Source organism: Sciurus carolinensis, chromosome 9, assembly GCF_902686445.1.
Source record: "Sciurus carolinensis chromosome 9, mSciCar1.2, whole genome shotgun sequence".
Taxonomy (NCBI): Eukaryota; Metazoa; Chordata; class Mammalia; order Rodentia; family Sciuridae; genus Sciurus; species Sciurus carolinensis.
This window is the reverse complement of record NC_062221.1, coordinates 68,634,570-68,757,856: the sequence shown is the minus strand read 5'-3', so window position 1 is coordinate 68,757,856 and position 123,287 is coordinate 68,634,570. Positions and strand designations below refer to the sequence as shown.

Below are 123,287 nucleotides of genomic sequence, written 5' to 3'. Positions count from 1 at the left end.
GCACATGGCTGTCCCTGTTTACCTGTAACCTACTAAGATGTTTTCTGCTATCAGTTGAATAGATAATTGAAGTATAGATAATGTTGAGTTAAAAAAAAACCACATAGAATTATATTTTTATAATCTGAATAGGTGGCCTACAAATTCATACTTATCTCATAAAATTTGCTCAGAAAAAACAGCCTTAATAGTTCCCCCTTGTCCATGGTTTTGCAGTCAGCTGTGGTCTAAAACTATTAAATGGAAAATTCCAGAAATAAACTCACAAGTTTTAATTGCATGCTATTATGAGAGATATGATGAAATCTCACACTGTCTGTCTGTCTTGCCTGAGACATGAATAATTCCTTTGTCCAGCATATCTGCCTTATGTAGGCTACCCTTCAGTTAGTCACTAACTAGTTGTCTTGGTTATCAGATTGACTATTGTGGTATCCCGATGCTCGTGTTCAGGTAACACTTGTGTAATAAGCTAACCCTACATCACAATACCTGCATCGTTCACCTCACTTCATCACACAGGTTGCGTATCATGTCAATCACAAGAAAGGTGAGAACAGCACAAGAAGATATTTTGAGACAGTACATTCACATAGTTTTATTATTTATGTTATTTTATTATTTACATATTGTTAAATTTGTTCTATTTAATAATTCATAGCTAATCTACTCTGTAACTAATCTATATTAATTATAAATTGTGCCTTATTCATAAATTAAATTCTAAGATAGTTTATATGAGTAGAGTAACCTCGGTATACATAGAATTTGGTCTCTGCACTTTCAGGCACCCGCTGGAAGTTGGGGGAGGGTCTGTTGTAGCAAGTCTTTGATTTCTTTCCCTCCCTTACCCTATCTTCTTTCTTCCCTCGCCCCACCATCTTGCTGTACCCTCTGGCTTCTACTTTGGGGCTAGAGTGTCATGGCTTCTTCCCTTCTGTTGCCTTTTTCTCCTTTCAAACTTCAGACCCATTCAGTCAGAGAGGTCTCCTAACTTAATCAAGCCTGCAGTCCTTGTGGTTTGAGCTGAAAAGGTGCTTGTGAGGGGCGCCTGAGTCTCCCTGGCCTCCCTGGTCCTGGGTCAGTTCGCTGGCCCACGTAGAGCTGCTCACACGAGTGCCACCCATACAACCCTTAGTTAACTGTATGTTTTGTTCAGTGTGTGCTTTTATAAAAAATTGCTTTCCTATCCTGCATCAGGACATGAGTGGCAGCCAGCACATGTGTCAGCCCCCACAGGGCTAGCTAAATTGGCAGGGGCACAAGCCACCATCCAAGGCCCAGACCAACCTGTCTCCTCCATGGAGAAGAGTCTGAAGTATTCATATTTGATTCCAGTAATCATGAAATTTGTGTCAGTTGTCTTCTTCAGGACTCGTGATCCTCCTGCCTCAGCCTCCCAAGCCGCTGGGATTACAGGCTTGCGCCACCACGCCCCACCTTCTTCAGTTTTTAAAGTAGAAAGGTTCCAGTGGCACTTAACCAGAGACATATCCCCAGCCCTTTTATTTATTTATATATTTTGAGACAGGGTCTCACTAAGTTGCTGAGGCTGGCTTTGAACCTGTGATCCTCCTACCTTAGCCTCCTGAGCCACTGGGATTATGGGCATGCCTGGCTGTTTCTTGTTTCTTGCAGCAAGAATTGGAGGCACCTTAAAGTTGTGCAGCAGGACATTTGTCAGAAGGATCAGAAAATTATACAGAGAGAGGCTGGGAGAGCAGGAAGTTCAGGGTTTGGTGGAGAGGACAAAGAACACAACATTCTTTCTCTGTAGTCCCCATCTTATGAACAGTCTCTGGAACATCGGATGCTCGGAGTTCCCAGCTCCCTAACAATTCAGACAGCCAAGGTCAGGGCATGTGGGTCCCACTGTGTGATGACATGCAGCACCAGTCACAGGGCAGAGGGACTTCCTGGCATTAAACTCCGGAAGACATAAATCTGAAGTGAAGGCCTTCTCATGTGACATGTCAACGAACCTATCTGGGAAGTGGCTGTCAGCCAGGGTGGCCACTTGCCGCCCCCACAGCAGCAAATGCAGTGGGAAGTGCCCAGGGCCAGGCAGGACGGCTCCTCAGGCTAACTCAGCCTTTCCTCCTGTCCTCCTGCTCCAGCTCCACATGCCCAGGGGGTCTGGAGGTGTGGCTGGAGCCAGGCCCTGGCTAAGGAGCCCGAGGCCCCTGAGAAAGGGGACAGGAAGCCAGGTGGGAGAGACCTAGCTCAGCACTGCCAGCCTGCTGAGCCTTTCTGGAGGGACCTGAACAGCTCACTGCAGTGTGACATGCCACTTTGAGTGCTTTCAACTGGCCGCAGGTGTCCAGATGGTGAATGGCTCAGGGCACATCCATGTCATCTGCCTCTGTAGGGCACTGACCCCCCCTCAAATAGGAGCCCAACTTCCTCAGACCATGGGTAGCACTTTCCTCCTCCCAAGTCTCTCCCAGCTGCAGGTGCCACTGCCCGGGGCCTCTTCTTTCCTGCTCCCTCAGCCATCACAAAGTGCCACTGCAGCTGTCTTAGTTTCAGTCAGCTCAGGTGGCCCTAACCACTTACCATGGACTGGTGACTTAGACAACAGGAATTCATTCCTTATAGTTCAGGAGCCCGGAAGTCCAAGATCAGGTGTCAGCATGCACAGTTTCTCCTGAGACCCCTCTGCTGCAGACAGTGGCCTCCTCACTGTGTCCTCCTGGTCTTTCCTCTGCATCCCTGGTGCCTCCTCCTCCTACAAGCACACCAGTCGTGTTGGATTGGAGCGCCATCTTAAGGCCTCATTTAACCTCGACTCCTACTTTAAAGGTCCTACCTCAAAATATTGTCACGATCGGGGTTAAAGCTTCATGTACGAATTTTGGGGGACAATTTAGTCCACAACAGCAGTAGAGTGTACGAGGTTGTCCTCAGGAGTAAGTAGGAGCCACGTGTGCTGGAAGTCTTCCAAGAAAGGGAGCAGCTACTCAGTTAAAAGTGCGCTCCCACAGAGAGAGACCTGGCTCCCCTCTCAACTGCATCTGAAATTTGCATAAGTTTCAAGGTTATTACCTTGAACTTTGATCCAAATTAAGCCAATTTCAAAAGTCTATTTCTTGTCCAGAAGCAGTTCTATTGGGTACTTTGGTTTGATGAAATACTGGTCAATCACACAGAATGAGAATTCCTGTCCTTTTCAAAAGAGTGACAGTATAATCCCACTTGGGTTAAAAGGACAAGTTTGCATATAGAAAATAGACTGAGAAGTCATATACAAAAAGGTTGCATTAGTCAGTTTTCCATTACTCTAACAAATACTCAGTAAGAGAGAGGGTTTGTTTTGGCTTCCGGTCTTGGAGGTTTCAGTGCAGGACTAATTGGTTCGCTGCTTTTGGGCCTGTGGTGAGGCAGCACATCATGGCAGGAGTGTATGGTGGAGCAGAGCTACTCACCTCATGGCTAGAAGGAAAGAGAAAGCAGAAGGGCTGGGGTCCCTTCAAGGGCACACCCCACAATGACCAGAAGTTCTCGCGGTAGGCTCCAACTTTTAAAGTTTCTGCCACCTCCCAATATCATCAAACTGGGGACCAAGACTTTAACACATGAGGCTGGGGAATATTTAAGATTAGAATTATAGCAAAGGTCAAAAGTGGTTACCTCTGAGGGGTGTGATTCTGAAAGATTTTTATTTTATGATTTTCTCTGCTTTCTATTCTTTCCACTTAGAACTTTATTATTAGACAAATTCGGTAAATTGCTGGGTGGTGCTGCACACCGGTGATGCCAGTGGCTTAGGAGGCTGAGGCAGGAGGATCAGGTTCAAAGCCAGCCTAGGTAACTAAGCAATGCTGTAAGCAACCTAGTGAGACTCTGTCTCAGAATAAAAAATAAAGGGCTGGGGTCGTGGCTCAGTGGTAGAGCAGTTGCCTAGCATGTGTGACACCTTGGGTTTGATCCTCAGCATCGCATATAAATAAACAAACAAATAACTAACTAACTAACTAAATAAATAAATAAATAAAATAAAGATTCATCAACAACTAAGAAATATTTAAAAAAAAATAAAAAGGGCTGGGGATGTGGCTTAGTGGTTAAGTGGTCTTGGGTTCAATACCTGGTACCAAAAAAAAAAAAAAAAAAGCAAGTTGTTAAAATTAGTCAACAAAAATCTCAAGTACCATTTGGAAATATGTAGTAAATGCAGCACTTTTTAAATCCGTTCAGACATTAGAAAATGTTTTTTTTTTTTTTTTTTTTTCTGAGACTGCCAGGTGGTGTTTCAGGGTCCTGTGACACAATGGCAGGTCCCTCTGCATTACATGTCTCCCTCCCATCTGTGTGTCTCCCCAGTCCAGAAACAAATAGGAAGGGCAGTGTCACCCCCTGCTGGGGAGAGCTCTGCAGCCCACTGTTAGCTCCATGGCAGGGAGACCGACCAAATAATTGCTAAAGAAAGAAATTTACAAAGGCATTATTTTTGTTTGTTTGTTTTTATATTGGGATTGAACACAGGGTGCTTTACCACTGAGGTATATCTCCAGCCCTTTTTATTTTGAGACAGTGTCTAAGTTGTTTGGGGCCTGCTAAGTTGCTGAAGCTGAACTTGAACTTGTGATCCTTTTGCCTCAGCCTCCTGAGTTGCTGGGATTACAGGCATGTGCCACTGCACCAGGTCTAAAGTTACATTTTGATAAAAATATTTTAAAGTTATAAAACTACAGATCTAGGGTTGGGTTGTAAAATGAGTCATTTGGAATAGATGGTCTTTGCAATTAGCTCTCCTTATAACCTTAAGAAATGAGGGCTGGGGATGTAGCTCAGTGGTAGAGCAATTGCCTGGCATGTGTGAAGTCATAATTTCAGTCCACAGTACCACACACAGCACTCCACACCCACAAAATAAGTGAATCATTATAGTACTGAGAATTTCAGTACTCAGAAGTCAGGACTCCAAACAGCTGTGTCAAGAGCTTCCAGCAGGGGGCAGCAGAGCATTGTGGGTAGCTGGTCCCATCCATGCATCCTTCCTAGTGTCTGGATGAAACACCCAAAATTCCATATCAGGTGGAAACCAGGGTCCAGTTATCTCTTAGACTCTGTGGATCAACAATATTGTGCATACACAGCACTGCCTATAGAGAAAGTTAATGTTTTGTCTCCAGAAAATCCACAGAGTGGGAACTGCCCTAAATTGCTTAAAAGTTCATCTTGATGTAGAATGTCTCAAAGACACCATTTTATCTATCTGTTGTATATTCTTACTACACTTAGCTTTATTCCAAACAGGACTTAAGGTAGTCTCCCCAAGTTACTCAAGAGCAAGGAAACTCAGAATCTGTTCTTTTTGGAATCACTAAGTGGGGTGCCATCAAATTAAAAAGCTTCTGCAAGACCAAGGAAATAATTCAAAGTGAAGACAGAACCGAAAAATCTTTGCCAGCTACTCTTCCAATGGATTAATATCCAGAATACACAAAGAACTCAGAAACTCAGCACCAAAACCCCCGCAAATAACCAATCAATAATTGGGCAAAAGAATAGACATTTCTTAAAAGAAGAAATACAGATGGCCAACAAATATATGAAAAAACATTCAAAATCCTTAGCGATCAGGGAAATGCAAATCAAAACTACATTGATTTCATCTCACTCCAGTTAGAATGGCAATCATCAAGAATGCAAATAACAATAATTGCTAGTGAGGATGTGGGAGAAAAGGTACACTCATAGATCATTGGTGGGACTGCAAATTAGTACAACCACTTTGGAAAACAGTGGGACGTTCCTCAAAAAATGAAGCATGGAACCACCATATTACCCCGCCATCCCACTCCTTGGTATTGATCCCAAAGATCTAAAATCAGTACACTAGAGTGATAGATGCATCCCAATATTTACAGCACAATTCACAGTAGTCAAGTTATGGAACCAGCTTAGGTGTCCCTGAGTAAAGAAAATGTAGTGTATACAATAGAGTTTTACTCAGTCGTAAATAAGAAATGATGTCACTTGCTGATAAATGAAGAGAACATCATGCTGAGTGAAATAAGCCGGACTCAGAACATCAAGTGTCAAATGTTTTCTCTTACAAGTGGGAGAGGAGGAAGAGGAGGGGGAGGAGAAGGGAAAGGGGAGGGGGGAGGGGAGAGGGAGAAGGGGAGGAGGAAGAGAAGAAAAAGGAATTTAAAAACATAGAAAATAGAAAGGAAACTAATAGAGGAAGTGGTTGAAGGAGGGAGGAGAGGAGGGCCAGGGAAGACGGGGAATGAAATCCCCCAAAGTATGCTATATGCATGTATGAACATACCACAGAGAATCTCACTTACACTACTGGAATGCACTAGTTAAAGTAATAATAGAAGGGAGATCAGTAGAGTAGAACAATCAGATGGGGGAGGGGAAAGGGAAGCTACCGGGAAATGAGATTGATCAAATTATGTAATGTGCAAATGCAAATATGGCATAAGGAATTCCACTATTATGCATAATTATAATGTACAATAGAAAAAGGAATTTGTTCTCTTTGTTCCATTTAATCAGACCTATTTACTGACAGGTATTTGTCTTAGTACTGGTAAAATGAAGTAAGGGGAATTTAGTCTCAGACTGAGACTAGATCAATTTGGAATGAAGCCATGACAGACTTGAAGTGACACTAAACAACAAAAATGATCAGTGAAGAGATTTGTAGAGGGAACAGCAGGTGTTAGGGGCGGGTTCTCTGGTTGGTCTTCAGCCTGGAGTCTTGGTACCAGACTGTCACAGTTAGTCTGACACTTGGGCAAGACACTTCCCTTCTCTGTGAATCAGCTTCCTCTTCTGTAAGTAAGGACATAGGGTCAGAAGACCTCTGGGGTCCCATTCATCTCTGACATGGGAATCTGAGGGGCCTTTAGGACTCTGCAGGAAACCAGATTGAAATGAGTCTGCGCTTGGGGACTGGGTGGAACATAGGGGTTTGGTGGGGGAAGTGGCATTGACCATGAGGTGTAAGAAATAGTTTTGGCAAGAAGCCATAACTTGACCCTTTGTCATCCGTACTATTCCCAGTTTCAGTTCCTGAGAACAGAACAGAACAGGTCAGAACAGGGGAGGTGGGTTTCATGCCCAAGGGGTGGTTTTCATGTCTACAACTCCAAGCGAAACCTGGCAGGGGCCAAAGGCCTGCTCAGAACTCCCTTGAGCTACCCGACCATCTGACCTCGGGGAGCCCTTTTTGAGGAGCCTGGTCTGGAGTATTAGGCTGGCTAGGGTCCTTGTCACTGGGGCAGCATTCAAGACCACTTGATAGGGAACATACACGTCAGACGGCATCAGGCCAACACAAGCTCATTTTGTTTGAATCTTTACTTTCATCGTAGACAATCTTTTTCTTTTTCATTACAAAAGTACCAAACAAACATGGACAGACATTCACAAACTATGTACCTTCAACAGGCACCTAACAATCCTTCACCAACACCCATTGCAGGGCACAGACACCAGGTGGACGATTCTCAACCATCAGAACTACATCATAAATGCATGATCTTTTTATTTCATATAAAAATGATCAATAGGAAGAAAGCCAGGCCACAGGTTGGCTTTGCACACTCCGGCCCTTCCCAGTGGCCTTCCACCTGGCCAGGCGTGGGAGGGAGAAGCAGCCCAGCATCTCAGCAGTTCATCGAGACAGGACGCTGACAGGCGGAGAAAGCCGAGTGCCAAGTCCTCGTTTGTCCAGGCTTGGAGGGGAGGTGGCCTTGCATGGCTCTGGCCCAGCAGCCAGGTGGCACAGCCAGGCGCCCTCTGGTGCGGGCACTGGGCTCCTCGCCCAGGCTTACCGGAAGGGCTTCTCTGTGCTTGCCTATCTAGGGAGCCGTGATCAGGTGAGCAGCTGTCCAAGGCGTTTCAGTCTTTTTTGTAAGTCCCTCTCCACCCCTTTGGGAAGAGGAGCTGTCAGTCCACTGTGCCATTGTAGGATTTGTTGAACTTGTTGAAGGTGAAATCCACGGTGTGCGTGGAGATGGGCTTTCTGTAGAGGGGGTTTGAAGCCTGCAGGGTATGAAGGTAAGAGGACGTGTGTTAGTTTCCCCAGGCAAACCAACAGACTCAGGCAAGACGCCCTTCCCCACACGGTCAGCTCCAGGAAGGCAGCAGGCAGAGCATGCAGCTGGGAGGCCACCATCTGTGTTCTTGGACTGGCTCTGCCTCGGACTTGCTCTGTGTCTCTGGGAGGGTCCCTTGCCTTCTCTGAGCTTTTACTCTTTGTCTCTGAAATGAGGCATTGGGTCAGAGGGTCTCTGAAAGCACTTCCCAATTTTAACAGACACTCACTCCAGGGATTCCTGTGTGCTCAGACCTTCACAAACCTGCAGTTCGCCTGGGGAGACAAGGTTCACCCATAACAGACCCCAGGAACTTGCTTGAGCTGCTTTCCCATGTGCCCACTATCTCTAAGCTACGTGGACTCTGCTGAGCTATGCCAGGTGCCTCTGCCCCACAGCTTGCCCAGCCTGGCCTGGGATAGGACTCCGTGCAGGGCCCTCTTGCTAGTCATGCCTGTTGTTGTCTACACTGGCACAGCCCTGTGGGTGTCCATTCTTTCTTTTTAATGCTAAAGATGCCAGGGGACCTTTCTTGCTAACATCCGGCTGAGCTCAGCCATGCCGCCAGGCTGGAAGGCTCTTCTGCGCCTGGGGCCCTCAGCCTTACCATCTCATAGCGCGCCCTGGAGCGTTCACTTTGGAACTTTGCAAACTCTCTGCGGTCATGGATGGTGACAAGCAGCTTCCAGATGGCCAGGAGTGCAATCCCAATCAGGAGGATGCTGCCCACCACGGCCAGCAAAATGGTCATGGCGTTGGGGGCGGTCCCACATTCTGAAACAGAGACCAGGAGCATGGTGAGCTGGCAAAGCCATCCACATCCTGCGCCCCTCCTGCCCCCAGCCTCGGGCCATCTGAGATGAACGGTGTGCTTCTCCCAGAGGTCTTCTCCTCTAATCTCTCCTAGATCCCATGGCACCTGTGTGACTGGTGGTGGGTGGTGAGGGGAGAGGTTTCCCCAGTGTGCAGGGAGTGAAAGATTCAAAGAGGGACAGTGACTGTTACAGGACAGTATGGCCAACGAGCAGCAGAGTCTTGATGAGAGCCCTGGTGCACACCTGCTCTTCCCTACAGGCAGTGCCCTCGCCCCGGCCGGTCCAGTCTCCAGTGCAGGCTGCTAGACCATGGCTCAAGTCCATGTCCGTGGTATCAGGGAGAGTGGACAGAGAGAAAGTCCACTGACAGAAATGGCATGGGCCATTTCCACAAGGGCCAGGCTGGCCAACATTTCTAAACCCTTAGTATGATGCAGCCCCTTGGAACAACTGTGCTTATTTCCAACCAACCACAGAGACGGTGCTTGGAAACACAGCCTCGTTCTTACGGGCATGCGCCCTGGGCTGGGACTGCACTTCCCTGGGTCTCTGGCCATGGAAGGCATGGGATGTGATCTGGTTTGATTTGGAATATGTTCGTGATGCTGTGAACTGAAGACGGTGAACCTTTTTCTATTCCCTTCCCTCCGGAGAAGAAGAGGGGTGATCTAGAAATCCCAGCTACTTCAAGCTGTTGGTCCCTGGGCTCAACATGCAAGGCAGAGCTGTTGGTGTTGAGATGAAAGCTTGGCCCCTGCAGTGGCTCTGGACGCTGGGCGTGGCGGCCAGCAGCAACAGCACACCCAGCGCTCCACCCTGAGGAGCAGCAGCAGGTGGCCAGGGCTGTGTTGACCTGGATGCTCCTCAACTCATGTGAGGCTCCAGCTCCGATGGGCCGGGCCCGGCACCCTCCCTGCAGAGCACAGGGGCTCCCCATTAGTCACGCCCGCTAAGTGTGTTCTGCCTTTGCCAAGATGACATTCCTGAGGGGCACGTCCTGCCCTCCTATGGCTCCTGTTGCCCCCGCCACACCCCCAGAGCTCGGCCTCATCTCAGGCCCCCAGCTGTATGCCCATCTTTCTTCTCAGCCCTCGGAGTGGGGCAAAGGCCTTAGATCCTGATCTTCATGGGGAACTGTATCCCTGCACACGGGAAGGATGGTGAAGGGACGGCGGGGAGGTTATGGGCGACAGCCCCAGAGCAGGGAACAGCATCAGAAACCTGGACCCAGGGGCTGGGCCGTGGGAGGGGTCCCTCGGACTCCCACCTACCTGGCTCCCTCAGGACCGTCAGGTTGGACTTCCCGCTGGGCAGGTCTGCGTAGCTGAACATCATGACACAGTCCTTGGCAGTTTTATAGAAGCAAAGCACAGCCTCCTGGTCATCTTTGACTAGAAGAAAAGCAAACAGACTGTCCCGAGCCTGGCTCTGGGCAGCCCAGGGCTGCTGAAGGTTAGAGCGAGGAGCCTAGCACCTCAGAGAAGGGAGAGGGTGCAGGGAGACACGCGGGGCAGGGCTTTCAGATGAGTTCCGGCTTCTCTCAAGACCGCAGCCCTGGGTTGAGGTTACTACTTTGGTGAAACATGGGTCACATCAGAGTCTTCCACCTTCTGAAGTGTTTGCTGGGATGATGTGAAATAAAGGCCACCTTTAATGGGGGGGGGGCAGGGATGGGTGAATGGAAATGAAAAGAAAAAGCTGCCCTGACTGCTTCCTTCCTGACCCCCAGTCCACCCAGGGTTGAGAGCAGGCTGCAGAAGCCAAGAGGCAGCTCTTCCCTGAGATGTAAAACCGAAACCGACCTCAGGGTGAGGAGGATATCTGAATGCAAGGTTGGTCCCCTGGGTGATGCCTGAATCCAAAGATTCAGTACATCGGCCATTCCCTGGCCCTGGCCTGGACACCAACTGGCCTACTCCTCAGTGTTGAGCCCCTCCTCCCTGCCCATGTGGCCCTCGACCTGAGGGAAGGAGTCACAGTCCCCTGTCTAGGTACAGTGTTCCATGGCTTCCCTGAGGTTACAGTACTGGGATGGAACCCAAAGCACGAACGCTAGGCCACAGCTCTGCCACTGAGTCACATCCCCAGGCCTTTTTATTTTTTTATTTTGAGACAGGGTCTTGCTAAGTTGCCCATGCTGGTCTCGCACTTGTGATCATCCCGCCTCAGCTTCCTGAGTCCCCGGGATTCTAGGCATGTGCCATGGTGCCCAGCTGCAAGACTGATCTTTAGGAGGGAAAGGAGCTGGAGAAAGAGGGTGAGCAGGGAAGCAAAGGAAAAGGGACCTGGGCAGCAGTGACAGGTTGGTCGTGAGCAGCAGCCAAAGGTGTACACTATGACATGAAATGCTTTTGCACTCTTGCCTTTTGAACCTGGATGATCAAAGAAGTTTGAATGTGGAAGCAGATACATTAACCTTTGTGGTTATCAAACACAAAGGTCTGGACTTTTCTCCTGGCCTCTTGTCCAATGCCTGGGCTTGATGAGGGTGAGTGTTTATTTTAAACGTCTAGGAGAAGGAAGGAAAAGTTGAACTTTCTCTGCTGATTCTACTCAGAGAGCTGGATTAGGAAGCAAGTGTGCATGGACCAAGAGAATCATTTCAAGGGACACTAGAAGATAGCTTTCCTCCTTTGACCACTTGTGCTTGGCTCTGGGGCACTGGCCCCAGGTCTGCTAGCAAAACTTGACATATACCAGGTCCCAGGTGGTAAGTCAGAGCAGGGGCAGGCAGATGGCATCTGAGGGCTAGGGTGAGTTCCCTGCTGTTTCCTCAGGCATAGCAGAGCACCTGGCACATAGTAGGTGCTCAATGAATATGTGTGGAATCAACACATGACCTGACATTCTCCAAAGCCATGATTTAACCCAGCAGTCAGTCAAAATCAGGGAGGCGGGAACAAGGAAGTCTAGCGGTGAGCCAGGACCAAGGTAGACAAGAGGTAGGGGTCAGGAGTTCGTAGAATCTGGAGTTGAGGCGAGGCAGCTGACAGCAAGGGCCTTTAGATGCACATTTACTTGCCAGGTTTGTAGTCTTTTTTTCTTCCCTCCATTTTAACCATTTAAAAATGCATAAGTCAGTTTTAGTAAATTCACCGTGTTACATAACCATTCCCACTAATGCCAGTACATTTCCATCTCCCCCAAAAGAAATCCATACATATTAGCAGTCAATGCTACTTTCTTCCTCTCCACAGTCCTTGGCCACCCCTGATCTCCACTCTGACTCCACAGGCTCTGCCCATTTGGGACATTTCAAATAAACAGAATTATAGAATGCTTTCTTCTGTTGGGACTCTTTCACCTGGTCAATGTTTTTAAGGCTCACCCACCTTGTCACATGTGTCACCTCATCACTCCCTTTTACAGCCAATGTGATTCCACAGCATAGACAGGGCACATTTTGCTTGCTGTCCATCAGTTGATGGACATTTGGGTGGTTTCCAAGTTTTGACTATTGTGACTAATGCTACTGTGGACATTTGTGTGCAAGTCTTTGTGTAGACAGACAGACCCAGTTCTCTTTGGCATAGACCTGGGAGTAGAATTCTGTGTGAGACTCAACATTGAACTTTTGGGGAACTACTTCCCAACGCATCTGTACCATTTTACAGGCATGGGGGCTCAGCCCAGTGTCTCTGTGGGGAACCAGAAGTCATGCCAAGGAAGCCTCGGCTGGACTTCCTAACTTGACGTGAAGCCCACCCTCCTCTCCATGGAGGAGGAAATCCCCAGGGGCCTGCCAAGATCCCGTGTCCAGGGCCCCCGCCTTGACACTCACCGATGGTGTCCACCCACGTGATCACCTCATCCTTGCACAGGTGCTGGCAGGTCTGGTTGTCAGGTTTCCCTGAGTGAAGCAGCAAGCACTCAACACACTCTCTTCGGAAAAGAGGAAATAGATGTGGCTGTTAGATACTGTGTAACAGGCCCACGTGCCTAACCCAGCTCCCAACACCAGGCCCAAAGGCATAGCTGGTCCCAATTTCAGAGGTCTGGTTGCAGGGACTCTCTGCTCTGCCTTCTTGCTGCTGTTAGTGGGAAGCCCCAGGGTCTGTGGAGGGACATATGTCAGCTTACAGTCGTGTCTGGTCCGGGGGTCACCTTGCTAATAGACCTTTGGAATTCTGATGACAGGAGCCAAATCTATCTCAGTCTGAGGAGATGGCTTCAAGCAAGAGGTTTCTGGGGGATGAAACTATTCCTGGCTCTCTGGAGTGTCCTCACACTCCCATGGCCAATGCTTGATGCCCCTGGTGTGCCCCAGTCATCTCCTGGGCAGAGCTCCATCCTCTCCCATACACTGGACTCACCCAACCAAACCCATCTCTGAGGTTGGGGCTTCCCTGGCGACTCTGGCAACGTTGGGGGCTGAGAACCACTGTCTCAGGGTCCTCCAGGCTCTGGCTCTTTTGCCCTCCCAGGAGGAGCCCAGCTGCCAGGCTCCCTAAGGCCCTGCTGGCCATGAACCTGAACTGGTCTACATCAGAGCCCATCCAGGCTACCAGACCCACACACAGGGTGACAAGCTTCTCTAGAAAATGGTGAGAAGCCAGAGAGGCCCTGTGAGTTCCTCTCCTCCCCCCAGCTGCCAGCCAACTCTGTGTGAAAACGCTTCATTACGAGGCCCCCGGGCCAGTGGCTGCCATCGCACTCTACACAGCCAAAACCTCATTTCAGACATCCTCCCTCCACTTGAGGTCGCCTCAAGGAGGTGCTGGTGAAGGTGCTGGTGGGCGGCAGGCTTTGGTCAAAGACTACAACGCCTGGTGGAGGGTCCCAGCTCTGAGGGTGGACGGGGGGCCTAGGGAGCACACAAAGGCCAGGGAGAAGAAAACTCCAGGGAGGAGAGGGTCAGGACAAAGGACCTTGTGATGCACCAGGGCTGGGTGGTCCTCAAGTGGGGTGAGAGTGCCCTCGGAAGCCAGATTAGGGCTCAAACCTGTGTCCCTGTGGCTGCTCCCTGGCCCCAGAGTGAGAAGTGACCTCACAGCACTTCATCTACACACGGACAGCGGTCCTACTCACCCCCCAGACCTGTGGGGACCCCAGAGGGATCCCTCTGGCAGACTGTGGAGCGATTGTACAGTGTGGGGCCTTTGTTATCATCTGTTCTTTAATTCTAGAGGATGGAGAAGCTTCCAGTGTGGAAGCTGCAAAGTGGGACATAAGAATGGGAAGGGAGCTCACAGGTCCTTTCAGCAGGTCCCCTTGCTTTACAGAGGAGGTGCCTAAAGCCCAGATGGAGTTGATGGCAGAGCGGGGCCCCACCACCAGGAGTCGGGCCTCAGACATGCCCCTCCCCCACTTCCTGGACATGAATAAGGAACTGGCAAGAAGAGGATCAGGAAGAGAAAGTGGACAAGCCTTTCTATGAGAGTACTGATATGCTTGAGCATTCAATCATTCTGGAAGTGACCCCCAAAATCCCACCTCCGAGGACTGACTGTGCAGCATTCTGGAGTTGGGAACCTGAGCGTAAAGCCTGCATTTGAGCCCTAGAGAGCACCCAGCAGGGGCTTCGCTGGGGGCTAGGCAGGGTGGCTCCAGCTCTGTTCATTTAAGTTGGCCTGGCTGTCCCCTTGGCCAGCCTCTTGGATTAACCCATAGCAAACAGGATGGCTGCTTCCAGTCAGGCTGTGATCTTCAGGGCCTCTCTGCCCTGCTGTCATTAAACCACAGCTCCCTGCGCCCTCCAGGAAGGACCCCATAATTATCCAAGTGGACATATCAGTTTAGCTCGTGGTCCCCACACTGGCTGAAACTTATGTTATATATTAAAGTAAGTCTAGCCTTTTAAAAAAACAAGTGGCCGAGAGAGACTTTGCTCAGAGCCTGTTAATTGAAATCAGCTGGTGCCCAAGGTTCACTCACCCAAAGGGAAGGGTGTGTTTGGTTAGTTTTAGAAGGTGGAGACTGGTTGCCCTGAAACCCCAGGAAAAAGAGGATGTAAGACATTCAAAACCTGGTGGCCCTCAGGAAAGCAGCAAGTAGAAAATTGGCCTGATGTAAGTCACAGTCAGAAGAACTTTGTTTAATTTTTTTTTTTTTTTTTTTTTTAAAGTTGCAAGTAGGTTGTGAAAGAGAACAAGGGTCAGTGTTGTCCAAAGACAGAAGAAGGAACAGTGATGATTCCTTACGGCACCTTTGCTCCTTCGTGCTAATAAATCACCAAGTCTATGTCTTCTGGGTAATAAATGTTTTCAACATTTAAAGTGAGGGCTGTTCTCCCCCAAGGCCTTCTAACAGACCCAAGCCAATCCTGCACTGCCCTGTGGCTCCATAGGAAGGCAGCACCGAACTTTTGTCTCCTTTTTATTAATGTTGTGTGTGATGTCCTAGCTTGGCCCCCACTCGCATGAACCTCACATGCCCCAAGGACTGACAGCAGCGCTCCCAAGGACTCTACTGGAGGGAGCTGGGGGCACATCCCTTGGGCACAACATGCCATAACAGCTGTGACTCCAAGCTCACAGGGGATGGCTGCTTGGGTTTAGGCGCAGGACACCCATCTCCTTCCCAGACTGTTTCTACCTGGATCTCTGTGTCTTCAGTCTCAGCAGGTCTCAAGAGGATCTGCCTTCGCTCTCCCTACTGACCCCAACCCCCCCAATTAACAAAATAAAACCCTGCCGGGTCCACCTTGTCTCTCCATCGGCAGCCAGCTTTCAATTACCTGCACTTGGCTTATTTGTGGCAAATGTCCAGCCCAGGGATTTGCCACCCAGAACATTTCTGAACACAGACTGACCAGCAGCCACGCAGGCCCAGGAGCATGAACTCTTCATTATCAGCCTGGGCCAGACGTGTAGAAGGGAGATCTGCCAGCAGAAAATCGCACAGTTGTGTTCCCCAGCCAAAGAGAAACACTGTGCGTGTTACTGCTTCTGTCATCTGTCTGGGTTCTGCTTCCCTCCCCGTGGCTTCTTAGCTGCTCCACCAGCAAGTTTCCAGAGCAAACGTCACTCTTGCTTTCCAGGGAGCACCACAGCTTCGCTACGGCTTGAGCTCTGTGACTCTCCTCCTTGAACTCCAGAAGGGTGAAGGCCGGGCCGGGTGGTTGCGAGGCCCTGGGGCTGGGTCACTGAAGGCCCAGCCAAGTCTAGACAATCTCTGCATTCAGCGGCAGCACAGAGTCCAGGGCTGGCGCTCCATTATCAGTATAAGTGGAGCAGAAAATCCAAAAGCCACTGTGCTTGTTTCTGGCATGCCTTATCTAGGTCGGGTGCCTTTCTATCCCATTTACCTTCTGATTATGTTTTGTTTAAAGCAGCAGTTCCCATCTGGGTGTTCTATGAAACAGTGTTTTGGGAGATGTTAATGGGGAGGATCGAATTCATTTGAAAAAAGATGCATACCACGTTTCCTTTTGAAAACACACAATAGCGCACTCAAGGCTCTGAGAAGGCACTGTATTTGGTACCAACACCAGTTTAATTTCATTTAACTCGGTAATCTAGTAATTTTCAAACTTGCTTAGGAACAGAATAGCAGTCTTGTTTTTGTGGTTTTTTTTTTTTTTCCCTTCTTACAATATACCCATGGAACCAGCATTTCAAAGCTACTATTTCAGTGACTATTAGAAAGAGTTTTGCAGGCGGTGGGGTGGGCAGCTGGCCGGCCCTGAGGGCTGCCTGGCTGGAAGACAGGCCTGGGCTGAGCGCGGGGGCTGCGGTAATTACCTCTTGGTGCTGCAAGCGTCCGGGCAGGTTGGACACTTCTCACATGTCTCCCCAAAGGCTCCAGGCTCCGTGCACTGGCACTGCCCACAGATGCAGTTCCCACGGTCGCTACAGATCTGCCCGTCCTTGGCCCGGCACGTGCTGATGTCTGTTGAGCAGTTACAATTGTCCCCAATGTAACCTGCATGGCACTTGCATTCTCCACAGTGACACTCGCCATGGCCTGAAAGAGCACACATGGCACATCAGGACTGCCTGTCTTTATGCAGGATCCCAAAACCTCCCAGGACCGGCCATGTGCCAGCCTAGGGACACCACAGAGAACCAGACTGCCCTCGGAGCCTGTCTGGAGAGAGAGCCAGAGAGGGCCTGGGCTGACATGGAGTCATGCTTGGCCTGCGGGGTCCGGGTTGGAGCTCCAAGTTGGTCAGAACTTGGACAAGTCACGCCACAGGACCAGGACCCAGGAAAGCTTTCTGACTCCACTGTTGTATGAGTCGTGGTCCCCAAATATGTCCACATCTTAATCTCCAGAACCTGTGAATGTTCAAGGTAAAGTTTTGTAAATGAGATTAAATCAAGGATTTTGAGGTAGGGAGTCTTCTGCTTTGTCTAGGTGGCCCTAAATGCAGTCACAGTGTTCTTATGAGAGGGAACAAGGGAGGTCTGATTACAGAAGGTGGTGGCTGTGAGACACCAGAGGCAAGATGCTCCGTGGCGGGCTTTGATGACATGGAGCAAAAGGCCTGGAGCCAAGGAACCCAAAGAATGCAGCTCCAGAAGCCAGAACAAGGAGTGCACTTTCCCCTGGGCCTAAGGAGGCGGGCAGCCCTGCAGACACCTTGATGTCAGCCCAGTGAAACCGAGTTCAGACTTCTGACCTCCAGGACGTAAGCAAATAAATCCGTTGCTTAGGTCACTAACTGTGTGTTAATTTGTTACAGCCACAATCCAAATTTCACAGTTGTCCCTCTGCTCAGTCCTAGTGAGATGCTAACTTCTTGCTTTGGCCTTTGTGACATGCAGCCCCAAAAGGAGGGAGGAGTAGAGGCTGAGAGCAGATGGGGTGGTCTCAGTCCTCAGTCGAGGAACCATTTGCCAGGCTTTAAACTGCATTGGTTCTTACAATAACCCTGTGAGGTAGGTTTTATTCTTATCCTCATTTTATGATGAAACGGATGCAGAAAGACAAAGTAGTTTGTTGAAGGTCTTACAGCAGAGGCACTTGACCCAAGGCCTCAACTCTGGGCTCTGCTGCTTCCTAAGAGCAGGCCCTGGCCAAGATGGGAGCCAGCTGAGGCCTGTGGGCCCTCCCTTCCTGGGGTGTGGGGATGGCCCTGTCCTCAACCCATAGGGCAATGGGCATTGCCTTGGGGTTCTGCAGGGGTAGCACAGGGGCATTATGGCCCAGAAGACTGTGTGAGTGTGAGAGTGGGTACCTACTGCAGTGTGTGCACTGGACAGAGAAAAACTTGGACATTACATCCTCCCAGGCACCTCCCCGTGATCACTAGTGAGTGTAAACTGCAATATAGGTCACGACCTGACTCCAGAGCCCTCTTCACTTGCCACTTAACTTTCTGGTCCTGCTTCCCTGGCTCTATGTGTTCTGTCGTGTCTATGACCTGCAGGGGACAGGGAGACCATCTGGAGAGGCCAGGCCTCTCAACCCTCCCATGCAGGATGGCCTCTCCACTCACCCAGGCAATTCTGAGCCCCAGCACATTTCACAGGCAGAGCCGAGGCATATGGCGAGAGCCCTGGGCGGGGAAGACATGCCGGGCCAGGCCAGAAGGAGGCTGAGGAATGCAGCTGGAGCTGCGTAGGAGCTGGCACGGGATGAGGGTGCCACAGGAGGGCACAGCGCCCTGCTGCTCCAGGGTTACAGACAGGGAGGGACGGTGGGTGGCACAAGGTCATGAACTCGGTCACGGGACTGAGGACTGCCCCACCCTCACGACACCAGAGTGTGGCCGGCACTAGTCTGGGGCCTGGGCAGCAGAAAGTCCTACAGGAAGTCTTCACAGATGGAATGGATGCAATCTGCACAACTCCTCCACGCTCTGGCCTCGGGACCACACTGGTCAGGAGCCTGGTTTAAATTAAAATGGTTCACTGTCTGGGGCAACCACCCCCACCCCCAATATTTCACTATGGAAATTTCCAAACCTGCAGCAAAGTTGAAAGGATCGTGCAATGAACTTTCACATACCCAGATGCTCCCACAGGCACACACGTGTTACTTATCACAGATCTATCCATCAATTGATCGGTGTTTGAAAAAAATGCATTTCAAAGTTTCAGTCGGGGTTCACACTGGGGTAAGTTTTTACATGGCTCTGGCACTCTCCAAAGGCTTGGCTAGTGCAAAACCCCAGAAAGCAAAACTGGAAGAAGAGGCACACTCAGGGCCCTATTTGCAAGCAACAAGGGCATGGACATGGTGGGAATCTTTTTTTCTCCAATCTTGTTTTTGGCAGCCATATAAAATTATCCAAATAGAATCTGACAATAGTCTCAAGTGTTGAGATCTGGAGGGGAGGTAGGGATTACTGTAGAAGGGTTTGGGTTTGGGGTGCAGTAGTAATAGAAGACCTGCTTCCCCTGGGACTGGCTGTCTGGATAAGAAGGTCTGCTTGCTGCAGAGGGACATACTCCCAACAGAGTGCCCGTGACTCTGTACCTCCCCCGACCCTGGGATGGTGGAGTAGCAAAGAAGCCCCACTACTAGAGGCAAGTCTGATACTTTGCAGGACTCAGAATCCAATGAAGGTCAATGCCACTAAATGGGTTCCATCTCTAGGGTTCAAGATGAGAGGAGTTAGGGGCCAAGGGCAGAGATAAGGGGGAGCTGGAGATTCATGGGAGGTCACCACCAGAGATGAAAGCTTCCTACAACCTGAGCTCAGCAAGGACAGGGCAGGAGAGCAAGAGTGTGCAGAGAAGCTGTGAACACAACACGAACAGCCCGGCCCCTTTGGTGGGGTCGCAGATGGGAGCAGCTGAGGGTATATAAAAATCCTCATCCATGTGGCTTTCTGGCTTCCCATTCTCGATGATCCTGAAGCAAAGTAACACAGCAGAAGAAGGCCCGAGGTCCACACATTTAGTGGTGGACCCACTAAAGCCACAGAATCCTCGTCCATTATACTGACTCTGAACAACCCTAGTTTTGTAGCTCATTGCCTTTCAAAGACACTTAGGGGCTGGGGATGTGGCTCAGTGGTAGGGGTCTTGCCTAGTATGCTGGAAGCCCTAGGTCTCATTTCTAGCACTGCAAAAACAAAAACAAAAACAAAACAAAAACAAAACAAAACCTTAAAGCAGCCATGGCAAGATGTGGCACATGCCACTGTGTCCTCCTTTACACCTGTGGCTGACATTGTCATCTCATAATGGGATTCTTTTCCAAAGAGCCTGGGCTTAGCCTCAGAGTCCCCCTTAACACAGTAACTCCAAGTAGTTAAGAAGCCAACACACAAGACAACTACTTGCCAATTTGGCTTAAATCCTCTACGTCTCACTTAGAAAGTAACCCACAGAGTGTAAAAAACTGATCCTTTTATTCTAACCCAAATGACTTGGGTCCTGCAGTTGGAACTCCACTGCCTTTCCCTTCCTCTGCATGCTCAGAGATTCACCAGGTCTTCCCGTTAGCCCTGTTAGAAACACATTACTAAAATGTCAAGGTCATTTGGACCTGTTCCAAGGATCGATAACCTATCAATTGCCAGCCATGGGGACTGACTATGCCCAGAGGACCTAAGTAAAGACTCTTCTTCAAAACAAAGTCAATTTCTAATGCTATCTGGGCAATGAGTGGAATTTAGCAATGCTCATTTAATATCGTGCAGACATAAAAATACTTTCAGCACAAAGATGGGAAATTGAAGTACAGGCCAGAGCTCTGTGTATGCTGTGAATTGCTACACGTGCAAGTTATTATTAACACTACCTTTGTTAGAATGATGGATAGCTAAATGGACAGGAAGTTGTAAATGTGCCTATTTATACGGAATTTCAGCTCTGTAGAGTTCAGCAGCTTTCTATCAGCAAAACAGTGCTTGTGTGGGCAGCAGGCCAAGCCTCTTTGCCTCCTTTTATAAAGTAGAATGCTGGCTATTCAGAAGAGGCCTGGGTCAGAGGAGGGGGAACCAGTGGCCTGGAAGCCAAAGGAGCCTGGAGAGGAAGCCCAGCATTAATGCTTGGCGCAGGTCAAGAAGGGCAAATCCTGCAGCAGTTGCAGGTCTTGCCACACACTGGTGAGGGGTGCCAGTGGAGCCTGAGGGCAGCATCCAGCCTGCAGGGAGGTGAGCAGGTGGCCACTCCCATCGGCAGGCTGGCTGTGTGGATGGGGAAGGCATGGGGAGGAGGAGGTGTGGGATTTTGCAGACAGGACACATTGGAGCATTCTTCTGACAGAAGAGAAAGATTCAGAAGGAAGTCCTGGGGGAAACAGAGGGGCTGGAGAGAGCAGCAGGGAGGAACGGGAGAGAGGCCAGGGCCGGTGGTGCAGGAGGCTGTGCCACAGAGAGAGGCTGGGGCCCTGATGGAGGCGCTGAGGCTAACGGGTGGTCAGTTCGAGGCAAGCTGCAGGGTGTGTGCTGGAACCAAGTTAAATCTTCCTCCACCATTTGTTGTCATCCTGGACAAGTCCCTGTACCTCCCTGATGATCCATTTTCTCTCCTTGTCAATGAGGATAATGCTTTCTTTGTGGTGATGTCATTAGAAATATCAGCCTGGTTCCCAGTAAAGCCCCTGGCACAGTCTCTGGCACAGGAGCACCCAGGAAATGTGAGCTGGAATCCCTGTGAACATCCCAGAGCTGGACAGGGGACTCAGAGACCGCTGTCCACAGGGAAAGGCATGGGGACCATAAGACAGTGCTCAGGAAGAGGGGAGGTGCGTGAGGCAGGTATGGAGGTACGACCAGGAGGTCAGTGACAGGAACAGTCGAGGATCCTACAGTGGGATGGCGCTACCTCAAAGAAAGGGGAGGGAGCTAAGGGGGAGGGGAAGCTGCAGAGCCCACCCCCCACACCATGCTCTCAGGGACCACCAGTTTGGCGACAAGCAATGGTCTGAATTATACTGGGGATTGAACCCAGGGGTACTTAACCACTGAGCCACATTCCCAGCTCTTTTAATATTTTATTTAGAGACAGGGTCTCACTGAGTTGCTTAGGGCCTCACTAAGTTGCTGAGGCTGACTTTGAACTCGAGATCCTCCTGCCTTAGCCTCCCGAGATGCTGGGATTACAGGCGTGGGCCACTGTGCCCGGTGCAGGTGTGCATTTCTGTGTAAGCCTCCCTTTCAGAACACTAGGGTCTGACGTAGCTGGTGGGCCAGCCCCCAGAGCCTGGGTGGGGAGGGCAAGGGGCCCCAGGCCCCACTGGAGGAGCTCCCTGCTGTCCTTCCTCCACACGCTGCACGACGTTCCCAGTGGAAAACAACTTTGGATCAGTTGGGAAGGGAAGCAAGCCTGGCCCTCAGCCTGGCCCCTGGGGCAGGGTGCAAGTGTCCCTCACTCCTGAGCCGGGAACAAAACCACTGCTCTGCCTCATCCCCATGTCTACAGAGGCCCAAAGTGATCATGGTGACCTGCGAGGACCAGCTGGAGGAAGCCAGCTTGGATGGGGCAGAACTGAGCTGCTGGTGTGGTCTCCTGTCCTTAGCTCAGGAACAACCAGGTGGACAACAGGCCCTCAGGGGTACAAACCACCTCCACACAGCTGGCTGAAAACAGGGTAGCCATCTCGCTCTGGAACCACTGCAGTTTCCTGGCCTCCCTCAGTGCAGCATCCCTCCCTGGGGAGTCCATTCTGACCGGAAGGCTGAGGAGGGGAGGGCAGCTCAGTTCCCAAGACAGGAAGGGCATATCCCTTCTCTCCATCCTGGTCCTGTCCCCCTCTCTCCCCTACGCCCACCACAGCTGTCTCTTCCACTCCCCCTCCTCCCTCACTTCCCTGCAGTTTCTGCCTCTCCCCAGAGTCCCCATGGGTGTCCCTCCCCACTCCATGTCCCCTCTCCTCACAGCACTCTGCCTGCCCCCAGTCCCATTTTCCCTCTTCTTAGAACAGGCGGTGTGTAAACAGGAAGTGGTTAAACAAATAGAAGCGGGGTGTGCTGGAGGCTGGCCCATCTGGGCTGATTTTCCTGTCAACCCACATCAGGTCTCACGTGTGTTCTAGACATCTCTGGGTGAGACCCTGGGCAGGGCTTCTGGAACTCTCCAACAACTCTCATCAGAGGGGCAGGAAGCCAAATCAGCAGCTCTGTGTGCTTCAATCACAGTGTCTGTCACTCTGGGGCCCTGCAATGCCCTGAGCCAGAGCTCAGAGCCCCGTCACGGTGCCGAGGAAGGGAGAGCATGGCAGACCTCAGTCACTGACATCCTGGCTGCTCATGTGAGGCTGCAGGAGCGCCAGAGCTAGGGCTGGCTGGACTTTCTGTGGCCAGACACATCCCCAGGCTTCCAGGGGAGAAGGCCTCGTCTGTTGCTTTGAACAGGAAGGGGAAATCCCTCCTGAGCTGCACTATTCCTGGTTCTCCGTTGACAAGCAGGCTGGAGTTACATAACAGCCCCTCCCATGTCCTCACGTGTCCCTGCCTGGCCTGTGTCACCAGGCCTGGTCCCTGTGGGAACGTGCCCATCCCGCTGTTCTACCTTTCCCTCCATGCATGGGCCTTGCTTCCAGAAAGAAAAAAAACAGGCATTTCTGAAATGCTCAGGGCACAGGACAAACTCCCAGGTCCCTCCCAGGACTTGGGTCAGCCTCTCCAAGTACCTCAGCAGGAACTAAATCAACCTTGGAGGAAGATTGGTGGCTCTGGTAGTTTTGTTCTTCTCACCATGGATTCCTCAAGCCTGTAAACACAGTATTATCTGGCTCAAAGGGAGTCACCTTTAGAACTTGCCAGATAAGGGCAGCTCCTCCCGCAAGGAGAGCACAGCACTCAGTGACTTAAACCAACCCAAGACTCTCTAGCCAAGAGCCTCCCCAGCTCAACTCAGTCCTCTCCCATCACTGTCCTGAGGTTCTGGGGTTGCAAACCGGAGTATATTTGATGTGGCACTGTGCAATCTCATTTACCTGCTTGCTGCTCTGGGCAGTGGCCCAGTGTCCTCACTGTTCCATAGGGGAAGCACCTATCTTATAGGATTGGAGAAATGCTTTGTAAATGTGCAGTAGAGAAGTGTACATTTAGTTTGCTGAGGAAACTTCTAATTCCATTAAACCATTAAAATCACTTCCTAATAGTAAAACTTCATGGAATATCAACAGCAGTAAAATTTCATGGAATATTAACAATAATTTGGATCTGGAATGTCCCCAAGAGGCCCAGGTGCTGAAGGCTTGGCCCTAGTGGTGCTATTGGGAGGTGGTGGAACCTTTAGGAGGTGGGGCCTAGAGGGAGGAAGTTAGGTCTTGGGGGTGTTCCCTTGAAGCGGGTATTAGGACCCCAGCCCCTCCTCTCCTGCTTTGCTTCCTGGCCCCTATGAGGTAAGTAGTTCTGCTCTACCATGTATTCCCCTATATGACATGCTGCCTCACCACAGGCCCCAAAACAATAGAACCAACTGACTGTACACTGAAATCCCTGAAATATGAAAAAATAAACCTCCTCCTCTTAACTTCTCAGGTATATTGTCATAGTGATAGAAAGCTAAACACAGCCAGGTGTTCCTCTAAACACTTGATAGCAATTATCTCATTGCTTCTAATAACCTATGAAGCAGTTATATTACCTAATTTTTTCATATGTGGAAAATGAGGCCCAGAGGCCCAGTAAGCTATCCAAAGTCACATAGCAGGCAGGGGGTAGGGCTGGGATTTGAGTAATATTTGTTTGACCCACTAGATTATACCTCCTCTCCAGTCCAGCCCAGTCAGGATTAAGCGATAAAAACGTAAAACGATACAGAGGATAAATGCTTAAAGAATAGTAAAAAATATGCAGCAGCCCTGTTCACAAGCCTGGCTCTTTTCATCAGGGGGCCTTACATTGCTCTTGGGGATCTCTCCTCTTCTTTTAGGTGAGGGTGATGGCCCGGATGAGTTCTCTAGCTCCTCCGCTGCCCACATATGGTTGCTACATATGACTGCTGGGAGTGGGGAGCTGGGACAGTCGTGGGTGGAGCTGCAGGTTTTGAAATGGGGGAGGCAGGAGGGCGGCTGGGATAGGAAGCTTAGCAGGAGTCCTGAGGTGAATCTGTGAGGAGGCCTAGGACAGCAGGCAGCCAGAGGGAGGGGATGTGGATGGAAGGAGAAAGAAACCAGAAAGTGCAAGGGATGTCCTCACGGGCTTGCTATGGGGTGATGGGCGTGATGAGCTGTGGGGAAAGGGGTTCCAGTGCCTGGCTGCAGAGCTTGAGTCTATCCCTTCATGCCAATCCATCTGATGGTCCACTCCTGGGCGCTAGGCGCTCTCCTAGCCTGTTTCCCATTCCGGGCTCTCACTCCAGTCCATGTCTCTGGCCTCCTCCATCTGCTTCCTAAAATGTGAGCTGACACTCTCACTTAAAGTCCTCCTTGGTTCCTTATCATTCGAAACACAACATATATACTTGTACTTGTATGCTCAAACACCAAGCATATCCCCAGTCCTTTTTAAAATATTTTACTTAGAGACAGGGTCTCGATGAGTTGCTTAGGGCCTCACTGCAGCTGGCCTCCTGAGCCGCTGGGATTACAGGTGGGCACCAGCACGCCCAGCTACAACTTCTGGATTTACACTCTGGACACCACAAGCAAGGTGGCTGTGGCTGCACCCAGCCTACCTCTGATGCTCTTCACCTGCCCTGTTTCTCTAGGCATCCCAGGTTCTGGACATTTCAAATCCTTTGCAGCTTCTAAAAGGTGCCGAGCAGATTTTTGTTTTAAAGTAATTGCTTTGGCATCAGTGTAGACAGGACTCAGATTAGGATGGTGGGAGCAGAGATGGAGAAAGAAACAGAAAAGATGAGGGGACAAGCCCCGGCCGTGCATGCAAGCAGGAGCAGAGGGGAAGGCAGGGTGGGGATATTCCTGGGTTTCTAGCTTGCGTGACTGGATGAAAAACAGATACAAAAACCCAGAGAACCATGGCTAGGAAGAAGAACGTGAGCTCAGTCCGAGAGGTGCGCTGTAAAGGAGACTATGAAGCAGTAACAAAAAGCAGGAAGAGAACATTTCAAGAAGGAGGGTGTGGTCAGCAGAGTCGACTGTCACTCAAAAGTCAAGGCTGATGAGGGCTGAAAGTTGCCTTTATCAAGACAAGGTCCCTGGAACCTGGGAAGATCCTTTTTGGGGGTCCCAGAGCTGAATTCAAGTGGGACTGAGTTAAGGGCTGAGGGGAAGTGGCAAATGTCCAGGAGCATAGACAACTGGTTTGAAAAACATTTGTGAATAGAAAGGAAAGAGGAGCTGCCCTTGAGCGAGGTGAGCTCAAGGGAAGTGTTTTTCTTTTCTATACTTTTCTTCTTAGTATTAAATAGATAGGAACGTACTCTAAAGCTGGCCAGAAGACTTAGTGAAGAGGGACGGTGTACATAATAACCATTTATCCCACTGATAGGTTGATTTGTTGGCCTCAACTCATGAGCCTACAAGCCCATTCATTATTAAAGAATATTTTATTTGTGTGTGTCCAACCCCAAGCATGGTGTCAGGCACATGGAAGATACTCAGAACATACTGCTGGTGGCTGGCTGCTGTGAACATCATCAGGACAAACCTTAAACCCTGTGGGAAAAGATCCATGCTGGAAATTAGGGAAGGAACAGGAGTCTCATTGATTCCTACAGAACTTAAACGTGATTCTTGAGATATTTCAAATTCTTAACGAACGTCCAAGAAACCCAAAGACTTCACGGCAACCCAAGGAAAAGAGGATTAAGGATTCTCTTCTCTTTGGCAGGACGCGGTCACAGTTGGGCAGAAACCAAAGGCTTTGCACCCTCTGCTGTTCCAGAACACTGTCCCGATTTCCCCAGCACAAGGCTCTTCAGAGATGTAAACAATGAGGCATCCTTAGGTCCAGGGCCAGCTGCTCCTCTTTCGCTGGCTTATTGTCAACCAAGCAGCCCAAACAGAGTCAACTGACAGTGCTGCCCAACAGTGCTGCCCACGCAAGCCCCTCCCCCTGCCTTTCAGCAGCTGGACCACATGTTGCATTCTGTACCTGAGAAGCAAAATGTGACCCCTCCACCACAGTAAGTGACGTTGTTTTAGGCCAAGCCTTTCCAAACCTGGACATTCCTCTAGGGGATGACAGCACTGGCTAGAGAGCTAAGACTCCACTGTCGGAGGTGGAAGAGCTCCTCATGGGCAACTTGCCTCCTAGCCGTGACCCCTAGTTCCTCCATGCTTATGGCCACATCCCTCTGACAGCTGCTGCGTTCTGCCTGAGGGAGGCAGGGAACAGACTGGCCCAGCCCCCTCCATCACAGGCAGATGAAGGTAATGGAGGGAAGGTGGAAAAATCCCATGTCCTTTAATGAACTTACCTTTCCAGTTTCAGAGAAGCCTGAACCCTGCGGAGTGCAATGCACTGCATTCTAAGACCCTGAGAATGCTGACTCAGAAGGAAAAATGAAAGGTTGCTGCCAAGAGACAGGCACCCCAGGTTAACACCTTGGGTTTGGCTTAACCTGCCCAATACGTCTGGCAGGCACCTCTGGGGAAAACCAACCGCATCTGGAGACGCATCGCCACGCTCTGGGTCGCTGCCACAGGATGAGAGGGTTACTATTTTCAAACTGGAAAACTGTCGTGTTGTTGTGGTTGGTGCTCAGCTGCCAGACCCCACCCTGAGCTGGCCACTGAGCCTGGTGCAGCCTTCTTCATGGGCAGAGTGGATTCAGAGTGTCACATGCACAGGCCACATTGAAGACTGGATGCCAGGAGTCTGGCGGAGCTGTGAGATGGCAGCAGCCCGCTGGGTCAGGGAGGGGAGCGTTTCCTTGGGTGTTGGTGGGGAATGTGGCCCACATGCCAGCCTACTCCACCACAGCCGCCCCACAGGGCAGGATCGGTGACAGCACATCAGTCCCCCGTGGGGCAATGACTACTGGATGAGCTCATTTGCCACCAGAGCATTTTACAAATCAGACCAGGCTAACGAAGGTTCACTTAAGGTAAGTGGGCTCCGCACAATTACTGGTAACAGCCAGACGCCCGCTGAGCACCAACGGGTACCCTCTGTGTCTTCATCAGATTATAGTCATAAAAACGACAGGGACCTCAGCCAGTGTCCTGGCCCATGCGGATCCTTCAGCACTGTGTCTGACATATCCTTACACAACTCAAAGAAACTCGCTGAGGAAAAGAGAGTCAATGGTTCCTCAAACATTGACCAAGATAAAAAACTAATGAGGTAAGACTTGGAAAATGTGGGCAAGTGCTTGGAGCAAGGACTAAGCTGGGAATTCAGAGCTTTGGAAGGGTCTAAGATAATCAAAATAAGTAAAACTAGGTGGAAATAGGCTATTTGTTTGCAAAAGGCAACACAAGGTTCTTCTGGTCTGAATCTATAATTAAGAATCACCTGTAGTCCCAGAGACTAAGGAAGCTGAGGCAGGAGGAACCCTTGAGCCTGTGAATTTAAGCCAGCCTGGGCAACTTAGCAAGAGCCCACCAGAAAGGAGAGGAGCGAGACGAGGGGGAGGAAGAGAAGGGGAAAAGAAAATAAAAGTCAAGGGAAAATAAAAGAATCACAAAGGACCTTTAGTACAGGTTCTGGGCCTCAGTTTCCAAATACAAGCAGTCAAGGCAGGCAATACATAATTGACCCACTGTGTGTGATTGGCACTGTTAGGAAAGGCAATCTGTTTAGTGCTTGCTCATGATGAGTACAGTTAGCCCATTTGTTTCCAAGGAAACAATCTCAATACGGTAGCAAGTGCTTTAAAATCAATTATTTTTGCACTATTGTCAAAGGTCAACTTTGTGATGTGAAATAACATACCTTCCTGGAAAGCATTTTTCTTTAGCATAGGGACAGGGGGACTCACTGCTGGACTTGGGGGGTTTAGTGGGATGGGGTCAGAACTAAGGAAGGTGCCCTAGAAAGAGGAAAAGAGGAAGGAAAGCTTCCAGCAGGTCAGGCTCAGAGCAATTCAGACTCAAGGGAGCATTTGGATCTGGACAGAGCTCTAGGATCAATATTCTGAGAGGCAGGGACACATGCCCCAAAGGACAGCAGATTCCTTCCCATTCTGCCCTGCCCTCTCAGAGGTGTCAGAGAATCCAAAATCAAGACAAAACTGAGAGTGCTGGATGAACTCTTGAGATATAGAACAAAAAGAGTCTTAAGAATAACTATTTCAGCCACCAGAGGTCTCTCATAGTTTTAAATGTAGGAGTGGAAAGTTTTCTACAAGTTATCCTATAATCTAAAAAAGCTAAAGCCATCCAAACCTACATGACTAAGAGCTTATCTTTGCATTCTCGTGGTGTTCCTAGGATTTTCCTTTGCTTTGTAAATTTCATTATGTCCTTCAGAAGTCAAACTTCAGGGCCTGAAGCTTAACGGCACACACAGAATCCTCATCAGTCTTCTACTTGCACACTTCTCTCTCTAGGTAGAGAGAAGAGGACAGCGAGGGGAGATCCAATGCTTAGGTCATTCCCTTTTCAGAATCACTGAACTGATGCTTAAGAAGTCTCTGGATGTTGGACACATTGGCAAATGCCTGTAATCCCAGCAACTTGGGAGGCTGAGGCAGTAAGATTGCAAGTTTGTTATTAGACTCAATGACTTAGCAGGGTGATGTCTCAAAATAAAATTAAAAAAAAAAAGACAAAAAAGGACTAGAGATGTAGCTCAGAGGTAGAGAACTGGTCCAGGCCCTGGGTTCAATCCCCAATACTCTCCCCCCATGCATGGTTTCTGGAAATAGAAGCTCAGCAGTGAGAACACTGTTCCCAAAGCTAAGCTCAGAGCTTGGGGTGAAGCTGGTTCTCAAAATTCTCACAACTTGTTTTTGAAAATCTGAAGTGTCTGGATGGTGATGATAGAAACTTAAGATGATTCATCTGCCTACTCCTCAGCCCGAGAAAGTTCTGAGGGGTGGAAAATTCCAGGGGCAAAAGAAATTTAGAAAATTAGAACTGCAAGCATCTGAACCCTGTTCCTGGCACCTGGTATAACACTTGGCATATAAGGAATGCTCAATGATTTCTTGCAGGATGAGATGAATGTAGGACCTGCCTAAGACAAAATGGCCCTGAGAGAGATCACTGCTTCTTCTGCATGGCCAAAGATCAGATGCTATCAAGCCTGGTTTTCCCAAAGCACTTTCTCCAAGCATAAGCTGCCAGAGCTGCCTGGTTCCAGAGAGGGGCACCTGCTCCCCGGTCCCTGTGACTCATTTAAAGGATGCATTGTTTCCTTCTAGAATCAAGCCTTAACATTTTGATATCTTTTTGTCTTTCAAGTGAACTGAGCCAGAGCTAAAAGTAGATGGAAGTCTTAGAGAAATCTTGAACTGAGACGCCCATTGAGAACTTTCCAAAGGCAATCTGCTTTGATGTCGCAGTTTCTGATGTGACTTGGAAGACAATGTCCCTCCAGGGTAGAAAGGCCAGGGAGTAAGATGTAACTGAAGCCCAAGGAGCTTTGCAGACACAGTTCTATGGGAGTCTCATAGCAACCCCCTTGGAGCAGGATTTTCCCTCATTTGACAGAGAAGAAAAATGGATCTCTGAAAAGTTAAGTGAAGACCCCCAGTCACAGAGGTAGAAAGGGGCAGATCCAAAGTAGTCCAGGTTTTTTTTTTTTTTTTTTTTTGTGGTGCTGGGGATCAAACCCAGGGCCTTAGGCTTGCAAGGCAAGCACTCTACCAACTGAGCTATATCCCCAGCCCGGTAGTCCAGGTTTGTCTCCCTCCAAAGTCATTTTCTTTCCATTATATGAGGATGCCACCGAAGGCTCTGGCAGTGTCCCTGTAAAGGGGACAAGGAGAAACACCTCTGTGTTGGTTAACAATGGCTTCTAGGAGCGTTACCTGGGTTAACATGTAATCCTGAGGCACATACACTATCCTCTACCACCCAGTAAATGGTGGCTGAGGAAGATAAGCCCCCAACTATGGGCTTATCATTCCTTTTAATAACAGTGAAGAATCCTGTAACAAATTCCATCCTCTGAGTATTCCAAAATGGAACAGGATTCTCCCAGCCCTCACTGTCGTGCATAATTAGGGTTCGTACACTACCAGGCGAAGGGCATTGCTCTGCAGTTCCTGAAGATCTTCTGGAGGGATTCCTTTGGGGCAGAGGAGTACTCCCTCCTCTGGAAGACATATTTAGAATTCTTTTTTTTTTTTTTTTTTTTTTTTTGAGGTGGGGATTCTTATATCTGCCAATAGTATGTGGTTAACAAACCAAGCAGAGATTAATAAATGTGAAAAAAAAAAGATTTTTTTTTTCTAGGTGCGCCTACCTGAAGCACCCATTGGTGACAATCATAACAAAAGAATCCTTTCTGAAAATTAAGTATGTACAATCTTTGTTCATTCAAAAGGAATTTTGGAGACTATAACAGATGATCTTGTAACAAGCCATTTAAGAAATATGCAAATTATAATGCAATGACAGAAGGCACTGCAGTAACCAGAGCCCCAGGAATGGTCACCAGGTTTATGAGTGTGAAAATAACATTTCTAAAGAAAACTATAAGTATGGTGCAAAGTCCTTTTTTGTTTTTGGTCAACCACTGTTTATTGTCCACGGCATGCTAGCTATGGGTTTTCAGGATGAGTCAAGCATGGCCCCTGTCCTTCTTGAGCTCTTGGTAAAGCCTGAGAGACAGTAGGTTAACAGATAATTAGAAGATTCTGTAATGAGTGATGTGAGAGCTACACACAGGCCCTAGGAGGCAGGGAGGTCTCTCCAGATCAAGGTCACCCAGCACTTCTTGTTCTAGACCTAACAAGTAGTTAGGGGTCAGCCTTCACAAATGGAAGCTGAGAATAAGAGGTCGGAAGCGAGAGCATTGATCACCTCGTGGTCCAGGCTAAGAGTGTGGACTTGTAGGCAGCAGGTCTTGGGAGGGGCTTAAGCTGGTGTGTGTGCATCAGATCTGCCTTGTAGAGAGGTGGCTCTTGGGGTTGGGACTGGGGTGGAGAAGGGAGACCTCTTGGGACACTCTTCTCAGCACTTCTCCTAACAGCACACATCGGGTTGAGACCCATGCCCTGCTTCTGTGCCATGACTGACAAAGACTCGGGAAGATGAGAGAGAGAGGGAGTGGCCCAGAAGACCCCTGGGTTTCTGCCTCAGGTTAAAGGTGTCAGGCTAGAGGTAGAGAAATATAGATGGCGGCAAGGCAGGTTGTTGAAAGAATGCTCCTACGCTGGGCAGGCTGGGTTTGAAGTATTGCTTATTGAAGTAAATATTAACTCTTTCCTTGGCCTTTAAGCCACCACTTACTTCCTACTCTTACTTCCTCACTAGTCCCCTATGCTTACCCCAGAGTCTGCCACACTCGACTATCTGCCACTTCAGACAAAAATAACTGCCATCTCTGCCCCTTGCACATGGTTCCCTTTGCCCAGTTCACCCTCGCCTCTGTCTTGGTAGAAAACTGTCCATTAAAGGCTCTTCCTGGAAGCCCTACTTAATCCTTGTCAACTGAGACATACTTTTAAACATATCTGGATGATGTTGCCATGGAAGGTTTTCATTTGGTGAGAATCAAGAAGCCTTGGACTAGGCCTTACCCTCAGGAGCCCCTTTATCTGCAGAGGGTTGATAGAACACTCTGAGCTTGGCTGGGAGCTGTCAGCCCAGACCCAGAACCCGTGCTTGAATGCCATCTCTGGCCTTCGAAGAAGGAGCATCCTGCTCCATGTTCTCATGTTTAGGAGAGAGCTACAGATGCCCCTTGACCTCTAATTGCCCATCACATAGTAAGTTAAAGCTTTATATGTATATAAACTTACCTAGATGTGCTTTTGGGGTCTCACAGTCAAGCGTTCCACTCAGAATTCTACATCTTCATTTGATTTAAAGTTTATTATTAAATGAGACCTGAGAGGTAGGTTGACCATTAGCAAATTATTCATTGTGGTCGCTTATACAGAGACCACAGAAGTCCCTGGGCTGAGATGGCAAGAGTTTACCACAAGAGAGTGACTCAAATCCCAAGAGATGCACTGTTTGTACACAAACAGCAAAGAACAACAAAGTCTGAGCAAGAATCTTTCATTACATCATAAACAACTGAACAGACTATGTCCTACTTCTCATATTCAAAGGGACTCTAACGTGTCAACACTTTTGCAAGACTCCAAAGAAACAGAAACCCTCACAAGAGCCCCATAAGGGTCCCCTCACACACAGAATTAGACTGTGGACAGAACCATTCTCTATGTTATGCTGCTTCCAGAAACCAGCGGAGCCTCGAGGGCCCCAGTGCACATGTGTTCCCACAGCAAGAGTCGCAAAGCAACAACAGAGCTGTTCAATTGCTTCCAGATCTCCGTCTGATTTGCTTCACGACTCATTTTCATGATGGAAACCCTATTCCAAACCTTGATCACTGCCTTTTGCCTACAGTCCTGGCTCTCAGTAAGGCGTAAGGATTCCAAGGGAAAACCAGAGGAGTGGAGGAGCTTCTCTGAGTGTCTCCACTGGTTCTGCTGCTGCCTCAGCTGCTTCTTCAAGTGCACCCCTCAGTTCCCCTCTGAAGACAGACCACAACCACACGTTCTCCTTCCAGGCCAGGCGCCGGGAGAAGAACTGCAGGAGGATGCTGAGGTCAGCTGCTGTGGGCCTGAGTCAGCATCTGCGGCAGCAGAGTGGCGGTTGGGAAATAGGCTTTGCTCCCTCAACTAATCCAAATGTACCAGCAGCCCAGAGCCCGAAACCAATTCCCACAGTTCTGGATGGAGCAGGAGGCCCAGTTGACCATGGTGCCCAACAACTGGACACCGGAGCTCCTCAGCCCTGACGCACAGAGGCCTCCAGAGACACAAGAAGAGCCCTGCCACAGCGTGTGAGGAGCTGCGGCAGGAACCTGTGTCAGGGAGTCCTGCCTAGAGGACTGGGCTGGGCTCAGCTTTCAGTCCTTCTTAAATCAACAACAATGATCTCACTCCAGAAACCGTTTTCTCCAGGAAGACTTGGATAGCTGCACTTGTCAACTAGCTGTGGCTTTTAAAGTGAAGGGGTAAAAGAGGCTAGTTGGAGGTGCAATGGAAAGAGAGTCAAAATGTTCTAAGGAATGATTTACCGAAGCAATTCCACTTCAAGTGCTTCTCTGGATATAGATTATCCAGAAAAAAAAGCAAGATATGAAATCATAGATACCCACCCCCCGCAACTTAGGAAAAAGTTTGGAAGGAGGCTTCTCGCTCTCAAGATAGCCTGCACTTTCTCTTTCCCTTTGAGCGCATAATCTTTGCTGTCCTAAATAAATCTCTGCTTGTGCCTCAACAAAACAAAACAAAAAAGGAAAAGAAAAAAAAGTTTGGAAGGAAAGAAACTAACCTCTTAAAATATGAGTGATGAAATTATGGATGATTTAAAAATTTATTTCTGTTCTTCAGAAGAATATTCTGGATCTAAGAATAACCCTTTAGTTCTCTGGAAAGGTCATTCTCTTGACTGAGCATGCAACTTGGGAAGGGTGCATGTGAAACAGAGAGGGTGAAAAAATACCCTTGACTGGTTTACCAGACGGTCCACATCAATCCTGCTCACCAAGAAGGAGTCAGAGGCCCAGGCTGATGGCACATCCATTAATTTCCCTGTATTTTTCAAGTTTTCTTTACTGAATAAGCACAGCTTTTCCAATAGGGACGATGATGAGGAGGCTCCTTCTCAGCAATCCCAGGAAGTTAGAGCTGAAGCATCACTCATGTGGGAGGCTCCAAAGCCTGGCAGCCCTCCAATGTCCCCACCTCATGACCTGCAAGAGCCTCCAGAGGCCACAGGATTACACAGGTGAAGGCAAGAGAATGGGCTTTTGGACACAGGGTTTGGCAGAATTCCAAAATGTAGGATTAACTCAGAACTGTAGATTCCAGAGGTTGAACTAAAAAAGTACATGCTTGCTCAAACTCAGAATATTTGTTTCCCAAATGTTAAGTTTTCCCTACTGAGGGTCACTCACACCTCATCCACTTACTGCCTGTGCCTGCCAGGTTCTGAATTCTGTTCAGGCCCTTCATCCATGCCTTCTTCCATTCTCAAAGTACCACAGAACCAAGTGGTGTTGGCCCAGTCCAAGACAACCTAAGTCTCAGGGTGATAAACTGGAGATGGAGTATGTTCAGGCAACACAGACATGAGCAGCCTTCTCAGGGCAAACATTTCAGAGGGTTATTTCTGGTTCCTGTGGCGGAAGGAGGGATAGCACAGGGATGTCTGATAATTTTTCTTTAAAAGATGTTCACTGCTGAAAGTCCACTACTGACATATCTGGACTTCAAGTAGCTCTCATTGTGACTCTAACTGGAATGGAAACCCATCCCACCACACTGGACTTCCTTAGGCAAAGCCTGGGGATTCACAGGCCAGGGCTGGCACCCCTGCACACTGGGCATCAGCTGCAGTTCCCCAGGGGCTGTGGCGCTGACTCACAGAGAAGCCAGTGGTGGGCGAGCCCCTCTTTTGTGCCAGGCAACATGCGAGGTGCTTCCTCTTTTACAACACATTACTCACATTTTCCTCTTTTATGACAACTCTAAGCCCAAGTCCCACCTCTCATGTGGCATTAGGAGATTTAGGCCCAGGCCTGCTGCTCCTGAGCTCATGCTTTTCCTGCTAATGGACAGAACCATCTAGCCCATACCAATCTATCATCAACGGGATGGAGAAAAAGTCAAACTAATCCCTGTGGCATATTTTACAGAATCCTAACTTGTCCACCCACCTTACTCTATGACATTCAAATGTCCTGTACTTTCCAGGGCAGTTCCAGTTTTGGGCATTTTGGCACCACCACACCCATGGGTGTACTTATATTTGTCTCCAGAAAGCCTCCCTTGCTCACCCACGCCTGCAGTCCTCTGCACTTGTTTCTTCCATGGGAGGGTGGATACTCCGCCCAGGGCACATGTCATTTACAGGTTCCTGATTGGCTTCACATGCACCTCACCTCGTGCTTTCTTTTGCAACTGAATCCCAAGTTCCTTTCAAGTCAATCCTTCCCAACTGGAAGATTACTCTCAAGGAGGGAATCCATTAAGCCAAGGAATAAATGATCCTTAGAAGAAACTACAGTCCCATGTACAATTTTTCTGCATATTATCTTTGTAGACAGCATGGTGTTGGGTGGAAATGGCTCTGTTGAGACCCCATTTTAAAGTTTCTCATCAGAATGCAATTCCAGAATAGGAATTGCCAACTTGTAATTGAATGGGAACAACTAGTGAAAATCCCTACATTTAGATTAAAAAAAAAAAAGTGCATACAAGAAAAACTTAGCTTGGTGATCTCATAGGAAGAGAGAGCAGAAAGTGGTGACCAGAGTTTCAGAAGATGTGGGAGAAAGGGAAGTGTTAACAGGTACAGAGGTTTAGCGGGATAGGAGAAATGACTTCTAATGTTCTGTAGCAAAGTGGAAAAACTATGGCTGACAACAATTGATAGACATTTCAATATAAGAAGATTCTGAATGTTCCCAACAAAAAGCAGTGGTAAATATTTAAAAACAAAATATTTGAGGTAGCTGATATACCAGTCGACCTGATCTGATTATGCATTTGTACATGTACTAAAATATCACACTGAAGCCCATAAAATGTGTAATTGCTATTTGTCAAGAAAAATTAGATATACATAAATATTTATATCTATTTTTTTAAAAAAGAAAAACTTAGCTTGGCTATAGCTAGATGCAGTGGTGTACACCTATAATCTCAGCTATTGGGAAGCTGAGGCAGGAAAATTCCAAGTTCAAGGCCAGCCTTGGCAATTTAGTGAGACCCTGTCTCAAAATAAAAAGAACTGGGGATGTAGCTCAGAGGTAGAGCACTCCTGGGTTAAATCCCCAGTACTGCAAAAATAAGTTAAAAAAAAAAACCCTCACACTTTTGGTAGTCAAGTTAAAAATAAGCTCAAAGGTATAATGTGGCTGGTGAATGGGAAAGAAAAGTGAATGCATTATTAGGATGCAGTGAAGGCAGTGGAGTGTCCAGACCCCAGGAAGCAAATGTTCTCAACTGAGCCTTCATTATCCAGAGTGACAAGTTATGTGCTCGATTCTATGCAGCCTGAACAAGTGACAGGGCCCTCAGAGAAAGGAGAAACTTGGAGAGTCCAGCCTGAATAAGAACAAATAGAAAAGCATAAAGAAGCTTTCAGATGTCTGACAGGTTGCCATGTGGAAGAGGGTCTAGAACATGATTCACTAGGTGGAAGTTATTGAGAAACAAGTTTGTTTGATGCAAAAGAGGAATTCTAGAGAGCCGGAGCCGCTGCCGCAGTCAAAGCCGCGGGCACTATGGCATCTGGAGTTACAGTGAATGATGAAGTCATCAAAGTTTTTAATGATATGAAAGTAAGGAAATCTTCTACACAAGAGGAAATCAAAATAAGAAAGAAAGCAGTTCTCTTCTGTTTAAGCGATGACAAAAGACAAATAATTGTAGAGGAAGCAAAGCAGATCTTGGTGGGTGACATTGGTGATGCTGTAGAGGACCCCTACACATCTTTTGTGAAGTTGCTACTTCTGAATGATTGCCGATATGCTTTGTACAATGCCACATACGAAACAAAAGAGTCTAAGAAAGAAGACCTCGTATTTATATTCTGGGCTCCTGAAAGTGCACCCTTAAAAAGCAAGATGATTTATACTAGCATCTAAAGATGCCATTAAAAAGAAATTTACAGGTATTAAACACGAGTGGCAAGTAAATGGCTTGGATGATATTAAGGACCGGTCAACACTTGGAGAGAAATTGGGAGGCAATGTAGTAGTTTCACTTGAAGGAAAACCGTTATAATGTGACCATCAAGTGCCATCTGGATCTTAAGGGGGTTTCATTTCTCCAGTTCAGTCCATTGGAATAGCATTAGGTGTTTTTTTGCTTTTGTTTTTTCCCTTTCCACTGGGCCCTTCCAACACAGTGAATGAAGGAGATATCATTTATTTAAGCAGCCTGTCAGTGATTGCCATTAGACTCTAATATGATTACTTTTATGTAGAACCCAAGGAACGCCTTCCTATCTTATTTTAGCCAAAACAACTGGTTATATGCCTCCCTTGCAGCAAGCCCTACAATGAATGTGATTGTCACTGTGAATAGTCTAGAATACTGCAAAGGGTAAGCAGATTGAATGCCTTGAAAGTATTATCCACTGATCAGATGGTGAACTTTTTTCAGTATTATTTATAGTTGCACTTGATTATAGTTCTGTGAGGCGCTGGAGCATTCATATACCTCACCTGCTTTGGCAAGCCTTCTTTTGTGACATGGCAGCACGAATATAACACTATGCATTAAAAGCACTTTTTAAAAAATGAGTTTAATACCCCCCCCCAAAAAAAAAGAGGAATTCTAACCCAGGACTCTGGCCTGAGTAACAGCTGCCCCCATGATGTCTACATCCTAGTCCCTGGCACTTTACACAACTATTACCTTACATGGTAAAGGGACTTTGCAGCTGTGATTAAGTTAAGGAACTTGACATGGGGAGACTTTGCTGGTTACCCAGAGTCCAAAATACCCACAAGGGTCTATAAAAGAATGCAGGGGGCTGGGGCTGGGGCTCAGTGGTGGAGCGCTTGCCTAGCGCATGTGAGGTTCTGGGTTCCATCCTCAGCACCACGTAAAATAAATAAAATAAAGGTATTGTATCCATCCACAACTAAAAAAAAATGTATTTAAAAAAAGAAGAAGGTGGGGCATCAAAGAAAGAGATGAGACAACAGAAGCAGAGGTTACCCGTCAGAAGATCTGAGATGGCTAGATTTACAAATGGAGACAGCCACAAACAAGTACACAGGCAGCCTCTAGCAGTCAGAAAAGAGGTTAAAAAAAATGGATTCTTCTAGAAGAAGAAGAACCCTGACGACACCCTGATTTTAGCCAAATAAGATCCATTTCAGACTTCTGACCTCCAGAACTAAAATAAAATAAATGTGGATTGTTTTAAGCCACTTGGTTTATGGTGACTTGTTAGAGAAGTAATAAAAAATGAATACTACATCTAACAAGGGAAGCCATTACCAGCCCAGGGAGCTCCCTGTCCCGGGAGGTGACCAAGAGGAGCTGAGCATCTCTACTGTCAGGAATGCTCGCAGGCGTGTCCAGCATGAACTGGGAAGTCAGCTGGATGATCCACAGGCAGACCCCACCATGTGGCAGTGTCATCTGCTTTGTATTCCACGCACAGGTCCCCACCCTTGTGCCTGGGGGTGGGCAAGGCTTGTCCATGGTTACCTCTCAGGGACGGCTGTGGTAGTGACACTTCCCGCTGCCACCCTGAGAAGCAGGCAGGCTTTGGGAAGAGATCCCAGCAGCCTCTGAGCCTGGGTGTGGTTCAGAGCAAAGCTCTGGCCAGAGACACTTACCTGAGCAGAGGACACCCTTGTTCCTGGCACAGGAGAAGTTGTCACACTCGCAGAAAGGCCCGTAGATCTTCCCGAACTCGCTCTCGAAGCAGGAGCACTGGTTGCAGCTGCATTCGCCGCGCCCGCTGCACAGCGGCTTGCCCTCTGCCTCGCGGCACAGGTTCTGGTACACGCTCTGGTTCTCCCCTTCCTGGCACTCGCACCTGGTGCCCAGGTAGCTGGGGTTGCACTCACAGAGGCCGCAAATGTAAGTCCCGTTTCCGCTGCATCTGGTGCTGTCGGGCTCCAGCCCCACACTGCAGCTGCAGGTGCAGTTGTAGGTGACCCCCACCTGCAGGCTGTCCCGGAACCCCACCGGCCGCAGGGTGAACGTGTGCTCCACGGGTCTGCTGGGGCAGCTCCGTGCCTCCACGGACACCTCAAAGGATGCCTGGGCAGAAGAAGAGAGGGGACCTTGTGGCCATGGCAAGCTTGAGTCTCCCAACCAGCCAGGGGTGCAGCCAGGCACAACTCCTGGGAGGCCCAGCCCTCCCGTGCACACAGGGAGAACTCACAGAGCGCCGGGGAGGAGGGGGCCGCAGGATGAGCCAGCCCCTGCACTGCTCGCTCACATTTGACAGGCACTGCGCTTGGTTCTTTTGGTTCTTGAGTATTTATTAATCTCTTCCTGGCCTCACCACCCTGAGAAGAGGGATGTCCCAGGGGTCCTGGAGCTTGTACAGCTCTCGTTCTCCCTTTTGCTTCTATCCTGTCCTCTTCCCACCTCCGCTGCAGTACACCTCTATCCTCCCCATTTCAAAAACACCTCATCCGGCAAATACTTAGTGGGCACTGACACAGGCCAAGGTGCTGGATGCAGGGAGACAGTGGCACCTGCCTGCCCTTCTGAGGAGGGGGCTCACCCCCTTCTGGAGAAGGGATGGGATGATGCCTGAGGTCTCCACGCACACACCTGAACCCCTCTCTCCATCCCATGCTCCAGTTCTTCTCTGGGAGTGGTTTTCAAAACTGCATCTTGCCCAATCAGCCCACCACCCTGAGGCCTTAAAGGAGAGTCACTGTCTGATGAAACTCGTCACACTCGTGGATAGACCTTCTTTTTAAACAAAGCATGTAAGGGCTGGGTGTGATGGTACACACCTATAATCCTAGCTACTTAGAAGCTGGAGGCAGGAGGATCACAAGTTTGAGGCCAACCTGGCAATTTAGCAAGATCCTGTATCAAAATAAAAATAAAAAGGGCTGGGGATGTAGTTCAATGGCAGAGTACCCCTGAGCTCAGTCCTCAGTACTGCAAAAAAAATCACATAAGGAAGTTTTCTAACTTGGGAGTATCTCACAGGTTGCCTTGGAGTCGGGCAACAGGGTGGACCTAGCAGGGTGGCAGACAGTGGGGTGGGAGACATGCCTGTCAGCTGCCCACCAGGCTGGAGGGGAAGGGAAGCAAGGATGAGGCTCGCTCTGATTCTTCTAAGAGCCAGAGCATGACTCCGCACCCTCTGCCTCTCTCTGCACTGAGGGAAGGAGCCATGTGGGGATGGAATCACCCAGAAGGACCTCAGAGCAGGTACTGTAAATGCTATGGAAATCCAGACAGGGAGCTGGCATAATGAAACCCCAGGAGAAGTGCTTTTCCTGTGGGGAGCTTCCCTGCTCCCCAACAGACAGGCCTGGCCCACCCCACCCCACCCCATAAACTGGCCCACTGTGTCTGGGCCTGGATGTCTTTGTTTTCCAAAAGACACCTTAAATCATTCTGAAACTCAGGATGAGTTAGGAACCTCTTTAGCTATTGCTTAATTCTATCATTTGGGTTGGAGTACGGCTGATCTTAAAAAGTTATCAATTACTGGGCACTCCTCAGGAAATAATGTCATTTTTTGAGAACACTGAAAATGCTTATTTTTAAGTGTTTTACAGATCCTTATCACTCTGAGCTCTTTACCTCAAAAAGGTTTCTTCCCGGATTCTATGACATTTGGGGACACCCATAGTGGTGGGACTGAGCAGGACAGATCAGACTCTCTGGGTCCTGGAAAAAGTCCTATCTGGCAGCAAACCATGGACCAAAGCTTTCAGCACCCAGAGTTCAGCACTGGTCAAGACAGAGGTACTTTTGACAGGAGGTACTTTTGGGTAGGTGTGCTGAGTACAATGGCCAGGTGTACAGGGTCAGGAGACAGTGGGAAGACCAAGCCAGTGGTACCCACTCCTGACTACCCCACCTCGCCCTCCACGTCAGTGTAGGGTAGGGAGGTGGGGGACAAAGGGGAAAGATGGACAAAAACAAGTTCAAGGTTAAGTTTCAAGGTCCTGAGGTCCAGAGAGGCACACTTAAGGTAAGGAAGCAAGATGCGAATCTGCTGGTCACCGAAATCTGTTGATGGCACTACCGATCAGCAGTGGCTGAGAGCCTACTATGCACCCAGCACTGTGCTGAGCACTGCCTCAAGCAACTCTTTTAGGAGGCACCCTCATTTCACCGGGGAGAAAACAGGGTTGGAGGGACTGTGAACTTGGCCATGGGCACACAGCAGGTGGAGATGGGGCTTGCCTAGAATTGGGTCTGTGCTCTCCTTAGCACTTCACCTCCCAGAAGGAGGCATGGGATAGAAGCCAGTGTCCAGATCTGGGTACAGATGGAGTGCCAGCCTTCTTACTGCAGGAACTACTTGATGGTGGCCCCAAAGTGGTGACCAGAGTTTTCTCCAAACCTATCTGCCTCATGCTGGGAATGATTTGAGCCTGTACATGGGAAGGGGTGGGGGCTTTGCTCAGCCAGCAACTGTGGGGCCATCAGGAATGCAGAGGGGGTTGGGGGTGTGGCTCAGTGGTAGAGCACTTGCCTAGCATGTGTGAAGCCGTTTTTCAACTCCAGTACCACACACACACACACACAACAACAACAGCAACAAAAAAGTAAAAAATGCAGAGTGAAAAATAGCCTTCCAGAGGCTAATGTATCCCTCCCTCTGAGGCCCAGAGAGAAATCCAGAGAGAAATAGTGACTTGCTTGAAGCTGCCACTTCCTAGGGCTCCGACTTGCTAGCCTTGTTAAATGAAGAGCCTCTGTCCACAAAGGCATCTGTAGGTCAGAAATGGAATAAGAGCCAAAGGCATTTAATTATTGAGAGACTGTGGGGAGTGTCCATCTGTGAGCATAATCTTCCCCCACGCAGCCTGCCCTGTGCCAAGGGATAAAGTAAGGAAAGAGAGAAGCAAATCTCCTAAGTCTTGCCAGTGGCTTGTGTTTGTCCAGGATAAGTAGAGGTGTCAGGGAGCCTCTGAATCTGAGCTGGCACCCAGATTGCCCAGGATGTGGAAACTCACCCCGCCTGCCTGGCTGGGCAGGCAAGGGGACCTGTAGGTCCTGGCGGCCCTCCTCAGCCAAGGCTTTCCTGCAACAGAAGTGCTATCTGTCTGACCCCTCGCTGTGGGGCCTGCAGCCGGCTGCCTAATAACCAGAGGACGCTCTGTCGGGCTCCAGCTCCTGCTGGACACAGGAATGCTATAAAAAATACTTGGGGAACAGCAAGTAAATGTGCTCACTCACCCCTCCTTTCAGAGTCTGGTTTCCCTACTGAATTGGGAAAGACTCCAGAGAGGCTGGAATGCAGCTGGAACACGGCTTCTTTGCTTCTCTCCCCTGGTGACTGAGGACTCCAACTCAGTACTGATACTGAGGGGCCCCATGTTCCTGGAGACTTTCCGGTCTCCCACTCCAAGATTCCAGAGGAAGGTCACAGACACAGAGGCCCTCCTGCCCAGACGGGTGATTTAATCTCATTGGGATGCTCCTGGTTCCCTACAGGGCTGCTGGTTTGGCCAACCCTTTCAAAAGGGCCGCCCAGCCCCCACCCAAACCCACCAACCCCAGGGCTATGCAGATGCCAAGTCCACTCAGATCTCAACAAACAAAGAGCTGGGGTGGACACAGGGTATAGAGCCCAGAGGAGTGGAAAGGGGTGGGGGGATGGGGGCGGGTGTGCTGTGGGAAGCCGGTGACAGGCGCTTACTGGGCCCCCTGTGCTGGGTGTTGGTGCTGGCTGTACAGACAGTCACTTGCATACTGATTTGTCAAGGCCTGCTAATGAGAACACCAACTTCCCATGACTGGGTCCGCTCAGTCAGCCTTAGCTGGCATCAGGACCAGGGCAGGAAAAGTAGGGGACGGCCTTAGGGAATTCAAACAAAACCTCAGAGTTTAATTTAGGGAGGATTCCTCTTTGAGGACATCCTTGTCCCTCACTTCCTGCCACCTCTCCTACTTCTTGTTGGACAAATGTCTTAGACCAGAGAACATAGGGTGGTTACAGAACTACCACCACTGGTTGGATGTGACCACAGTCACTGCCTATTTCTCTGCCACTTCTGCAGGAAGTTGCAAATACGAAGAAGTGCAATGCACATGACCCAGGCGCCCCTGGTGACCCACAGGGGCACACACTCCTCCCCTGAGACACCTGCTGAGAGTGAACACTATCTGCTTTTCCTAACCCCTCTTCTCCTGCTGAGCCCCGCTCCTGTCCACTCTCACTACTCTGGGAGGGGTAGTTGTCCTTAGCCCTCTCAACTCATGGCACCTGAGAATGAGAATGAAACCCACCTGCCAAACAATGGCCAGGTCCCTTAGCTTGGCACTTATGTCCTACCAGTGTGGCCTGGGACAGCCACTCTCCCCTCAGTCCCCAATCCCCTCCGTTTACCTCCGTAGTCATCACCCTCAGCTGCAAAGGGCGATGCTCCTCACACTCAAGCAGACTCCTCTTGCTGCTCTGCATCTGCTACGCCCGCCAGTGGGAGCACCTCGCCCTCCTTTCCTATGCCTCTGCTCAGACAGCACCCTCTGTGATGCTGGGCCCTTCTACCTTGGGGCTCCTGTAGCACCACACCATCTATGTCATAGCACTGGTCGTGATGCGGGGTTGATTCACTGCATGAATGAGTGGACCCTGTCCACAGAGGCAGGGGCTGGCCTTCTGGGCATGTGTCATGAAGTCCTGCTCAGAAGGGTGTGAGCTTAGATTTAAGCTTTGTTGTTGGGGGTCTTGAAATTTCTAATAATTTTTTAACATAAACCCTACGATTTCATTTTGCACTGGATCCCATAAACTATGTAGCCAGTTCTGCCCGCCTCTGCCTCCAAAGCCCTTCAGGGAGCTCAGCCCCCATGGTCTGTGGCCTGGTGTGGCCCTTGTGAGTAGCATCATGTCCAGTTCAGACGAGCAGAGTGGTCACTGCTCTGTGCCAGCCTGTCTTCATCTACAGAAAACAAAACCCTGCAGCCCTTGCAGCGGAGCCAGGGGCCATGTGACCGTGGCCCTTGGACTGCACTACCACACTGGGACAGTGAGAAGACACAAAGACCCAGCAGGGAGGCTTGCCTCAGGGCTGCTGCTGTTTCAACAGGGCTACTGGATCCCAAAGGCAGAGCTGCCAAAGGTGCCAGCGTGGGAAGAAGCACCCTGCTTCTTTATTATTGTTTCAAATGTTCTGAAAATCATCCCAATCAGCAGAGATATTTTTTCACTGTGGTAAAAAACTATTTACAATCTTTTCCTGATTTCTGGACAGTGTCTACTTTCTGAAGTATCCCAGCAAAAACCAAAAACTGTATGCTATAGTGTCCATGCCTAAGTGGCCTCTTTGAAGCTTTTACTTGCAAAGTACACGAGGCCTAGGGGAAGGGCCTGGGTTGTGGCACTGCCCTGTGTCAGTTTCTGATTTGAGTCCAGGTGCATGCAGCTCACTGCAGAGGGACTTCTGGCCAGTTTTTCAGGCCTCTCTTCAAGCCAGTTTCTCACACATTGAAGTGGACAAGTTAAAGCTACCTAGGAAAGTTGCTGTAAGAAGCAGGGAAGGCAGCAAAGCCTCACTGCTACTGGGTGTACTGCAAGTTCCCATCACAGGGGGTTGATACAACTCCCTCTGCAAGAGAGAGGCTGAGGTTAGTGACAGGACGTGGTCTGGAGAGGAAAGATCTGGTTTGGGCCATGGGTCCAGCATTTATTATCTGGGTGAGCTTTGGCAGGCCACTCCTATCCCCAAATCTCAGACTGCCCATCAGCAATGATTATGTGCTCCATTCTCCATCTATGATTGATGGTTATGGGAACTGAATGTGATGAGGGGCACAGAGGCACTCAGGAAATCACTTTCTCCTTGAAGGCTCCCATCCATTATCACATTTCATTCTGATGCACAACATTTGAAACAGTTAAGTAGGATCATGGGCACTGAAAGGCTCAGTAAGGGGCTGGGGCTGTAGCTCAGTGGCAGAGCCCTTGCCTAGAGTGTGTGAGGCAGTGAGTTTGATCCTCAGCACCACATAAAAATAAATAAATAAAATAAAAATAATTATTTTTAAAAAAGAGAGAAAGAAAGGTGGGCTGGTGTAGCTCAGTGGTAGAGTGCTTGCCTACTATGTGAGGCACTGGGTTCGATCCTCGGCACCACATAAAAATAAATTTAAAAAATAAAGGTATTGTGTTCATCTGCAACTAAAAAAAAATTTTTTTTAAAGGAAAGAAAAAAGGGTTCAAAAAAGGTGTTGTAGGGTGCCAGTTATAGAACCAGAAAAATCCTGGTTTTGAACTTTCACTTTGCTATGAAAGGCTGAGGAGCCTTGGCAATTACTTGAACTCTGTATGCCTCAGTTTCCTCATCTATCAACATGGATAACAATGTCTTCCTCAGAGGGAAATAGATGGTAAACACAGAACTATTCATTGTCCAGTTTGTCTCTGGTCCTTCTTGGGACTTAATGTATTTTCCTTTTGGGTTCCATGGGGGACCCCCAATCTCAATGGTTTCCCCATGTTTGTTTAAAGTAGCATAAGTTGACTGCTTTAATGATTTCATAGTCATTATCAACAAACACCAATTCCTTTGACCTCCCTGGTTTCTAGCCAACTCATCATGAGAGTTTTGATTGTTGCTTTCCTTTTTTGAAAAGACTTGTCCATAGACCTCCACATGCAGTCTGATTCAAGCAAAGAAAGATGGCACCATTATCTCTGGGGTTTCAAAAATACTTCTGTTACTGCAATCCCAATTGGCATTCCTTTTTTTTTTTTTTTTTTTTTTTTTTTAAGCAACACTAGTTATGCACATTAAACCTTTGAGCCACTACAACCTGCCAATCCTTTTAAAATCAAAATATCAAACCGTGTTCCCTCAACCCTACTAATATCCTGAACTAAATATGTTGATCCTGAGGATTTCACTCCAGCTCAGTTTTGAAAAAAGAAAGTAAACTCTTAGTTTTTTCCACTTTATGAGATAAGCTGTTTTCTCCACCTCTGTGACCTTCCCACATTTGATAGGCAGGTCTTCCATGAGTTCAACCCAAGTCAATAGAAAGCACATCAGACAAGAGACATCTGGATCCTCAGTCAAATGCTCCTAGAAAACATGTTCACTCAGCAACAAATCTGCCTGACTGGGCTGTCATCACCCAAATTATTTTTCCTACTCATAGGATGTCATTAGAAATTGTCAAGAGCCTTGTTGCATGTGCTTTCTTACAGATCCCAGGCCTTTCTCCTGTTGTAACTACTTCTCCAAGTAAAGGGCTCGTTCCAGTGAGTTCCACGCATCATTCTTCCGCTTTCTTGACACGTTGCGCCAAACATTCCATACCCAGATCTTCATTCATGTGTTGTTTTTTCTGGTTATTTCTGCCTTTTTCCATTTTCAGAACTGGGTTTTTGTGTATGAGTGTGCTGAGGATTGGACTCAGGGTCTTGTGCATGTGAGGCAAGTGCTCTACCACTGAACTACATTCCCAGTCATGTTTTATTTTGAGATAGGGTTTAGTTAAGTTGCTGAGGCTGGCCGCAAGCTTGTGATCCTCCTGTCTCAGCCTCCCAAGTTGTTGGGATTACAGGTATGCATTATTGCACCCCACAAAACCATCTCTTTAAAACCCACAACTTTAAGGCTTTTTTCGTTTTTAAAAATTCATTTGGATTAATCATTATAATTGATCAAAACAACATCAATACATTGTAACTCTTGACAATTATTAAAAACAAAAAAGTAAAATTTTAATAGAAGTGTCTCTTAAATGAGATGAGGTCTTTCCCTCAAAGAGTTGACAGGTATATAAAATAATACTACTTATTGCTAAGGAAGGCAGGAATCACAATCAATTATATTTCTATTTTTATACAGATATAAGCACAAAAAATTATTTGCATAAATAGGAAGATGGAAATGGGAAAAGTTTTTGTAATGGTCAAGTCTTCTTCTTCTATGAATGACTTCTTTTTTTCTTCTGTTTTCCCCTATGAATTCCATCTGAGTTCAAGGCCATAATCATTTGTAATGACTTATCTAAAAACTTGATTAGGCCTTCCTTTAAGTTTGTTAAAAAGCCAGAGGCACTTGTAAACAACCTGTCTTAGGAGAGGATTTGTTTCTAGCACTGAAGTAAAAAAAAACAAAAGAATTTGTTCCCTAGTCATTAAAGACCTTTACTCTCTCAACTTCCATATCATATTCTGAAGTGTCTCTTTGTTGGGGTGCAGCACTGTTATGAGATCTGGAAGGGGTGAGAAGCTGGCGTGCATGTTGTGAGTGGGCAAAGGGCAACGGGAGAGCTGGGTGGGGAAAGGTCTGTGTTGGAAAGTGAGGAGACCCCGGAACACCACTGCCGGGCCTACGCAGCCTTGCAGCCACATCCGCATCTCCTTGAGTCAGGGGAGGGTGACTCACCCAACGCCTTGGCCATAATTAGTACTTACGTGTGCCCAGAGGACAGAGTCATCTATTTTGAAAAAGTCCATATATTTTTCTAACCAGATTCCCTGAAGTATGGAAGAAAGCTTTCCCTCACTCCCTTCTGACTTTCTGAGCACTAGAATGGTCAACAGAGCAAGTCAGGATCAGATCTCCTGGTCTGTCCCCAGCAGCAGGGACCTCCAGAAGCGGGTGGACAGTCTTCAATCACCACTGTGCCACCTCAGCACCAACATCGGCACTGTGTTCTCAGCACCCATAAAAGCTCTTCCCCACTCCCACCCTCAAGTCCTTGGTGTGGCATACAGCTGTACATCATTTACACCTACTATTTGGCAAACCATCTGTTCCCTCCAGTACTATAGAGCCAGCCATTCACCTCATCAAACCAGAATGGATGAGGGGCTTTCTTCATCTTTTATAGAAAAGAAAAGCATGGGTCAGATTATGTACCCCAGAATCAGAGCAAATTGCAGAAGAGCAATGAAGCTGGGACTCTTGCATCCCTGTCATGCTCAGATGATAAAAGTCTAAAACTCTAGGAGCACGGGGTCATCTTGAGGAAGCCTTAGGTGGCAGTTTACAGAGAGCTGTCTACTGAGCAGAGCTCCTTAGCAAGCCTGCCTGGGACTCTGAGCATGAAAAGCAGAGCTTAGGAAATGCCCCAGGACCCTGAGTTGGAAGACAGAACATGAATTCCCAGAGGACAACAGTAAATACGAAAGCTATCAGAATCCAAAGACTAATGGCCAGTGCTAACGAGAGCGCATAAGCTGGAGGTGAACACTTACCGTGTCCCCAATCTTCAGGCCTTCACACTTCCTCTGACCAGGGTAGGATATGCCATCTTGGCAAGTGGCAGTGAAGAAGAGATTGAGATCCTCAGGCTGATCCCAGACCGACAGCTCCACCTTAGACCGGATACTCTGAACAGAAGGAGACAGTGAGGACCAAACCACTTAGTAAAGGCCGCAGTTGAGGTCATGTTGGCGCTGGTTCTTGGATGCCCATGTGGCTTCCTCTAACCCAGGAAGCTTAAGCCAAGGCAAGAGCCAGCAGGCTTGGTTCCCTGCTCTCCCTCCCCCTTTCTCTTCTCTCCACTCCTACACACCATTTTGATGGAGCTAACTTGAGGTCTCCCTCAATGAACTTGGACACATTAATAATGGTCTATCTGCCAAATTATATTATTATCTGCTTCAAGGGGTTACACTTGGTCTCCTGCTTCCCTCTCCAGAGCCACCTCTCAACCGTCACCCCAGCTTCACAGGTACAGTTCCTAAGAATCCCAGCGTGTGCTCTCCAGGATCTGGGCCTTTACCAGGACCAAGATAACATTCCTTTGACCAGTGGCTCTTCTCTCACTCCACCCTGTGCTTTATCCTGCAAAACCAGTTCAATTGGCACTTTCTCCAGGACCCACCCTATCATCCTTCACACTCCAGCCTGCCCCGACATCAGATGAGGTCCACATCATGAGTCTGAAGCTACATTATGAAAGAGCAATGTTCTGTGTAGGTTATGCTCTCAGGATGGTGCAGCGAACAAAAACCAAGTCAGAATGATCCACTGGAGCAGAAAAAATAAAAGACTGAATATTTCAGGTATTGGAAAGCACACAGAGCAACTGGGGCTCGTGCTGATTGCTGGCTGGAGTATAAGCTGGTACAGCCCTTTAGAAACCACGAGGCAGTGTCTTCTAAGGCTCAGGCCAACCTGACACCTAGGATTATCCCCAACAGAAGGGTCTACGTCACCAACAGACATGGGCAGGAATGTGTACAGCAACACAGTCTGTAACAGCTCGAACCTGGAAACTAACCAAAAGTCTATGAATAGTAGAAGGGATTTTAAAATCCTGCAGTGTTTTCACATGGCAGAGAACCTTACAGTAATGATAATGAACCAAATACGACGACAGGGAAGGACGGGGAAGGATCTCACTGATGTAACATTGCCTGAAAGAAGCCAGACACAATGGCTTATGTGTTATGTGATTCTATTTACATTCATAAAGACATTCTGGTTCACACAGTCCACATGTACCGTGTGGTCCCGTAAGATTATAGTGGCTGAAATTTCTTAATGCATGGTATTTTTACTCTACTTTTTCTATGCTTAGATATGTTTACATACACAAGTATTACCATTTTTTTCTTGTTTGTTATTTTTTTGCGGTGCTGGGGATTGAACCCAGGGCCTTATGCTTGTGAGGCAAGCACTCTACCAACTGAGCTATCTCCCCAGCCCATTACCATTGTTTTACAACTGCCTACAGTACTGAGTACAGTAACAAGCTGCACAGGACTGTAGCCTAGAAGAAGAGGCTGTATCACATGGCCTCTGTGTGCAGTGGGCCCCGCCATCTGGTTTATGTAAGTACACTCCATGACGTTTGCACAATGATGAAGTCGCCTAAGGATGTGTTTCTCAGCACGTCCCTGTCGTTAAATGGTGCATGATTAGATGATCAAAAACAGGTAAAACTAATCATTACCCTTGGGGGATTTCGAGGGACTTCCTGGTTTGGGATTGTTCTGTGTTTCTGACCTGGGTGCTGGATACTCAGGTATATTTAGTTTGTGAAAAGTTTATGTGATTTTCTATATGTCTATTATTTTGAAAACTGCCTCTGAAAATCTCCAAGGAAGATGTTACTTTGGAGACCATAGGTAAATAGAATAATTGGCTTATGTACAGGGGCCATATTTTATCAAACATTAAGAAAACAACCATTCTAACACTAAACACTCCGCACAAAGCAAGACATCATGCTCTGAGAGACACATGGAACCAAGACCAGGCTCCCACGGCCCTCTCAGGTGCACCCCCGGGGAGCACAGATGTTGAACAGAACAGCAGGCAGAACTGTCTCTTAGGGGTTTTCTTTTCTTTCTTTTCTTCTTCTTTTTTTTTTTTTTTTTTTGCTGAGCATACAGCGCTAAACTTGAATAAGTGAAATATTCAGTTTTTCAAACAAATTAACAGCTTGTTGAAAATACTCTGCCAAAAAGTCTCTTTCTTTACAACCAGTTGTCTAAGTGCTTACACTATAAAAATACTATCCCTCTTAAACCTACTTCCTCTTGAAAGTGCCAGCCTTAAATGGTCAAGGGTCACAAGGTGCCACTCAACGTGGCACACTCTAACTTGAACAGCTGTTTCCAGATCTGTCTTTCCACTGGGCTGTGAGTTCCAAGGGCCATGCTGCATACCTGAGACTCAGCACATACACTTTTTTGAATGATGGGGTGGATGAAAGAATGAATGTTTTAATAGGGGCTAAATGACTTAGGCCAACTGGATGAAAATTAAACTTATCTATTAAGACAAGTTAAAATTTAAAAGTGTATTTATAATTATAAAGAAATATGAGGATGAGATAAAACAGCATACCATAAAAGAGTTAGGTAGACCAGAGCTATACAAAATACTGAAGACAGTCACTTGAAATATGAGGGCCCTGTGGTCCAGCAGCAGCAAAATGTTGGAGGGAAGCATCAGCATTTCCCCACTGAGATCTGCCAACACTGCCACTAGTAAGTCACTGGAGGACTTGGCAGGAGGAGAAAGAACACGAGGGACAGGGACTCCTAGTCTGCAGATCAGTAACTGCAATGGGATGGAAATCCAAGCCTATCTTCTACTCAGGCCACAAGACACTCAACTTGTGCTCTGACCTGAATTCCTGCTCCCCACAGCGCTGGGGAATCAGAAACTCTTGAAGGTTCGAGGTAGCAGAAACTGTGGCGATGACTGAGTTTGAACCTCTCCTTTAAGGTAGCAAAAACCAAGGCCAAGGCTCAGCTGCTGGAGGCACACAGGACCAGCAGCAGGCTCTCCCCATCCCTCCGGTACTCATCCTAACTCTCTCACCCAGGAACGCTTTTCTCTGTGGAACTGCTCTGACTTTGGAAAGTGTGGATCACCAGGTTGTACCCTGGTTGTGAGGATGGGTTGGTCTCCCCCAAATGAGTGGGCTTCTGGAGGGCAGGGCTGTGTCTGGTTCACTGTTTTATTGCCATGGCCTAGCATGATGCCTGCCACCTATTAGGCCATTGTGGGTGAAGCAGGAGGGACAAGACATAACACAGAATCAAAGTCACAGGAATCAGTTCTTTCACAGGAAGACCTTTATGTGTGGCCCTTGGAATTCAATGAATTCCTACCAGACTTGCCCTGGGAGATGCTTCCTTACTCCCCATCCTAGGAAAAGGAGACAATGACAAGAATGTCAGAAGGTTAAAGCCTATTCTGTTACATACCCGGTCAGGTTAGGTCACATCTGTAATTGCTTTAAGTCAGGCCAGCTGGGCCGTGGGTGGAGCAGACTTTATGGCAACAAGCAAAAGAGAAACATGTGCCCAGCTAGGGGAAAACACGCCACAGCTCTGATGTCACCCTCCACATGCAGCTCAAGTGGTTTCCAGCTCATTCTGTCCTCTCCCACTTTGAAGAGGCCCATGATTTCTGTCTGGGTCCTACCTCCCCCTTGTCAGGGTGGCAGAGTGCTGGCATCTGTGAGTGTGGACCCAGTGCCCAGTGGCTGAGCCCTGAGAGAGAACCTCTCACCAGGACCTAGTCTGGGCACAGCTCCATACTGCCAAACTCCCGTGGGAGGATGTGGTAATTTTTCACACTGCAGAATTTGGCCCAGCAAGGAAAAAATGTATAAACCCAAGAGTTGACAAATTCACCTTCCAAAAGATGTGAACAACATTCTGCTTCCACAAGACATCGCGTGACACCTTCCCTTTGCATTCTGCTCCCCTCAGCAGGCCAAAAACCACAGCCATTTCATTCACTACATACACTCCAACCAAAATCTCAGAATGGCCCCCCAGCACTTGCCAGCCCTCCAGGGGAGGAAAAGTCAACACCCACGCTTAGTCATGTGTTGCGTGACTCATTCCAAACCCACCACAAACTACTCCGTCGGGAAGGTAACACCAGAAATGCAACCAGAACACAGAGCTGTGACGAGACCCTGGCCAGAGAGCAGCAAGCGAAGGGCTGCTGAAAGCCTCTCCTGCTGGCCAAAGTGCACCCCACACACGATAGGGCAGGTGCCAGGAGCCTACAACCCAGCCTGGGTCTCCCACTGCCACATGACAGCAGCAAGATGGTACCTGAAGGAAAACCAAACCTCCATTCCCGCTCTCTAGTCTGCCACACTTCTCAACAGGACACAGCTGACACCAGAGGGGTGGGGAGTCCCCGCTCCACCACCACCAGCGACACACACACTAGGCAATTCTCCATCCAGCTGGCGGTCCTGTAATTTAGATCAATTCAGTTCTGACTTGTCTACCTGGAGACAAGCGTCAGATCCCACAGGCTGGGGGCTCAGTTCCGTAAGACCCTCCCCTACGCACTTCAGATGTCAGTCGTAAATGGTAGCATGACTATGAAATCACTGCCCACTGGTGAGCAACTAAAACTTCAACCCCTGACCTCCTTAGGAGGAGCTGAAGGTTCCAACCCTCTTATGATGCTTTGGTTTTTTTCAATGACCAGTCCCTTTCTGAAGCTATCGGGAAACCCAAGAGTCATCTCATTAAAACAAAAGATGTTCACGCCTATAATTCCAGCTACTGGGGAGGCTGAGGCAAGAGGAAAGCAAGTTCAAGGCCAGCCTGGTCAATGTAGTCTGTCTCAAAAAAGTAAAAAGGACTGGAGATGGGAGCTGTAGTTCTGTGGTAGAGCACCCAAGGTTCAAGTCCTTGTACTGGGGAAAAAAAAAAATGTTCCTATTACTCAGGAAATCCAGAGGTATTAGGAACTCTATGTTAGGAACCAGACTCAAAGACAAAATATTAGGTCAAAAGCTTCTCCTAATGAACATGTTCATTACTACATGGGTTTTAGGAGCTTTGTGTCAGGAACAAGGGCAGAGATCAACATACGTTTACTTTTTATCATACCACAATATCACAGGTACTAATCAAACCCCAAACATTGCTTCAACCAACTAGACCTTGTTCCAAATACCTTCCAGTTCCACATTTCTATATTTATTTTTTAATTTTGACATAAGAGAATGGCAGAAGTAGGGAACGCCCAAGGTCACAACTTTTGGGAGCAATGTGTATAGTCAATATGTTGATAAGTAATGGTTCTACAGGTGCATACATGTGCCAAAATTTATCCAATTGTACAATATAAATCTGGACACTTTGGGGCTGAAGGCACAGCTCAGTGGTAGGGCATTTATTTGTCTAGAGTGTGCAAAGCCCTGGGTTTGATCCCAAGATCAAAAAATTATAAATTAAAAAATCTGTACACTTTGTGGTATGTTCATTATTCCTCGATAAAGCTTTCTAGAAAACTTTCCAATGAATTTGAAGAGTTACTGTTGATAGTATTCTAGTAATCACTCATTTTTTAAAAGTTGAGCTTCCAATGTTCATTCTTAACGCATATGCTTCATTTTATAATGTGTACAGAAGCCAGTTTAACTCATGGAGCTAAGCAATAAATACTAAGCCACCCAGCGTCTCAAGGGATTCATCCCTGCTTCCAAATGCAGCTCCGGCCTGGAAAGAGCATGTCTACTCATCCCCAGTCCTGACTCCTCAGAGGCAGAGAGGGCTCCCCACTCCTCTCCTGCTTCCCCTTCTTGCTCCCTCACCCCAGGTCCCTGGATTTCCACCTAGAAAACAAATCCATATACAACAAATCCTGATCAGGGCAATACCACGAACCTCAGAGGAAGAACACCAAAAGTATTCATGAGATCCCACCCAGGAGGCGGATCCCAGTGCCAGCAATCTGGACACAAGTGCGGACATACAGATTCACTCAGCCACAGGAAAATGCCAATGCGCAGAGCTCCCCCTGCTTCTGGCAAACACCACCCAGCCAGTTCTATGGAACTGTGTGTCATCATGCTCTCCTCACGAAAGCCACAGGAGCAGAGGGCCTGGGCCCTCGCCAGGAAGTGCTCTGGGGGAGCCCAGGAGGTCTGTTGGCCTCCTGGGGTCTGAGTTTGAGCTAAGTAAGGATGCAAATGCTGGGAAGCAGCTTCTCTCCAGAAGCCCCTGGAGGAGTCCTCAGCATCCCACAGAGCCCAGATGGCTGCTCCTTGGGTCATGTCTTCCCCAAAGGCTCTGTTAGACAGAAGGCAAGCTGGTCACCTGCCCAAGAGAGCGGGTCCAGCAGCAGCTGCCCATCTCTCCCTCCCCCAACATGTGGGGTCTCCAGGCTCTGGCATCCTCAGAAATAAGGGGTGAACAGCACGGCACAGGAGTCTGGCTCTTGCTTTGATTCCTTTAGTTCAGTGTCCAGCGCTTGAGACCCAAGAGGCTTGCAGTGAGGGGAGACCCCAGAAGGGGGTGAACTTGCCAGGCCTGGGTCTTCCTCACACTCCCTCCTCAAAGCCCTCTAGGTATGTGGCATTTCAGCAGATCTGTTGTGTCCACAAAATCAAGTAAACTTGTTCTCCTTCCTCCTGAAATGTAAACCAAATTACTCACTGCATAATCTGAAAACCACTAAAGTAAAAGTTAATTTGGAAATGCTGTCTCACTGGGCTCTGGGCCCTGAGGTGGCCACTGGATCTAGTGAGGATTTAAATGTCAGAGATAGAAAAGAGGACGTTAGGGTGTGGGGAACAGAGGAAGAGAAGAAGAGGAGCCCAAACTATAGCAGGAAGGGAGGGTAAACCAGACAGAAGTCCTCACGCTGCCCAATCTACTCCCTCTAGGACACTGAGTCTCAGAGGCACGAAGTGCAGGGCTGGTCACACCCTGACTCTAAGGTCCCCCAGTGGCTCCTGGTTTAACTGAGCAGTACTTTGTAACTCAAAATAGGGCCACATCTGCAGGTGGACAAAGTCAACACTGGGAAAGGCAGGGTTCCAAACACTCATTCACAAATCAGTCACTGTTGGGAAAGCAAGATGATTTTTATTACAGATATGAGGTGCCATACTGATCGTTCCCAGGTTAGCCCACAAGTCTATTTTATGTAAGTTTAGGACGAACAGTTTCTTCAAGATACTTTGTTTCAACAGGCAGATGATTCTGAAGTCTAATTTGGAAATCGCCCCACCCCTGAGGGCATGGGTGGGCATGGATGCTGCACCATATTGGGCCTAGCAGGGAGGGGATGGCCAAGGGAACATACGTCCCAGCATAAAAAGTTGTGCTCTCCCAGCATAAAAAGTTGTGCTCACCATTTCGTCAGGAAAGGTGGGTCTGAGACAAGTATTTCTTGGATGTCAGGAACTGAGGGAAAGCAGGGTGGGAAGAAGAAAGGTTTGGGAAGTGATTCCTTGAATGACTGGCTTAGGATGTGGAAGTGACTCCTGAATCACGTCCATGAGCTCCTGCACTTACACTAGAGCCACATGCACAAGACGAGTTACAACAGCACAGAATCTCACGCGCCACTCAGAGTCCCTCTGAAAGGACTCAATTGCAAATAGGTCCTAAGTGTGTGGGCAAAACATGTTGATTCTTCTTGGGTCCCCGTGACCCCTATTAGTCTGCAGTTCTCCACTGAATCCCACGAGGATAAGAAATTCCAACTGACCTGCCTGCTGTGAGGCAAGGTCGGAGCTTATGCCTCTCGCTTCTCACAGCCTGCCGCTGTGGCTAGCAGATGCCCTGCCAGCCTCGCTCAGGGATAAATGCTGGGCAACTGGGTGGGTGGAGAGCACCAGCACCCACTCATGAGAGGTGTCAGAACTGGAGGTCACCCAGGGCTGCGGGCCTGAGTCTGCCCAGGTCACTCGCCAGCTCACTGGAACTAGTTGAGGATGAGAGAGTGGAGACTGCAGAGGAGAGTAGGGTGGGAAGCAGAGCCGAGCTCACGAGCCCAACACACTGCCCACCTGAACCCATGTCAGCTCCCGGGGCCTCAGTGGGAGCCGCGGATGGAGGAGGCGGTGGGGGCCAGGTCAGAGACTTACATTGTATGCATTGATAATCAGCTGGATAATGTTCTTGGAATCTCCATGTAAAATCTCCACTGTGGTTCCAGGTATCAGAGCTGTAAAATTCTTGAAAAAAAGAAAGAAGTAAATCCATTTGCCTTCAGTTCCATCAGAGTGAACACTCCTACTGACTAGAACAGTAAGGGCCTGGCACTCTTGGGCCACTCTCCTGCACCTCACATCGGAGAAGCTGCCACAAGTTTCCAAGTGGAAGAACTGGAGCAAGACAGACTTCCTGCAGAGGGCTGAGGAATACCTGCCCCGTGGACCTGAGGGAGGGGCTGACAAACCTGCCCGAAAACACCAAGTCTTGGAGACCTCGCTCCTCTGCCACATGAGGGACACCCTCCATCCAGCCTCCCAGGAGGCCCTGCCTGTCATGTTTTTCTTGTCATCACTCCCCTGGTTCTACACGGGTGATCCCAGGTTCATCTTCCAGGATGCACTCAGTCTGTCCCCAGGAGTGCAAAGGGCGACTCTCCCAAGGGTCTCAAGTACACTTTATTTTCTCATTAGGGAGCTGAGAACCAGCAGGGTGCCCTCCCAAGGACCTCTGGATACCTCCGAATGTGGTCCTGGACAAAGTGGGCAGCTCTGAAGGACTGGCACCCTCTTCCCTCAGCACCAGCTCCTGAACATGGCTCTCATTACAGGGAAGGAGCGGCCACTGCCCTCGGCCTGCACAGCCCTGCATGAGCCCCTTCCCTGAGCCAGGGGATTTGGTTCTGGGAAAGGATGGTTAAAGCCAAGTAAGATTTCTTTTCTCATGAAACATCTGGAAGCCCAAGACAGTGCTTGCAGTTAATCCCTCTAAGAATGTGGTTTGTAAAACAGATCAGCCAGCGATTTTCCAAACAAACAACAACAAATTGTCCTTCCCTATTTGCATTGTCTAGTACAGACTCAAACTAAAAGTAGGTCAAGAATTCTAGAAGACACCTGTGGCTTTTCACCAGGGATAGTCTCCCACAAGGGTCTCAGAAAGACTCACTCAGACAGGGCTCTTTGTGGATATTTAGGGGATTCCTGGTGAAGTCCTGTACCCTCTCAGCGTAAAGGACACCAGGGGTTTGCTGGGCTTCACCTTCACCCCATAGGAGCTCTCTTTGTGTAACTCGGGCTTCAAGTTCATCATGGCAGGAAAAGAGCTCACGGGGGGAGCCGATGACAATGGGCAATGGGACAACCAGGGAACAGTCTCAGATGGAACAGACCCATACACACAGCTCTGTTCACTCAGGACACTGGCTTTTCTCTTGGGGAACTCCTGTTCCAGACCACCCACTAGTCTCCCACCCTCTGCTGGTGAGGCATAGGGAAAGCTGGATTAGTGATGCAGGCTGCTTATTTGCATATTTAAGTGCATATTTGCACTTCTTATTTCCCTTCCCTATTAGAATACGCCCCTCCACTTCCATTTCATCTAGAGTACCATTTCACCTGTTTCCATTTCACCAACTGAAAAATAGGGATTTATACCACCTTTGAGGTTTTTCTCAGAATCAAAACGGATACCATCAGTTTAAATTCCTTATAAAGATATTCATGGCTGTGTGAACGCTTGAGTTTTCCCCAATATTAGTATTTTCCACTGGATCAAGACAGGGCTACATTGCACCCCTCCTGTATCTCTCCCCACAGACAGCAGGGCTGTGAGCATGCCTCGCCACTCCCCTACCCACTTCCAACCTCCCTTAGAGACAGCGAGGTCCCAGAACAAGTCACCAGCCCCCTTCCAGGTGTACCTTGTAGAGCATATAGTGGTTTTTCGTCACTGCAAAGATGAGGTTGATGTTGTTCTCTGCCAATTTCTCTCCAAGCAAGGCAAGGGATGGATAGTCCTAGGGCCAGGGCAAATGGAGGCTGTGACACTTGGGATGAGCTGAGATCCCAGCACCTGCGTCAACACACACTCAGCAGCTCCATGCTTACCATGAAAAGGAAAGGTTTCCCTCAGGTGGCCCCTTGGACCCCTCAAGAACCAGTCCCCAATGGCAGCTCCTGGCTGAGGGACTAGGCAGAGCACACAAAGGACCCCGAGGTACTTGCCAGACACCCCAGAGTGGGGAAGTGAGGACTGGGCTTCTCCAGGCTGCTGCGTCTCCATCCTTCCAGCAGGGATGGGAAAGTTGCGGAGACCCCAAGGAGAACCACCACTGTCCTACCGTCTCCATCAGCACCTGCTCCTTCCTCTCTTCCCTAAGACTTGCCCTTGCCCTAGTGTTAGGCCCACCACAGCCCCTGCTCACAGCTCAGAACAGGAGGAGGCTGCGACCACAGGACTAAAAGCTGGGCCACGGGCAGGGTGCAGAGCCAGGAGGCAGGAGGAGGCAGAGGCAGTTAACAGGTCCTTAAGGACTTTAAGGGGCACAGGGGTTGCCATCTATAGTTGCAAGTCTTTTTTCCTATAGTTACAAGGTCCTATAGTTGCAAGTCTTTTTTCCAGATTCTGTCATTCCTGGACAAATTGGAAGGCTTGGACATGATCACTTCTTGAAACTGGAGAAAAAGGGGTTTGTCTGGCAAAGAAAATTGGGAAGAACTCCTCCCTGGCCAGAATGGATTTGGGAATAGATTTCTGGAAAAGGCTGCATTGTACGTGTGGCAAGATCTCAAGAGTTATCATCTATTAGTATGTGTGTTTGAAATTTTGTATAAATTCTTTTAAATTAAGAGGCACTGTCATAGGCTATTGGGAGTGGAGGACCCTGAGGGCTCTGGTCCATGCAGTCCACCGGCTGCCCCTCTGACATGGACAGGGAACTCACTGTCTCAGGGAGCCCATTTCTAGAAGTTGGGGAGTCCCCCCATAACTGCTAGTTCAGTTGTGAGCTCTGTTGGAAAAGAGTTCCTCACATTACTTTAGGATCCCCTCTGCCTGAAGGGTCTGCCCCAATTCCCCAGGTTGCCTGTTCCTCTAACAAAACACTCCCCATTTAGGTACATAACGGCAGAAAGATGAACCCACTACAGAAATCCCGGGGAAACGTTCCAAGTTAGTGAGGAATTCCAGAAACCCACTTGGAGAAGAGAGAAAAAAGAATGAAACCCAAGAACCAACCCAAAGCCAGTGAGTACCGAGGGCTAGAGCAGGGTTCAGAGGCCGGACACTAGGTGGACACTAAGACCCTGTGGGTCACCAGGAGAGGCCCCGGGAGCCTGTGGGACCCTCACCATCTGGTTGGACGCGGTGTACTCATTGGCCTCGTTCAGGTGGCACTGGCCATCATGCGGCTGCACCAGGCCCCCCAGTTTTCCATCCAGCGCGATGTGGGGCACGTCGTCTGTTGTAAACACCAGCAAGTGCAGGGCGTCCTTTCGCCAGCCGATCTTCTCCTGCAGGACAGAAGGTGGAGGGTGAGCAGCCCTGCCCAAGCCTTCCCTGGGGCCAGCAAGACCACAGGGCTGGTGGTCTGCATCGCAGGTACGCTCCTGGCCATTTGGCTCACTCATTAAGCCACTGGGGACAGGTTCTGCAGAGGCTTGGAAGACATACAGCCTGGGCCTGGGAAACCCAGATGCAGAGACAAATCTCCAAGCCTTTGCCCACACAGGCCGGTGTGCCTGGACCCAGCCCCAACCCGGTCATGGTATTTATCCTGCTCCTTCCAATGACATCTCCTTCCCATCTGCTCCTCCGGACTCGTCCCTCTTCAACCTCACCTATTATTCCTTCCCCAGAACCATCTGGAACCCACTCCAGTTCCCCAGCACATGCTCTGGCTGGGTTTGTCTAAGAAGATAGTTAAGTAAATATTTCAGTCCTCCAGTTAGACATGAATCACTCAGGACCAGAGCTCAAATGAACAAGAGCCCAAGAGATAGGTCTGATTTTTGAGGAGTCGGTAAGAACTGCCATCTGTTCTGGTAGATGTAAACCATTCCAATCATTAACAGAACCCTTTTGGTTTCTAAAATCGATCAGATCAGCTCTCTTCTCCCTTCCTGCTTCACTAAATGGAATTTATCTTGTCTTTTTTTTTTTTTTTTACTGAGAATTAAACCCAGGGGTGCTTTACCACTGAGCCACATCCCCCACCTTTTTGTTTGTTTGTTTGGAGACAGGGTCTTTTTAAGTTGCCAAGGCTGGCCTCAAACTTGTGATCCTCCTGCCTGAGCCTTCAGAGCTGCTGGGATTATAGGCACATGCTGCCATGTCTGGTGGGAACTTATCCAGTCTTTAGGCTGCACCACTACTAAATGCGATCTGTATGGCAAGGAAAGGATTCTATTTTTCACAACAGTCACTGTGGCCCCTGTGTTGCACATGAACACTCCCAGGCATTATGATCAGGAGAAGCTAGCTTTGACATGGAACAACAAAAACTGGTTTATATGGTCACTTTTTACTAACAGTGAAAAGGCATCCTAAGATGTATTGGCAGCAGGGTGAATATATGCAAGTCCTCAGCACTGCCCAGAATCAGCTACCTGTGCACCTTTGATACTGAAGTAAGAGACTGGTTCACAGACCTTTCAGGTGGGAAGCTATTGCTCTTTTACTGCAGTTGAGGGGCTGAGGGCATCGACCTCTCTCACTCATCATCAAACTGATGGGTAAAAAGCTTGAAGAGCTGATACTGTCTTGCTCCAGGAAGCAGCTTAGCCACAGAGAAATACATCACAAAAGATAAGGGCGACATAAGGGAGGAAAGCGGTTTGACCAGAAGTCAGTGAGGACTGAAAGTCAGGAGACCTACTACGAGCAAGGACTCCACCTGTTGGGGAGTCGGTTCCTAGGCACTCAGCATTCACCTAGAATACAATCACTCATCTCCTACTGCATGCCAGGCTGGATCTACAGAAATGCTTGCTCCAGGTCTCAGAAAGCTTATAGCCCAACACACCACAATGAGCACGTTACCGAAGGCAAAAGCCAGGTGGGCGGAAGCCCGGGGGGAGGAGAGGGAGGACTTCCTGGGTCAGCTGGAAGGATGAAGAGGACACTCCAAGGCAATAGGAGGGAGAAGGAAGGAAGGAAGAAATAGGAGGGAGGAGGCAGAATAAGGGGTGGACATTTTAGGAACTAGCAAAAATACAGAAGGGAAAGGAGCACAGCAAGGGGGTGGGACTTGAAGGTCCCTCACAGCTGAGCCATAGAGCTACTCGTGGAGTAGAAGTTGGGATCTGGCTCCTTCTGGCAGGACTGAAAGGGGTCACGGGGAGGTTTCCAGGTTGGACTGGCCTTAACAACCCAATGACCAGATAATTACAATGTGCCCAGAGACTCAAGATGCATATCAAGAGGTTGGATTCTTGTTTTATGGACATTTCCATTTTATTCATACATTATTTTCTTTATCTTCTATCCTCATGTAGTCCCTGTTCCTTCTCAACGTTCAGGAGGTTATATTACCTCCCACTTATTCTGGCTTCCTGAGAATACCGATTCAGAGCTATCTGAACCTATGTCTCTCAAATGGCAATTTCTTTTCTTTTCTTTCTTTCTCTATTTATTTTTTGATATCAGGGATTGAACCCTGGTAAGGGCACTTACCACTAAGCCACATCCCAGTCCTTTTTTATTTTTTATTTTGAGACAGGGTCTCACCAGGTCGTTTATAGTCTTAAGTTGCTGAGACTAGCTTCAGACCTCCACTCTTCCTGCCTCAGCCTCCTAAACCACTGGGATTACAGGCACGCATCACCATGCCCAGTCTAATGAAAAATTTTAGGACCCTGAATAAAGTCCTTTTTATTTTTACAGTTATCTGAATTTGGACTGATCCATACACAAAGAACAATCAAAAACTCAGAAGGCCTTTTTGAGAAAATGACAAGCTAACTCTAAAATTTATATGGAATTATAGATAGTGGAGGCAAGTCAAACAATTTTGAAAAAGAACAAAAAAACAGGAGGTGTATCATCTAAGGTCAAGACTTATTACAGAACTACAAGAATCAGGACAAAATGTTACCTGCCCTAATCTTGTACTGCCTAGGTGACCTAGCTGAATTTCTACCCCACCCTATCTTGTTTATCTTTGAGGCAGGATGCCTGTAGACCAGAAGTTCCAGACTGGCTGAAATGGTTTGGATCTAAGATGGTTGCCAGACTGACAACCGGACAACCTCTAATTGCATTATAATCTATCTTACTAAATAACCCCCACCCAGCACCATGATGCCCAGTTAATAATTACCAGGCGGATGATCAAAAAGACCCAGAAAAGGAGCAGAAAGAGGTGGTGCCCAAATTCCAAGATAATCTCCATCCTATTCCCAGGAAATATATGAATAGCCCTCCCCTTTATTAGCCTCCCTCTTCTTATTTCTTTTATCTTCTTTCTATAACTTCCCAATCCACAATGAACCAAGAAGTTGATTTTCGAGTTTATTTCCCACTTCTCCTATTCTTGGCCAAGAATAAACTGTCCTTCACTGTTCAGTTGCACTCTTGTTATTGGCTCCACGATTCCAAAAGGGAAAAAGGACCCAGTTTGGGACCAAGAATTGGTAACAAAAAGTATGAATACAGAGGTCAGATACAGACCCCCACACGTTTAATTTGGCAGGATAATGGAATCATCAGACATAAAAAAAAAATTAGACATGCAAAAAAATGAAATTCAACGTACATAGGTCAAAAACAAAAATTAACTCAAAGTTGATCACAGACCTAAATGTAGCTTAAAGCTATAAAACTTTAAAACCTTTGTGACTTTGGTATAGAGAAAGATTTCTTAGATTAGATGATCTATAAGATAAAAAAAAATTGATGAATTGGACTTCATAAAAACTAAAAACTTCTGTTCTTTGAAAGGTACAGTTAAGAAAATGAAATGACAAGGCACAGACTAGGAGAAAATACCTATGAAAAGTTAAAATCTGATAAAGAATGTGTATCCAAAATATATAAAGAACTCTCCCAAGCCAATAAGAAAACAACTAAATTTGAAAAGGGTCAAAAAATTTGAATAGATATTTCTCCAAAGAAGAGACATGGATAGAAATAATGTCATTAGTTGCTGAGGCTGGCCTGGAACTTGTGCTCCTCAGCTTCCCACATCACTGGGATTACAGATGCACACCACCACACACGTCTTTTGACTAGGTGATGCTACTTCAGGAGAACTGATATGAAATTACACACAAAAATAGTTTATTAACAGTAAGAAGAAGGGAAAGGGATAAATATCCTTTTTAGGAACAGGTAAGAAAATTGAGATGCCCCCTCTACTGCCATTAGAAATTAGGTTCATAAAAAGTATAGAATTATATGCAAATGTGTATAACAGTGAAAACAAAACTCAGCACTACAATTGTATTGTGATTACAAACTATTATGAAAAAAGTGTAACTGTATTAAAGAAGAGAGAGAGAGAAACTGAAACAAAATACATCATTATATGGTAGGGGTTGAGATTATGGGTAATCTCTTTTATCTTTTTTCCATTATTTTCTGAACTGTATTAAATAAATAAGCACTACTTTGGGCTTTGAAGGCTCGCTTTGTCACTGAAGTTTTCAGTCTCCATTTCTTCCATGCCAGCATCTTGATGGTCTTTTGGGAACATACAGCATGGTGGTAGCAAGAGGACTGAACAATGGTGGATGTGAGTGCCTTATGACGACCATTTGAATTTTGCTGCTGCCCCTGACTACCTGTGTGACTTTGACCCATTTATTTAACACCTCAAAAGCTTTTCTTGTCAGTAAAACAGGAATAATAGTACTTAACATTTACTGAGCATGCTATGATTCCATTACTCTTCACGACCACCTTGGGGAAGTAAGTCATAGACTGCCATCTTATAGATGAGGAAACTGCTGCTCAGAGAGTTGAAGTAATCCATCTACGGAACTAGCAAAGGCCAAAGAAGCCAGACTGAGATGGCTTACCCACAGAGCTAACCTAACCAGTCACAAGGCACCCAATCAAATAGGGAGAGGAGGCTGTATGTGTGCATGATAAATGAGACAATTCACACAAGAGCCTGGCACACGGAAGGTTTGCAACCAATGACTGCTGCATCCAAAATAAAATGCTTGTTGAATGGAAGGCTGCATCTGAAATGGAAGTGGCTCCCCAAGTGCAGAGTGGCACAGCTTAATCATAGTAATTCTGTTTTCTCTGAAGTGGGCTCTTGTACTATGAATGGTGCTAACAGTTGTGGTCCAGAGGCTGGGCTGCAGGACTATGTCAGGACACTCATCCACCCAGGCACGCTGGTCCCACATGGTGACCGTGCAGGGTATTTACATTGAAAATACTTTGCCCACCTCTGCTCGGCTGGTAGAGCTTTCTATGTGGAAGGCTTAAGTACTATATTGTATGTTCAGAGCATGGAATAACAGTGAGAAAGAGGATTTTTTTTCTTAAGGGAAATCACTGAACTATAAAATGGAACGTGACAGGGAGGTCAGACTCCACGAACCTTACAACAGATGAGTCTGGGTTCACATCTCTGCCTGGCTCCAGTGGTGGGACACCGCGTCAGCTCCCACTCACTCTCATTTGTGAAATGAAGCTAAGCTTGCCTTGCAGGGCTGGTGCTAGGATTTTAGATATAGTGTATTAAAAAGTACTTAGCACATAAAAGTAACTATAAAGGGAATCTATAATTATCACTTCAGGACCAGTAATAACTTTTACATCTTTTCTTTTACTACTTGATGTGTGAATCTACACAATTGTTACAGGGAATATTAATTACCGCACAGCAAACAGTTTAAAAGCCCTGCATTAATTAAAAACCACAGTGAGATTCTACTGCCTGCCTATTTAAATCACTTAAATTAAAAAGGTTGAAGACACCAAATGTTGATGAAGAGGAGTAGAAACTGGAATCCACACTGTTGGTAGGAATGTAAAATGACACATGAATTTTGGAAAACAGTTGGGCGGTTTCTTGGAAAGTTAAATACCTAACTAGGTACAGTGACACATGCCTGGAATCCTAGCAATTCTGGTGACTGAGGAAAGATGATCACAAGTTTGAAGCTAGTCTCAGCAACTTAGTGAGACCCTGTCTCAAAATAAAAATGGGGATGTTGATCAGTGATAGAGTACCCCTGGGTTCAGTCCTCAGTACTGACCCCCCACCTCCCCCCCAAAAAAAAGAAAGAAAAAGGTTAAACACTTATCATATGACCCAGTCATTCCGTTCCAGGGATGAACCCAAGAGAAATGAAAGCACACGTCTATACAAAGATGTGATCACAAACATTGATAACGGCAGTCTCATAACAGGAAAAACTAGAAACAACCCAGGAGTCCATCAACAGGGAAAGGAAAGAAGTAAACTTCTGGTTATCTATGCAACTCAGAAATTAAAGAAACGAATGGATAAACTTAAGAGTGTGGAGGAGTCAAAATAATTATGTGGGATGGAATGAGTCAGACAAAGAAAAGGGGGTATATATTATGTATATAAAATTTTAGCAAATGCAGTCTAATGTGTAATGAAACCAAATTAATGGTTGCCTGGGGTGGAAGGGGAGGGAGAAATGACAGGGCACAATTACACTTTTGCAGGTGAAGGATATGTTCATTATCTTGGTTGTGGTGATGATTTCTTAAGAGCGTATACGTGTGTCAAAATCTGTCAAACTGTACATTTTTTATATGTGTCACTGTGTATACCAATTGTTCTTCAATGACTTTTTAAAAAAGAAGCCTCGATTTGCTCAAAATGTCATTTAAATACAATAAAAGGACCTGCGCATACTGATGGTCGGGAACGTGCTGGGAACAATGCATATAAATATTCTTTTAACGGTCAGCAGTTGTGAGCTGGGGCTCAGGGGACTGGCAAATCTAGGTTCAGCCCCATGACTGCTTCATCTTGTCTTCTGACCTGGGGCGAGTATCTTAATCTTTGTCAGTCCCAAATTCTCAACTGTGAGAAGGAGCTAATAACAGTATCGATAAGATACAGCTGTTGAGAGAATTACACAAGATGATATACTGGGAGCACCCAGCCCAGCACCTGGAATGTAGCCAACAGTCAATAATGATACTCTGTCCTCGGTATTTCCACTGGGCTGAAAAAGTCTGACTCATGTCTATCATTCAGAAGCACACCATCTCATCCTTGGGTTGTAGGGCTAGAGGTGATGTTTATCCCCTTTCTGCTTATTCTCATTTCCTAAGTTTTTATGTTGAATATATTCTCTTTATTAAAAAAAAATACAACTTTTAAAAGAAAAAGAAGAGCTATTTATTTAGCTAAACTTTTCTCCACATCTCTGAGTAAAAAGTACATCTAAACAAAACTGATTTCACTAGGATGACCGAGGTTGGAAATGTCAGGGTGGGCGGGGCGGAAACTCACTGGACTAAAGAACAAGAGATCCGGCGTCTGGCCAAGACCGAGATTTGCTCAACTCTTCTTTGTTTTTGCTGGTCAAATCTGAATCCAATTCAGCACTAGGTCTGTTTCAGCTTTCAAACACACAGTCTCACACTCACTCACAGGGTGACCTGGCCCTTTTCGTCACACAGAGAGGAAAGAGGACCCCCTGCCATACCTGTTCCTAGCATCTCCCAGTGTTGGGTCCCCCCACCCCAGCAGGATGTCTTTCTGCTAGAACCTTCCTCTCCATCCCAAACAAACTCACTCTCCCAAAGGAAGGCGGGCTCCTCCCTCCCTGAGAAAACACAGCCCCACAAATCCCACCCACTCTGGAGAATGTTCCACCAGTCAGTCTCTCAGGTTCCTTCCCATGTGCCTAAAAATATGCTCAAGGCCCAGTTGCCATAACCCTGGCCTTGACCCTGCTACTCCACAAGGCTTCAACCCTCAGATCTCCCTCTCTTCTTTAAAGCTAGCGGACGATTGCCTCCACCTCCCCGCACCTCTTGGTTTCTTATAATCTGACCTCTCTCTCTGTCATTTAAAAAAAAAAAAAGTAGAAGTAGGAACTGAAAGGGAAGACTAGCCTTTACCAGTTTTTGAAAAGCAAAATAAAATGGTTCCTCCCAAGAGCAAAGACAGACTTGCTGGCTTGCTCACCTCTAACAGCTGGCCCCGGAGAAAACTTGGTGACCAGGGCAGAGTTAAATGGTTAGGGAGTGGTTTGAGGACCCGAGGTGCCAGTCTGTGGGTCAGTTTGACTACCTGGAGTTGGAAGGAGTCATGCTCAGTGGCTGCAAGTTCTGACAAAAGAGAAAGGTCCTTCAAAGGACCAAGAACAGGCTTCCAAAACCCTCCTCCCTGTCCCACCTCTACAGTCTGTCCCTGGGTTCCTTGAGAAGCTCTCCTGTCCCACTGGTAAGGAGTCTCCATGGGAAGTCACAGGGGCCAGGGAAAGACTTTCTAGATGCCAGCTCAAAACAAGCCGCGCTCGGCAAACAGTGTGTATGGTAGAATTCATGGTCAGAGTCCCCAAATACAAATGTAGCCCAGAGGGTGCACAGCTGAGAACCACGGAGGAGGTTCAAGGGCCTATGCCGGACAAAAGCACAAGAGGGTTACCAGGGAGAAAAGTAGAGCAAATAAGTGGCACCTAAGGTTTGGAGGGAATCCCAGCTGTCCAGGACCAAGCTCCTATCCGCCGCAGGGCTCTTTCCTCTGGCACCCTCCACCTGGTACAGACTCACTGCGACATCAGACAGCCTTGCTCTACTGCTGAGAAGCAATCCTTTCCAGGAAAGTCTTTCTTTCCTTGGATTCCAAGCAGCTTACCTCCTGCATCCCCTGTCCAGTCAGAAGGGTCTATTCCCACTCGCATAATGACAGCCAAGGTCAGTTAACAAGCTGCTTCTTGCAGTGTCTCCTCAGAGTGAGATAGAATTTAGGGATACGGAGAGCACTGAGTCTCAAAAGAGAAGTGCACATTAGTGGTTGGAATGCCCAGCAAATAAATCCTAAGCAACCCAGACTGTGTCCTTGAGCCTGTGTCCATACGATAAGGCACCTGGAGGAACCACTCCCTTAGGGAGTATGTGATTTAAAGAACTTGGTGACCAAGAAATGACCCTAGCTTCATGGTAATAGTATAACGTACACGCTTGGTGGAGATTTAAGATGCTAATGAGACAGGTGATGTAGGAAGTAGCATGATCAGAACATGTGAGGGCTATGTCCAAGTGCAACCCCGTTCTCCTCCACCCCTAGTTCAGCCCCAGCTACTGACCCTCTCTAAATGTTAAAACCCAGACCAGACAGGCAACTTGCCCTGAGAGCACCCGTACTTCTGTTCTCGGGTGTACTTTCTACTTTATGATAAATTTCTTGCTCTGTTATTCATACCTGACTTGTCCATAAACCTTCTACAAGGCAGTTAAGAACCTGGAAGGTCTTGAGTAGGGTCTCCTCTGCTCCTGGAGGCCTCCTCGTACCCCAGGCAATGACAAGAGGACAGGGTTCCAAGCCCAGTGCCATCCACTCACCCACCTCTGCTCTCTCACTATCAACATCTGCATTAAACAGTCCCCAGGGTCCTGAATGTGGTGTGAGCCACAGAAGAAAGCAGAGCAGCAATGTGGCCTGCAGGGCTCTGACGGGGCCCTGAGCACATGGCCTACGTCTGTGCAGCTGAATCTTCCAGGCTGACGGTGAGCCTGTAAGTCCCCAGAATCATTTTCTAATGATTTATTTACACACAAGGATCATACAGAACATGACAAGTGAACAAGGAAGACTCGAGGACGCCCCTTAGAGAGTGCAGAGAGGCCTGGAAATCTGAGGAAAGACACGTCCCACCTGCTGCCAGCAGGTGGGTGGCTCATTTGTGCAGAGACAACACTCACAAACACTCTCCGGAAGACTGAAAACACAGGGGCACCTAGAATAAAGGATTCAGTGAGGAAACAAACGTTAGCTTTAAATGACCAGGTTTTCTGGTCTCAAGGTCAATCCACTAAAATTAGCAATGACCCAAATGAACGGGTCCTCAGGCCAGATGTCAATGTAGCCCACAGCCTCACTGACACTGATGAGTCACCAGGCACATGTTCTCCCTCTGCTAAGAAAGAGCCACTATGTGAACAGCAGTCTCTCACCAGGAGCTATGAGACCCTGAGGGAGCAGAGCCAGTGATTCTGTGGCACTCTCAGAACTGGGAAAGGCAAACATCAGAGCTCCCATTTTACAGACGGGGAAGCCAAGGGCAAGATAAGCAGGCTCTCCAGAAGGGCCTGGCTCCATCAGCATGCTGACCTTGGGATGATACTGGGATTACCCTGGAAACCCTCAGCACTGTGAGTCACGTTACGACTGTGTCTGATAAGCAGGAAAGTCACAGCTAAGAGAGAAGAAGGACATGCAACAGTGATTCCCAGGGACCGACGCTGCCCCGCTCCACCGCTGGCAAATGAGGTCAGGCAGGTAATTGCGATGGTTCCCTGGGCTAGGACTTTGCTCTCTTTGGAAGTTTACTCCTCCCATTCTGCTCCTGTATGACTTCGAAAGATGGCAGATGCTCTAACGTCAAGGTTGAGTATACCAGCATAAGGGTCCAGTTTCTTTCTCCAGCTATGGCTCTTATTTCTAGCTGTAAGACCTTTGAGAAGTTACTCAACCTCCTCATCAAAAGGGGATGATACGACCACCTTTAAGGAGCCTTGGAGTCTCACACGGAAGTAAAGAGACCAGAGTGAGTTCCTGAGGGACAGGAACACTATGATTCAACCACAGGGTCTTAGGAGCCCATCCTCCCACAGAGCCTGCCCCCAGCTATACCTCAGATCTTGCTCATGTGTCCGTCTTCCAACTGGAGTGAGGTTTACAGAGGCAGGAGCTGTGGTTATTTCAACCGTGCATCCACCGTGGCACCTCACAGGGTCTCAAACCCAGTAAGTACTCGACATATTTTCAAACGCAAAAAGACACTCCGTACATCAACCTTTCAGGCAAGCACTGGGGACAGGTTTCAGGCAGGAGAGAGGAAAGAAAGAGGGTTGACCTGGCCAGCCAGTGGGCAGATCCCACAGCAGATCTGAGCTTGGGGACCAAGGAGTCTTAATTCCAATGTGGCACACAAAGAAAAACAAGTTTAGACTCTGTGATTGGGTTTTCAGAACCATGTTGACATTCAAGCCTGTTTCTATTACTTTATAACAATAAACATGTTCTCATTAGTAGTTTGTTTTTCCTACTTCCACATACTTTGCCATGAAATATCTTCTTTAAAAATCTGTTTCGTGGTTAAACTTAATGAAGCCCAAAGTGTAGTATTTCTTTCTTTGGGAAAAGAAATCTTGGCCTGTGACTCAGGGGGTAAACATCCACCTCAAGTCCAAACCCAACAATGTGCAGCAGGACATTTTTATGTGGGCTCTTTGGCAAGGTCCACTCTAAGCTGAAGACAACTTCAGAATAGATAAGGTTGAGCCATATATGTATTTTCCATTTTGTTGAAGAAAATATCAATAGGCAAATATCAATTATCACTGACAGTTCAATATTGGTCATTTCATATAGGTCAACATAATATTGACAAACAGGCTGCTGTTCACTTTCTAATGAATTTGCAAATTCAAGTCAAATCCCTGAGCATAAAGACTTTTCCTCAATTTTTTTTTTTTTTTTAGTTTCCTCCATAATCCCGTTCACTGAGTTAGACAAAGGAGAGCCACAGAGCCACAGAGGCAGCATGGTATGATGGGAGAGAGGACAGGGTGGGTCAGGAGGGCCTGGGAGCTCCTGAGCCTCAGAAACACAAAGGCACCTATGAACACAAAGCATTTATTGGCTCCCAGCTGTTTAATGAGGAACTACTGTGTGCAAAGCAGTGAGCTTGGTGCTGAGGATACACAGTCATGAGAAAAGAGATACTGTCCCTGCCTTCAGGGACTTTACTGTCTCAAAGGGGAGGCGTGCATCATTCAAGTCATGGCTCAAGTAAAAATAAAATGATAACTAGGATAGGAGTGACCAAGGCCCTGGCACTGGGGGACCCTGACCTAGTTAGGATGATCAACGAGGGAGGTTTCCCTGACAAACAGACAACTATGCTGAGGTCTGCAAGGTAAGTAGGCCTGGGTTAGACATGAAGAGAAAGGTAGGTTTGGGGGAGAAGGGAGAGATGGAAATGTGAGCACAGGGTATTCCCAGGCAGGGGAATGATGATACCACAACGGTGGATACATGAGGCTACACATTTGTCAAAAATTCATTGAGTGAACCACACCAAGATTGAACTCTAATGTAAACTATGGACTTTGGTTGATGATGATGTGTTAACACTGGCTCATCGACTGGAATGAACGTATCACACTGAGGCTGGATGTTGATAATACAAGAGGTCATGTGGCGGGGTTGTAGACTGCTCTAAAGAATAAAGTCTACTGCTGGGCATGGGGGCACACGCCTGTAATCCCAGTGGCTCAGGAGGCTGAGGCAGGAGGATTGCAAGTTCAAAGCCAGCCTCCACTGGCTTTAAGCAACTTAGCATCTCAAAATAAAAATACAAAAAGGTCTGGGGATGTGGCTCAATGGTTAAGCACCCCTGGACTCAATCTCTGGTACCAAAAAAATAAATAAGGTCTAATGATGATACATGAGGTGGGGTAAGGGAAAAATGGAGGAAGGATCAATTGTGTAGAGAGAAATGAGGGGTGGGGAAGTGGCGGGGGGAAGAAAAGGTAACGGAATGAGACAAACATCATTACCCTATGTACATGTATGATTACACAAACGTGTGACTCTATTTTGTGTACAGAGAAATGAAAATTGTGCCGCATATATGTACAATGAATTTTAAAAAATGAGACTTCTTATAAAAAAAATACCCCTTTTCATTAAAAAAAAAAAAAAGTCTCCTAATAAGAAAAGAAAGAAAGTATGACTACAAGACCAGGGTCTCACAAGTATAGGAACAAGATGTGTAAGGGACCTAGCAGGAGTCAAGAGTAGGTGACCCAGGTCGTGTGGCTGGGACCCAAGCGCCCTGGGTGGAGGCTGGGGAGGGAACAGGGCCGGAAGGCCGAAGACTAAATCCCGCCTCTTGGCCAAATGCACATTCTAAAGAGGAAGAAGCCCCTGACTTGAAATGAAAAACTGACATTCTCGCCAGTTTGGAAATGTAGCCTGAGTCATCCAAGAGACCCCACAGCCTCTCCCGGGCTGAGTCTTCCCCACCTGGGTCAGGGAAGGGGCGACAGGCACGTGCACCCTCCTGAGGCAGAGAGGCCAAGGGAGGCATGTGGCTGGTTTACACTGGAGTGTGAGAGGAAACGGGGACTCTCCACTTGCCCTGCTGACAATCCAGAGATGTAATTCAGCCCGTTCCCACACCCCCTGTGATAATAGGCAGCTGTCGGCAGGAGGGTAAGCCCCCAACACAGTCAACCAGGGCATCACAGACTTGCGAGGTCACTCCAGAGAGCAAACCAGCGATTCAAAGCATGTGTGGAACCACAATCATCTGAACACCGAAGGCTGAAGGGAGCTGGCACCACCAGACAAGGACACAGTGGGGCGGGGGTGCCACACCCCTGTTCCAGCGTCCTCAAGGAAATCCCACGCTTCACTGGAGTTTCCCCAAGGCACTGCAGCAGAGGAAGAGCAAGCAGGCTGGTGCTGGATTGAGACCCAGAAACCTGGGGTGCAATCTGCTGCAGAAGCAGTTCCCACATGCTGAGACAGATGGCCAGAACGCAGAGCGTGTGGAGAAGCCCCTTCAGGTGCGTGCCTGGGGTTGTATTGGGTGGAGTTCGGAGGGTGCCTTCCTCAAGGAAGGGAAGGCAATTTCCTACATTTCTCAATCCATGTGGGAAAAATGACCAAAGTCTAGGGTCTAAAAGAAATCAGGCAATGAGTCAAAGAGACCAGTTAATTCTGGGGACTGGGAGAGGGAAGGGTGCAGAGGAAACCCCTCACAGCTATGCCTGAATGTGGGACTAGGAAATTTCCCACCCTTCCCAGGCATCTGTAACAGCTGCTGCAGGGTCTGACGCTCATACCTGAACCCGGAAAAGAAAAGCATGAGCAAAGGGAGACAAGGCTGTGACCACGTCCTTTGTGAAAAGTAGCACTCACCAGTACAGCTGGAAGGCACTCTGGGCCTCCTGCCTTCCTATATTTCCAGAAGAGCACCGAGCCAGCTAGTGAGCAGCAGAAGAGGGAGATCCCAGGGCAGAATGACAGGACTCTGCACTGCAGTGATGCTCCTTCAGAGGGCCCAACACTGGGTAATAGAAAGCCTGGGGCTTTAGACTGGACCAGACCTGGTCCAAGTCCTGGCCCTACTCCTCACTAAGAATAAGTATAATGAATTCCTGTCCTACTGTTTCCTCACTTATAAAACGAGAAACAACACCACCACCAATACACTGCAGGACTCTTACAAGAATCAAGATCAAGCAGGGCACGGTGGCCCACACACGTGGCTTGGGAGGCCGAGGCAGGAGGATCGAGAGTTCAAAGCCAACCTCAGCAATTTAGCAAGGTCCTAAGCAATTTAACAAGAGCTTGTCTCCAAATAAAATATTAAAAAAACAGCTGAGGATGTGGCTCAGTGGTTAAGTGACCCTGGGTTCAATCCCCGGAACCAAAAAAAAAAATCAAGATCAGAGGTTGGGGAAGTAGCTCCATGGTAAAGCACTTGCCTAGCAAGCATGAAGCCCTGCATCCAATCCCCAGCACCGTGGGAAAAAAAAGAAACAAGATACGGTATATAAAATTATCTGGAACATGGATGACAATCAGGCAAGGGTGGTAGTCACTCTGCTTCTCAAGGTCCAGAGACTGCATTCTTGTGGAAAGTCTTGTCAGTGTGCAGGGGTCCCATCAGTCCCTCTGGGGCTCTGGTTTCCATTTCAGATTACAATGGTCTCACTAGCAAATAAAGGGCTCAGTCCACACCAAAAACAATATTTTTATTCAAACAAAGCAACTTTGTCGTAAGACTTACCCCTCCACCTAGTTCTGGGAGGAGAGAAATGCTTTAAAAATTTACCACTCAATGCAACACTGGAGAATAAGGATTAAAAGAGAAGGTCCATCTAAAAGATACAGAGGCTAAATGCTGCGGCAGTAGAAGCTGAGGCACATGGGGCAATGCGCTGGGTCACAGAGACCTTATTTTTTGGCTGTCAGGAGAACGCAGCCCGTAGAATCCCATGCAGCAGCAGGTACCCAGCCAAGCCCAAATGTGCAGGCCACTTCTTTAACCTGAGAGCCATGGGAACAGCCAAGTGGAGACTGGCAACTTGGAATGGGGAAATCCTTGGCAGCTGCTCCTGAGGACACAGGCACTTCCTATCTGGGGAGAATAGGAATAGTTCCAGTCCCAACCACCCACCATGCTTCTACCTGTGCAATTCAGAAATAAACGACTTAGAGAAAACTTCCAGAAAGGCCTGGGAGAGCAATAAAAACTAGTATCAGGAGAAATCATTCTGTATTTAAACAAGTACAAACAGGCTCAATCATAGGCTTCAGGGTGAAAACAAGAAAGTATGAACAGTGGCATCTCCCCTTCCAACCCAGCCACAGAGAGTACCTTGGGGAAATGCCTGCAGAGAGGCAGTCTGTGGCTGAGGATGAGGTTAAACTGCCTCTCGCAGCAATGGGACCTGTTGGGGGAAAACTATCACCCACAGGACAGGGTCCTTATCCTGAATAGAATCCTTAAAAGAAGAAAAAAAAAAAAAAAAGAAAGAAAGAAAAAAAAAAAAGAAAAGAAAGAAAAAAAATAGAATTAGGCAGTTTCCTTCTTCTTGCAAAGAACAGCTTTTCAAGGAACATGCAGCAGGCCACAGAGGTGGGATTTAAAATCAGTCATGTGATCACTCTATAACCCTGTCCCACAAGTTGAAGGCCAATAGTCCATCCTAGAAAAACCAGAGTGAGAAGGAAACTAGAGCCAAGAGCTTCCCATGGTGGTGAGACAGGGCCTGTTATTGGCTCCATCTCCAAGGGCACAAGGTCAGGGGAAGTACAGCATGCCCCACTTGGGGGCTGGGGGGCTGGAGGCTGTGCAGGCAACTCCAGCCCTTAGGAGGCACCCGGTCAAGTGCATGAGATCCCAGGCCTCCTCCTCTGTCACACACAGTTTGCAGGATTCAGTGGAAAGGCCTTCAATCTGGGCAAGTGGAAAGGAGCCAGAAAACTCAGTAAACAAAGCAAGGAATGCTTAGGACTTCAGAATGACATCTGAGATTTGCTTCAAATAACAGAGGACAGACAGGTTGTGAACACAGAGGAAACAAATTAGCCAAGGACGTATAGATTTTGATTTCACTGTTCTCTACTTTCGTGTGTTTTGAGATGTTCCATAATTTTAAAAATCATACATATTCATTGTGGAAACTTAGGTAAACACAAAATTAAAAATCACCAAGAAAAAAATAAAAACCCCAAATAATTCAACCACCTGAGACAAGTACTGTTACACATTTTGGTCTATTTCCAATATTTTCCATATATTTCTCTTTCTTTTGTCTGCCAAACAGGATTATCCTGTGCATTCTGTTTTACAACTTGCTTTTCACCCACTCCTTAATTTGTCTTAGTCAAGTCATGCAATATTTTTAATATTATGATTATTACAAACTCTTTCACCAAAAGGGAGACCATAGTCTATTTCTGGTTTTTTGCTACAATAAGCAAAGCTGTAGTAAACCAGGGAAAATGATATTTATTATAAAGAGGTGATTTCAAGTGAGAGAGAAATGGCGTGCTGCATGCCTAAACATAAACTGGCAGCACAAAGGAAAAGAAAAGTTGAAGAGAGAAGCCAGTGGCTGCCACACGGCACGATTCTAAGCAATTATTAACTTTCCGTGTACTCCCTGTTCCCCAGGCCACGTGAAAACCACAGGAGGTATGAGGCTGTTAACGTGCTCATAAAGTGCCTCCCAGTCAACAGTAACTCACCAGGTTCAGACCACCTGCTAGACTATTGAATATTGCAAGGGCTAGAATATTCCATCCATCTGGAATGGCCCAGGAAGATTCTGCTGGCACAGGGTGTGCCCAGTGGCTTTTCAAAGACCAGTGTGGTTCAAGCGTTCAATGACTCTGTTGCAATTAATCTAGCAGAATGAACAGAGCTGGACGTGGCTTACGCCTGTAAGGGTTCTTCCCCTACCCGCTTAGTCTTAAAGATCACTTCGATCCCCTGAAAAAAGAAAATGCACACAATTCTTGAGATGGGGAGATGAGGAGGATCTTATGTTTTCCCTGCACCATTTGTCCCCTGCCAAGAAGTAGAATTTGGCTGAATGTCTGTGAAGACAAAGCCTTGTACAATCAATAGCTGAATGCCAGTCAAAAAATGGGAGGCTGAAGCAGAAGGATCACAAAGTTCAAAGCCAGCCTCAGCAACTTAGTGAGGCCCTGAGTAACTCAGCAAGACCCTGTCCCTAAATAAAATATAAAAGATGGCTGGGGATGTGGCTCCATGGTCAAGCACTCCTGGGTTGAACCTCCTGGGTACTCCTTTTTGTACTCCTGGGTACAAAAAGAAAAAACAGAACAAACATAAAAAAACAAAAAACTATTTTGTGATATGTTTGATTCAGAGCTGAATGTATTCTACTTGTGTTCCATCTGGTTTTCAGACTCCTAAAACACATCAGGGACCTCTAGATCAAACCATGTGTCTCTGGCCAGCAGTCATCCTGGACAGGAAGCCATGTCACCCTCCCCTGCAGGAGGACAGCAGGAAGCGTGCTGCTTTCTTTCCTTTTTTTCCCCTTCCCCTTATCCAGTTCTGTTTGCCATTTTGGGTTTCTTATTCCAGAAAGGACAACTGTAGTTCTCTTCTCATCCTTGTTAAGGACTGAGTGGAGAGAAAACGTTAGCACGTCACACTGAACACACGATCTCTGAGCTCAGACGCTATGGAAGTGGGCAACTAGGTGCTGATCACAAGTGAACAGCAGCAGCCACATGCAGCCTCTCAACTGGGTTCCCTCCCCAAACAGAAGAGTCCCAACACCCCCTATTGATGAACTTGCCTGGGCTTGCAAGAAAGCATTACCAATCACACATCCTCTATGATGCTCACTACAGAAAAATGCTCTGTGTATGCACAAAATAGAGGGGCATGCGCTGTGGTAGTGAGCTCAAGAGTGACTTATTTTTATCTTTGGTTGGTGTGGTGAGTTCTTGTGACTTATTTTAAGAATAAGTGATTGCCAATACTCCATTTATTTATTTCTCTGAGATGGGAACCTTACAAACTCAAAACATGAGTTTATTCCAGACCTATGTCTATGTCCTGACTCTGGATTCACATAATCACAAAGAAGCAGGAGAAACACAAATAAAGAGAAATGCAAATGAAGATGTCATACAGTTCTCATTTTTGGCTGGATTCGCCAACAGGGCAATCTTTAAGATCTACCCAAGCTGGGCTAGAGCGCTCTAATGGCTTCTCTGTATATGGCTTGACATTTACACTTCTTCCCCTGGTAATAAGCAAAAAAGCCAATTCATAAACACAGAACAGCTGTCTCCTGGCAAAGACAGTATCCCACTGCTCATGGCCACACCCTGACAGACACATATAGCCCAATCCGTCCCCAGGCTCCAGGTGACTTGACTGCTGTACACTTCCCCAAGGTGTCACAGAGCTCACCCTCTGGTGGAAGAGCAGACAGGAGCCACATGCCAGAGTGGCTCGCACTCTGCCGCCTCCTGCGGGAAGTGCCAGCACCGACTCTCTCTACCTTGACCTCCCTGTGCCAAAAAAGTTACCTTGCAGACAGCTGCCTGAAGGACTGCATCGAAGCCCCCCTCGGGGGCATCACGGTTCCGGGACACCCTCTGTTTCCGAACTTCCTCATTGAAGCTGTCGACTCTGTCAGTGAGAGGCAGCAGATGGCGGAACCCAAAGGAGGGGACGCAGTTTGGAAATAACTTGTAACTAGAGAGAAAGAAGACAAGAGTCACTTTCCCAGCATCACCACTAAATCTTAGCCCAATGTTCTGTGCCTGGGGAGACACCGATAAATATTTATCCTGCACCTACCATATGCCCTGGGCCAGGCATTATGGGAAGAACAAAGAAAAATAACACAATCCCCACTCTCCAGTCATCCAGCCCTAACCACAGGCAAGACGGCACAAACCACATAAGTGAACGGTATGGACCAATGACTCAAAGGAAGTGGGGACTTTAACTGGCTCCTGTGGATGGAGAAAGACTTAACATGGGCCTCGGAAGATGAGCGGGACCAGCAGCATGGGCAAGGTGGACCACGTCCACCAAGCAAAGTTTCTCTAGGAAACCAGGTTCTCACATCCACTGCGTCGCTGCTGTGTGACGAAGGATCCCATAACCTCTTTATGACAACCCACTCAGTGACCGCTGGGGTGTGCTGGCACACGAACAAATGCTAAATGGAACAGGCATGAAAACGTTCTTTGTTTTTTCATTCACTTATAAACAATGCACTGATAAACTAGCAGCTCTCCTAGATGCCACAGAAATCATTAAGAAACTAAGCATCTTCAAAGGGGAAACTGTATCTGGAAACTTGGAAAGGAGGAAGAACTGCATGTCAACAGTGGGTTAATTTCAGGCCTTTCTCTTGAAACTGGGCAAAGTCCTCTTCAGACTCCTGTGGAAACCCCAAGTAGCCCCATTCCTAGAGGAAGTTAGCTCTCAATGACAGTCTAAGAGCTTCAGCTTGATACATAGCTAAAGCAATAGAAAGAGGAGCCTGATTTTACAAATGGGTTCACAACATAAAGGGGAACAGGGAAGAATGTGGTAGTGTGAGAGAGGAACATGTGCAAGAGTCCTGTGGCAGGAAGGGCACAGAGGAAGGCCCATGGTGCTGCAAGTAGAGAGTAAGGGATAAGGCAACCTGGCCCAGGAACGCAGGGTCTGTGGACACACTGAAGGAAGTCTCAGTCTCAGTCTCTGTCTCTCTCAGAAAAAAACAAGCTGTAACATAGAGGCCTGGGGGAAGGTTTCAGATTCCCACCTAAGCCTTGCACACGGGAAGGGAAACAGGCTTAGCAACTGCCAGGAGGACCCTGGCTTCACGGCTCCAAGGCAGCCTCAGCAGGGCGGGTCTGGGCAGGCTCCTCTCCTCTGCAAAGAGGCAGCCGTTGGCTCTCTAAGTCCTCTCAGGGAGACAGTCCCCGCTCCAGCTGCCACCATCACACCACCCTGGCGCAGAGCCCTCCAGCAAGCCAGCTGTGGCTGGACAGCATCACCCCTCCTCCCGGACAGGCAGCAGCCAGGCCTTCCCCACCTGCCTTCCCTCGCCTCTCCTCCCATCTCCCTCCCCAACTCTGCAAGAACACCTTGTGCTTGGACAGGTCAGGCTCGTTTTGAACCCATGCCTCAGGCCACCAGGACTCTTCACGACCTCCTCATTTTGTCGTAAAGAGTCATGGAGATGACACTCCCACTGGGAGAAGGAACCATGGTCCCATGTGACCAGTGGACAGGCTCAGAAGGAAGCAAGGTGTCCACAGCCTCCCCCGTCTCTCTTCCTCCAAGGCCCTACTCCCCCTCTGTTGTTCTGGTCCGTGATTTAGGACTTCAGGCGTGTGTCTGCTGTCACGGTTGGTCAGGTTCATTGTGGAAACAGAAGAGAAAAACTGAATAACTACTGTCAAATGAGAAAATCAGAAAGCTGTGAGCAGCGCAGCTGGGGCTCAGCATTTTTTACATCTTCTCTTTCACTCCAGCAACCAGCAATAAGCAGAGACACTTTTACTGTGTAGAATCACTGTTTGGTAATTAGGAACTAGAAAATGTGTTTGCCAGAGAGAAGCCTGCATTGCAGATTATGTCTATAACCAAATCAGAGATACTTCTGAGAGGAAAACAGCTGTGCCACACAGACCCCAGGAATATCTCCATTGTCACTGAAATAGGATGTCACCTGTGACTAGTTATCTGGAATTGTGGTCTGAGTGGACTCGAGAGCTGGCTGTTTGGGGTCTCCTGCTAGGAGACTATCCCACTCCCACTGTGTCTGTGCTATAGGATACCAGTGTAGGGTGATTTTTAGGGAGTTACAAAATTAAAGGTTATTAACCAGGCCAGGTGCAGTGATAGACACCTATTATTCCAGTGACTCAGGAGGCTGTGGGAGGAAGCTTACAAGTTCAAGCCCAGCTTCAGAAATTCAGTGAGTCCCTGTCTCAAAATAGGGCTGGGGATGTAGCTTAGTAGCAGAGTACCCCTGGATTCAATATCCCTAGTAACCCCCTCCACCCGCCAAAAAAAGGAACTGGGGAATGGTGTGTGTATGTGTGTTTAAAAAGTAAATCCAATTTGAAGACACTAGCTCTAGATAAACCCAGAAAACAATATAATGTTCAGGATAAGAGTTGGATTGATCTGATGTAGAAAGGATGCCTTCTTACTCTAAATATAAAGAATTTCTAGATAAAATACAATTTTTAAAAATTTAAATAGATAGCTAAGACTAGAAGCTTAGAAGGTAAATCCCAGGCATCAGAAATGAAGAAGAAACCATTCCACAAATGAATGGCCCAAAAAGTGTGAGAAAAGTGTGCGGGAGGGAGCTGGGATGTGTCAGGGCAGAACCGAGGCCCTGCAGGCTGCAGGCTTGGGTAGGCATCTACCAGGAACAGGTGGCAGGCCCAGGCCTGCACCAGGCTGAGCCCTGAAATAGGGCTCTCCGCACAGAGCCAAGTACCACAAAAGTGGCCATGCACTAAATCAGAACAGGACATCTCCAGTCACCAGCCTGCGAAAGAGGCAAGAATGAGAAGAATCCCAGGCCTGAACAATCAGAATTCATCACTTTTATGGTGAAGGAAGCCGCAACTGAGAAATTAACAGGAAAACTAGTTCTACAGTGAACTCCAAAGGTTCCCAGCAGCAGCAAACTTCGAGTTGCTCTGCAGGGGGCCGGAACGCCTGGGCATGTGGACCTTGGATGGAAAACAGCTTCAGATGAAGATGAACTAAGGAAATGATCAGAAACCCCAAGAGAAACAAACTACCAGGAAGGAATGTCAGCAAATCCAATGCACTGAAGGAACCCAATTCAAGAAGTGGAGAGAAAAGAATGATCTGAAATTCATTATGACGATTTAAATATTTAAAAAGAAGAAGAACTAGAAGCCAAAGGCTAGAAAAACAAAACAAACAAACAAAAACTAGAAGGCTCTAAAAAGTTATATAAAAAGGGCTGGCGGGCTGGGGACATAGCTCAGCTGGTAGAGTGCTTGCCTCACAAGCACAAGGCCCTGAGTTCAATCCCCAGTACCAAAAAAAAAAAAAAAAAAAAAAGGGCTGGGTGGCGCTCAGTGGTAGAGTGCTTGCCTGGCATGTGTGAGGCCCTGGGTTCAATCCTTGCACTACCCCCCGCCCCAAAAAAAAGCATGAAAAACAGAAGCATCTGAAAAAGAACCAAATAAAAATTATAGCAGTTTAAAAAAAAAAAATACAGTCACTGATGCTCAAAAATGAAATTTCAGTGTCTGAATGAAGCTAAAACGGAAAAACAAAAGTAAACTAGAAGAAATTTCCTATTATGTAACTAAAAGAAAGAGGTAAAATTATGGGAGAAAAATTAAGAAACATGAATGTAGAGTGAGCGCTCTGACACCTAACAGTGTCCAGGTGGAAAATGGAGAGAACGTGAGAGAGGAAGCAGTCAGAGGTAAGGTCAGAATTTCCAAGAGTAAAGATATGCTCTCAGAAGAAACAAGCAAACCAAGTAGCAAGCAGTGTGGAGAAAAGAAAATTGGCCTGGACACACGGGAGTGCATATCACTGTGGAAGACATTAAAAGTCACTAGAGAGAAACACGATGACTAGAAAAACAGCAGATGCCACTTCAGGCACAGAGATACCAGAAGTGGGTAACACCTTCAAGGGGGTAAAGACTAGTGCGATTTCTTGGAGAAATACACAAAGAGTCGAGAAAAATGTAAGTAATGAAGGATGAAATGCATTGGCTCACTAAAAAATGCTCCCACATGAGATGTATTTCAACAACAATCTAACACAAAAGAAAGAAGTGTTCGGAACCAGAAAGAACAAGTCCTGTGTCAGTGAGCATCATGTGACTCTTCCCAGTGAAACTCCTATTACTAAACTATTACTCAAAATAGCAACTGAACAGTTCTTCACTTGACACTGAAGTTACTCTGTGCCCCCTTTCTTCCCATGGCAGCCCTTCTTACTTCAGATTTGGCATTTCTGATACGTTCTACAATGGGAAGGGATGAGTCCAGGATTTGGATCCCTTGGCAGAAACATCTGGAGCAGAGGAAGGAGGGACAAGCCTCAGGAACCCTCAAGTGTACTGGCTTTCCTTCCTGAGATGACCTGCACAGGTATTAAATTACTTTCCCAGGTGCCCCAAACTTCCTGGGGCTGCCATTGCTGCTCCCACCACCCCAGGGGAGAAAAGCCTCACTAAAGGTGCTGCTGGAGACTGGGAATAATCCACCTTAGCTGGAGAAAATGGATGGTCAGAGAAAGATGCCAAGCAAAGATCTCCCTAGCCCAAGCATGGAATGCGAACAACAACAAGGCAAGAATGTGTAGGGACGGCAGTAGGAATCCAATTTTCCCAGGCCTCCCCGTTTTCCAAGAAAATCTAGAAATCCTAGTTATTCTTGGTTGAATCTTGTTTTTTAAATGTTGGTAACTACCAATTGGTATATAATAGAAGACAAAGAGGCAAACACACATCTACAGTCATCTCATCCATGACAAAGTTGCCAAAAGCAGACATTAAAGAAAAGATAGACTCTTTAACAAATGGTGCTGGGAAAACAGGTTATCCATATGTAGAAGAATGAAACTAGGCCCTTACCTCTCTCCCTGCACAAAATTCAACTCATAATGGATCAAAGACTTGGGAATTAGATAAGAAACTATGCAACTCCTAGAGGAAAAGGTAGGGTCAACACTCCAGCATACAGGCACAGGTAACTACTTTCTCAATGGGACCCCTAAAGCTCAGGAAATGCCAAGAGTTAATAAATGATATGGTATCAAATAAAAAGGTTTCTGCACAGCAAAGGAAACAATTAGGAATGCAAAAAGAGAACCTACAGAATGGGAGAAATACCTTTGCTAGCTATACTTCTGAGAGTGGATTAATATCTAGAATATATAAAGAACTCAAAAAACTTTACACCAAAAAAAAAAAAAAAAATCAAATAACCCAATTAATAGGTGGGAAAATGAATTAAACAGACACTTCTCAAAAGAAGAACTACAAATGGTCAACAAATATATGAAACAATGTTCAGCATCATTAGCAATTAGGGAAATGCAAATCAAAACTACACTGAGATTTCATCTCATGCCAGTCAGAATGGCAGTCATCAAGAATACAAATAATAATAAGTGCTGGAGAGGATGCAGAGAAAAGGAACACTTTTAACTTTTACACTCTGGGTGAGACTGTAAATTACTACAAACACTATGGAAATCAGTATGGAGGTTCTCAAAAGTCTAGACACAGAAAAATACCATATGACTCAGTTACATGGGTATTTATCCTAAAGAACTGAAGCCATCATACTGCAGTGATACATGCATACCCATGTTTATAGCAGCACCATTCACAATAGCCAAACTATGGAACCAGTCTAAGAGTCCACCAACAAAAGAATGGGTAAAGAAAATGTGGTATATATACACAAGGGAGTTTTATTTAGCCATAAAGAAAAATGAAATTATGTCATTTGCAGGAAAAAGGATGGAACTAGGGACCATTATGTTAAGTGAAATTCAGAAGGTCAAGGGTCACATGTTTCTCTCATGTAGAAGCTAGAGAGGAAAACTGAGAAGAAAAGAGGGGGCGGGGAGGGAACTCATAAAAATCAAAGGGAGACCGGTAAAGGAAAGGGACTGAGGAGTAGGAGGTTGGGAGGGAGGAAGTGCTGGGGAGTGATATTGGCCAAATTATATTGTGATATTGTGTGCATGTACAAATCTGTAACAAAAAATCCCATCGTTTTATATAACTATATGATGCACCGATAAAAAAAAAATGTGGAAAGAGAGGGCAAAAAACAGTAAAGTCTAGCTGAAAAAGAAAAAAAATGTTGGTAACTTATTTGTAGCGCTGTTAAAATAGAAAGTCAAACAAAGCCCACATACAGACTGGATCAGGCATAGGAACAGTCAGATTCCATACCCCTGGTTTGTGCTGCGCTCTCCAAGCAGTGGTGGGGATATCTGAAGAAGCAGGATGCTGCGCAGCCCAGAGACCAGAGGGAAAACTCCACACAGTGACTCCCCCTCCTACTACTCAGCTCAGAGGACAGAGATTTCCATAACAGAGAGCTTATGCTTCCTTCGAAACTCCCATTTTTCACTGCATTTCCTGTCTTACAAGCAGCTTTTCAGTGGGCCTTGCAGTCACAGTCAAGAATCACACTGTCTGTGACTGGTTCTGCCTTGGAGGGCTTAGAGAATGAGCGAGCTCTTAATAAGCAATGTGGGAAAGCCTTGAGTATTCAAATGATGAGCGCCCAGGGCCAGTCCTTGATCCCCTGCCAGCTTCTAATCCAGCATCTCAGTTAGTGGAGACACACCCTGTCTGGAGATGGGGCCCAATCAGAGCCAGGGAGGAAAGGAGCAGATGGGATCACTGGTCCAAATGATTTGAAAAAAGTTTTGGGTATGATGCTGCAGCTCCTGGTAAGCAGCAAATCTCCAGAACGGCATGGGAACTGAGCTGACAAGAGCCTTGGAGACAGCATTGAACAATAAGAATGTCAGCGGCCACCTATGGTCCAGCGGAAGGAAAACATGAGGAACGAGACACCTAGAGACTCTCCATGAAGGAACTGAAGAGTCTCATGCACTTAAATTTTTTTATTATCTCATCGTTTTTTCACCATTATGTCACTTCTCAACCCCTGGAGAAGATCTAAGGAGGCTTCTAGGAGAGTAAACAACAGGACCAATAAGGATTTGCTGGAGCACAGGCCACCAATACATCCCTTCACCTTACCACCCAGCCCAACTCTGACCTGGGAGCTGTTGAGCAGCCAAAGATGAGCTGTAGGGAAAGGCAGGCCAGGGCTTAAAAACAACTCTCTTTCCCTGGGTGGCAAGAATTGAAAGTGACATCACAAGATGGAAGAAGGCTAGATTCCTGAGTCACAGCTTGAAAGAGAGCTGCCAAGGAAAGCAATTCAGTCCTCATTTGATTTTGTACAAGTAAGACAAACCTGGACTGCATGGAGGCATGGAGATTGAGGGGTTGCTTGTTATTGCAGCAAAGGTGGCCTCTAGGGGTGGGCGTAGGGTGGCTTTGAGAAGTATCAGATAAAGTCTCTGGGTTGCAGGGTGACATGCATGGGGAAAACAGGCTTTATATTAATAAGACTGCAGAGTCTGAAAGTAGTCTGTCTGGATTCATGCCCAGGTCCACCCCTTACTACCTGTGCACTCTTAAGTTATTTGCCTTCTCTAAGCCTCACTTTCCCCATATTTAAACCTGGCATACAAAATCTACCTTAGAAACCTGAAAAGGCTGTTATGACATGAATGACAGAATCCACTCAAAGTGTTTGGTATGGTGCCTGACACTAAGTAAGAACTTAAGTCTTAGTTGTTCCTGAGCTAGTGACTACTTTAGGATCTTATAATCCAAAGCATCACTAAAGTTGAAAATGTGGAGATGAGGCAAGAAAAAGGTGTCATTTACCACTTACCACTTGTATGAAGTCACATTGCATAATATTGTCATTTAAAGAGACACTTGAAAGACTACAAAAGAAAGAAAGCAACCTAACAGAGGTTGTGTCGGGGCACTGGAGAATGCGATCCCCCAACACTCACATATACACAGAAACCTCAGGTGGAGACCCATCCTCCAGGCCTGTTTCCTCTTGCTCCTGGGCATGCAGCTGAATGAGCATCCCATCTCCTTGCTAGAGTTTGGTTGTGTCTAATAGAATATGGGAACAGAAATGGCAGGCCACTTTGGACCAGGTCCATCTAATCCTGCTATGCTTGATCCTCCAGGCAGGATGACCTTGAAGCCATGTGCAGAAGATGGAAGGACACAGGGTCTCTGAGTCACTGATCAAGAGACTCCATTGGACTTAGGTAAGCAGGAAATAAACTCCTAGAAAGTTTGAGCTATTGTACACTTCTGAATTTTATTTTTAGCATTTAGAAATTCCTGTTCTCTAATAATGCATCAAATATTCTTTAATTCAGGTACTTGGGTTACACTGAAAAAAAAAGTTCATACCTTTAAAATACAAGGTTTTCATTTAACTTTGTCAAGGTAAGATAGAATTATTTATGTAAACTAGGGACAATTTTGAGTTCATTTAACTCCAAGCATCTCAGATACTCCAAGCAAGAGGAAAATTAAAGTAATCCTGCCTGGTCTCTTCCATGACAACATTGTCTAAATTCTATTAATGTGAGAAAACAGTGCTAAGTGAGGCAGACAAGAAAATAAATGGGCTATGAACCTTGTAACAGTTCGCTTCTTCATATGTAGGGCAAGAACAGAACTTGGTCATCATGAATCAAATTAAATGCCTAAGCCTGGTCAGTACTCCTAAGCATCCTTCCTTTGGGGTAAGTTTTCCACTACTCCAGTCCCCCACCCTAAATACCTGACAGTCACTTACCCAATGCATGGATTGGTCTGGTATCTCGGTGCCGTGTAGGAGAAAGGAGAGATGTCCTTATCAACAAAAGACCCGAAGCCCAATCGGAAGTTGCTGGTGAGCTTTCTCATCTCTTCAGCAAGCTTGGTGCCCAGGCTCCGGATGTTGTCCAAGTCATCCTTCATGGACAAGGAGAGGTCCATCAGGTAGTACAAGTCCACAGGATAGTCCTCCACTTGGCGAACCTGCAGCTGGAAGGTGGCCTGGTCACCTGTGCCAATAGAGAGGTCATATACCTTAGAGGCCACCCAACTTGCTGGGGTCTTTCAAAGCTGCTCCACCTCTTGCTTTTCTTTAGTGATAGTGTACCTCCCAGAAGAAAGATTTTTCTTAGAAGTAGAATGCCTGCAGAGAATATGGTGCCTCAGGTGAAGCCCAGATTCTCCTCCCCGAACACCTGTCTCAGCATCTCTAATGAAGCTCTTCAACAACCAGATTCCCTAGTTGTGTTCTATTTTCTCAGTTAAAGACCCTTGGATAACTGGCAGACAGTGAGCCAGACAATCCCATGGACACAAACGGGGTGGAAAGTAGTGCAACAACCACATCCCCCTTCAGAGAAGGAGCCAGCCCAGATGAAGTAGGGAAGGAATTAACAAGAGGTGTGGACACAAGTGAGAACCAGGTGGGGAAGAAAAGCGTACAAGTCAGGGGAGGGTGGGCAAAAAGACAGCTACTAAAATACCGCAAAGGGCAAAAGTATCTAGGCATGTGTCGTGTCCCCAGTCTCTATTTCTATTTCCCCAGTCATTCATCAGACAAGAGGATTCAGTTCTTCCACATATTTGACATTTGGGGACATCACAGACCCAACTCATTATCATCAGAAATTACAAGTATAAATTCAGGAGGATGGATTCTAAATTTTAGCTTCATTAAAAAGAAAAAAAGAAGAAACAAAAAGAGAAGAAGAAAAAATAAAATAATAACAACCAAAAAGAACAGAAAGAAAAAAAAAAAAAAAGATGCCACTACATTTGTTGACCAGTTACAAGAAAGAGAAAATGATTTTTGGTTCTACAATAAGAGAGACAACAGACAAAGGGAATTAATTCACAGAAAGAGATCAAGGAAAAAAGCTAGTGTCTGAGTGTGTCCCCTGCCACCTTACTCTCCAGGGTTTAGAGATAGGCTCAAGTCAGGGTAGTTATCAGAGAACCCATGCCAGGATAATGATCCCTAAATCATTTCATAATTTCCAAAAACAAATCACTCAGAACCAACTTCAAGGTTCAGTTCAATGCAACTTGCCTTGGGCTTGTTAGCCTTTCACGAGTACTAAGACATGCCCTGTTTATCCCAGAGCAGAACTGTCTGTGCACAATTCACATGCGGGTATATTCCTCACATAGTTAGAGATGCACCAGCCAAGGCAGCCTTGCTTGTGCCCATGGAGTCCACACAGATTAGTTGCAACCACATCCAGGGAAGCCAATCTTTCATCTCTAACTGACAGCTGACAAGCTAATGGCTCCCTGCACCTGCAGGACAGAGAACCCCATCCTCTGGGCTCCCTCTCCTCCAACCACACACAAGGCATATTTCATGAGCTCGACCAGGAAGAATCCAGTGATCAAAAGATTTCATTTCAAGTTCCATTTCTGTCCCTCGACTACAGGTACAGCCTGAGCCTCGATTGCCTTAAATATGAAATAGAAATAACAAGGCTCACAGCACTGATCGAGACTGTGATGCACTGGTGAGGGAGAGAAAGTCCTACAACAATAAAACTTTCCACAAATGAAGTGTGATTATTATAATTACTGTTTGCAGCCAAAATGGCAGCTCAAGCCTGCTTCTCAATATGTTTTTGCAGATACTGTTACAGCTACCTCAGGGCTGATGTAGTTTACATTGCCTGTTGGTATGAGTCTATTTTTAAAAGTCATCAGTCTGACTCAAACTGAAGAAATGTTTGAGATTTCTTCCAGAATGAATTCCGGACTGCTGCAGTATGTCTCTGGCTCCCATCAGGCAGACAGAGCAAGTCCCTCCATAGGGGCTCTTCGATGCCACCGCACAGAGCGGGTGAGGAGGGAGGAACTGGAGGAAGCGACGCCCCCACTGGTCTCTGCATGGGCAGACAAACCCTAAGTGGACGGGGCCGGCAATCAGATCCCCTCCATCCAACTCCATCCCCTCTTGGCAGGTTCTCCTGCATTTTTGTTCACCTGTCCACCTTCCCCCCAAGTTCTCTCCCTCTTTTTTTAATCTAGGCTCTATTCCTACCTTTTTGCAGATTATGAAAAATTAAGATGGGTGCTTTAAGACCAGTAAACCCGGAATTGTCTTAAATTCAGGGAGGCACCCACAGACATCACCCTAGAAGCGTCACTAGGCTTGGAAAAAAGAAGGCTGGGTTTGATCCAGGCCTGGTCGCCAAGGTCTCTGAAGACCTCAGTTCCTTTAAACTTGCTGCTCAGTTTCTGCTTAGTAAAGTGGGGAGGATATGAACTGTCCTGGGGATTAAAGAGACAATGTATATAAATACCACTCAAATGCTCCTAAACAAGGAAATCTTTGACCTCAATTCCCTAAAAGGTCAATTATTGAAGCAATTTCCTATGGGAATAAAAAGAGAAAAAAAAATTCTGCCAGAAACTTGAGTGTGAATGGCTATAGCTGTGGGCATATAAACTTAACTCCAAATTTTCCAGACATGAAGGCAAAAACAAAAATAAGATGTGATATTTATAGGTCCTGAACTCTGCTAAGAAGGTCGTCTACTAGTGAGAAATTTCTTGGCATTAAATTCTAAGATAAATTGATCACTAAGAAAACACACACACGCACACCTCTTCTCACAGGAAGACTATAAATATTAAAAAGGATTATTTCTCCTGGTTTTCCAAAAAGGGAGAGATTAAGAAAGAGGGGAATGTCATTCATATTTGGAATGGAGTTTTACTGCCATTTCTACTATGCTTGATTTTAAATACCGCAAATACCTGAATGGGCTTTGGTAATGACGGAATGTTCTGCCAAGAGATTTGGAGGGATGACATTCCTCCTCATACTCTTGGCTTGGGCCTCAAGCTTCCAGCGCACCAACGCCCCAGCAGGAGAGGCCTTCAGAGTTACAGATGGAAGGCGAGTCTGTCACCAATGGAGAAGTGCACTCTCTGCTGGGAGATCTGGGGCACATTTCCCACCCAGAACCACGCAGGCTCAGACACACTCTGCCCTTCCACCTCTCTTCTTCATGCTGCTCCCCAGCATTGCTCAAGACTAAAGCGGCCCCCTCCACACACTCAGCAGGGTGAGGAGTGCTCAACTTCACTGGCAATGTCTGACTCTGGCGATACCACCACAGGCCACATGCCCAGATCTGTCATCCCTTGCTGCCCCTCTCCTCGTAGGATCTCTTCAGACTTAGACCCCTTCTCTTTCAGGTTGCTCCACATACTTCAGTCCTGGAGACCAGTGGAGACGGGATCAGAGAGACAGGATAAATCAAACTCCAAAGAGAAGCTGACCAGCTGGCCTGTGAGGACGAAGGTGCTCTCCCAAGCTGGCCCTCACAGCCTTCTGGGTTTCCCTACTCCCAAAGCACCCAGCTCCGTCTGTATTTTGCACAGAATTCCTTTCACTGCTCTGTTCATAAGTACAGGTGCTCCTGCTATAATAGAGTCCCAGCTAGCAATCCACCAGAAAGACATTTTTTAACACTTTGTTCTGTCAGTTCTTCTTTCAACAGAAATTGAAAATTCGATTTTTCCTTAGGAATATGTCTCAGATGACAAACATTTCTAAAGAGTGAATGAAGAATTTCAGCGAGGTCTTTTAAGATTGATTGTTTCTCATGTGTTAAGATGAAGTGGTATCTCAGCAAAGATTCTTCTTGCCATCCCCAAATAAATGTGGAGTGGCTTTGGATTGCCTACAATGACGCTTCCATGCTAGAAACTGAAATAAAGAAGGGAAACGTGAAAGTCACCTACATGGAAACAAGATTATGGCTAGACAGGGAATCAGGGCCCACATCTTAAGCCTACAGCTCTTTTGTTCATTATAGCTAAAGGTAAGCTGTATCCTGGAATTAAATCCAGATCTAGATCCAAAGAATCATCTCCCTGGTCTACAACAAGGCTGCTGGGCTGCACAGTATTCCATGTGCCACCTTGAAATCCCGTCTCCTGACAGATGGAGTCGTGGAACAAGTCATCTGAAGACACGGTGGCCCCCATGGCGCCTGCCTCCGAGCACAGGCTCTGTAGTTCTAATTTCCTTAGAACAGACCCTTGTCTATCCACCATCAAAGTCCTTCACCCTGAGTCCAGGGGCAAAATCTATGCCAGTAACTGGCACCTCCAGAAAGAAACTTAAGGGCTGGGGATGTAGCTCAATGGTGGAGCACTTGCTTGGCATAAGTGGGGCCCTGGGTTCGATCCCTGGCACCACAAGCAAAGCAGAACAGAACGTGGAAGGACAGGGGACAAAAACCCATAAACAGGGGCTGGCAGGAAAGCAGACACCAACCAACTGTAGCTTAATTAATAATATTGTATCAAGGTCAATTTCCTGGTTTTGATAACACACTCTGGTTAGGTCAGATGTTATCACTGGGGACAGATAAGGATACGTGGGCAATCTGGTTATTGTTTTTGCAACTCCTTGTGAGTCTAAAGTTATTAAAAATAAATAGTTTAAAATACACACACAAAAAAAGCTAATGAAGTCATTACTTAAGAAGCCAAAGGATTGAGACAAATAATGACTTTAAAAAACCCACTTCTAACTATCCTGGAGTTTCAAACCCAACTCTAGCTTTTGACCATCTCAATAAGATTTACTTTAAAGTTTATGTCTTCTTAAGGGTTTTATGTCCTTTGTTAGGGATTTTTTTTTTAAAGTTCTTATCCTGACATAGTTTCCAGTAATGAAATAAAATGGAAAACATGACCCTGTGTTTATACAAAATCCTGCTTAAAGTTTGGCAGTTCTTCAAAAAAAAAAAAAAAAAAAAAAAAAAAATCAAACATAGAATTACCATATGATCCAGCAATTCCACTCCTAGCTATATACCAAAGATTATTGAAAACATATGTCCCCATAAAAACTTGTACTTGAATGTACATAATTGCCCAAAGTGGAAAGAGCCTAAAATGTTCATCAGCTAAAGTATGGTATTAACTACATGTACACAATGGAATATTACTTGGCCATAAAAAGAGATAAAGTATGTTCTACAACATGAATAAATGGCCACTTGCTCTATGACTAAGAGGAAATACCAAGCATAGGCAAAATCAGAGAGAAAGGAAGTAGATTAATGGAAACCAGGGACTGCATGGGGAGGGGAGAGGGTAGGATAAGGAGTAACTGTTAATGGGTATTGGGTGTCTTTGGAGGTAATGAAAATGTTCTGGAATTAGTGTGACAGTTACACAACCTTACAACTAAGAACCACTGTGAACTATACACTAGAATCAGGAATTTTATGGTATATGAATTATACCTCAATTTTAAAAAGAAAAACAAATTTAAAAGTGCTGCTTAAAGAAGGGAAATTTTTCTTTTTCTTTCTTTCTCATTTTCTCCTTTATATTTATCCTGGAACAAAAGTTTGGCCTTCAGGAAGCCGTCTTTCATACCATGCTGAGACCTGTCCTTGACTGGTCTTGTACCCAGCTGGCAAAGGGTTACACATTTCACTCAACAAATACCTATTATGAGGTATGGGGCAGAGAGCAGGGGAAAAGACATGGCAACACGTTCAAAAACATACGATGGAAAAATCAATCCCTACCTACCTGAAGAATCCCTCAGAATCAGGGGAATTTCCCTGAGGTAAGTATGCATGTGGCAAACAGAAAATTTTGCTAACTGCAACGTATCACTCCCCATTTTACCAGGTAAATAGGGTTTACTTCTACTCCTCTTTATAAATACTAAGATTATATTTTCAAAAACTTAAGAGACACTATTGGTTTCCAGTATTTCTATATTTAGAAACATAGTCACAATAGTTCTAGAACTTTAGGGATTTATATTTTCATCAGCTCTCTCCCTGGTCTTCATCTCTACGGATGGAAACATCCTCTTGGTTTGGGTGTGTCTTCATGGGGCAGCCAGGCCCTCTGTCATCTCCAGCCCCCAGCCCTGGGCCCTCCAGGGATAACCTTCCACAAGACTGAGCTGCATACAGCACCTCCATTTTGTATAAACACAGGATCACGTTTTCCTTTTCATTTCCAACACTGGAAACATCGGAATGCTTAGCAGGAGATGTGACCTACCTAATAAGACTGGGTTCTTTTTCCTTTAATTGAGAATACATTGGCAAATGGCACAAACCTCCCATTGCTCAAGCAGCTTCTCTAACTCCTCCATGAGGCTGTTTTAAAGCCAGTTGGTCAGTTGAGCCAGACAGTCTCTCTGCTTACAGTTGCACTTTAATTTTAATTTTTAAAATGAGACTTATTAAAACTGCAGCATCTTTGGCTTTGTGTGGCATTCAACTCTTTCCTCAACTAAATCTACCCTAAGGAATAAGGGTTTGCTGCCACAGAGGGTATTTCTTGGAGAGAACCCCACATGTTCTGAGAGCTCTTCTAGATGCAGAACTTCAAAAACACAAGCGAGAAGTCTCCAGGATTTTGACTCTGAAACAACAAATTTTTTTTTTTTTTTTGCCGTGCTGGGGATTGAACCCAGGGCCTCATGCTTGCAAGGCAAGCACTCTACCAACTGAGCTATATCCCCAGCCTGAAACTACAAATTTTTTAGATGTGAATTTTGGTCCTTATCTTCATAAATTATTGAATGAAAACAGCACGAAATTACAAATATATTCTGACTATAGGTATACAAAAATATGAACACATGTAAATAAAGACAGAGGGTATAGTAAAAGTAAAAAATAATAATGCATTAACATAGACATTTTTTGTAGAATTTCTTTTAAATTACTATACTATTATTTTGATAGAAAGATTGATATCCATTCCTATGCTACACAATGCTCCAATATCCCAATAGTCCATAGCAACCCCTACATTCCCTGCTAAGTTAGAACCCTACACCCTGAGCCTGTGTGCATGTGAGTCCTTTTCCCCAGGGTACCTCACTCTATACTGGGGCTCAGCTGACTCACTGCTCCCACCCACACTGTGCTGTGAGGACTCCCTCATCTCCCCTCCCATCCCAGGATCCCACCACACAAACAGCTGAGAAGATCTGCAAAACTCCCAACTTCAGTTAATCCTACCTCTGATCTCTGAGCAGTCAATCAGTAGTTTGGGCATCTCGATTCAAACCTACATAGGGCACCTTTGAAAATAATAATTTTAACTTTTTAAATTTCTTTTATACAAAAAGTCTCATGTAAGCCTCTGAACATGCCAGTCAGTACCTAGATAAAGACCCTGAAATGCTGAGGGGTGGAGTAACCTGCTGTTATGGTTCGAATGTGAGGTGTCCCCCCAAAAGCTCATGTGTGAGACAGTGCAAGAGGGGCTGGGGAGATAGCTCAGTTGGTAGAGTGCTTGCCTTGCAAGCACAAGGCCTTGGGTTCAATTCTCAGCATCACCAAAAAAAAAAAAAAAAAGAAGGTTCAGAGGAGGAATGTTTGGGTTGTGAGAAACTTAACCCAATCAGTGAATTAATCCCCTGATAGGGATTAACTGACTGGTAACTGAAGTGGTAGGTGTGACTGGAGGAGGTGGGAATTAGGACGTGGCTTTGGGGTATACATTTGAATCTGGCAAGTGGAGTCTCTCAGCTCCCTGATCATCATGTGAACCACTTTCCTCTGCCACTCTTTCCTGCCATGATGGTCAGCCTCACCTAGAGCCCCGGAAAATGGAGCCAGCTGTCTATGAACTGAGACCTCTAAAACCGTGAGCCCTTAAATAAACCTTTCCTCCTCTACAGTTGTTCTGGTCAGGTCTTTCAGTCACTGCAGTCAAAAAGCTGACTAAAACAACTGCCCAGGGCCTCTGAGCTAGGGACAGAGCGAGACCTGGAGCCCAGGATGGCCAAGCAGATCCATGGTTGTTCCACTGCTGCAAGCTGCTCTGAAGACTAAAAACCACCTAGAAATGCTGATTGCCAGTGATTCCATTGCTGATTCCATTCCAAATGCTGATTCCATTCTAGACAATGGAATAGAGGAAATGTCCCAAAGCAATGGAATTTGGAAAAATTCTGCCCCTTTCCAATAATGTGATACTTTTCGATTTAGCCACACAAACATCTACCCTTTCACACAGCAAGAATGCTAATATGCAGAACATGAGAGGACAGAAGAGGTGAACTAGAAACAACCATGGGCTTGTAGTCACAAAGGTCTGGCACTGAATCAAATTGGCTATTTCCTGAGAGACCTTGGCAGGTTGTTTCCTCACGTGTACAATGGTATCTGTGGCGGTAGGGGAGGTCAAGTATTGAGCACATGGAAGATGTGCAAAAACTGAGCCTGTGTTTACATGACCATCACTCTAGGGCTCACAGGGGTGTCACAGAACAAAATATCTCTAAAGATTTGTCCCTTCGGAATGCCACTGACATAAACAGAATTTGCTGACAGGAAAAAGTACATTTTCCTAGAAGGAGCACTTTCCGTGAGCAACCTGCATTAACTAGGAAGTAAATCCACCAGCTCCACAAAAAACAATAGCACTATTCACAATAGTCAAAAGGTGGAAACAGCCCAAATGTCCATTCACAGATGGATAGATAAACAAAATGTGGTCTATACATACAAAGGAATGTCATTCAGCCTTAAAAAGGAAGGAAATTCTGCCACATGCCACAACATGGGTGAACCTTGAAGACACAAAGGACAAACACTGTAGGGTTCCACCTATAGGAGGGACCTAGAATAGTTGAATTCAGAGACAGAAAGCAGAATACAGGTTAGCCTGAGGGAGTGAAGAGCTACTGTGTAATGGTACAGAATTTATCTGGGATGATGAGAAAGTTCTGGAGATAAATAGTGGTGATGTCCCCACATGGTAAGCTGAACTGTACACTTAAAAATGGTTAAAATGGTAAATCTTATGTTATATATTCTACCACATTTTTTTTTTAAAACTAGGAAAGATATTCCATTCATCCGTGAGGGTCTTGTTCTCTGCTTCCTGGGGTCTGAGCCTCACCTCCCCCTGCCTCATTTCCCTACGTCAGCATGTCCCACGTCTCCTGTGGGCTTTCCTCAGCCCTTGGCATCCAGCCCATCCTGAGGGAACTCACCAGGCCGGAGGCTCACGGCAATCTCCTGTGGTGCCATCTGAATGACATCAGAGCCCGCGGCGCTGGAGCCCTCGCTGCTGAGAGGCAGGCTCCGCAGGACACGGGCGCTGCTGGCCGGGCTCTCGATCTCACCTCCACAGCCATTTCGGATGAGGTTTGCCCTTAAGTCACACCGGGAGGTGACTGACCTTGGGCTGCCAAAGTCCTAGGTGGGGAAATGGAGGCAAATACAGGAGGCAGTCAGGGCAACTCTCCAGAACATCTTGGGCCCGTTGGCCTTCAACTCTCTACATTCCATTTTCATTATCGCCAGGGATTGCACCCAAGGGCACTTAACCACTGAACTACATCCCCAGTCCTTTTTAATTTTTGTTTTGCGACAGGCTCTTGCCAAGTTGCTTAGGGCCTTGCTGAATTGCTAAGGCTGGTTTTGAACTTGCAAGCCTCCTGCTTCAGCTTCGTGAGCCACTGGGATGACAGGTGTCTGCCACAGTGCCCAAGTGAGACAACGACAATCTCTATCCCAAATGCCTCACTAGGCATTAAGAACATGAACTGAGTTATGAAAGCATTCTGTCAATTCCGAATGCATAATAAAAATGGTTTCACTGTTATTTTGATGATTAAAATGTCCCTGTCTACCTGAATAGCAAGAACTGGTCGAAGGTTATGCAGCTAAAATTCTTTTTAAAAAGTACGTAGATGGTGGAGAAGTCCTTGCTCAGATATTCACAAGTGAACTTTTGCTGGGCACACACCTGTAATCCTAGCTACGAAGGACGCTGAGACAGGAGGATGCTAAATTCATGGCCAGACTGGCCAAGTTAGCAAGACTTCATCTCAAAATGAAAACAGGCTGAGGCTGAAGCTGAGTGGTAGAGCACTTGTCTAGCAAGCAGGCGGCACTAGTTTCAATCCCCCCCCAAAAAAAAAAATGTTTGGATTTTTGAGTTGCTCACACCTCAACATTTGTGGGCACTGGATGTGGCACAGTCACTCTCCAGAACAACAGGGCAGTGTGGGCGGCACTGGGACCCAGCAGTCTAATCCTAGAAGTTCATCTTAAGAAAATAATGGGAAGAAAGGGGAAGGTCTACAAGAAGATACTGCTGTGTCATTTATAACCATGAACTTATAAACTTAGAAACCTAACTTGCCTATACCATGAGAAAAATAAGGCACATCACCTCGAGAGTCATGGCAAATAATTATGAAGATCAAGCAGAAATTTCAAAATGTTTACACTAAGGGGAAAAAAAAACCAGGAATCAGAATTGAATCTGCAGTAGAATTCGAAAGAAAAATTTTAAACAAGATGTTACAGAAGAGGGACCAAAATATTTTTTGTTTTTATCTTTATCATTGTTTGTACAAGAAAGATCTTTTAAGTCCTGAAGTTGGATTTGGGAGGAAGCTATGTCTCAGAATGGATTTGGGGCAACAGGAGCCTGAAGCATTAATTTTAAAATGAAATAATACACTTTGTTATAAAATATGACACCTGTAAGTGTGGCTCATCTTCAGGGAAAGGGATTTTTAAAGACAAAGCAAGCCTAGGTTCCTCCCTGAATAGCCTGTCGCTGATGGATGTAGAAAATACGTCCCCTCCTCCAGCTGGCTGGATGGCAGGGTTGTGTCGCACATTCTGGCAATGCTGGAGAACTGGGACACTGCTCTCGTCACCCCTGCCCCATAACACTGTCTCAGAAAACCTCAGATGAGCCAATGTACCCAGACCCCTGTGTGAGAAGCCAGGCTGCTGGCAGAAGCACAGAAATCAGAAGGTCACACCCTTCATCAAGGTGTGGCCCCAGTACTCATCAGTGCTCTCATTTGCAAAACTCAAGAACAAAAAGTCTGAAGTAGTAGTTTTAATGAAGCAAGGAGGAAAACGCAGGAATCGGGGAGAGTGAACTCCCTAAAGGTCCACCAGTACTGGTCTGCTGTTCTGAGCTCTGAGGCAGAGAACTAATCAGGTGCCAGAGCCTGAAGGCTCAGAGGCTCACCTGCCCAGAGGTTACTCAGCTAGAGAATCTCTGATCTCCTTGCTGGCTCCTCCAGCTCTAAAGAGCTGGCAGTGCTTGGCCCCATTCTGATTGCCAAGGTGCACCTGTATCAATCCGTCTCAAAGCCCTACCACCAGCTCAGTCATGATAGCATCTTTATCTCCCCAGAGTGGTGGGAACTCAACATCTCCCATTGGTCTGGACCAGTTTACACTCTGGAATAGAATAGAATAGACTTTTGTTTTTTGGCTGTGCTGGGGATTGAACCCAGGGCCTTGTGCTTGCACTCTACCAACTGAGTTATACCCCCAGTCCTTGGAATAGACTTTGGTTTTGAATCAGATAGGTCACAGAGTCAACCTGCTTCAGCAACAGGAGAAGTTGATGGTTCTTCTTCCACAGCCTCAGTCATTCACTTGGGTTGGTCATCCTGACCATCCCGGACTGCCTGTGTACCTGCATTAGTGGCAAACCTCATCTGAGTTTCCCAGACATCCTGCTCAACAAGATTGTTGATAGATACTACCAATTCATGACAAAGGACATGAACAGGGCCACCTTCTGGCCAGGGCAAATGTACTTGCCAGGATCATCAGGATCACACAGTCTAGATCACATTTGCCAGACTGAACAACTCTGAGGCAGCCATATCTGTGCCAACTGCGGCCTTCGTAGGGCTTCTTTATTCTCCAGGTTGTTAGCAACAAAGTCCTCCTTAGCTCCAGCACACCTGGCTTCCCTGTTCCCTGCACCAACAGCAAGCACCATGAACTCCTGCACCGTCACCTGGTTGCCAGCATAAGAACCATCATTGATCACATTAAAGCTGCAACTTGCAGGGTGACTTTGGGAGTGCCAATCACATCAGCAATGTGACAGGACAAGGGAGTGTCATGCATCACTATCATCAACATGTCAACCTTCTCCTCTTTCGCAAAGTCAGATGCTTGCTCCTTGGGGCAGGCCCAAGAGTTTTATTGATGTGCTTAACAGCCTCTGAGACACCTTTACCTATATATCAACTCTTATCGTCCCAGAGCTCTTGGGCCTAAGAGCCACAAGCTGAGGGACTACTGGCCATAGTAAGTCTGAAGAAATTTTGGGGAAAAGGCAGTTTCCTCAACTGTGAGATTCCAAAGAGTGCAACATCTTTCTGGCTTGGTCTGAAAACAGCCATGACCATAGGCTCTTGTTGCCCAAGAAAGGGATGGAGTGCTGCAGAACACAGCAGGGAGTGTTAACCCCCATGAAAAAGAACTGCTCCTTTCTCCCCTGATATCCTTTCTAGATATTTTAATCCAGATGGATGAATATTTAAAGAGAGGAAACCAAAAACACAGAGACCAGGGGAAGATCTTCTGATGGGTATGACCTTTTGGGTACACAAACAATATGAATCAAGAAACTACCTCAATGCCCATACTTGTGAGCTCGGAGCTCAATGAACGCAGGTGCCTCAAATTATAACCCCCTGGAGAAAAGACAGAGTCATGATTAAGAATAATTCTCCTCACAAACATCTAATGTCCTAAGGGCTTCGGATCCCAGACACCTGACACACAGCCCTCTCTAGGTGACGTGACCCGCTACATTCCAAGGGGAGGGGCCCTTGAATGCATCACCCGGCATCACTTCTACCTGTGAGGAACCAGAGGCCCACATGCCTAAATTCAACCAAGAAGTTTGGGTTCATCTAGCCCTGACTTCCTGGGCCCAAGCCTGGTGCTTTGCCGCCTCTGCCTCCAACTCAGCCAAGGCCATGTGGAATTCTACAGCAGGCAGTTGACCAGGTCCTCAGATTCCTGCCTCCGACCTTAGCATTTCTTTGCTGCCCCAACTGTGGAGATCTTCCTGCCACCTATCAAACTGGAATAAACATCTGCTTGATACAGAGAAAGAGATACAGAGGGGCCCAATTGGGGAGGGGCGGGGGGACACTAGACTCTTGCTAGGCTTCTAAGGGCCACCAACACTGGCCTTTGAATTTGCCGGAAGGCACTGTTCCAGGCTCTACTCCTCCATCGCCTGGAATGTGAAGAATATAATGCCATTGCCATTCGTTGTAACATGGTAACTCCTGCCTCCCTGGACAGTCTGTTCATCAAAATCTCTTTCCCCACAGTCAAGGCCAGAGCTCAGGAGCACTCAGTACATTCAAGATCTCCTGTCTGTGCCACACCAGTGACTGTGCTATTGGAATACCATCCTGCCCACTGCCACCAAAACTAAACACTCTGGCAAGAGGTGGGTATTTGGGAGAAGAAAAGATTTCTGTGTGATCCTGAAACAAGGTGGAAGAGAGGAGAAACCGCAGATCCTGGAAGAGAACAAACCTAGGCAGGAAAGGAGGTTGCTGGGCCCAATCCCTGGGACAGAGAGGGAAGAAACAAACTGGCAGACAGGCAGAGGGCCTTGGTGGAGAAGTGGGCACAGCAGGGAACCCGCTGTTCCCCATGGTGGCCCTCCTCACTGGATGGGCCATCTGACCAGCCAAGGCTGCAGCCCAGCTTGGCAGAGCCCTCAAGGATTTGAGGGGAAAGTAACTGATGACAAACCAAAATTTGTGTTGTGTGCCAGCAACACACTGCTATGCATGCTCCCTGCCTGGGGGACAGAAATCCCTCTGCCAGCTTTCAATTGGCTCATTTAATTCACTGAACAAATCTTTATGAGGTACGTATTATGGGCCAAGATTATTCATTCATTAGGTCCGAGCATAAAAAAAATGTTCTCTTAAATAATGTATATTTTATTGTGAGTTGGACTGAACGCTGACTTCATTTCTTCCTTAGCTCAAAGGTAAATCCACTCAAAGTGCCTCTTCCATGTTCCCTGCCAACATCGCTTCCTCAGAAGGCCCATCTTGCTGACCTACGTCTCATCTGTCTCCCTCCTCACTGGCACCTCCAATCCCACAGAGCCCTTCATTCTTTCTTCTTCATCTCCAATTCCAAGGGCAAGGACCACTACCTAGCCCAGGCCTCACCAGTCTCTGTCCACGCCTGACCTACTTCCACCCACCCAAATGTTATGGCGAGATTGCAGTAAATCACTGAGTCGATCTCAATGCAAGAAATTGCCTTTATTCACCGGCTGGTGGGCCCAGAAGCAAACTGCAAGTCTGCACTCCTCGACACTTTCCAAGAGTCAGAGCAGATCTTTTATAGGTCACAAGTAAAACATATCAGTTCATTAATCGTAAGTGACTGTTACTATGATTCAATACCATAAACAAAAATCTTGACAAGTAAAATCATAAGCAGAAGGGGAAGTGGGTCCAAAACAACCCGAGGTGAGTCCAAGTTAAAGAATGGTTACTAACCTTTAAACAAACACGAACATTCTATGTGGTTAGGGTACAGTGCCCAAGAAAAATGGGAACCAGTGGGAGAACAATTTTATATTGCCTAAGAATCGCCATTTGTGTTGCTGAACGTGCCATGCTGAGTGACCGCTGATAGGGACAGGGGCGGGGTTCCAGTGGGAGAAGAATTTCCCACATGACATGGAGTCTCGAGGTCAGTCACTACCCACCTAGCCTGGCCCATCACACGAACACCACAGGCCTCACTGTTCCTCCCACAGGCGGAGGCCATACCTTCCTCTGGATTTCACGGCAGCCTGGTTCCGCCCATGGTCACATCAGTTCACAGAGTCTCATTTTCACACTCACAACCTCTGCAAGCACTCCAGTCCTGCATGCGAGCTTTCCTGCCTTTGTCCCCTACCTTCCGTCCTCCCTGGGAACACTCACCCCTCAGCCTGTCCTTGTGCAGGCTACACTGGTCTGCCCGCCTGTGGCGCAGGCCACTTGCCCTTTGTTCCTGGCACACAGCTACCCGGGCCTCCCTGTTCCCACTGGGGTGAGGAGTGGCAATGGGACCGAGCTGTAGATGGTGAAATGTGAGTGGAAAGGGGGGCTGCCCTGGCCTCGCCATGAAAGCAGCCACAAGCTCTCTCCCATGCACGCTCCAGGGAATAGATGGCTGGGTTGTGAAACTTACCATCTTGGGGGAAAAGCAGACTTTTCATTAAAAAAGCAATGGACAAAACAGGCAATAAACTGCTGGAGTCTGTCATGTGTTCTATGCTGAGCAGGACAAACAGCACCCTAAGTGTTCAAGCTGGACAAAACACTGTGGGGCCAATGGGCTAGAGTGAGGCTGGGGGAGGACAAGGGACAGGGCCAGTGTGCACGGTGAAGACAGGCATCGTTCACCCGGTCTCAGAGGAGGGAAGGGCCTAGAGACCCTGGTCATGCAGGCAGAGGGTAAGGGGAAGCCCCCAGCAAACCAGAGTTAAGAAACAAAGCCAGAGAGTCAGCGAGAGCAGGGCCAGGCCGCGGAATGCAGCAGGAAGTGCTGTGTAGGGGCGGTAAGGAAGGCCACAGGCTGAGTCCAGCAAAGCGCCTGTGAGGAATGCAGCCCAAGGGAGGTGGACTTAGGGTACAGTGGGTGTTAAGTGCAGAGGTAAGGAGTCCCCTGGGTGAACCTCAAGTAAAAAGGAGGCCATTATGGGCAGAAACCAACAGGGAATGTGCTCCGGGATAAAGGCCCAGGGGAAGGAGGTGGCATCACAAGTATGTGCTGGCAGGTGACCTGGCTGTCCACTAGGCACCAGCCCACAATGTATTCTTGTAGCCTATGCTTCTGGCACAGACCTTACTCCTCGGAGGTCACAGGATGTAGTTAAGAAGGCACCAGCCTTACTTATTCAGTCTTGCTAAGGAGCAGGATAGAAACCATTCCCGAACTCCAAACAGATCCAGTCCCCTGAAACACACTCATATCCCAGAGAAAGTTCACCCCAGTGAAGATGGGAAGCTGCATTCCAACGCAGGTCACAGGAAAGTCTTCAGTTAAGAATGAGGCCCCACGTAAGCAGAGAGGGAGCCCACGGGCTAGAGAGGGAAGCCCTGGGTGGGCTGGGCCAGCGGGGCGCTCCTAAGGAGGGCCTCGTTCACTGCCAACATCAGGTCAGGCTTATGGAAGTACTGATTCAAGAAGGAAGAAACTTAAACAATGGACTCTGGGTGCCCACATCTCACTGGGATATACCCACGGATGATAGCCGCAGTGTGCTGGAAAACTCGTCCAGTCATTCAGGAGAACTGAGCAGTCCCAATCACAAGCCCTCTCAGGCACTCACCTCACCACATACTCCCCGTAATGCTGGAGGGTAGAAAATACATCAAGGCATTAAGAGGAAATCATGGCAAAGGTGAGATTTAAACTTTACTTTATAACTCCATGCTTGTTTAATAGTTTTTTTCTTTAATCAAATATGAATCTCTGCTGGGTATGGCAGCACACACCTGTAATCCCAGTGACTTGAGAGGCTGAGGAAGGAGGATCATGAGATCAAAGCCAGTCTCAGCCAAAGCGAGGCACTAACCAACTCAGTGACCCTATCTCTAAATAAAATACAAAACAGGGTTGGGGATGTGGCTCAGTGGTTGAGTGTCCCTGAGTTCAATCCCCGATAACCCTCCACCCCCACAAAAAAGAATTTCTTCCAGGTTCTCGGCTGAATGCTGGGTATGCCAAGGTGAATAAAACAGTTTAATTCCACAAACAGATGACGGTTTAGTTGGCAACAGCTGCGTAAACAAGTTAACCCAATAAGAGGTTATAAGTGCTGTATGAGGAGTACAGAATATGAGGAGACAGTGTGTCACAGTCTGCAAGCAATAAACAGCCATCCAGTGAAACCCTTCAACTAATATTTATTGGACAACTACTAAGTGCTGGGCACTATTCTAGGAACTGAGGGTAAAGTAATGATGTTGCTTTATCTCTGCTGTGACATTCCAACAAAGCTGGAGATTTCGTTCTCATGTCAAAGGAATGGGCGGATGGATGCAATGGACAGATGCACAGATGGATGGATAGGTGTGTATGAAGGGAACTCATGAGAGTGTTCAGAGCAGATGAGGTTTGAAGTGATTTTTAAAAACTGGAAGATGTTGGTGAAGAGAAGGTGGGAAAGCTGGAAGGCTGTGAAGGGAGAAGGAGCAGATGGAAGTCATGAGGGGTTCATCAACAGGGCTCTGGGGGTCCTCAAGTAGTTCCTTCGGGTGAAAGGGAGGGTTGAGGGAGGCTAAGGGAAGACCGTAGGCGGGAAGGCAGAGCTCAGGACTTGGATCTGTCCTGTAGGTCAGAGGGAACCAAGAGGATTTAAAGGAAATTCATTACAAAGACACTACAAGTAAGTGCAAACACGATTGAGGGTTTATACACTGAGGCGATTCCTCTCTCAAAGTAACTTGTTTAGTAATCTTGCTCCCGTGGAAAAGGTTTAGAGAGCCTACAGAGTAGAGGCAGCACATTCTAGAGCAAAGAGCCTGGCCCAGAAGCCCCCGCAGGCAGATTCAAGCCCCAGCCTGACGCTCATGTGTGGCCTTCAACAAATCAGTGTACTCAGACTGTCAATAAAACAGGTGTTTGCCTCCACCTGACAGAGCTATGGGGGTCAGAGACACTACGGATACAATATGTGGCATCTAACAGGGGTCCCCCATGATGGTTTTTAGCCATCGTGGGTTACAGAAATCCCTAGACCTCTGAGGCAGCCACATGGAGAATTACCCAGGCCCCCTGGAAGCCACTGCCTGGTCCTCCTGACAGGGACCACACCAAGTCCAGAACCCAAGCCAGTCCAAACACCAAGTCTTGGGTTCATGTACAGACAAACTTCATGATGCACTCAAGTAGGAGAGTCTGGGCTCCATGCCCTAACAGCAATTTAGAAAGGTAACCCAGATAGCTGGATGCAGTGGCACACAGCCGCAATCCCAGGGACTAGGGAGGCTGAGGCAGAAGAAGGGAAAGTTTGAGGCCAGCCTGGGCAACTTCGAGAGACCCTGTCTCAAAATAAAAAATAAAAAGGCTAGGGATGTGGCTCAGTGAAAGAGCACACTTGGGTTCTATCCCCAGCACTGGGGAGCAAAAAAGAGAACAAGGGAAGGTAACCCAGCAGTCCATCATTTCCTCGTTAGCCTACCAAGCCCACCTGTTTGCTTTGCTTTGTGATAACAACATGCCTAATATCACCCCAAACTTATATCCCTTCCTACTGGGCTTAAAGAAGAGGCAGTCATTATTTTTAAATAAATTCATTCCATAAGGCCAATTGCTAGCATTCATTCTCCTAGTCACACTAAGATAACAAGCATTACCCAATAAATTCACTTCCCCGCTCAGGCCTTTGGGAGTTCTTAGTCAAAGGTCAGAAAGCTGAAAGAGAGTCCTGATTGGTTCCCACACAAAAGGGAAGGAAAGCCTCGTTTCCCCAAAACAAAATTATCCTTCAACACCATCAAGAGACCCAATTCAAAGCTTATCATTTCAGGAACTCGGATTTGTCATCATCCTGGGTGGAAGCAGAAGTGGCAGCCTGCATGATCTGCACATGCCTTTTATGTCCACTGGATCTGTGGGCTGTGGCGTCGTCCCCTTACTGTCCTCTCCCCCATAACACTCCATCCTCCCACCACCCCAGCCCCGCCACCCCTCCGCATACCTCTTTGGCGCACCAGGCACATTTTGGGTGGATTAGGAGACATTCTTCACACGAGGTGGCACTCCCACTGGTGCAAATGTTGAGCCCTTCAAAGCAAGACAAAGATGCACCAATTAGTTCCTGACTTTGAACCTGAGTTCTTTGGCTTGGGGTGTGTGCATGGGGGAGGGTTGTTTCCTTCTTTAATAGCAGGTCAGAGGCTGAAGGTGCCCCCATGGTAACTGCAAGTTAAGGCTTATTTGCTGAGGCTGAACATGGAGGTTTTGAAGCACCTACCCAGCATGCGCACTTGAGTTAGCAACGCCCATCTCTTCTGCTGGGCCCACTTGGATCCCATCTCTTTTCCCCATAACTCAGCAAATCCCCCCTCATTGAGGGAGAAGAAGACCCCTTTTATGCTTAGTCTGTCCAAAAAAGACAAAAATAGTCTAAGTAAGAAAAAAGAATGGATTGGCTTCATTCAGGCATAAAAAAGAAAATACTAAATTAGATACCATCTAGACAAAAATCTACAGTATACTGGCAGGGTGTGGTGGCACACACCTGCAATCCCAGCTGCTCTGGAGGCTGATGCAGGAGCATGGCGAGTTCAAAACCAGACTCAGCTGTTTAGCAAGGCCCTAAGCAACTTAGCAAGACCCTGTCTCAAAATAAAATTTTAAAATGTTTGGGGATGTGGCTCAGTGGTTAAGCAGCCTTGGGTTCAATCCCTGGTACCAAAAAGCAAAAAACAAAATAACAAACAAACAAAAACAACAAAACAAAACAAAAAACTATGGTATACTGAAAGAAGCTGGTGTCTCTTAAAAAGAAATGCAAATTGGGTTAAGACAAAGGAAATTCATTGACTCAACATATCTATTAACATTATAGCATTGCCTGATAGGTAATGGCAAGGCTTTCAATAAAATTCAAAACTCATCCGGATAATAATTTTTTTAAAAATCAGAAAATAAGATTATAAGGAAACTGTTTTATCACTGGTAAAGTTACTTAATTCAAACCCAGGCAGGTCCTCTCCCTTCCACCCCCGCTAATCTAGGAAGAGGGTTCCAGAGCCAGGCTCAACTGTGAGGGTGAGAGGAAGCCCACTGCCCTTTCTGCTGCAGACACCCCTCCTGCTCACCCACCACAAACAGCGCACAGCTCTCCTGGGTGACAGCCACCATCCCTGTCTTTTCCTTCCTTTCTGAACCATTACTTTTGCACATTACTTCTAACCATGAGCAAAGTTTGCTGCATTCATTTTCCCTGAATGAGATTAACTTATTTGGTCTTCCTGGCACTATTTGGTCTCTCCTTGTCATTGCTTCTGTAAAGAGAAGGGAAGAGAAGCAGACTGGATAGATGGAAAGAAAAGAAACCCAGGGTCACCACCCTAGGAAGGGGGTTCAGATAAAGGGGGCAGGGGTCAAAAATTAGAGAAAGTGAAGAAAACAGAAAGGTGGGAGATGGTTACCTGGTGCCACTAAACACCATAAAAACATTTTGTAAGATAATCAGTAGCATTTCTAAACACTAACAATGACCCGCAAAGGAAATCAAGAAAGCAATCACATTTCTAATAGCATCAAAATCACAAACAAAATACTTAGAAATAATTTAAGTAAGAAGGTGAAAGATCTATACACTGAAAACTACAAAACACTGATGAAAGAAATTGAAGACAACCCTCCAAAACGGAAAGACAGCCTGTGCTCACAGTTTAGAAGAATATTGTTAAAATGTCCTTACTACCAAAAACAATCTACAGATTCAATGCAATCCCGACCAAAATTCCAAAAGTATTTTTCACACAAACAGGAAAATAAATAAATAATAAATAAATAAAAATCTAAAATTCACATTAAACACAAAAGACCTCAAAGAGTCAAAGTAAAGCAATCTTAAACAAAAAGAATAAAGCTGGAGGAATCACTTTTTCCCCCCCTAATATATACTATAAAGCCATTATCAGCTACTTGGGAAGCTAGGCAGGAGATGGTGAGCTCAGGGCCAACCTAAAACATGGTGAGATTCCATCTCAAAACAGAAAGAAAAAAAAAAGCCAGCAGGTACAGTGGTGCCTGCCTGTAATCCAGCAACTCAGAGGCTGAGGCAAGAGGATCGCAAGTTCAAAGCCAGCTTCAGCAACTCAGCAAGGCCCTAAAGCAACTTAGTGAGATCCTGTCTCAAAATTCAAAAAAATAAAAATAAAAAGGGCTGGGGATGAGGCTCAGGGGTTAAGCACCCCTGGTTCAATCCCCAAACAGCCTACAAAACTACAGTAATCAAAGCAGCATGGTACTGGCATAAAACAGACATAGACCAATATTAGGTCCAAAGCTTAAAATAAGTTTCACTTTTCTGCCCTAGAGAGGTCCTTACAAAGACAACAAGTTAGCAGACAGTTCCCTGTTCCCCCTCCTGACCTGTTAACCAACTTAACTAAAATATCTCTTTGTTCTTCTAAGAGCCTACCACAAAGCTTTTCACAGGCCATTTGTAGAAAAGGTCCACCACAATCCAACTACAAGCTTCCATGCAAGCATCTCATAGGACCTTACACAGCAACCCAAACCTGCCCTATCAAATGCCCTGAAGCTAAGCCCTGCCTGCCTCACTCACCTTCTTCTGAGCTGGCCTTTGTCAGACCCTGACTGACAAATAAAGCTTCTTAATGTGAATCTCTGCCTGGTCTCTGGGTTGCTTGGGGGTGTTTCACTATCCCTTCAACCAATGGAACAGAATGGAGAGCTCAGAAATAAATCCATGCACTTATGGTAAATGAATCTTTAACAACAGTGCCAAGAAAGCACAGTGAAGAAAGGCTAGTCTCTTCAACAAATGGTGTTGGGACCACTGGGTGGCCACATGCATAAAAATGAAATTAGACCTCATCTCACCCATATGCAAAAATCAACTCAAGATGGATTAAAGAGTTAAAAAGAGCTAAAACTAAAAAACTTCCAGAAGAAAACATGGGAAGAAAGTTTCACAACTTTGATTTGGGCAGAGAATTTTTTTTTTTTTTTTTTAATGTTACCCCAAAAGCACAGTCAACAAAATAAAAAACTGACAAATGAGGTTATATCAAACTGAGAAGCTCCTGCACAGTAAAGGAAACAATCAACAGAGTGAAGATGGGGGAGAATATTTGCAGACCATAAATCTGATAATGGATTAATATCCAAATACACAGGGAACCCAAACAAGTCAATGGTAAGAAAACAAATAACCTAATTAAAAAATGCTCAAAGGATCTCAACAGACATTTTCCAAAAGACAGACAAATACTCAAAAGGTGTATGAGAAAAATGCCCCACATCACTAATTATCAGGGAAATGCAAATTAAAACCACAACAAGCTATCATTTCATACCTGTTACAATGACTATTATCAAAAACAAAAGATAACAAGCGTCATAGAGGATGCAGAGAATGGGAAGTCCTTGTACACTGTTGGTGAGAAAATAAGTTAGTGCAGCCACTGAGGAAAACACTGTGGAAGTTCCTCAAAAAACTAAAAATACGGGCTGGGGATGTAGCTCAGTGGTAGTGAGTTTGCTTAGCATGCCCGAGTCCCTGGATGTAACTCCCAGTACTGAAAAACAAATAAATAAATAAATTAAAACTAGAACCACACTATATGACCCCAAAATCCCACTTCTGAGTATGCATCCAAAGGAAATGAAATCAATATTTCAAGAAGATATCCACACTCCATGTTCACTATAGCACTAGTCACTACAGCCAAGAAACAGAATCAACCTAAATGTCCATAGATAAATGAATGGATAAAGAAAATGTGGCCTATACATATAATGGAAAATTATTAAGCTTTTAAAAATGAAGGAAATCCTTAAATAGTGACGACATGGATGAATTTGGAGGACATTATACTAAATGAAATAAGCCAGTCACAGAATAACAAATGCTGTATGATCTCACCGATATCCAAAACAGTGAAATCTAGAATAGTCAAACCCATAGAAGGAGAGAGGAGAAAGGCAGTTGCCAGGAGCCCATGGGGGTGGGGAATGGGGAGATATTGGTCAAAAGGTACAAAATTTTAAATGGGGAGAATAAGTTCTGGAGGTCAGTTGTACAGCATGGTGACATCAGGTAATAGAACACATTGAATACTTAAAAATTGCTAAGACAGTATACCTTTAACATTCTTACCACATTCACACAAAAATAACTGTGAGGTGATGTTCATCAGCTAGAGTGTGGCAATAACTTTATAATGTGTACATATATCAAAACATTACTCTGTAATCCCAGTGACTCAGGAGGCTGGGGCAGGAGGATGGTCAGTTTGAGGTCAGCCTCCACAACTCAGTGAGACCCTCAGCAACTTAATAAGACCCTGTCTCAAAAGAAAATAAGAAGGGCTGGGGGTACCATAGTGCTCAGTGGTCAAGCGCCCCTGGGTTCAATCCCTGAATGAAATAATAAGTATAACAATTAATAAAACACACTGTATACTGTAAATGTTATCAATTATTATATTCTTTCAATTATACCTCCATAAATGAGAAAAATAACAAATATATAAAATGGAAAAAATAAATAAATATTTATATATATATATTTTTTTTTAATAAAATTTTAAACAATAAAAGAGAAATAGTGTAAATAGAGGGGGGAAAGGACTCTGGAAACTCTAACCTTTCCCCAGTTTGCTAATTTTAACTCCCTGTTTCTCCTTTGTCACTAGTTATAAGATCCACAGGAATCACAAATGGCAAAGGAACTCACTGGGCAGGATGGGGGTGGGCAGGATGGGTTGGGAAGCTGCACTGGTGTCACCCTGAGGGACATTAGAAGGAAGAAACACCAGTTGGGATAAAAACAGTAGCTGGGAAGGAGGAAGGAGAAATGGACAGAGCCTGAGATGCTGGAAAGGAAGGAGGAAGGCTTTGTGAGCCAAAGAGGGTGAGGACAGAGGTTTCTGCCAGCCAGGGGCCTGACCCTAAATCCTGAGCCCCTCATCTGCCTCACACCCAGAGAAGCAGGGGCTCCAGAGCAGGCACCCCTCGGACACCTCACTGCCAGGCCTGCAGCTGGAGCTCCTGGGTGCCACTGGGATCCTGTGGCCCCACATGACCCTTTAGCAGGAAGAGTCCTCCCAAACCCAGACAGGCCAAGAAGGTCTCGGAATACACTCCAGTGGGGAGCTGGGCCTGCGGCCTGCTCTCACTGACATCCTCCTTTCTCATTTTAAAATGAACCCACTCAGTGATTTCCAGACAGGCGCATAAGCCTTTAAAAATGCCCTGGAAAACAGTTTCAAAATGCCGGTTCCATTTTTTGTCAGAGGCAAGAAAAACTCACCTCTAGAAAGAAGCTACTTCCTTCTCCTCTCTTCAACCTCATCAGATACAAACTCAGGCCCTGGCGACATTTTTTTTTTTTTTTAAATATGATATCAGTGCAATAAAATAATGGAATTGCAGCTGAGTGCAGTGGCACACACCTGTAATCCCAGTGACTCGGGAGGCTGAGGCAGGAGGAGGGCAAGCTCAAGCAACTTAGTGAGGCCCTGTCTCAAAATAAAAGTAAAAAGGAGTCAGTGGTAAAGTGGCTCAGTGGTAAAGCATCCCTGGGTTTAATCCCCAGTTCCAAAATCAATAAACAATGAATAATGGAATTGCAAAACCTTGAAACTAGAGGAATTTTAGATGAGCTAGTTAAGTTCCCTCATTTTACAGAAGAAATCATGAAAAAAAGCTGAGTAAATGCCTTGAAACAAGGAGCCCTGGGTCCAAAGGGGTCCCAGATGGCAGGTGCCCAAATGGGATGCCTGCCAGGTAATCCCTGCAGTGTCCTCGACCCAGTTGCTGCCTTGGCCACTGAGCTCCAGGGCTCCGAGAGGAGATCTCTAACAGCCCTGTGGTCAGAAAGGAATTTGAGGGCAGAGGCCTAGTTAAGGACTCTGATTAAAGCCATATAAATTCATAAATAATCCTTCCTAACTACCAGAGCCTCCTCACCGAGCTCTGGGAACTTGGGCTGGGGATCCAGGGCTCAGAGTGGTAAGAGCTCCTTAGGTTTGATCCAGACCAGAAGGGTCTCTAGTCCACTGGCCTACCAGCCTCAATGACCTTGGACACATACCGAAAGGGCTGGATAGATGTGACAGACACTGATATGAAACATATTGAAAAAGACTGTAAAAAACTTAAGTGACAGTGTACTACTAATTTATTTCTATTTTTATTCTATATTCACGTGCAATAATAAAGAAGTTTTCCAGTACTCAAAATAACTGCCCTAAAATTAGGTTGTTATTGGGACAGATTCAAATTTAAGACACCTGCACCAAGCACGTTCTAAATGCTGAGCCCCAGACTGGAGGCTGGAGACAGACAAATGAATGACCAGGTTCCTGCTTCCCAGAGCTCATGGTGTGCCAGGTACCAGGTACCAGGTAGCAGAACAGAGCTCCAGGACCTAGACCACAGGCTGGGCTGATGCGCGTCCGAGTGCCAGAGTTACTCCCTTTGGCATCTCTCCTCTCTCCACCTATTAATATTTCAGAGAGTTTGGATTTGGCTAGATGAGTCACTCGGCACCAATAAGCATTCTGAAAAGGAAGGAAGCAATGAATAAAAAGCCAAGCAGCTGGAGTTCACAAATGTCAAGAGTGTTGTGTCTAGGTCATGGAGATAGGCACTAGTGGCTCAGAGGGCAGCCACATCTTTTCTTGGTTGCTGTTTTGCACCGTGGCTATTCCCAGCTCAGTTCCAATTCCCTGTGGCTCTCTGGCTTTGTGGGGTTTACTGCAAACTATAATCTAAAAATATGCTCTACTTCCGAAACTCATGGACTTGCCCCTCTCTTTCATCAATCGTATCCAGGCAGCCACCATGTCCGGTTGATCATTCCTTCAAGATGTACAAAATGTTTCTCCTAATCCAACTCTTCCTGCCTGCCTCCTCCAGTGCCAACAGCTCAAGTCGGCCCTCCGGTCTAGTTTCCTGCAGTAGCTCCTGGCCGGCCTCCCTTCATTCAGCCTCTCCCACTTCTGTCCACCCCACACATCCAAGGTCAGATAGCTACACTGAAGCATACATCTAATAGCTGGAGTTGCCTGATCCAAAACACTCACTGGGATAAAAACTGAGAACGGAAGTGGGTACCAAGCTGGAATGACCCTTCTGGCTTGAAGGCGACAAGACACTGCAGTGCTTGTCCCCATGCCTGAACCATAACACATACATCTGTCACAAAATAGACAAAAGATTTCCAGTGTAGAATCTAACAACTAGATAACCGTATGTCCAAAGATGTCTTCATGCTCTTCAAGTATGCCCTAGGAAGTTTCCACCTCAATCAGTTCCCATCTTAGACTGCCTTTCTGAATATCAAACTCCTGCCAACCAATCAGAAATACTGGTTTTACAGATAGGATTTCTATTTTTAAAACAGCAATTCATTTACTGTATGGTATTCAATACTGTACAGCAAGTATTCCATTATATGGATTCTGTATATAAATGAGAATGAACGTGTTCCCTGAATATTGAGACAAAGCTTACTCTGATATATTGCCAAATTAAAAATTAAAATCAAGATGTAGAACAGTGTGCTTAGTGTTACTTTTGAATACAAATAGAGAAGAGATATTTGTAACATGTGCACAGAAATACTTATGCATAAGGAACCTAACAGGGATCATCTATGCAGGAAAGGCAGTCATTAGGGGACTATCCTGGGCTAATGGGCAATAAGATGGAAGAGAGGCTTCTCACTATATCCTAGTTATACTTTTAAAAAGTACATATGTTATGTATTCAAAAATTAATTGAAAAAGAGGCCATTGGTTACCACCGTGGTCTTCCTACAGAAACCAATAACTCCATGTAATCGTGAGAAAAAAATACACCAGCTAAACCCTAATAGAACACAGTCTCCAAAGTAACTGACCAGTACTTGTCAAAACTGTTAAGGTTAGCTGGGGATGCAGCTCAGAATGAATCTGAATGAGAGCTGAGAGTATCTAGAAGGGTCAAGTGCACAAGTCCCTCCCAGCTCTACAAGAGACCACCTCTGAACAATGCAGGCTGAGGTGGGGGAGGGGATCCAGCAAGGGCCCCAAAGCCCCAGCCACAGGGAATGAGTCAACCTATCTTGGAGCAGACTCTTCACCCATGGACCTGGAATCAGACCCTGCATTTAATGCAAGCAAGAAGCCTCACCAACAAACGGATGCTTATAAATAAAGTGATCTATTTAGAAAGTCCAGTAATCCTGTTTCAACTGGAAAGAAGGAAAACAAACCATGGCCGTGGGTTTTCCAAAGACCCCAGCCCAGACAACTGAAAATACTGGTGGAAAGGCCCCGTCCCGGAAACCCAGTTGCACACGCCATGTGAATGGGACCCTATTATTTAAGCACTGTGAAATTGTCCCACATATCTGATATCGTTAAAACTTCTCAGAATATTTCCATGATCAGGCTGAAGAAGAAAAAGTTGTAAGCAGGGCAGGCGGATACAAAGGGCCTTTTGCCAAACTACTTAGATATTTTAATTCTCTGTTGCCTCAGTAGCTAAATAAGCATGGAGAACAAGCAGGAGAGGAATACTAATTAGAGCTAATTAGGCCCTGCCCTCTTCTGCCTCAATCCCCTTTATAAAAAGCCCCCCTGACTCAAGGATGATGGAGTTAAAATGCAAATCCATAGGGTAAACAGCAATCTACAAATCAAGCCCACTGTTTACATATTCATTGACTGTCCTGCCATTGCCACACCTGGGCCTGGTTACCTGAAGAGAGCAGCAAACCCAGTCAAATTTCAACAGCCCATCACAGACCAGCATCACAGACCACCTGGGGTGGGTGAGGGCCGAAGGGAAGGGCACTGCCAGTATGAGTCTGCTAATGAAATAAGGGGCTCCTAGTATTCAGAGCATTCTAATCTGCAGGGTATTCACTAAAAGAACATTTGATTGCTTTGAAAAATAAACTATGATAGCAAACATGACTGCAGTCATATGACAGGACCAAGAGCACACCCCTTCCTCTTAGAGAGCAAGGGTGGCACGGAAAAGTCAATGAAACCTTTCCCTGGTTTTGTGGGAAGACCACTTCCTAGGGTTCCATCTGGAGACTCATGGCCATGGATAATAATAATAGCAAAGATACTTCTGATGGGGAGGGGGCGATGGTTGTCAGCCAGACAGAAACTTGTTTAAAATGAGTCCCTTAACCTGGCTTGATGGCATAGGCCTATAATCCCAGCTACTCCCCAGGCTAAGTCAAGAGGATCACAAGTTCAAGGTCAGCTTTGGCAATTTAGCAAGTCCCTGTCTCAAAATTTAAAAAAAGAAAATCAAAAGGGCTGGGATGGAAATCAATGGAAGTACCCCTGTGTTCAATCCGCAGTACCCACCAATGGACAATGAGTTTCTTGAAGTCCAAGTCAGTTTCCTGCTGGATTTGCCTACTGTTCTAGGGACACCCAGGCAGGCAGGGTCCTGCAGGTCACCTCTTCCTTGCTCTGGGTGACTTTTTTGTTCAAATCATACTCCTGGTAGACAGACAGAGGAGGAAGTACCTACAGTGCTTAAAAAAGAAGAGAGGGGCTGGGGAGATAGCTCAGTCGGTGGAGTGCTTGCCTTGCAAGCACAAGGCTGTGGGTTCAATCCCCAGCACCAAAAAAAAAAAAAAAGAAGAGCAAAATAGAATGTTTGAAGTTGGCTCAGCAACATTGAGAAATAGAGAAATCACATGGGTGAACCAGCCATCTAACCTTGTGGGGTACCAGGGCACTAAGAGAGAGGTGGCAAGTCCTGAGGCCAGCATTCTGCATGCTCTGCCACTATTCTGCTGATCCCTGGGGGCTGACAACTCTAACAGGAAATGGCAGAAGACAAGCCTGTGGTTACAGAGATGGGCAATGGAAAAAAGGGAACCCTGAAGGTACTGGAAATAAACCACCAGCTCAATGCTTTTCCCTCAAGTTGAGGACATGCAGGATAAAGGGCACTAGGCCAAAAGCAATGGTCCCAGGTCCACTGCTCTCAAACCAAGGCAGAGGCAGAGGAGCAAGTGGCTTTCCCCTCTTGGGACCCTTTGCAAAATAAAGATCCTTGTGAGGATGTACATGAACTTTGAAAATGGGAAATCACAATGCAAACGGAAAATAATTGCCTTTTAAAAATTCTTTGGAAGTATTTGAGTTCTTATTAGAATCACAGAATGTCAGACTGGAAGGGAACTTGGATCTCCTTTAACAGTTCCTAAACTTTTTGATTTTATAGAACACCAAGATTAAAAAAAAAGAAAAACAAGCAGAAAAAGGAGGAAATTAATACGGTTGCTGGATTTTTTTTTTCTGCCAAAAATTTTAAAACTACCATCACTAAATAGTTTTAAAAGAAAAAATTTCCACCAGCAGATAAAAAGGGACACAATTTCAAACTAAAGTCTTCGTGAAGCAAGGGACAGCTGACAAATATAGATGCCACATCTTCCTCCTCTCTGCATTTCTCTGGGGTCCCATGAAAACACCAGTGATGGGTCCTAGTTGCCAGATGGGTGCTGGTACTCCGTTGATCTACTCCAAGCTGTGGAGTGAGGATTCTCCCATAAAAAAAGCCTTGCTACAGTATTAAGTTTGAATTAGGGCCTGAACGAAGTTTTTGTTTGTTCAGACCCCTCCTCCGCTCTCACACTGAAACCTCCACTGCCTTCATGTAAATGAGACACCGTAGGGGAAAACAGCCCTACCCTCGGGCAGCCGGGCAACCACTTGGCTCACCAGGGCAGACCAAGTATCTCGGGCTGGAATGTGAATGGAGCACCCCAACACACAATTACTTCCTACGAGAGGGGAGAAAGTGTGCAGTCTTCGGCTTTGGGTTGGTTTGTTGATTTGGAGTTGAAGGAGGAGGCAAGGTAGCTCAGCTGTCTGGCAGCCCACAGCGCCAGAGTAGCCTTCCTCTAGGGGCTTCCTAAATGCCACTCCCAATTCCGAAAACTTAAAGCAGCTTAAGAATCGTCACACAGCTTTCAGCCAGCCCAGGGCAGTGTCAGGCAAAGGCTATTTCAACAGCCCCTGATCCAGAATCCTCCACAGTTAGGGCAGTGTGAGGATCGAAGTGATGGTGGGGGCCGTGCGTCGGGATGCCGGTCTCCCTTCGGGTTTGCAGTGACTTGCGGGAAGCAGGAGGATTACGTCTTTAAAGGAAGGCAATTGGCCTAGGCGCAGTGAAACTTTGGGATTCGCTGTGGGATTCTGTGCACCCGCTGTTCCAGGAGACCAGTCCTCCGGAGTCACCACAGCACCACGCTTTGGCTCCAGGGAAGACCTTGGATCTCGTGCCTCCCGCAGCCCTTCACCTCCCCGGGTCAGGGCACCGGCTGCATAGCTCTGTGCCTCCCGGCCCGCCCCAGATCCACCACAAGGGCCGCTTTGTGCCCGCGAGTGGAGCGCCCTGGTCCTAAAGCTTAACTGGCGGCGGCCCTCCCGCGCCTTGGGCGCGGGCGCTCGCGGGCTCGGTCAGCAGACGGGCCAGGCTGTTTACACAGGAAGGGAAGGCTCCTCCTCAGCCCGGGAAGGGACAGGCGACTCACACGGCCCGGCGGGGCTACGGGCACCGGGTGGCGCATGCAGTTCAGAAGCGCCCGCGGTGCTGTCCCGCGGCGACCGGCCCACCTGAGAGTGCCCCGAAGGCACCCTCTGCTCCGGCAACGCCTCCCGCAGCGGCCCCTCCGAAACTCCGCTGGCTGCAGTGTGCGCGACAAAGTTTCTTTCGGCTCAGCTGGAGGCGCGGCTTACCTGGGAGCGGCGGCACGAGCGCGCAAAGCCCAAGGAGGCAGGCGTACAGGGGCGCCGGGGCCCGCGGCATGGTGGGGCGCCCGGCCTCAGCGGCGGCGCGGGCGACAAACTCCGCGGGGTCGCGCGGCGGGGGCCGGGGAGCGGCGGCCTAAGGCCGGGGGCCGCAGCCTCATGCCCCGCTCGCAGTTCGGGCTCACGGCTCCCGCGGCTTGGCGGGAGGCGGGGGCGGCTGCGCTGGCCCGCGCACGGCCGCCACCATCCCTCCTGCAGCGCTCGTAACAGAGTCTCCCGGCCGCCGCTGTCCTGGATGGCAGGCCGGGACGCCCGGGTGTTGCGGCTCCGAACGGCCCGGGCGGGCTGCTCGGGGTAGGGGAGGGGCTGGCTCCGCGCGTCGCCCGCGACTTGGGCTCCGGGACGCGCCCCGCGCTGAGGCTCCCCCGCGCGCCGGCACACTCTGCACTGCGCCTCCGCCCCTTCCCTTCCTCCCTCCGGCCCGCCAGGCTCCACTTTCCTCCTCTTTTTTCTCCTCCCCTTCTCTCCCTGCCAGGCCCCCGCCCGGCAGCCACACGGTCAGCTTACGGCCAGGCGGGGCGAGGCGGGGCGAGCTCCGGAGCTGGACCAGCTCCGCCCTGCTCGGGGACCGGCCGGGACGCAAAGGCCCCCGGGCGCCCAGGTGGAAATCCCTTCCGGCGCACTTGAGGAGTCGGAGTTCTAAGCTACTGGGTAGAGAGGGGCCCGCTCTGGAGCTTTAGCGAGGGAAGCGGGGGTGGGGGGTGCAAGTTCCATTAGGCAAGCGGAGATTACTTGGACCAAAGGCGGCTCTAGACTTAGGGAAGGAGAGCAGGTATGGCGGGATCCTCCCAAACTTGCACCTCCAGCCCTGGCCTCGCCCCAGGAGGCTGTGCCTGCAGCCGCAAGGTTACAATCTGGATGGGGGAAAGGGCGTGGGGCATGGAGGCACAGATGAAGGACTCTTATCAATTATTAACATTTTGCCGCTTTCGGCGATTTGAGACTAGCCAATATGCCGCTAATCAGTTTTCCTTACCAATACACTGGCGGTTTCAGTGTCCAAACTGATAAACTCAAAAGTGGATGCCTTATCATTTACATCTGTGCTGGATCAGAAATTGCCAATACCCTTATTGCAGTGGGGGACTTCTCAGAGAGCTCATGCAAAGGATCCAGTGGACTTGTCAGGACTATGACGAATGGGTCGAGACTGGAATGGTTTATAGTCAAGAGAAGAAGTGGTATTCATATAGAAGGAAGTAATAATAATACACGTAGCAGGTCAGAGAACACACTGCTAACAGGCACTATGCTAAATGCTAGACTGTTAACTCATTGAAACCTCCCTACACCCCTACTGTTACTCAGTCAAGGAAACAGGCACAGAGGGGCAAACTTCCCCCAGGAAGTGACAACTGGAATTCCTTATCCAAACAAGCAGTAAGGAGTAAAGAACAAGGGGGTCTCACCTTTGCAGGTCAAGAACCAGCTGAAACCAGCTTGGAGAGCCAGGCAGAAAAGGATCCTAACTGCCCAGCATGAGGAGTTTGGATCTTATCTTTATTTGATCCCACCCTCACCTCCCAGACATAAACCCAGATTCTTGTAGGCAATGTGTGCAGACAAAGATGAAACAGACCATAGCAGGCGCCCAGTTTCACTGAAGGTCAGCATTTCATCCTTAAACCTCACACAAATTCCGTATTCTATTCCATCTATTCTGATGTAAAAGTCATGTTTGTCCTCATTTTCCAGTAAAATTGATGTTACAGAAGCTACCCCCAGTTTATCCAGGGATTACCTGCCCCTCAGAGCAATGGCCTTGAGGCTATTCACCCCAGTTTGAGAAGCAGTGATTATAAATAATGAGAAGCTAGTGAAAGAGTTTGAACTGGGAGACATCATGTGCCAAGTGATTTAAAAACATTGGACTGGCAGGAATGTGTGGGATGGATTAGATGGAAGGGGAGTCTGGTCCTGGAAACTGGGTAAACATTGCATTAATAAGTACAATAATGACTTGCATATGCCAAGCATTGTTTAAGTTTAGGCCCTTTACTGTCAGATCTTCTGGGCACTTCTCCACCCCAAATTGGGTGTTTCCTAACTGTTGAAATATCTTACTTTGTCCCACACCCAACACAGACCACCATTTACCTTAATTGCACATGGGAAGTACTATGATCCAACCTGTCCCTGCTGTCATTCTCACCAGCCCCCTTCCTGCCTCACCTGATGCTTCCCAACCTGCCCAGACCTGACATAAGCCACTGAATCCGGAGTGATCCACACTCCATTATCTGAAAACAGGTATGAAGGTGCCTTTTCTAATTCTGAGCTTTTGCTTTCTGTGTCTTTCCGCCTAAGAACGCTTCATTCTTTTAAATAAGCCTGAGGGTGGAGATGTCCTTCAATACTTTATGTCTTCCTTCTCAGTAAGTTGACCTGGGACGATGACTCCAGCTCAAGCAGGGGACAAGGCAATAAATACTTCCCACAGCCATTGAAACAGTTTTCTCTGCAGTTTTCTTTGTGGTTACCTCAGGCACATTCCATGTCTGATCACTGCTGAGCTTCTGAGTTTAAGGGAGGCTGCTGTTTGGATCATTTTGACTCTTGGGGTTGGAGCAAGGAAAACCCAGAGAAAATTTATGCTTCTTACTATCAGTTTTAAAATATAATTCATTTCTCTAGAATTAGTATGTGATCCAACTACTCCAGTTCTGGGTAAATACCCAAAAGAATTGAAGGCAGATTATGTGTACACCCATTTTTGTAGCAGCATTATTCACAATAACCAAAAGGAAGAGATGACCCAAGAGTGTCCATGAATGGATGAATGGATAAACAAAATGTATATGCATACAATGGCCTATTATTCAGTCTTAAAAAGGAAAGAAATTCTGACACTGGCTGTCACATAAATAAACCTTGAAAACATGCTAAGTGTAACAAACTCAACCCAAAGGCACAAACATTATATGATTTTACATATGTACAATATCTAATATAAGCAAATTGATAAAGACAGAAAAGTACAACAGAGGAGAGAATGGGGTTTCAGAGTTTCAATTTGGGATCAGTGAAAAGTTCTGGGAATGGATGGTGGTGATGGTAGCACAATGTGGAGACTGACTACAAATGGTAACACCAAATGGTAAGCTTTGAGGCTCAGGGTATAGCTCAGCGGAGCACTTGCCAAGCACATGTGAGGCCCTGAGTCCCCAGTACCTCCAAAACAAATAAATGACATACTTGAAAGAGTTAAAATTATAAATTTTATGTTATGCATTTTTATGTTTTTTGTACACTGTATTTTTTTTTTTCCATTAAAACAATGCTCAGGGCTGGGATGTAGCTCAGTAGTAGGGCTCTTGTCTAGCATGCTCAAGGCCCTGGGTTGGATCCCCAGTACCACAAAAACACAGTAACAAAACATTTCAAACATCAGACTAGTTAAAACTTTCCTATTTAACTATTCAGTTTTTCATGCTAGCTCTTTTCTACAGTGAGTTATCATATTGAAGAATTCAATTTGTAGCCCAGGTTAAACATTCTGATATAGTGTTGGGTATGGTGGCACATGCCTATAATGCCAGCAACTCAGGAAGTTAAGGCAAGAGGATCCCAAGTTCAATGTCAGCCTGGTCAGCCTGGTCTGGGGAGCTCTGTGTGGTGGTGCATGACTATACTCCCAAGGACTCAGGAGGCTAAGGCAGGAGAATTGCAAGTTCAAGACCAGCCTCAGCAACTTACAGAGGCCCTAAACAACTTAGACCCTGTCTCAAGATAAATTTTTTTAAAAAAATGCCGGATATGTGGTTCAGTGGTTAAGCACCCTTGGGTTCAAACACTGCTACCCCGCCACACACACACCCAAAACAAAAGGTCTGGGGATTTAGTTCAGTGGTAGAGTACTTGCCTAGCTTCCATAAATCCCTGGGCTCAATCCCTAGTATCCAAAAAAGAAAAAAAAATCTGATATATATCATGCAAGGGAAAAAGTTGGAAGAAAGAAAAACACCAATGGCACAGTATTCACCCTAGTTTAGGTAATATTCTTAACTTACTCTTTTACTAACCACTCCTGAGTTTTTATAAGAAATGAACAATATCAGTGTCATCTGTTGATGGACATGCTTGGGTTGCCTCTCCTTTGTGGTTATTGTGAATAATGCAACTGGGAGCATGGTGCCTTCAGTTCTCTTGCATATATACCCAAAATGAATGAATGACAAAATCGATAGCAGGGATTATTAGGTTTAGGGCAGGCTGGGGACACAGCTCAGTGGTAGAGTGCTTGCCCAACACTACCACGGGGTGGGGAGGGAGTGGGGTGTGTGTGCATGAGTGTAGCATATGTACATAGAAAATATATTTAAAATATATGGCAGATTATTAGCCTATGAAACATATACATTCATTTATAGGAAAATGTTCTGACAGGGTTTTCTCTTCTCATGCACTATTGTCTACTTGTTAGGACATATAATCCACATGCCAGCTCAGAGTTACAGCAATACAGGTCTGCAGAGGACAGACCTAAAAGTGCCATTCAGAAGCCTGCAGCACATGCCTGTAATCCCAGCTACTGGGGAGACTAAGGCAGGAGGATCTCGAGTTTGAGATCAGCCTGGGCAACTTAGTGAGACCCTGTCTTGAAATAAAATTCTTTTTTAAAGGGGTGGGGTGGCTGGGATGTAGCTGTTGCCCAGCCTGTGCATGTTCCTTGGTTCAATCCCTAGTACAGAAGGAAAGAAGGAAGAAAGGAAGGAAGGAAGGAAAGGAGGGAGGGCGGGAGGGAGGGAGGAAGGAAGGAAGGAAGGAAGGAAGGAAGGAAGGAAGGAAGGAAGGAAGGAAAAGAGGGAGGGAGGGAGGGAGGAAGGAAGGAAGGAAGGAAGGAAAGAAGGAAGAAAGGAAGGAAGGAAGGAAAGGAGGGAGGGAGGGAGGGAGGAAGGAAGGAAGGAAGGATAGAAGGAAGAAAGGAAGGAAGGAAGGAAAGGAGGGAGGGAGGGAGGAAGGAAGGAAGGAAGGAAGGAAAGGAGGGAGGGAGGGAGGGAGGGAGGAAGGAAGGAAGAAAGGACATTCAGATAATAGATGAACCCAGGAGATGGCAGATGACAAGCCCCATGAACACCCTGGGCTTCCTGTCATGAAAATAGCCTATTATGTGAACTGGCATGCAGTAGCTCCTCAGTAATCTTTGTTTATTTTTAGGTTAAGCAGGCACATTGTGGTTATGCTAAGTGTGACGGTGGAATTTCACCACTGAGAGATGGAATGCCAAGCATGTATTGATAGAAAATTTCATCAATAGGGCAAGGTGTTTCTGTTTGTTGCTTTTAATGCACAAATGTAGCTGTAAATCATAGAAATGTCATATTTCTCTAACTTTATTAAGAAGCATACGCAAGCATTTTTAATTTATTTATGGAGTAGCTAGCACACCCTTGGTAAATAAACCATGTGTTTTCAACCTCTTTCATCTAATTATCAATTCTGAAAATGCTCATTACTTATATCTTTCTGAGA

At 46.9% G+C, this 123,287-nt stretch overlaps 1 protein-coding gene and 1 pseudogene across 1 annotated transcript; one reads left to right on the top strand and one right to left on the bottom strand.

Moving 5' to 3' along the window:
* Positions 1–7,289: 7,289 nt before the first annotated feature.
* Positions 7,290–117,876, bottom strand: Itgb5 (integrin subunit beta 5). The gene is made up of 15 exons (XM_047564606.1): positions 117,744–117,876; positions 105,971–106,056; positions 96,444–96,648; positions 87,210–87,459; positions 78,345–78,513; positions 59,923–60,084; positions 58,494–58,589; positions 56,725–56,814; positions 48,602–48,736; positions 39,069–39,498; positions 16,558–16,780; positions 12,657–12,757; positions 10,147–10,266; positions 8,668–8,834; positions 7,290–8,007 (listed from the first exon to the last, which is right to left on the bottom strand). Exons 1-15 carry the CDS (start codon positions 117,811–117,813, stop codon positions 7,912–7,914), a joined length of 2,400 nt encoding a protein of 799 aa, XP_047420562.1. The 5' UTR covers positions 117,814–117,876; the 3' UTR covers positions 7,290–7,911.
* LOC124993058 (cofilin-2-like) lies at positions 36,996–37,576 on the top strand (annotated as a pseudogene).
* Positions 117,877–123,287: the final 5,411 nt, after the last annotated feature.

What these genes read in the sequence shown, in the direction of transcription:
- Itgb5 (XM_047564606.1), bottom strand. Translation starts at nt 117,813, where the DNA reads ATGCCGCGGGCCCCGGCGCCCCTGTACGCCTGCCTCCTTGGGCTTTGC. An exon ending in GCTCGTGCCGCCGCTCCCAG is followed by an intron (nt 106,057 to 117,743) that starts GTAAGCCGCGCC and finishes CTTGCTTTGAAG; the next exon opens with GGCTCAACATTTGCACCAGT. An exon ending in GCCTGAAGATTGGGGACACG is followed by an intron (nt 39,499 to 48,601) that starts GTAAGTGTTCAC and finishes TCTTCTGCCCAG; the next exon opens with GCATCCTTTGAGGTGTCCGT.